Here is a 119,925-nt window from a genome sequence, read left to right as displayed (position 1 = left end):
TCCTTAGGTTAGTTAGGTTTAAATAGTTCTAAGTTCTAGGGGACTGATGACCATAGCTGTTAAGTCCCATAGTGCTCAGAGCCTTTTCAACCATAAATCGCAACCGTGATAGCAAAAGTGTTTCCTGGACCAAATAATTCTTATAAAATGTGTATTCTCCAAAGCGAGCAGCATTGCACTATCGCTGACTCGCAACAATCGAAAGAGTAAAAACAGTGGTTAAATAAAATTGCCACCTTTTAATAATTATTATTATCCCATTAAATAAATAAGTAGCAATTCAGTGGCTATCCAATCAATAAAACAGAGAGGGCAATTCAAGGCGAAGTCCAGAATCGTATAGATTCGCAACAGTACAGTGCCTAACCGTTCAAACTATAAAATCCCCGAGAGCAAAGACAGAAAGTCCGTCTGTACCAACAAAAGCTGATACTGAGCGACTGTCAAAGACGGGCGCTCAAAACGGAAGACCTCTTTCTCACCACCGTAGGCTTCCCAGCAAAGCTCGGCTCCCCTCCCTCGTAAGTGCAGAAGGCGAAACATGTTCTCGAAACCACGGAATATTCTTCCGAACGCTGACCAACCATGTTTTAGTCTTTTGTCGTCCAGCGCGGAAAGTTTTCGAAGAAATACCTATCCTCGTTAATTAGGAATACTTACAATGGTACACCCAGCCTGCGTGATTTCCGAGGTAACGCTTCCTCGTTCCTCTCTGCAGCGTCCAAGATTTTCAGAGTTTCCGAAGTATTGTCTGATTATTCTTCCGACCCCGTTACAAACCAGCCGGCCGCATCTGTATTGTGCTTCAGCGCTCAGGTGCCCCAACCGTCCGGCTTGGCTACTTCCTGTGTTAAGCAGACCAACACAACTGTGCGGGCTTTTACACCCAGGGCTTGAGTTACGCCTGTCATTTCATTTCTACTTGTGTTCCAACCTCTACTAGTATAGGCTGCGAGGCGCCGGGGCAAGCAGTGTATTTAACACTAAATTCTTCTAGAATCTACATATGTAAATGATGCTCTAAGCCCCCCCTATTCTAACTCCGACTTTTGCTGTTGCACATGGATTAAAAAATATACGCGAACTGACTGTAATCAACCCTGCAAGTGGAGTAGAAAAGAGTTTGCCACCTGCAATAATTTAATTTGATAAATAAGTTAAATAAAGGAAGGTTTCATTAATGTAGTGAGAAATGATGGGTTGCTCTACCAATTAACAGAATGAAAGTTCTGTCCAAAATAACAATATGATTTATTAAGACTAAACACAAAATAATAAACAAAAACACATGAAACATTTATAATACATCAAATTGGCTCAAATTGGATACTCAAACAAACACTTTGAAGGTGAAGTTGTCCCTAAACTAGATTGTGAGGTTTATGACGAAGTGGTATGTGGAGCCAATTCCTTGCCACTCAAATCTTAAGAGAGACACACAGCTAACCCACATTAATTGCTGCTACTCAAGACAGAACAAAGTTAGAAAAAGACGAACAGGCGCGCTCTGCTGAGCTCTGATTATCACCTAAGAAAATCCCTATCTGCCGGTGCTGCGGACATACATTACCAAACTGTCTTCTTAACTGCCAGACCACGATCTGGCGTACCGGAGGCGATGGCTGGTTGCTTCGACGTCCTCGACCGAAAAGCGAGAGCCGACTACCTAGAGCATCCATACAGGCCGAACACACAACATTCCCGCCCCCACGACAGTGGCCGTGGTTAAACGTTCCAATCAGCAACTCGAAAACCGGCGGAAAATTCCATTCCATTGCCGGAGCACTACCATTCCACCAATGGGGATTCTTGGCGCCAATTTCTGCGCTGATTTTGCTACGTCACGGAGCTTTGCCCTGAGCAAGCCAATCACAGTTACTATTTTGCAGAAAGCGCGGGAATTTTCCCGCCACAACTGCCTGGGTACACAAGTCATTCCCACGCCTCGCTGGTAGCCCGCCAGAAAGTGTTTTCGCTAAGATTCTGCGAAGTAACGGAACCTCTAGCCCAGCTGCTACTTCAGACCCCTCCGGGCGTTTCTTTTGACAATGTCGGCGTCTGCAAAGCATTCACTCGACTTCCTCACACCCGTCGGCTTAACCCTTTCCAGATCAGCGGAGCCCACCTGTCACCGGACCACCCGGGTGACGAGAGACGCTGCGTGGGAAGTCTGCGTGTGAAGGAATAGCGACTTTTCACTGCATGCAATTAGAAAGGAAAATCGTAAGATAGAAATATGAGAGGGGGCTCATGCCACCTCTCAAGGCAATAATTTATTATGCCATTTTGATAATAAAGACACTCTATCATATTTCATGCAATAAGCGTTAACAACTATTTACAAGGTGTTCGTGACAATGTCAGTCTTCTTTAAATATTCATGTATACGATGTACAACCTATCAAATTATACCTAATTCTTGTCGTAAATCATGGCAAAGTATGTAGATGAGTGCTTGTAAGGTGCGAAATTATAGCCACTTTGCAATACACCCACCTAATGAACTATTTTGTACTAGGATGGGGTAATTTTTATGGTATTATCTTCTTATCCAGTACAAAATAATATAACCTTCAATTGTCTGTACAAGCGAACTAATAAGAATACGAGGGCAGAGGAACAATTGAATCGTGATATGGTCTTCTACAGTCATTCTGTGTTCATTCATGCGTTTACTGCCAGAAGTATATTTACTATGTGTTTATTATTTAATCTGTGTGCTCCTGATATTTGGAACATTTTTCCGAGACATGACAGTTGGAATACACAATAACATGCAAAATAACCCATGTTATCAAAAGAAATTTAACTAGCATTATAAAATTTTTATGCTCTTTCAAAAATGGCAGTTCCCATCTTTCTTTTAGACTTAACGCCTATGCTGTCATTCATCCATCCCTAAGACATAGTTGAGGCAAGAAATATTAAAGTATCCTAATCTTTTCAAGGTGATCATCCAATAAATTACATGTGCTTCATTTAGCCATTAATATGCTAAACAAGTAGTTATGTCAATTATTCTAGAGGTTATCTATTGGTCATTACACAATTTTATAAAATTCTGTGAAACATCCTGTGTAAATTTTATTTGGTGATATTTATGCTCTCGGCTTGCATTAAAAAAATCATTTCACAAACTGATTGTCCTAGTCTAGTGTTTCCCTGACGTGTATACTCCTTAAACAGTTCACAAATCTTATGTTCTAAAGCGTTCTTTGACAGACTGCATTTACATTTACTGTGAGAACTAATATCTGCAATAAGAGACCGGACTGACCACCAATTTTAACTTATGTTATTGTTCACAGTGTATAAAAATGTAATACATTAGAAGTGCTAAAACCCATAGCATCATTATCAAAGAAAACGACAAGCAATAATTTTACGTAAATAAATACACAAATATTTAAAAACGTTGAAGCATATATAGTATCATTATCAAAGAGAATGACAAACAATAATACACAAATATTTTCTTAAGACTACCATGAAAAATAAGTACAAGTGTTTACAAAAATGGTAAACATATTGGAAACAGTTTGTGGGTATAGCTGTTCAGTATTCATCAAATTATATGGCTTTTCTATCAAGAGGCACACACTGATTCAGATTTCACAACACACTTTCGTCTTCATTTGTGTACAGGGACGGAAGCTACAGCTTTTTTTTGTGAAGTTTAGGAAGCAAGGACTGGTTCAACAACTGTTTGAGATCGGTCATGGTGGCTTTTCAAGTCCATCTTTGGACCCTGAGGTTGGATCCCATCAGGTTACAAGTCTCTTACAGAGTTGATGATGTGGAAGGATCCTCTGAATATACAGCAAGGTAAGTGGGTGTATGTTTTGAAACTGCCAAGTTTTCATCGAATTTGCACACAGTATGAGGGAAGTACAGTCAGGTAGGATCTTTAGAGGTCACCTAAAATTCTTCTGTGTCAGCAAAGAGAAGTGTAATGGTATCTACTCTACAGTCTTTGTGTTTCTCCTTTTTACTATGTATGTGTTCCTACTCTTCTGTTCTTCGTGTCACTTCTTTCTCTTGTTATAAATATTGTATTTTGGATAAGGATATCGCTAATTGAGGACAGGTAGGTTATCTGTTTGATGGCATTATACATGAAACTTGAGTCGTTGTGTGTGTCTCAGATTCCTGACAAGTCAGTGCCAGGTGACTGACTGCTATAGATTATGATGTTTATCAGTCTCTGTCTGGCAGAGAACAGCAGAAGGAAAGGCAAATAGAGTTTACAGTTCCGTACAGCTATTAGTAGTTTCTGTAGGATTAACTGACTGTATAATGTGTGCAATTTGCTTATCTCGTCTCCATCGTGTAATTCAACAGTGGAGACAAGTCATTAGTAGCCGTTTAAACACCCATCTTGACCCGACCCAGTAGGGCTCCTAGGGAACGCCGTATGCTACCTGCTCTGTCGTTACCGACCGCCCGAGGTCTCCAGGCAACCACATTAGAATAGGCCTGCTGTCTGCCCACATCCGCGACATGGCTTTGGCTTACCGACGGTACCCCTTGCTTCCGCTTTCCTCTGGAGCTGTGCCGTTACCCTCCCGTTCCATCCACACATCACATTGTTGCTTCCAATGTCTCTTGCAAAGCTTTTTGTGAATCCTGTACGCACTCAAACAATTGGTTTCCGATTTACACAAATACTGCACAATGCATGACACAAAATCATTGACATGTTTCTGTTACGAAATATAAATTTTTTATAGATTCACTCACCAGTGAGGTAATTTATCATTACATTTATTAGTGTTCGAATTGTACAATCAGCCAAGATGCTCACTTATTTACTCTTATTATTTTGATCAAAATTTCACATACGAAGTTAATGTTAATTATAAAAGAACATATGCCTCAACCTACGTAATTTAATTATTAAACATCTGTTGGCACCTGTATACCTATGAAAAAATACACATAACAGTAGAATTATGATCACCAGATCCCAGTGTTAATAATTGGAAATACTACTTGTTAAACTACTGGCCAGTAGGATGTTTATACTAATCTAACTACAACCGTATTCAAAGTACTAAACTGTCGTTGGGTATCACAAGATCGTCAGATCTCATGGCTCTTGGTTTTGTCGTGGATGTCGTTGTGAGTATCTGTGAATAAGAAAGTGCATGTCTGAACAAACATACACGAATGAGTGGTTAGGCGGGCCTCTTCTTCATTTTGTGCTTCAGCTTGCTTCCTGTGGACAATCATAAAGCACATAGCAAGTTTAGTACAAAATTACAGATGCTTTCTTTAATAATACTGTCACGGTTCTTTTTTCATGTTTTTACTCAGTAATACCTTCTCTGTCACTGTCTCTTCATCGGAGTTGCTGCTATTACCTTTATCTGTCGTTAACTCTTCCTTTTATGTTAATAAAGTTACATTTTATTTGACCAGTGGTACGTGCAAATATAAAGATTTTAGTGACTTTTATAAAATCACTGCTCATCAACATGACTGCCATGCCCTTATATACTACCAAAAATGTCATGTGCTTTGAATGTATAGCATTTCTTACTTTCTTTTATTAATTTTTACATGTCTATCCCCTTATTATTTCCATTTCATGTCGCTATAACACTCTAACAATATTTCGGTGCTCTCATACGGTGTTCCACAGAAATGGCCACCATGTACACAATTCTTCTGTCTCTCTGAACAGACATAAATGCAGCACTTCTACATACAATTAATGGTGCACTCTCACGTAGCCGTGTGGAGAAGGCCAGCTAGTAAACTCTCGTTTCTCAGAATGGACAACACACCTGCGTGTCACTGCAAACCACTACTGGCAAGTCACTCATTTGTGATCCCATTGCTAAACATGGAAAACAGACACTCATTTCATCAAGTAATTCTAAATTTTTTTCAAAATGCTGACGTTCTCTTCTAATACGTTCCAAATCAACTGGGTAACAAAATTACCTATTCACACATCTTAACAACATTTTTGCAGTACCACACGTTTCTCAATTTTAGTTTATTCCTTCATGGACAGATAGCACATCTTAAACCCCAAACACCTTTTAAATTGTACGCTCAGCTTGCTTTGCACATACCCTAATTTTCTCAGTTCCACATCCTGCCCTTTTTATGCACTGTAGTACGTCTTTTAACGTGATAATAGGACAGAAAATACTGATAAATCTACATATCCCTTCAGTGCAATAACTTCACTTAATTGCTAACTATATACAATATTCTTTACTTTCGCCATACAAGCTCTCTTTAAGTCTTCCTACTTATTCTATAAATGGCTTGAGATGGCTCACATGATGGAGTCCCAAAGATTTTCCTGATGTCACAGACTGAATTTCAACCGCATTTGCGTGCGCTAGTCTTCTTATACGTACAGGAACGCTGTATCTCTTGAAGAACTTTTGACATAGCTTCATTTGTTTGACAACCTAAACACTTAACTTAGACTTTTTGTCCAACCACAAATTCCTTTAGTTGCACCTTTTGGTCTGCGCGTACCTTGCACTTCTCCCCAGCGACCCGAATATTGCGCAGTGCGTCCTCCACTATGACTTTATGGTGTCGGCGCGTCCTTTGTGGAAAATCGAACAGTCCTCGAATTTTATCTGGAGGGCCCCTATTCTTCAGAACTATCATAGGTGGCATCAATGTAGTACTGTTGGGGGAGCTCGTTTATCCCATCCCGAAAATCTTTAAGAAATACATTCCAGCTAGAATGATTCTTTCCACAGTATGGTCTACATAAATTACCCAAATCTTTCATCGTTCTCTCTGCAGGGTTCGAACTCAGATGCAATCTACTAATAAATATGGGCTTTTTTATACCTTCTTAGTGTTCTTTTCCATACTTAAGATTTATATTGAGCTCCATTATTTGAGATAATACGATCTACAGTTTCGACTTCGTTTATGAAGTCTCTGCGCAGGGCTCTACTCACAGTCGCACCAGTCGCCCATTTTTATGGTGTCAACGTCACAAATTTGGATGTCAGCTCCAATACTTCCAATATATATTTATGTCCCCTCGGTGTGTTGTGCAACGCTTCCATTAAATCCGTCGCTGCCATATACCTTAGTTTCTCAGGAATAATTGGGTATAAAGGAGCCTGGCTGCCTACACTAACGGATTTCGCCTTTTGCCAGTTTTTACAGATGGCTAATACTTTTCTTGTACGATTTTCCATGTTTTTAAAATAGCACACACTCCTCATTTTCATAAAACATTTTCGTGGACCGAAATGTGCGTAACTTAGGTGTGTATACCACATAAACTTATTTATTTGGTATGCACACCACCCACAACGAATCATTAACGTTTGCCCTATAAAACAGAATCCCTTTTCTCTAGAGACAGTGCTGTCTTATGCGGGCCTGTGTCTGATCCTTCAATTTTTCCTTTATTTTGACCAGATCTGGGTCCTTGTCGTGGTCATTCTGGATATTCCGCATCGTTGCAGTGTCGAAGTTTTCAAATGCAACCCTTTTGAGCTAGAACAACGAAAAGTGCTCTTGATCTAATACTTCAGCCGTCTTTCTGTTATACCAACAGATGAATGGGAGAGGGCGTTAGTAATGACGTTTGTCGGACCAGGCACATAGACTATTGAAAAATGGTATTCTTGAAGCACAGCTACCCATCTCGCTAGTCTTCCATGTGAACGTTTGGCGGTTATAAGAAATTCTAGGGACCCATGGTCTGTATAGACTTTTGTTTTTGTACCGAACAGAAAGTATCTAAACGTTTTAAATCTCCAGACTACTGCAGGGGCTTCAAGTTCGGTAACAGAGTAATTCCTTTGACTTTTGGATCGTACCCTACTACCAAAGGCGATTGTTCTGTGTACTAATCTGCCATCTTATTCAAACTTCTGCAACACCATAACTCCCAAACCGGTCTTCGCGCTGTCAGTGGCCATACAAAATTCTGGTGATAAGTCAGGATGTGATAAAATAGGGGCATTGACGAGTGCCGCCATCAAATTATTGAAGTCTCGTTCTGCGCACTCATCCCACACCCAGGGTGTTCCTTTTCCCATCAATGGGCAGAGTAGGGGACTAGCTAATGTTTCCACGTAGATAAACTTCTTATAAATATTTATTACCCCTAGAAACCCTCTCAGTTGTTTTCTGGTTGTAGGACTGGCAAACTTTCCAATTGCTGCCATCATCTCTGGATCGGGACTAATCCCTTCTCCTTTTATCACGTGTCCCAGAAAGCTAACCCTACTGCTCCCAAAACAATCCCTTCTCCTTTTATCACGTGTCCCAGAAAGCTAACCCTACTGCTCCCAAAACAAGACTTTTCAATATAGTCATGTAGAAGAAGATGTAATTAGATGAAGATTTATGCAGCACTTGCAATACAAGAGTACGGAGCGAACTGCCTCCGGCCAGAACACATACGGTATAAATACAGCTACAGAACATTCCAGTACAATGATTCTTGACATTTGTGGATACTTCTAGAATGTACTCTAAGCGAATGTAGAAATTAAAGTTATTCAATCCAGGTGAGTTTTGAACTCACGAGCGTCCATGCAACAGTTTAGTATCATAACCACTACACTACAGTGGTACTCAGCTTCTTCTGCGACATTGCTTCCTCCTTAAGAGAACAGCATGTCGGTGTTACGTCGGCCTAGTCCGGAAACGAGTCATCGGTCCTGCATACTCCGACTCCCGATGACTGACGTTCGCCCTCGCGGTGATCTTAGAAGTTCCTTTGCCGCTACACTCTTCGTCACCTTTCCGCTTGTTGCCTGTCGCTGGAGCTTCGAATTTACCCTGGGTTGCAGGATCCTAATAAGGCTTCATTCGAAGGACGTGGACCGTATCTCTGACCTTCGTCGTCTTGTGTCGGGGTCGAAAATTTCACAAGTAATATCAGACAACTGTCTTACGACCTTATAAGGTCCAAAGTAGCGCCTGAGGAGCTTCTCAGAGAGACCAATCTTCCGAACAGGAGTGAAGATCCAGACGAGGTCACCAGGCTGGTAGACAACAGGGCAGTGGCTCGCATCATACCTTCGGCGATCGTTTTCTTGAGCCTGCAGGGTGTGGAGTCGAGCTAACTGCCGAGCTTCCTCAGCTCTGGTTAACACCTGGCCGATTTAGTAGTCGTCGTTCACGTCATCAGGTTGTAATGGAAACACCGTGTCCATTATCGTAGTCGCCTCACGCCAATTGAAAGGTGGCTACACCGAGTCACAGCGCCAGAGAATGCGCCAAAGATTATTATTCCGCCGCCTCCACTGGTGCAGTAGTAGTTCAGAGGATTCGAGGGCAGTTGTTGTTCTATTGGGCGAGAGAGTAGATGCTGTTCGGTTGGTGTAATGTATAGATGGAAGAAGTCGCAATTGTCACAGTGTATTTGAGAAAGGAGATGGGCTTTTGATTTATGATGCTGGTGTAATGGAAAATTTTCGTCAATATATAATGAGGTAAAAAGGTATTACAGTTTTCTTTAATGACAATGCCCCTTGCTCACAGGTACAGTCAACAAAGCATCTGGCTCGTGTTCATTTATTAGACTTGTAATTCTGGTTTCTATGTGCAATTATAGTATTTCTGGTTTTTCGATTAGTTCGTTGAAAATGGTGTTTAAAATATTTTGTCGTATTGAGAAAGAACCGAGCCGGATACATGTACGTTGAGTCACACTACCACACACAGAACAGTTACACTTGTGTTTTGTTGTTTCGTGGCTTTTATAGTTGCAGGGGACTTAATTACTGAATTGTGTTAATGGAAATTCCTTGTCATTCTTTATTTTTATTTTATGCAGTCAGATTGCGTGCTAATACTAGTCAGGGCCAACCGGTTACGAGACTTCGTAACCGGTCGCACAGCTACTAAAATTATTGCATTTATTCATTAATATTCTTTTAATTAAGCCCCCATGCACCAGGAAAAAAGGCGTAAATCCTGTGGTGTCTTGTTTGGCGGTGTTGTAGGCAAACGTCGCGAAAGGTAGCACCTCATCCCAGTTGCTCTGCTCAACATTGCCGAACATTGATAGCATGTCGGCCAAGATCTTATTAAGGCGTTCAGTAAGCCCCTTAGTTTGCGGATGGTAGGCAGTCGTCATGTGATGAGTAATGTTGCACCGACGGTTTATCCCTGTCACAAAATTCGATTGAAAAACTTTCCCGCGATCCGTAGTTAACGACCTTGGCGCACTGTGTTTTAATACAATGTCTTCCACGATGAATTTGGCTACCTCGGATGCTTCGGCTGTTTTCACGGCTTTTGTAATGACATAGTGTGTTACATAATCAGTGCAAACAATAATCCATCTGTCGCCACTAGCAGACGTTGGAAATGGTCCGAGGAGGTCAAGCCAAACACGCTGGAAAGCCGTTTTGGCTGGTGGAATTGCTGTGAGTTGGCCAGGTGGTTTCTGAGTAACTGCCTTTCTCCACTGGCACTATCGACAGTGCGACCATAGTGACGGACACTCCTAAATAAACGTGGCCAGAAAAATCTCTTGCAGATTCTATCGTATGTCTTAATAAATCCCGTATGTCCGGCCTCAGGTGTGTCATGGAATTTCTGTAGAACATCTAAGCGCATGTGTTTAGGAATCACTGGTAGCCACCTCTTTCCAAACGTATCAAAGTTTTTCTTGCAAAGTAATCCATTCACTACCTTAAACAGTCCCTTCACATCCTCTGACGGACTTAAGGCAAGCATAATTTGAAATATCTTGGCGTCCTTCATCTGCTCAACAGAGAGGTCCTGAAGTGCAGCGAGACAGTCACTATCTTCATCAAAGTCTTGATGGTCTTGCACAGGTTTTCTTGAGAGACAGTCGGCATCTTGGTGTTTTCTTCCACTTTTGCACACTGTGGTAATGTCATACTCTTGAAGATGTAGTGCCCACCTGGTGAGCCATCCTGTTGGAGCCTTAAGACCTGTCAACCAATAAAAGGAATGAAGGTCTGTAACAACTGTGAATGGCCTTCCATAGAGATACTGTCGAAACTTGCACATGGCCCAGATCACAGCAAGACATTCTGTAGTTGAGTAGTTTCTCTCGGTTTTTGTAAGTGTCCTAGAAGCATAGGCTATAATCTTCTCTTTTTCATCCGAAATTTGCACCATAACAGCACCGATCCCATACCAGCTGGCATCTGTGTGTAGCTGTGTAGGTGCTCTCCTATCGTACAGACCAAGTACAGCGTCAGTCGTCAGAGCTTTTCGCAGCACATCGAAAGAATCTTGTTGAGGACCACCCGAGGTAAATTTAGCATCAGCTCTTAAGAACTCTTGGAGTGACCTGGCTTTGATACAAAAGTCTTTGATAAAACGGTGGTAATAAGAACGTAACCCTAGGAAGCTTCTCACACCTCTAATAGTTTTAGGAATAGGATATTCCGTTGTAGTTCTCACCTTTTCTGGGTCTAGCCACAAGCCTTCGTTTGACATGAGGTGTCCAAGTACTTTGATTTATTTTGCTACAAAGAGACATTTTCTTGGATTAAGTTTCAGTCCGTCTTGTTGGAGACACTTAAGAACAGCCCTTAGTCTTTTTATATGTCTCTGAGAATACTATAATGTCATCTATATAACAAAGACACATCGTCCACTTCAGGTGCCTTAGAAGATTATCCATCATCCGTTCAAAAGTTACTGGTGCGTTACGAAAACCAAATGGCATTACATTAAACTCATACAGGCCCTCAGGGGTAATGAATGCAGTTTTCTCACGATCAGCCTCATCTACTTAGATTTGCCAGTATCCTGAGTACATGTCCATGGTTGAGAAAAACGTAGCCCCTTTCAGACAATCTAGTGTATCGTCAATTCGTGGAAGAGGGTAAACGTCCTTTTTAGTTATCTTATTAAGCTTCCTGTAATCTACACAAAAGCGCCAACTGCCATCCTTCTTCCTAGCGAGGACCACTGGTGACGGCCATGGGGTCTGTGAAGGCTGAATGAAGTCATTCTTTACCTCGTCGCGAATTATTCGACGTTCTGTTGCTGACACACGGTATGCTCTCTGGCTTATTGGTTGATGGTCTCCAGTGCTTCACCGTCGATTTTTCTAATATGCTCTTTACCAGTGGATTGAAGCATTCAGAGAACTCTCGAAGAACGACCAGTAGCTTCTTCTGTTGTTCTTTAAGGAGATCTGGTGATAGTCGAGCTAGAAGATCTTGTCTCATAGTGATAGCCCTAATTTCGCCCACAGACTCGGCATGGGAGGTTTCTATGACGCTTAGCTGTTCCTCAATTAACATCTCAGAGTTTGCTAGCACATGCGTCTTGGAAGGATCTGCGGTTCTCAGTGACCGTTAACTATCCACAATTCACCAAATCCGTTCTTAAACGAGACGACAGAGGCTGGGATGACCAAGTTACTCTTCAGTGGTATGCTTCTCTTACATTCCACTACACGATCCATGGGCTGATGCATGGCATGACATGTGACAGTTACCTTTCTAACGCTGACTGCAGGGATGATCACTTCATCCAGCAAACATGGTCTCCACACACTCGGATGTGCATCTTCCTGTCCACAGTATCTCATCTCGTCTAGCATAATCTTCAAGCGACCATAATCTATAATTGCCTGAGAAGCTTTCAAAAAGTCCCATCCGAGAATGACTACACTCTTGCAAGACGATGAATTTTATGGCTATTTATGGCCACTTGTACCCACACGAATGACACATCTTCCTGTAGGTTTTACATATTTCCCATTATCCATCTTCAGCAGAGATGTTTTGCTGTCGACGAATACGGTTTTCTGCAACTGGCGACGGTACTTCTCCGAAATGACTGAATATGACGCTCCAGAGTCCACAAAAGCTTGGGCTGGTCGGCCATCCAGGAGGATATCGACGTAGTTTCCTATCATTTTTGTAGTGATCGACTGTGGAGGATTTTTCTCTTTGGCGTCCTCACCCTTTCGTTTTCCAGGTTGCGGCCGCTAGGCATTGCGCTGGAGCTTCTAAACGGCGGTGGAGACCTTGATCGGCGTGTTGGGGAGCGTCCTCTCCAGAGGCTAGCTTACGGCGATGGTGACTTACGTCGTCCTACACCCACATCTTCTTGTTCATCTCTGTCGTCCCGGAGTTTTCGTCGGCTGAGATCGGTCTGCTGTCTTCTGGCGCGGGCGTCATCAAATATCCGTCGCCTTTCTCGACAATAGCGCACCACATGTCTCGGTCGTTCGCAGTGGAACATACTGGTTGGTTATCCTGGGTTCTCCAGACGTCAGTCTTCCTTCGTGCCCAAACAGGTTCCTCATGCGGCATTATAGGAACATAACTCCGCCTGGGTCTCGACTTTTTCACCGTTTTAAAGGGAAATGAAGGACGAGAGATTGGGTTCAGTGTCTATTCCACTTCCTCCATTATGACCCCTTGAAGCGTCTCGGTGTTTTGCTCGCCGTGCAATCCAAGTGCCTTCTGAACGTCCTCTCTCACTATCTGACGAAGAACACTTGCGAAATCAGTTGTTTCCTCCATCACAGACATCGATACGACATTTGGAAGCCGTTCCAACTTCTTGTGTGTAATTATTTTTTGATGCAGTGTCTCGATATACTGGCATCATTTTATGAAATAGTCAGCTTTCGAGACGTTCGTCAGTAGTAGGGCTTAATACATGTTCTCAGCAACACCAATCATGAGATGTGCAACCTTATCTTCCTGCTCCATTTTAGGATCTACTATTTTACACAGCTCCAAGACGTCTTGAATGCAGGATACTGTAGTTTCTCCTGGACGATGTGCCCTGCACTTTAGTTTATCTTCAGCCTTGCACTTCTGTCGTTGTGTGTCGCCGAAATACTTGCGCAGTTCCGCCTGGAATACTTCCCAGCTTGTGAACTTCTCCTCGTTGTTCTCATACCATTGCTTGAAGCAAAAGGTTTATGAGAAAAGTATTCTAGCGGATGTTTCACTCATAATATTCCACTGAGTAAGACATATTGAGCGACAGTGTCATTGCGAGGTTTCAAGCCTACAGATTTAATAAAATTGTGGTTTCTCACGTGTTATCACCTTGTGGTTCTGCTGCGAAGTGCTGCGCTGGGTTTACAGCTTAGGCCTATCCTGTCTTAGAGGTAGTAGTACAATGGTTTCCTCACCACGAAAGTCAACAAATTGGTTGCTCTGTTACACAATACGTAGCTCCACGTAACTCAGTGTCTGAATTGTCACTGGAAGATATACAGCACTTTTAGGAATCTCAACAATCTTTTACCCTATTTCAACTGATGGGAAGAATCCGTAAACTGAAGGAACCAATCTATCGTTGAGATGTGAGTTCGTTGCAGTGTTACACTCACCACGGATTTTACTGACGGGAACATAACCACTGTCTGATCAGATTTGTAAAATTTACTGGGACCCGTCTTCAAAAATTGTCTATTTGTGAAACCCAGTAGTGGGCCTATTAAACCTTTCTGCTTAAAGTTAATCGATGCTTTCAGCGTCCTTATTTCAGATTTAAGTGTATTGATGTTTGCACGGAGCTTAACCACTTTTCCAGAATGTTTTATAACTTCGTTTAAATCGTCAGTATCGTATGCAGCAGGTTCAGTTTCCACAATTTTGTTTTTACAATTAATTTCCAGATGCAGTTTATTGCTAGCCTCTGTGACATTTGGGATGGTGTTGTTTGTCTCCAGTCCAGTCAGCGCGGTACTCCACTCTCCAATGTTTAAATCAACTGGTGGGAAATAATTCGCATATAATGCAGACGATCGTTCTTTTAAAATAAGAGTGTGCGACATTGTATCTAAACATCAACTGGTGAACGGATGGTTAATACCCTTCCCTATATATCATTAGTAAAGGTTAGGAGGAACATGGTGCTTAGATGACCATACAGGAATGTATTAAAGTCTTGGTAGCGTCGGAAATTGTAAAAGACATCTCTTCTGCCTGTGAAGTATCGTTTTAATTCTTCTGAAGGTTTCGTTAATCTCCTGATTTCCACATAGTCTTTGGTAATGTATACCTCTTAGACACACCTCGGAACTTGGAATGTTGAATTTCTTCTTAACAGACTTAAACAGATCTGTATTTGTGAGCACCATGTCTGGTAGGACTGCTAGGGGGCTCTTTTTTTGTTTATGAAGAAACCTAGTCCTTTCTTGTATGGTTTCAAGTATAGCCCTTTTCCGATGCCTGCTGCCTCCATCATGCGATTTCGTGCTCGTTGCTCCTTAGAGTTTTGTGCATTCTTCACTGTCCTGGTAAGACAATGGCCACAGCAACACTAGTCAGTAAAGCACCGCTGAGAGACAGACTAGGGCAGTAATGCGGAAAGGAATAACCCCACCCGACATCGTGGGTGTTTGTACAACCATGAGTGGTTTAATCGATCTTTCTTTTCTCTCTCCTTTCTGCTTCAGGACGCTTTTAGCTGCATACAACGCTGTCAGGATACGCTTTATCATTCACCCTTTGGCTGTAATCTTTTTCCTTAGCGCCCTACGTGCAGCGCTCGTAACTTGGCTTAACTTCTTCACATCCACTCCCAATTTAACTTTACCACGAATAGTTTTTGCAAATGCAAATGCTGCAATGCGTTGACCTATACCTGTATCCCTTATCGCACTTATTGCCTTAGCATTGTCAGCTAAAATTCGATCGGCGGTGTGACGATTTTTTTTGCTGCGTATGCGATGTGTTCCATACATGCCTCGTCGAGCAGCTTTATCATCTTATCACGGCGTGCCAATCAGTTTTGAAGTTTTGTTCCAGATCCACAGTAGTTACATCCAGAAATGTGTAATTCGACTGGTAGTTTGTCAAGAATACCGCCTCCTCCTCTAATGAGTCTCCTATCACACATTTTATGTTACTGAGGCGGTTGTGGTCTGCACACCCTGTTATATAGTAAATCATCAGCGTCGATCCAGATGTTTTTGTGATGAGGGAAAACCAAGCGATGTAACTAACACTCTATTCTCTCCACGCCGTATGACCTTCTCTACGAGATACACATCTGGTTCCGAGCTCTTCTGTAACTCTTCTGTGTAAAAGCATCCTGCAATTTTAGTAGCACTGCTGTCCTTTAAGCGGTAGCCGAGTATTCTAGAGGGGTCATGACGCCGCTAATTGTCCTTCACTATCAGGATGGGATAGAGCACTACCGCTAGCTACAAGTTCATTATCATTAACACTACCAGGAGACGACTGAGTTCACCTGGTGGATGGCGGCGTTGGTGGCGAGGTGCCGTCAGGGAGAGGGGTAAGTGCCGAGCCACACACAACTTCCGCTTTAAAATCAGTACCGCCATTAGACTGTTTTCTATTTTCAGTGTTACATTTACACGATCATGATTTCGGCTTCAAAGTGCCATTATCAACTGTTTTAATGTTATACCGTGCCTGAATTCAGTCAAGATGGTATACTCAGTGATAAAACAAAGCAGTAGACTTTTACCAGAAAAATTGACCCTTAGACAATGTGTTTAATAGTGTATTTTAAATACGACAGTATGCCATCTTAGGCACTGTATAACATTAAAACATTTGATAATGGCACTTTGAAGCCGAAATCATAATCGTGTAAATGTAACACTGAAAATAAAAAGCAGTCTAATAGCGGTACTGACTTTAAGGAAATATATTATGAGTGTGGCCCCACATTAGGGAAAAATTATTAAACACCTTCCGCTGCTGGCGAGGGCGAACAACCAGAGCAGAGTAGGAGGAGGCGGTGAGCTCTTGTGGGAGCACCCACGCTGTGCAGACGGCGTTCGTTGATGATGCTGCCGGTTGGAGCCTTCGCCGTCCCCACCTGGCGGGTGCGAGATTGTTGCTCTATTATAGTAATGTGAGCAGCATCTTACAAAGTGGTGTGCTATTCTGAAGAAATATAGGTTTTGCAAAACCATCATTTCAATGATTTCAACATTAGTAATGGTGCCGAAGGGATTTCCTACAAGGTATCACAAATGAACATATTTGAAGAACATGTGTATATATTTAAACAGAATGTTTCAAAGTCTTTACATCAAATGCCTGGTCGTGCTAGATCAAATCACGATAAACAACTTTTGATACAGACAAAATGTTTTATGACACTTCCTGGCGAAGCTAGATGACTGACTTCACCGGGCCTGTGATGACGAGATTTCACCGAAGTCTACTAACCAGTGTACTGGAGTGCTGCATGTGCATACTACCAACCCTAAAAAATTGATAGAGTGATTGTAAACAAGAAAACCATAAGAATGAGTTCCTGTAATAAACAAATTTTAGAAGCGAATCAGGCAAGTTTAATCTTACTCGATGTAGTCCATTTCACGTGGAGCAGATGAATGGATTATAGCCAACACACACTGTACACGCATGCCACAGAGTGCCTATGGCTGCTGTCTTTCAGGGGCATAAGCAATGACAAAAAAGGACCTTGAGTTTTGCCCCTATGGACAAGGGGCAGCACATTTGACTAGAAATCAAAACACCTGGGTTCAATCCGTGCGACTCCTTAAATTTTGAATAAAAATGGCCGCCGAAGACTTTCAGCACAAGAAGTCACCGTCATTCGTCAATATCGTTGTCACGCAGGACGGAGGAGTGGACTGAGTTTCAGGGCACTCTTTTTCTCTTGGTTTTACCAACAGTATGAAGATGCACAAGGTAATGGAAACCACAGCATTAAATAACATAATGTGTATCCACAGGACATGGCCAGTAACAGAAAAAAGGTCACAATGATTTCCCCATTACAAAAGATTCCGGACTAGGCCCCCATACGAATCTGCGGGTGACAACTGTCAAGGATAAGCTGATCATGAGAAAAAGGCTGAGTAACGAACAAAAGGATAATATTCAACAAGTCAGGGCGTGGACTGTCATAAGATTGAAAGTGGTAGGAAAGCTAGAAAATCTGAAAAGGGAATCGCAAAGGCTAAATATAGATGTAATGGGGGTCAGAGGAGTGAAATGGAAAGGATACTAGGTTTTCTGATCAGATGAGTATAGGGTAATATCAACAGCAGCACAGAATGGTATAACGGAAGTAGGATTCGTTACGAATAGGAATTTAGGACAGCGAGTGTGTTGCTGTGAATAGTTCACCGATAGGATTATTCTCGCCAGAATGGACAGCAAATCAACACCGACAATAATAGTAGAGGTATAAATGTCGTCGTTAAACAGAAGATGAAGAAACGGAGTAAATGTGTGAGCTTATAGAGCGGGTATTTCAGCATGTAAAGAGAGATGAAAGTCTAATAATCATGGAGAACTGGAATGCGGTTCCACGGGAAGAAGTAAAAGAAAGGGTTCCGGGAGAATACGGGCTTGGAAGTAGCAAAGAGAGTGAACAAGGACCAATTGAGTTATGCAGTAAACTTCAGCTAGTAATGGGGAATACGCTATTCAAGAATAACAAGACGAGGAGGTATACGTCGAAAAGACTAGGAGATATGGGAAGATTTCAGTTAGATTACATCATGGTCAGGCAGAGATTCCGATATCAGATACTGGATTGCAAGGCGTACCCAGGAGCAGATTCAGATAACAATTTAGTAGTGATGAAGAGTGGGCTGAACTTCAAGTCAAGAAGAACTAATGCCCAAAGATGTGGGGTAAGGAAATAGTAGGGAATGAAGAGGTAGGCTTGAAGCTTCCTGAGGCTACAGAATCTGCGATAATGAATAGCGCAGTAGGCAGTACAGTTGAAGAGGAATGGACATCTCTAGAAAGGGCATATACAGAAGTTGGAAAGAGAAACATATGTACAAGGAAGGTAGCTGCCAGAAATCTATAGGTAAAAGAAGAAATACTTTCGCTGATATACGACTGAAGGGTGTTCAAAAACGTTCAGAGACATACAGAAATACAACTCACTTAGGAATGAAACAAACAGGAAGGGCAAGGAAGCTAAACTGAAACGGCTGCATAAAAATGGAAATAAGAAAAGAAATGATCGTCGGAAGGACTGACCTAGCATACAGAAACGTCACAACAATCATCGGTAAAATTAAAATTTGGGGTGGTAACATTAAAAGTGCAATGGGAATGTCAGTGTTAAATCCGTAGGAGAGAGCGGACTGGTGGAAAGAGTGCACTGGAGGCATCTATGCGAGGGAGGGCTTGTCTGGTGATGTGATAGAAGAAGGAACAGGAGTCAGTAGGAATAGATAGGGGAGCCAATACCAGAATCAGAACTGAAAATAGCTTTGGAAGACTTAAGATGATATGAGACAGAAGTAATCGATAACCTTCCATGGGAATTTCTTAAATTGTAATTGGAAGTGGCAACAAAACGACTATTCACGTTAGTGTGTAGGATGTATAAGACTGGCGATTACCAACAGACTTTCGGAAAAACGTCATCGACATAATTCTGAAGACTGCAAGAGCCGACAGGTAAGAGAATTATCATTCAGTCAGTTTAACAGCTCATGCATCCAAGATGACGACAAAAATAATATACGGAAGAATGGAAACTAAAATGTTACATTGTCGAACGTTTTTTCGAAGATGACAAATTCTATGAATGTGCTTTGATTTTCCTTCAGTCTTGCTTCCATTATCAACCGCAACGTCAGAACTGCCTCTGTGGTGCCTTTACCTTTCCTAAATCCAAACTGGTTGTCACCTCACACATCTCAGTTTTCTTATACATTCATCTGTATTCTATTTTTGTCAGTAGCTTGGATGCATGGGCTGTTAAGCTAATTATGCGATAATTTTAGAACTTGTCGCTCTTGCAAACTTCGGAATTCTGTGGATGATATTTTTCCGAAAATCAGAGTGGGTTTATACTTCCCCCAATGATTTTAGACATTATGATGGAATGTTATTTATACCTTCTGTCTTATTCGATGCTAAGTCTTCCAAAACTCTTTTAAATTCTTATTCTAACAGTGGACCTCCTAGACCTTCTATACTGTCTCCTGTTTCTTCTTCTGTCACGTCATCAGACATGATTCCCCCCTCATAGAGGCCTTCAGTGTACTCGTTCCACCTGTCTGCTCTCTCCTCTGCATTTAACGGTGGAATCCCCATTGCGTTTTTAATGTTTCCACACCTGATTTTGATTTCACCGGATGTATTTATGACTTTTCTATATGCTGAATCAATCCTTCCGACAATCATTTCTTTTTCGATTTCCTCTCATTTTTCATGCAGCTCTTTCGCCGTAACTACCCTGAACTTCGTACTTATTTCATTCCGAAGTAATTTGTATTTCTGTACTTCTGAATTTTCTTGAACATGTATGCCGTTCGGGGTAGCTACGCAGTCTCACGCACCTTGCCACGGTTCGCGCGACTCCCCCCGTCGGAGGTTCGAGTCCTCCCTCGGGCATGGGTGTGTATGTTGTCCATAGCGTAAGTTAGTTTAAGTTGGATTAAATTAGATTAAGTAGTGTGTAAGCCTAGGGACCGATTACCTCAGCAGTTTGGTCCCAGAGGAACTTACTACCTTCTTCTTCCTTGAAAATGTGTATACGTCCTCCTTTCATTGACAAACTGAAGTATTTCTTCTGTTACCCATTGTTCCTTGGCACTTACCTTCTTGTTCATAAGTTTTTCGATCCAGCTTCTGTGATTGCTCTTTTTAGAGATGACCGTTCCTCTTCAGCTGAACTGCCTACTGAGCTATTCATTATCGCTGTACATATAGCTTCAGAGAACTTACGTATCCACTTGTTTGCGCATTGATTCTTCTTGACTTAAGCTTCAGCCTATTCTTGAGCACTACTAAACTGTAATGTGAGTCTATATCTGCTCCTGGGCACGCTTTACAATCTAGTATCTAATTTCGGAATCTCTGCCTGACCATAATATAATCTAACCGAACTCTTCCCGTATCTCCTGGCCTTTTCCACGTATACCTCCTCCTCTTGTTATTCTGGAGTAGAGTATTCGCAATTACTAGCTGAAATTTATTGCAGAACTCACTTGGTCTTTCTCCACTCTCTTTGTAGTAACAAAGGGCATGTTCTCCCGTAACCGCTTCTTCTTCCCCTAGAACCGCATTCCAGTTCCCCATGATTATTAGATTTTCATCTCTCTTTACATACTGAAATACCTGCTCGAAATCCTCATATACTTTCTCTGTCTCTTTATCTTCTACTTACGACGTCGTCGTGTATGCCTGAACTATTGTTGTCGATGTTGCTTTGCTGTCGATTCTGATGAGAACAGAACTATCACTGAACTGTTCGCAGTACTGAGTCTCTGCCCTATCTTGCTATTCAGAACGAATACTACTCCCGTTATACCATTCTGTGGCGTTATTGACATTACCCTGTGCCCACCCATGCCATTCCACTTCACTGACTCCTGTTTGATCTAGATTGAGCCTGAACATTTCCATTTTCAGTTTTTCTTGCTTCACATTCAAATTTGTGAGATTCCACCGCCCGACTTGTAGAACGTTATCCTTTCGTTCGTTATTCTTTTTTTTTCATGGTCACTTCCCACTTGACAGCTCCTTCCGGAGATCCGATTGGGGTACTATTCCGGTATCCTTAGCCAATGGAGAGATCATCAAGATACTTTTCCAGTTAAAGGCCACATGTCCTATGGATACACGTTAAGCGACCTTAATGCAGTGGTTTCCATTGCCTTCCGCATCCTCATGCCGTTGATGATTACTGACTGCTCCGCCTTTAGGGGCAGTTTCTTACCCCAAGGGCAAGAGAGTGACCTGAACCTATATCCGCTCCTCCACTATTTTTCAAAAAATGGTTCAAATGGCTCTGAGCACTATGGGACTTAACATCTTAGGTCATCAGTCCCCTAGAACTTAGAACTACTTAAACCTAGCTAACCTAAGGACATCACACACATCCATGCCCGAGGCAGGATTCGAACCTGCGACCGTAACAGTCCCGCGGGTCCAGACTGTAGCGCCCAGAACCGCACGGCCACCGCGGCCGGCCCACTATTTTTGACAAGGCCGTGAGCAGAATGAGGGGGACCTCTTATGCCGGTAGTCTTCGATAGCCTTTGCTAATGATTTTTATCAAAGATTTAGGTGGTGGTGGGGTTCGAACCCGGGACCGAAGACATTTTGATTACTAATCAAAGAACTCTATTCTTACACCACGGGTATCTCCGAGGGACCTATACAGAAGTATGTACTATACATAGCAATGTCGTAGATGAGAAACTGAACGTCGGCGGCAAATCAGCTTTACGAAACCTCTTTCATTTTCCTGTCGGTAAGTTAAATGAGCTGAATTATACATAAAAAATAATTGTGTTGTTGTTGTGGTCTTCAGTCCTGAGACTGGTTTGATGCAGCTCTCCATGCTACTCTATCCTGTGCAAGCTTCTTCATCTACCAGTACTTACTGCAACCTGCATCCTTCTGAATCTGCTTAGTGTATTCATCTCTTGGTCTCCCTCTACGATTTTTACCCTCCACGTTGCTCTACAATACTAAATTGGTGATACCTTGATGCAGGCCGGCCGCGGCAGCCGAGCCATTCTAGGCCCTTCAGTCCGGAAACGCGCTGCTGCTACGGTCGCAGGTTCGAACCCTGCCTCGGGCATGGATGTGTGTGATGTCCTTAGGTTAGTTAGGTTTAAGTAGTTCTAAGTTCTAGGGACTGATGACCTCAGACGTTAAGTCCCATAGTGCTCAGAGCCATTTGAACCATACCTTGAAGCCTCAGAATATGCTCTACCAATCGATCCCTTCTTCTAGTCAAGCTGCGCCACAAATTTCTCTTCTCTCCAGTTCTATTCAATACCTCCTCATTAGTTATGTGATCTAGCCATCTAATCTTCAGCATTCTTCTGAAGCACCATATTTCGAAAGCTTCTATTCTCTTCTTGTGTAAACTATTTATCGTCCATGTTTCACTTCCATACATTGCTACACTCCATACAAATACTTTCAGAAACGACTTCCTGACACTTAAATCTATGCTCGATGTTAAGAAATTTCTCTTCTTCAGAAAAGCTTTCCTTCCAATTTTCAGTCTACATTTTACATCCTCTCTACTTCGACCATCATCAGTTATTTTGTTCCACAAATAGCAAAACTCATTTGCTACTTTAAGCGTCTCATTTCCTAATCTAATTCCCTCAGCATCACCCGATTTGATTCTACCACAGTCCATTGTCGTCGTTTTTCTTTTGTTGATGTTCATCTTATATCCTCCTTTCAAGACACTGTCCATTCCGTTCAGCTGCTCTTCCAGGCCCTTTGCTGTCTCTGACAGAATTACAATGTCATCGGCGAACCTCAAAGTTTTTATTTCTTCTCCATGGATTTTAATTCCTATTCCGAATTTTTATTTTGTTTCCTTTACTGCTTGCTCAATATACGGATTGAATAACAACGGGGATAGGCTACAACCCTGTCTCCCTTCCCAACCACTGCTTCCCTTTCATGTCCCTCGACTCTTATAACTGCCTTCTGGTTTCTGCACAAATTGTAAATAGCCTTTCGCTCCCTGTGTTTTACCCCTTCCACCTTCAGAATTTGACAAAGAGTATTCCAGTCGACATTGTCAAAAGCTTTCTCTACGTCTACAAAAGGTAGAAACGTAGGTTTGCCTCTCCTTAATCTATTTTCTAAGATAAGGCGTAGGGTCAGTATTGCCTCACGTGTTCCAACATTTCTAGGGAATCCAAACTGATCATCCCCGAGGTCGGCTTCTACCAGTTTTTCCATTCGTCTGTAAAGAATTCGTGTTAGTATTTTGCAGCCGTGGCCTATTAAACTGATAGTTCGGTAATTTTTACATCTGTCAACACCTCCTTTCTTTGGGATTGGAACTATTATATTCTTCTTGAAGTCTGAGGGTATTTTGCTTGTCTCATACATCTTGCTCACCAGATGGTAGAGTTTTTTAGGCCTGGCTCTCCCAAGGCTGTCAGCAGTTCTAATGGAATGTTGTCTACTCCCGGGGCCTTGTTTCGAGTTAGGTCTTTCAGTGCACTGTCAAACTCTTCACGCAGTATCATATCTCATATTTCATCTTCATCTACATTCTCTTCCATTTCTATACTATTGTCCTCAAGAACATCGCCCTTGTATAGACCCTCTATATACTCCTTCCACCTTTCTGCTTTTCCTTCGTTGCTTAGAACTGGGTTCCCATCTGAGCTCTTGATATTCATGCAAGTGGTTCTCTTTTCTCCAAAGGTCTCATTAATTTTCCTGTAGGCAGTATCTATCTTACCCCTGGTGAGACAAGCCTCTACATCCTTACATTTGCCCTCTAGCCATCCCTGCTTAGCCATTTTGCACTTCCTGTCGACCTCGTTTTTGAGACGTTTGTATTCCTTTTTGCCTGCTTCATTTACTGCATTTTTATATTTTCTCCTTTCATCAGTTAAATTCAGTATTTCTTCTGTTACCCAAGGATTTCTATTAGACCTCGTCTGTTCACCTACTTGATCCTCTGCTACCTTCACTGTTTCATCTCTCAAAGCTACCCGTTTTTCTTCTACTGTATGTCTTTCCCTTATTCTTGTCAATCTTTCCCTAATGCTTCCCTGAAGCTCTCTACAACCTCTGGTTCTTTCAGTTTATCCCGGTCCCATCTCCTCAAATTCCCACCTTTTTGCTGTTTCTTCAGTTTTAATCTACAGTTCACAACCAATAGGCCGCACGGGATTAGCCGAGCGGTCTAGGGCGCTGCAGTCATGGACTGTGTGGCTGGTTCCGGCGGAGGTTCGAGTCCTCCCTCGGGCATGGGTGTGTGTGTTTGTCCTTAGGATAATTTAGGTTAAAGTAGTGTGTAAGCTTAGGGACTGATGACCTTAGCAGTTAAGTTCCATAGGATTTCACACCCTCACAACCAATAGATTGTGGTCAGAGTCCTCATCTGCCACTGGAAATGTCTTACGATTTAAAACCTGGTTCCTGAATCTCTGTCTTACAATTATATAATCTATGTGAGTCCTTCCAGTATCTCCAGGCTTCTTCCATGTATACAACCTCCTTTAATGATTCTTGAACCAAGTGTTAACTAAGATTAAGTTATGCTCTGTGCAAAGTTCTACCAGGCGGCTTCCTATTTCCTTCCTTCCTCCCATTCCATATTCACCTACTACGTTTCCTTCTCTTCCTTTTCCTACTATCGAATTCCAGTCACCCACAACTATTAAATTTTCGTCTCCCTTCACTACCTGAATAATTTCTTTTATCTCATCATACATTTCATCAATCTCTTTGTCATCTGCAGAGCTAGTTGGCATATAAACTTGTACTACTATGGTAGGATTTGAACAAAAATTTTATTACCATAGTATACAAGTATTACTGCAAAAACAAACATTACAATAAACAAACACAAATTAAAATAGACAAACTTTTCGACTTTTCGCCTCACTGAATTTTTTTAAGAGTACGTCATAGTTAATACCAGTCGCTATTTCCGCTTTAGTTGATAGTACTAATAACGTAGTTGCACCTCTTGGCTCATAGCACTTTTCAAGTAGGTCTTAATAAATTTTAACTTTGAGAAAGTTCCTTCGGCTGAAGTAGTATTTTTTTTTGAACTGAGACTCAATTTCGTAACTATTTTTTTCAACAAAGAATCGATAATCTACAACGCCTGTTTCATATCCTGTATTACGGAATTCTTGAATCCAGTCACGAAATGAACATAAAGCGTCAATAGCGACTTTGCAGTTCACCTGAACCGATTACCACAGTTTACTGATATTGAGGATTATGTTTGGTTTGTGGAGCGCTCAGCTGCGCGGTCATCTGCGCCGTACAAAGTCGCAGTTTTTACACAATTCAGTCTAGCTTCCGTCACGAATGATGATGATTATGAAATCATGAGGACAACACAAACACCCAGTCTCCGGGCAGAGGAAATTCCCAACCAGGCAGGGAATCGAACCCGGGATCCCGTGATCCAGAGGCAGCAACGATAGCGACTAGATCACGAGCTACGGACATAATTTATTTATATTGTTCACATGTAGCAAAATCTCGTACCATAGGGGCATTGCGACTATAAATTCAGAAGTTATCATTTCGTTCAAGACTGCCTCACGGTCGCTAAGAGTTTTGAAATCATCAGTTATATTTTTCAGGTCATTCACACTTCCGATGACATTATCAAATTGCAAAAATATCGCTTTTACTGCTCCAATTCTACTAACCCATCGTGTTTCAGAGAGACGTTTTAAATTCAATTTTAATTTAGTTTCTAGAAAATTCCAGCGTTTGTTTGACTTTGTAAAGAGCATGTAAGCTTTAGCGAAGAAGCGAAAAATGTTTTCACTGTTGTAGAAGTATTAGCTGCATCTATCAAAAACAAATTCCTACAAAGGCATCCCCTCGGGTTTAAGAATACTCGTGAATTAAAACTCAGTGTTCTTTCTCTGACTCCTTTATTAATGCCAAACATATTGGCGTCGTCATCGTATTCCTGTCCTCGACAGTTCCGGATATCTAGACCATTATTTTATAGTTCTTAAAAATGGCATTTATTAAATGCTCTCCAGTTGTTTCTGTGACGGCAATAAACTCAACGAAATGTTCCTTAATCTCTCTAGCTGCGAAATTGGAAAATATTAATATTATTGACGTTTGTTCCAGACGGTTTATATCCCTAGTATAATCAAGCATGAAGGCATAGTAGTTTGCTTGTCTGACTCTGTTTATAATTTCCTTAATAACAGATTTGGATGTTAATGTAATTGGATGTCGTGTCGCAGATAATGTTCACAAAGTTGCTTTTCATTAATACGTTGTAAGTGAACTTTTAGTGTTAGCCCATATTTGGATAACAGTTTAAATAGGTGTATAAAATTTCCACTGTTTCTGCTATCGTTCAGATTAAGAGATTCTCGATGAGCTCTAAATATCTGGTTGTGTGAGGCTAGGTAGCTGATAACATTTCTCAGTCTTCCAAACAAGTTATATCAATACTTTTATGATTCCGTAATCAGTCGCTCGTTTTCCTTAGCTATTGTTTTTCTTACTTAATTCCTTTACAGAATTCCATGCATTTAATCATGAACTCCAAGTATCCTTGACTTCGTTCATGTCCTTGAAATATCTTACTCAGGTCTTTCCAGTGAAAAAAAACCTTCTTTTACCATGTGTCTGAAAATGTGAATAAAAGTCTATATGTAAAGCAATAAACTTTCATCTTGAGATATGGAGTAAGCTAAATACACTCCTGGAAATGGAAAAAAGAACACATTGACACCGGTGTGTCAGACCCACCATACTTGCTCCGGACACTGCGAGAGGGCTGTACAAGCAATGATCACACGCACGGCACAGCGGACACACCAGGAACCGCGGTGTTGGCCGTCGAATGGCGCTAGCTGCGCAGCATTTGTGCACCGCCGCCGTCAGTGTCAGCCAGTTTGCCGTGGCATACGGAGCTCCATCGCAGTCTTTAACACTGGTAGCATGCCGCGACAGCGTGGACGTGAACCGTATGTGCAGTTGACGGACTTTGAGCGAGGGCGTATAGTGGGCATGCGGGAGGCCGGGTGGACGTACCACCGAATTGCTCAACACGTGGGGCGTGAGGTCTCCACAGTACATCGATGTTGTCGCCAGTGGTCGGCGGAAGGTGCACGTGCCCGTCGACCTGGGACCGGACCGCAGCTACGCACGGATGCACGCCAAGACCGTAGGATCCTACGCAGTGCCGCAGGGGACCGCACCGCCACTTCCCAGCAAATTAGGGACACCGTTGCTCCTGGGGTATCGGCGAGGACCATTCGCAACCGTCTCCATGAAGCTGGGCTACGGTCCCGCACACCGTTAGGCCGTCTTCCGCTCACGCCCCAATATCGTGCAGCCCGCCTCCAGTGGTGTCGCGACAGGCGTGAATGGAGGGACGAATGGAGACGTGTCGCCTTCAGCGATGAGAGTCGCTTCTGCCTTGGTGCCAATGATGGTCGTATGCGTGTTTGGCGCCGTGCAGGTGAGCGCCACAATCAGGACTGCATACGACCGAGGCACACAGGGCCAACACCCGGCATCATGGTGTGGGGAGCGATCTCCTACACTGGCCGTACACCACTGGTGATCGCCGAGGGGACACTGAATAGTGCACGGTACATCCAAACCGTCATCGAACCCATCGTTCTACCATTCCTAGACCGGCAAGGGAACTTGCTGTTCCAACAGGACAATGCACGTCCGCATGTATCCCGTGCCACCCAACGTGCTCTAGAAGGTGTAAGTCAACTACCCTGGCCAGCAAGATCCCCCATTGAGCATGTTTGGGACTGGATGAAGCGTCGTCTCACGCGGTCTGCACGTCCAGCACGAACGCTGGTCCAACTGAGGCGCCAGGTGGAAATGACATGGCAAGCCGTTCCACAGGACTACATCCAGCATCTCTACGATCGTCTCCATGGGAGAATAGCAGCCTGCATTGCTGCGAAAGGTGGATATACACTGTACCAGTGCCGACATTGTGCATGCTCTGTTGCCTGTGTCTATGTGCCTGTGGTTCTGTCAGTGTGATCATGTGATGTATCTGACCCCAGGAATGTGTCAATAAAGTTTCCCCTTCCTGGGACAATGAATTCACGGTGTTCTTATTTCAATTTCCAGGAGTGTATCTGTGATGCTGTTTGTCACTGTCACTCAGTTTTCTAGTAAATAAAATTTAGTAGAACATCTGTTATTTGCGTCTTTGGGGTGACACTCATCAGATTTCTCTAGGTTTTGTTGCGGACCGTTTTGAATTAAGTCATGGCTCTGCGAACCTGTTACTGGAAATACCCACTACGCGGAACCCGATTCTGTAAATGACTTTCTTACGTAAACAGTTTGCTCTTCATTTTTTGAACTACGTTTTTTCGCTTTTTAACTCTTTATTCGGGCCAGGATGTTGGGTCGCAGCAGTTTCACCCAACTGTGCTGCTGTGTCATAAAGCGTAACAAATTCATTCGAGCCTGAAGCTGGTTCTGATCAGAAACTAAAGATACCTGGAGAAGAGATTCATCAGAGGCCTCTGGTGCAGTTACGCATGAAAGGGGTTTCTTAAAAACTTTTATCATACTGGAACTCATAGCTTGGATGGATATAACCGTCTCAGCCTTTTATCTTCTTTTTGATGCACCTGACTCCCATTTTCTCCCCATGTCTCTGTCTACTTACGGTTCCTCTAGACATGATGATCTAAAAAATATTTTTTGTTACACTTAACAACCAGAAAATTATGACCAGCGACCTACTATCGATATAAACCCGTACAGGCAATAGCAGCGTCATCTGGCGAGGAATGACTGCCAGTCACACAAACGCAATGTGCATGTGGTATCAGTGAGCGTGCTGTGTGTGTGTAGAATGAGGTAGGCGCGCGATCTATTTGACTCTGACCAAGGGCCGATTGTGTGGGCCCAGGGGCTCGGGCCGTACGTTTCGGAAATTGCATGACTTGCGGGTGTTCGAGGAGTGTTGCGGTGAGCATCTTCAACACGTGGCGAAGCCACTGTGAAACCATGTCCACAAATCGTGGGTTTGGGTGATCACCCCTCATCACTGATATCGGACGTCGTAGGCTGGGCAGACTGGTAAAACGGAACAGGCATCGAACTGTGGCACAGATAACATCAGGCTTTAATGCTGGGCAGAGTAAAAGTGTGCCCGAACACACAGTGCACCAAATACTCCTAAAACTGGGCCTCCACAGCCGACGATCTATGCACGTGCCAATGTTTGCATCACGACATCGGCAACTACGACTATAATGGGCACGTGACCATCGGCACTGGGCATTGGCACAGTGGCAGAGCGTTGCATGGTCTGATGAATCCCGATACCTTGTACATCATGCCGACGGGAGGGCGCGAATCCGGCGTCTTCCAGGGGAACAGATCATTGACGCCTGTACAGATAAGCTTACGGCGGCTCCATTATGCTCTGGGGAAGATTCAAGTGGGCATACCTGGACCCAGTAGAGCTCATGCAAGGCATCATGACGGTCAAGAAGTATCGTACACTGGTTATAGACCACGTACACCCCTTCATGATGATCATGCTTCCCGACGGCAGTGGCATTCTTCAACTAGATAATGCGCCATGTCACAAGGTCAGGTGTGTGATGGAGTGGTCCCGGAAACACAGTGACGTGTTGCATTTGATGTGATCGCTTCCCAACGCGCCAGATCTGAATCTGATCGAACACATCTGGGATATGATTGAACGTGGCGTCAGAGCTCATTGCCCCCCTACCCTGAATTTACGGAATTAGGTGACTTGTGTGTGCAGATGTGGTGCCAACTGCCTCCAGCAACCTACCAAGGCCTTATTGCTTCCATGCCATGACGCGTCGCCGCTGTTATCCGTACCAAAGGTGCACTCGCCGGCTATTAGGTAGGTGGTCATAACGTTGTGGCAGATCAGTGTGAGTAGCTTGATAAGTATAGAACTAAAGTACTCAATGTTTCGTATAGAGAGAAAAGGGTGTGTGATCATCATACATGGGAGAATATTTTTTTTATCCTAACATGTTGGATGGCAGAATAAAAAATATTAAAGTGTAAAAATTATTTACCAAATATTTATCTAAAATTTAAGACAGTAAAATAAAAAACTTGTTACAGGCAATTAAATACGTTGAAAATATATTTGGATAGTGACTTTATGACATAAATCACGCCACTATGATAAATATGTCATTAAATAGATAATAACTTATTTACAATAAACAAATAACCAATTTTTCAGTTAGTAATTAAAAGAAACGGAGTCAGGAGTTTTACACATGTGTGTCGCTGACTCAAGAGATTCATACCTTATTCCGTCTAGTATGCATGAGCGGATTCGCGATAGGTATTGTAAGTAGTCTGTTTGTATGTTGGCAGTGCTATAGACTGTGTTAATATCGTTGACAGCGCTCTGCGTCCTCGGCAAGAGATTCTGTGGTTGGACGGACTAGTAGTTAGCGAGTGGGTAGGGAAGTGTATGGGCATAATTTTCTTAGTGGGACTCTGTGTTGGTAGGACACGCAATGTAAAGTGAGATTAAATGATGTGTTTATAAGAAAATGTGCAAGGAAATATATGATAATGAATTTCGTTGTAATGTTTGGATAGTGGAATTATTGACAACTTCATAATTTTTTGGAACTGGATGTGACATGAATAAGGTAAAATTTTCTAAATACATTGTTTGCTCTTCAACAAAATCTTTCTTTTTGCTAACCATATGCCTCGTAGTAGTTAGAGTCTATAGTAGTTAGAATCTTTTTATGTAGCTGGCTGTTGTTCCTACTTGCTGTAATTGCTGTAGTTCGTGTTATGAAGATTTTCTGTGAGATAAGTGACTTATGAAAAAGAATGGGGTTTCCACTATCGGGATTCGTGATTGAAATGAGTCTAGGCAATTAACGGAGTTGGAAGTAGTTTCATACTTCTTTAATTTCAAAGTTTTTTGGACTTGTATTATTGTTAGGATTTCTTGCAATTTGGGGCTATTCCTTTGAGTTAATTATTGGAAGCCATGTTGTCAATGTATAGCAGTCAGATTGCGTTGGGCTTTTATACTGTGGGTTATAAATGAATAGGTTAAGTCTGAGTTGTCTTCGTCGGAGAAAATTTTGTAGGTCAGTGTCTAATATAATAAAAATAATTAAAGAACTAGTTTCAGTATATCCCGTGTGTCTCGTGTTATCGATCCACTTGAACCAGTCTGCAGTTCCAAACGTGTACCCTTGGGGTGCTGCTGTAAAGGTGTCCACATTAGGTGCATCGTGTAATAGGGACTCAACTTTCATAATGTTGCCAGACAACCTTAGATAAATACTACTACACTCGTACGGAAATAAATACGGATAACTAAATAGCTAAAATTTTAGTAACTTGAACAACTTTTCTGCGAGGCCGCCACATGCACGAGGTCACTAGCTGAAGACGACGCCTAACGCCGTTACTGATGAGAAACACATGTTATCGAAATAAAATAATCTTCAGTGCATTGTCGCAAGAAACGAAAAACATAGAAACATAAAATATGTTCAAGAAATGTCGGAAATACGCTTATACCTAATAATTTCTATATGGTTCATTGATTATTCTCATTGGCTCATCTCTGTTACTCTAATGTAAAATATATGTGATTTGTTTCTTATGTCTTTCATGTAAAGAAGATTTCTGCTGTTGTAATCGAGTACACAGCAGCCTGCTGAAGAAGAAGAAGAAGAACGGTGTGAGAAAGGTGAAAGTGAGAACTGCTGAGAGAAAAGAGGTATTGTGTGTATGAATAAACAACTCTGGGAGTGATGAGGTGAGTGGGAGATTTATAACTTAAGATTTTTATTCAATAACCGCACAGAGCATTACACATCACCAAAAGAAAGGAAACAGTAGGAAATAAGGAAATATTTCCTATTTACTTGATTTACTTGGATGGCGCGTGAACAAACGTTAATGGTTATTGACGGTCATCCGAAATTAATTTGAAGTAACACAGCTGACTGCGAATATCTTGGCATCAGCTGTGTTAGGTATAGATATACTGCTTATTAGTGACTTGTGAAAATTTGTGCCGGACCGGGTATGATGTCAAGATATTCGCATTCAATGAATTTATTTTGAATTATTTTCATATATTCAATTGTCTATTTATTCCACTTTCCTGCTGTGCGTATGACATCTTAGTTTTTATTTAAGTGTTCAGCGCTATTTCTGACTGTTTCGTTGAGACTCATGAAGTATCCATACACCTGTACTTTTCGATAGCTAGTAGATAAGTCCAAGGTTCTTTTTGTTGATATGTCATAAGCAGCAGGGTGTATCCCTTTACCATCTCGGTGACAAGCAGGGTGCGTGCAGTGATAGCAGATGCCCGATGTTGAGTCTTCAGCGTCCAGTGAAGTTCTGAAGAACTGCATAGTAAGAGTAACCAGCGTTCAGCAACTGCAACAATTGAGTCAGAAGTGAGCCGCGGTTTACCCATATACTGCAGTACATGTAGCAGTAGCAGTGGTGAAACAACAAAATGATTCTAACAACCGATTGGTCAGTCAGTTCTTTTTTTCTTTTCTTTTTGTTCTGTCGAATGAAGCAACTGAATGTAACTAGTCACCATGGTTACGTAAGCTCTACAGATGTTTTCCACCCACACTCTGGATTAGAGTGGTTTTACCTAATGTTAGACAACAAACTGAAACAAGTCTCTGACATTTAAGTCAGCTATGTGAATGTTTTGACTCATTGTGCGGAGAGGAGTGGTTTCACTCAGATACTTGTTCAGAGTTTTCGGATAAACTTAAGTTATGATAAGGGTTGCAAACTTTTATAACGACAAATAACGCATCATATTAAAAGTGAAAGTAGTTCTTAAATGAACTATTTTTAGAAATTCATATACTTACTTACCTAAATAAAAAGTTTTCGTACTTATGGCATTTCAGAGTATTTGGCTGGTTGTGAAAGACTAATAATTGATGCTACATTGTAAATTTATGTTGAAATAAATGAATAATTGTCTTTACAATTTAAATTTATTGGGGATATGTGTCTTTGTTGTCGTCGGTTTGCATCGGCGTACAAAGACGCCTGAAAGTTGCAAAAAACGCCTTGCAGTTAGCTTTGGGAAGAATGCACCGTAGTGCATTAAAGGTAGGACGTTCCTCGGGGACTGACAGACTCCCCGTCGGCACAGGTCTGCTGCTAGCCACGCCTACTGCCGTACAGTCCTACTGCCTTCTTACTTGGATAATCGTGAATTAAATGGATACGTACTAATGACAGAATTTATTAAATATGAAATGTGGGAATCCTTCATGACTTGCCATCTTTCAGATTCCTCTGGGATTCTACCAACAAACTGAACTCTGTCACCTGCTTTACCTACAACTGTGCCAACGTAAGTGTTCAGTTTAGTACTCTACGAAGTGTTACACCCGAGTATTTGCTTGAGCTGACCGGTTCCAGTTGTGACTTTTTGATGCTGTAGTCATGGGTCACTACGTTTTCTCGTTTTGTTGCGTGCTCAATTTTAAAGTTTTGAACTTTTAAAGCAAGTTGATGATTCTTTAAATGTTTGCTGATCTTTGAAATGTTATCACGATCTCATATTTGTGCAGGTTTGTCATTTGCAGATAGCTGTATCATTTGATAGAAATCGGTGGTTTGTACAAGTATTAGCACTGTCAGGTCATTAAAATACTAAATGAAAGCAAGGGTTCAAAAGTATTGCTGGGAGCTACATCTAAAGTTGCTTCTACTACTGTCGATGGCTCTCCGTCCAACATAGAATGCAGAGTCTTCCCTGCTAAGAAATCCCCAATCCAGTCAGAATTTTCGTAGGGTACCCCTGTATGAGCAAATTAATTTAAAACGTAGAATACTGAAATTCACTCTGCACAGTTGTGATCCCTATCGCCGAAGAAGAAATCAGTGCCTCATAAGACTAACCCCAATCTAGAAAATGGTTGGGACCGTTTCGTTACGCCTCCGTGGGAGGGAAGTGCCACGCCAAACCATGATAATCAGCTTCATGGAATGCATTTTTTCACAGCTCACTTCCAGTCTCTCATCTCTTACCGATACATGGCTCTGTGCCACAAATAGTAAGCCAACATTTATTATATATGAACTTAAGATTCCGCAGCTATATGTGGAGGTGACACGAGCGTGGTCGGCTGCTGCAGCCACTACTTCGTTGCCCGTCGTCACTTAGCATAGGAGAAAACAAATTTTTACAACTGTTAATATATAGCGGTTGTATAAAAATATGGAAACATCAAAAACACAACACATTACCACGCCCAGCACGGTGTAGGAGACCCGTTGGCATTGTAAACAGCCTGCAGCCCTCTGGAATGGATAAATACAGGTCCTGTATAGATTTGACGGTAGTCTTATAAAATTCTTCCCTCAAAATTGTACAAGGTCAGAGCACTGCGATGGAGGTGGATAGCGATCAGGCACCCTCCTCTCCAAACTAGACCATAAAGGCTCGATTGTACTGCGGGGGCCCGGGGAGATGTGACATTTCATCCTTATGCTCATGTAACCAGTTCTGCACAATTCAGACTATTTGAACGGGGGCCCCGTCAGCTTGAAACACAGAGTCAACATCTGGAAGCAAATATTGTACAATTGGTAGCACCTCACCAGCCAAAATGGTCACGTAATAGTAGGCAGAAATGCGAACGTTCAGAGTAGCCATGGGTCCCATCGAATACCACGATATGGCTGCCCAAATCATAATCGAACCACCATCATATTTCATTGTTGGGAGGTAATCTCGACCACAAGTTGGAAGCAGTGTGAAACAAAACTCCTCCAACCAAATGATATTCTTCCACTGCTCCATAGTTTAGGTTTTATGGCTTCTGTACTACATTCTCCTGTTATGAGCATTTGCATCACTGATGTGCTGATTTGAAATTGCGAATCACCCTTCAACTCCAGCTTATGGAGCTCCATTTGTGATGTTCTGGTGCTGACAGGGTTTACGAATGCGCCATTCAGTTCTGCAGTGACTTTTGCAGGTGTCGTTGTCTTATTATTCGTCATAGTCCTCTTCAATGATCGTCTGTCACGATCATTCAACAAACAGTTTCGTTCGCGATTTGACTTAGTGGATGACGATTTATTGCTTTGCCTGTACATGGCATAAATCTTCGAATTGGTGTCTCATGAAACACCAAGAACTTCGGCTCCCTTAGTTACGGAAGTACCCTTTGTACCGTGGAGTGTCAGCTGTGATGCTTCGCATACCTCTATGATGCTGAAGTTCGATCTATAGTGATCAGAGACGGGAAGCATCCTATACGATCATGCAACTTAATTAAAAGAGATGATAATGACACCAATGGAAATGTCTTATTGAATGTTGATTAACAGGCGTGGCCCAATCAAATATGACAATATGGGTACCATACTACGCACGTACACATATTAATGGTGGAGGAGATCATTTAATTTATAACGGAAATAAGTGGTCATTGTAACAATCACGCTTATTTTCGAAAAGCAAAACACATGAGATGAGATAAACAATTGAACATTTAATACCTGGATAAAGGATTCAGATAATGGACTCTAACCTAGGCAGAGGTGGATGAACAAGATAAGTGCAAAGTTATGCTGATAACAGACGAGTACGACCAGTGGCTGCAATTATTGTTAGTAAATTACAGACAAAACACGGAAAATTAGGATCAAAGATCAATGAGATCGCCGAAACGCCTATTGAAAGAATACTAGCTGGCTGCGAAATATTAAAACGGAATAATTGGCCCATAAAGAGAGAGAACTAATATCGTGTCACTACGGAATTTGCGATCGCGATCATCTCCTAGCGTAATGCAGAAAGCATTGGCAACGTCGGCTGGAGACTGAGTTGAGTTCTCTCTTTACAATGCGTTCTCAAGAGGCAACATTCTTACAAGGCTCACCTCATCATTCGTCCAGCAACAAGTCTGCATCCACTGTTTCCTAGAATCCTAACAAGAAGTCATTACCCTCAAAACTCCTAACATGGAGAGTGCTCGTTCATCACCTAGAATGAAGTTTTCTCTCTTCAACCAGCTGAAGTGTATTGTTTTCTTTCTAGACAGTCTCTAACCTCACTCTTTTTGTCACAGCAGGAATCCCACCTGCCAATCATTACAGACATTGCGAGTTCCATCCAGTAAAACTCAAGTACAGTTGTTAAACAATCTCCTACTCTTTCGCATTTTTTGTATTTCCAACCAGTAGTGCTGTGGGGTGAGGAGGGACGCAGAAAATCTCACCCACTTCGTCGTAGAACTCCAAACAGACCTATTAGACTCCCGACACGTGGAGGCGGATGAGCATGAACCAGAATGTTGGATTCTAAAAATTTAAATTGAACGTTATTTTGTGATGTCGCTCCTGAGTCGACATGGTAGCCATCTCTGGGAAGCAACACCGCTTGATATTCCTTATCTTGCTAAAAGGCTGTCTGTTTTAAACGGAAAAAACATATGTGAAAACTTATCTTAGGAACTGCTGTAGTATTTTGATAAAGTTTTCACTAATAGATAGACTGATTCACAAGGAAGGTTTATGTGCATGTAAGATGTAATGTCCAAAGAGTATGGGATCGGGGACACGAATGGACGTGAATGCTGGTCTGTCTACCTGAGGCGGCGATTTTGCCTCCAATTCTGAAGCTTTTATGTTGTCTCGTCCCTCTTAAAAGGACTGTGTAGCTGGTAGGCTCCCAACTGTGCCGTCCATTCGAAAAGAAGGCAATAAAAGGGTAAGTCAGTAGAGGTCCCGAATATTAACTGCAGTTACTATGCAGCGTCCAATGATTGACGATTTGTTCATGGGAAAAGAGCATAAAAGTGATCTGAAATGCGTCGGGAAACAGTCTGAGAGAAAACTGGACACCTACGGTGTGAGCAACAACAATCTGCCCAATTTCGAACTGAGTTAGCTTCAAAATGATGCACTCACAACTACCCAAAACACTGAGCTGGCCACTAATGACACTTTCAACACAAGGAGAACATTGTACAGGTGCTTCTCGTGCTCAAATACTACAGCGTAACCTACAGGCAATGACACCACCTGTATGTATGTTCAAACATGTATTTCTCGCGGTGTTTCCATGTTTCTGTCCAGTCTCTGCATATACGAATACTTCCCTCTAGGTGCTTGAAATATGATGTTTCTTCGACACGTGTGTGAAGTTTCAAACAATTTAAACAGGTGAAAGTGACGTAGTGAACAATCAAACGGTGTCTGCAATAATCGAGTTACAGCCGGTGTGCTGTTGTTGAATTCATGCTTGTGGAAAAATAAACAGCGGAGAACATCCAAAAATGTTACTGTGCAGTGTATCGCAATGAGGTAATTGATAGGACTACTTTTGGGCGATGAGTAAAGAGAGTTAAACCGCCAGAAAGAGCAGCAACAGCAACAACTGACATCCCTGATGGGCCACTTTCGGTGCGTGCTAGCACAGCTACTGCTCCCGACACAGTGAATTGCACGGATACCATTATTCGCGGCGACGAGCGCCTCATAATTCGACAATTTGCTGTAGGTAAACATTGAATTTGCGTGTGCATTGACTGAGGCCTATGGTTATTCAAAGGTGTGTTCAAATGCGTTCCACGAAGGCTCACAACAGACCACAAGATTCATTTCACGTGAATTGTTAGAGCTTCTTGAGACCAATTGAGAATCCTTTCTGTCATTGTTCGTTATAGGTGGCGAAACCTGTGTATCTCACACTTAGCTGTGAATAAAAAGGCAGTCATTGGAGTGGCATTATCACGGAGGGTTATTTGTTGAACGACCTGTGTACTTTCACAAAAAACTTCATAAAACTTTTTATTTTTGGTTAATATACTTCTCATTTCATTTCATATTTCTCTTAGATTTTTGTCAGTACTGACTTCATTAGGTCAGTGCGCAAGTTCGTAGCGTTAACCGTAAGTTTAATAAAGACGACAAATACATATAACAGACTTCACATCAATAATACATTGTCCGTAGCCACTTACAACAGGGTTCCGATGATGGAGTAACTTTTCGATGCCGCGACTGTAGAAATTACGTGGTACTGAGGCGAATAGCTTGTTAAGTCACGTTCGGAGTGCCCTTTTCATCCGGGAAGAAAGTTCCTTGAAGGTTGTTCAATAGACACTGGAAAAGGTGAAAACCTGGGGGTGCAAGATGAGGTGAATAACGTGGGTGCGGAATGACTTCCCAACTCAACTCGTGTATCGTATTTTTTGCCAGTCTAGAAGAGTGGTGGGGGGGATTATTATGGAATAGTGTCACTTCACGCAGTCTTCCTGGTCGCTGTTCTCGGACTGTGCAAGACGTCTCAGTTGTTGACAATACATGTCAGTAGTGATGGTTACAGCTCGGAGAAGAAATCTGTAATACACCACACTGCATAACATTATCTTTTTTGGGTGCGCGTGGGTCTTTACACGGGAAGTTGCACCTTTCTTTGGGTTCAAACATTCTTTTCCTTATGTTTGCATACACACACCATTTCTCGTCACCAGTAACGGTGAAGGATAGGACTGGTCGGTGTTATTCACGACCCAATTGACGACGAGCAAGCAGGGGTGCACATTTGGCTACCTGCTGATTTTTGTGCATTTGGCTCAAAGCATGCAGTATTACACACCCAATTTTCGAACCTTCGCCATTACACGCAAATGTCGCACAATGGTGGAACGATTACAGTTCATCACATTTGTCAGTTCTCGAGTACACTGACGTGGGGTATTGTGGATTAATGCATTTAATCGATCTTCATCAAACCCTGAAGGTCTTCCTGAACTTGGAGAGTCACTGATGTAAAAAAGATGTTCCTTAAAACAGAAAAAAAATTTCTTGCCGTGCTCTGTCCAATGACATTATTCTCATACGTGGAATATACGTTTCTGGCTGCCTTCAATGCTGTCACCCCTCTACTGAACTCAAACAGAAGAATATATCGCCAGTGTTACGATTTCTCCACTTGGCGCTCCATTCTTTTTTGCGCCGAAGCTCCTGTCGCAATCTCCAAACGACAAAATGATAATACGTAAACTCAAATAGCAACAGTGAACTACAAAAAAAATTGACAATCAATGAATAAACCCATAGCAACCAGAATACCAGCATGCAAAACAAAAACGCTGCGAACTTATGTGCTAACCTAATTTATCCATTTTTCTGCCACTGCCAGCTCCTTTGTTAACCAATTACAAAGGGAGGAGTAATGATAAATACTGGACACGAATTTTGAAAGGATCATGTACTGACTCTTCGTCGTTTTCTAAACTCAATATTCGAACTGCCCCTTTGAAAGAACCATTCTATGTTACCTGCGGAGCCCTTGTCCAGTTGAGCTACTGGTCCGTCTCTAAGGACCACACTGTCGTCAAGGTGTGGCATCATGACGAAACAGAACAGAGAATTAATGCTGTGACGTGCAAAACAAACAGTGCGAACAGTAGTTAAACTCTTACCGAGAGGAAGGTGGCCCTCTGTATGGGGTAGATGCCGCCGGCGGTGAGTCTGAGCGCCCTCTGCGCCCTCGCCATGATCAGCAGCGAGGCTTTCCGGAATCTGGCGTCGGCGTCAGGCCAGCCACAGCTGTATGCAGCCAGAGACACCAGCTCACCCTGCAACCACACAGCCGTTTCGTCACGCACAGCCGAAACAGCTCCACTTTTGTCTCTACCTGAATAGAAGCTACTTCTTCAATGTTACATGCTTCTCAAACGTAAGCACCATGAACATCATTAACACTCCAAACAAGTTATCTTGAGAAATCATCCATAGAGCGATTTAGTGACTTTTAGTGGTACTTTCTCAGTGACATGTTCAAATATTATGGATTTTAGTCATAAGAATAACGGTGAAACAAGTAGTCCAGTATCTTAAAGAGTTCAGATCATTCGTAAACACAACCACTAATAAAAAAATAAATGATCACAATCACAATTTAATGTAATTCTCGAGTTGGGTTGGGTTGTTTGCGGGAGGAGACTAAACAGCGAAGTCATCGGTCTCATCTGAGTAGGGAAGGATGGGAAAGGAAGTCGGCTGTGCCCTTTCAAGGGAACCATCCCGGCATTTGCCTGGAGGGATTTAGGAAAATCACGGAAAACCAAAATCAGGATGGCCGGACGCGGGATTGAACCGCCGTCCTCCCGAATGCGAGTAATTCTCGAACTTTATGATAAAATATAATTGAAGTTTCATGAAGCGTTAATTAGCAATCTGTCACAGTTGCAGTTCGTATTGTAAGAGGTCCATGACTAAGTGCTAGCACAGTAGAACAGATGTAATTTCGATGGATGGAAATGTTTCAAAAAAATCACAGGCTGCCTGCGATATGTAAGCTATAAGAGAATCTCAGACCAGAGAGCAGTGTTGTATGCACTAAGAGCAGTGTCCGTGGGAGTAAGTAATAGCTAGCAGTCGTGTGTATGGAGTTGGCTGGGCCGGTCGTGGGGAGCGATGGCCGTGCCAGAGCGATGTAATATAAGGTAAGAGCAGCCGCGCCCATATGTAGTTTGTTACAACAAAATTTGCACTAGTGTTTTATCAAGTCCCATGTAAATGTTTTAAAAAATCTTTTAATAATAATCATTTTTATAAAAGTAACTTTTTGAAAACATTCATCTGAATTTAAAGAATTTGTTAATTTATGCAATCCATAGTTATCCCGATTATCGTAAAGAAAAATCAGTCGTTTCCTTTTATACATGACAAATCTAGCGGCCAGCATTGCACTGGCCTGTCCCAGAAAAATTTCTTATAGGAGCAGATATATACGCGTTATCCGGCGACTTCATTGAGGTAAGAATTTTCAATTTATTCTGAATGATCTTTCAGGGCCATGACGCAGCACTGCTGACGTCCAAAATTTACTAGTTTAAATTCACAGTCAATTATTGAAAGGTTATAAGTGAGCCACAATTTTATTGAGAGGTTAGTCACATTTTATTATTGGTAGATTTCGGAATTTATCTGTTGGGAGGTTACACTGAATGTGAATGTTATACATATTTTTTCTGTTGGGACGTTACAATATATTTGGCGACTCATACCTGGCCTACTGAGGTTGCAGTGAAAGCGCCTGATCTTAATAGCAAACATCTAAATGACAATAAATGCTTTATAAAATATTCGCAGATGAATGTCACCTCCAAGCAACGCAGAATCGAGATGGAGTCCCTTGCTTAGGGGCACATGTTGCTTCTGACAGTCATCTGCGAACATCTTATAAAGCATGTATTGACATCTTGATGTTTGTTATTACGATCAGTCACTTTCACTGCAGCCTCAGTAGGCCAGGCTTGAGAATGAACCAGCTGGTTCGAAACCAGTCGCCAAAAGTATGTACTACGACTGTGACACATTGTTAATAAACGCTTCATGAAGGATTAAAAATGTTGCTGCTCCTGTTCAATAAAATGTTGAAACTGAAAAATAACTGAAGTAGTCTGCTGCTACTTTTCACACAACTGGTCTTGCCACTATTATTTATTCTCCCGATAGCACTCAGTCAATTTAATATGATTTATTTAATTTATTAAGCATTCAACATGAGAATGTTACCATCTTGTTCTAAAACTGGTTAATATTTTCACACGTTAATATGTGAACGGGGATCGAAATACTCGTTTCTAACTCACTTGGTAAATTACTGTAGTTTCTAATAACCAAATGAAATACTGTATTGGCTTCGGACTCGAGTAATATTTTTGAACGACGGTAGTTTCACCTTTGTTAACTTTATATAAAAATATCACCACAATTGTTTATGTACAGTATCCGCTAATATTGTATGATAACTATTATCGAAAACTAGTTCAACTAAAACAGTAATTTGTTCAGTGTTAGTTTTTATTATCATTTCCACCTGTTTTTCACGAAACTGTCAAATTTCAGGCAGAATTATAATTTGTCGTCTTGGCAATTCTTTAGTTTCTCGCTATCGCTTGCTTCTGCTCCGTGTGTGCCAAATCTCAAGTGATTGTTCCAGCAGCATTCGATGTTGTACCGAGCCCTGCGGTCTACTAGGACATATCGAGATCGTTCGAACGCGAGTATCGCTTATACGGCCCTCCTCAACAGTCTGGATCAAGTCTTTCAACTAGACCACATTTTGGTTACATGTGTGTACCTTACCTACCCCATTAATCATACCAAGCAAATATAACGTACAGTTTAACATGGAAACTGAATCACGTGTCGTTTTTGTCGAATCTTCATACCAGTGATAGGTCATGCCTAGTTTAAAGGCACACTGAAACTCTAAGAAAATCGTTGCGCCATTTAGTGCTTTAAAATGCTATCCTGTCCTGCCTATAAGTGGTATATTGTTCAATAAGTGACGTCATAGAATACAATCACAATTCTATCGCTCGATACCAGACATAGCATTGGCATCATCAGAACGGGAAGAAATTACATGTGGTGTCCCACAAGGATCCATCTTAGAGCCATCGTTTTTTCTTGTGTACATTAATGATCTCTCATCAGTTACACTGAAAGAAGCAGAGTTCGATTTGTTTGCAGATGACACAAGTATTGCAATAAATAGTATGTTGAGTGTAGTTCTAGGAAGATCTGCTAATGATATTTTCATGGATATTAATAAATGGTTTAAAGCCAACTCACTGACATTAAACTTCGAAAAGACTCACTATATCCAATTCAGAACATGTAAGAGGTTTTCACCCAGCATGTGCATAAAGTATGAAGAAGAGCAGATAGAAGAGGCTGACAGTCTTAAATTCCTGGGATTACAACTTGATAATAAATTCAGTTGGGAGGAGCACACTCCAGAACTGCAGAAATGCCTTAACAAATTTGTATTTGCAATTCGAGTGTTAGCAGATATAGGCAGCATAAAAATGAAAAAGCTTGCATACTTTGCCTACTTTCATTCCATAATGTCATATGGTATAATATTTTGGGAGTCCGAAAGCGTGTAATACGTATTATTTGTGGAGTAAATTCATGAACGTCCTGTAGAAACCTCTTCAAAGAACTGGGTATACTAACTACTGTCTCTCAGTATATTTACTCCTTAATGAAATTTGTTCTAAATAATATATCTCTTTTTCCAACAAACAGTTCAGTTCATACATACAATACCAGGAACAAAAATGATCTGCACAAGGAGTTAAAAGCACTTACTTTAGTACAAAAAAGGGGTCCACTACTCAGGAACACACATCTTCAATAATTTGCCAGCAAACATAAAAAATTTAGTTACAAATAAAGATCAGTTTAAAAGGAGCCTGAAAGACTTATCAGGGGCCAAGTCCTTCTACTCCACTGACGAATTTGTTAATAGAAACAAATGATGTATTGTATATGCTCATACTATTAGTATTGTCATTTCAGCTTAAAAAAAGATGTATTGTATATACTCATACTATTAGTATTGTTATTTCAGCTTAAAAAAATTGACATGTTCCACATCCACGAAGATCTCCTCAGAACGGATCTATGGAACGGAAAACTAATCTAATCTAATCTATTAAGATTAATCGCAGGACATGGGTGTTAGAACTATTTCGTTAACTCTGTACGTGGGGAAAGTCAATAGTTGTAAATAATTGATTCTTGCAGTTGTAGTTACTGTTGCTCATTGTGCTGAAAATAAATGGGGTATTATTTTGCCAAGTGGGTGCCTGGATCTCGAAAGCGTTTAGGAACAATATGCTAATCTTCTTCTTGATCTCGAAGTTCAATCATAATTCCTCCTACAAAAATCATCAATGATGCAGATGCATCATATTCTCATAATTATGTAATCATATATATATGTAACTCCTTTAAAACTAAACACCAGTTGAAGTCAGTATACCGTGTATTTCTCACTTTTAAATAACAAAGAAACACTTTTTGCACATGTGTACAACAGGGACTAGTTAATGCCGACTCCTCTCCTCCACAGCCCACAGCCAACTCCCTACGTGAAAGAGTAACATGAACCAAAGATACAAAAGTTTTACAACGATAACTCGTACAATCGATTCATGTCGCTATTTGTTCACAGATGACATATAATGTAGAATAATTGACATCGAAGAATGATTGCATTTTTATTAAATTTGGATAATCAATTAGGCTTGGCAGCAATAAATTATAATGCTTTTTAAATATTCTGTATAGTTTACATTGCTTCAGAGATACACAAGCACAAATCTTGTGATAGAATTATCAGAATACGCTATATAATTATCCTCACTTAAAAGATATAGCTGTTACTTGTTAAAGTGACATAACGTGCATCTTTGGTTAAGATCGAAATTCCCTGCTGATAACTGGTGAGTGGAATTATAACTTTCCACTTGTGGTAATCAACGTTCTCAGCAGGAAGACTAAAACACAAAGTAATAGGTTTTCAGAACCCTGCTGTTCTGTTCACTTTTACTGTACGAAGGCACTAACCATAGCGATAATAATAATAATAATAAAGGTAGTACACATAGCATGTCTAAAGAAAATTTATTATTTTAACATTCATACAGGGTACACTAGGAACAACAAACATTTCCACCAAAAAGTCAATCTCAACAACCATCTGTCCGTCTGCCCATATGAAATTGTTTCCTTCTTACTCCCTGCAGTTTGGTGATAAGTAGGTGAGTGTGTGTTTTGCATACATGTTTATTACACTTTCCACACACGTGTTTGTTTTATTGTCATTGTTTCAAGGACAGAACTTAGAACGTGCACGTTCAGAAGAGTTTCTTGTTGTTGCTGATTTAGCCACACCTGCCACTCCTTCAGGTTCCTGGATACTCCTGATCATTCTCGAAGAATCTTCTGTTCTTGGAAAATGCTTCCTTGGTGCAATATGCTCTGTAACCAGTTCCTCCAAAATTATTCTCCATCTACTCAGTCTTCTTGCCTTCGAGTTAGTAGGGACAATCGAATTCCAAAGATATATGCATTACAAGCAGCAACATCACAAATATTGCAGAAAACTAAAATGGGCCATCTATTTGTTTTGACTTGGCAAGACAGCCAAGCCAATAGGAGGTGAAGCCGAAAGGCACGCGTTTAAGCTCACGCAGGCTGGCGTGAGGTCTGGAACAGTTAAAGGATTTGAGTCTAGCAAATAAAGTACGTAGCTGTTGGAATACTTAACTTTAATCCATAATTGGTGAACATCGGTCTGACGGTACATGCATCACAAGATAAATAGCAAATGATAATGGCGCCTTGCTAGGTCGTAGCAAATGACGTAGCTGAAGGCTATGCTAACTATCGTCTCGGCAAATGAGAGCGTAATTTGTCAGTGAACCATCGCTAGCAAAGTCGGCTGTACAACTGGGGCGAGTGCTAGGAAGTGTCTCTAGACCTACGGTGTGGCGGCGCCCGGTCTGCAATCACTGACAGTGGCGACACGCGGGTCCGACGTATACTAACGGACCGCGGCCGATTTAAAGGCTACCACCTAGCAAGTGTGGTGTCTGGCGGTGACACCACACTATTGTTTCTTTGTTTGCATTTATATGTACCTGTAAGCCGATCGAGTGTGTCTACAGCCGCTTTGATTGAATTATAATCTGAAATATTATTGGCCTCTTATCAGCACTGTCACTTATTTCCCAACCACGGTGGAGAGTACTCATTAGTACAACATTCTTATTTCTCTCAGGAATATAACTGACCACCGTAATACCATTTGTGAAACAAAATGAAGAGCTATGACCCTCCCTGTTGGTCACAATTTGTGGAAGCTCTGGCTTATTTTTACGTACGGTTCCTAACATTATCAGTTTCCTTGTCAGGGGCAGGTGTCCAAATTGTTTAACATTAAAAAAAGCTGTCACAAGTTACATTCTGACCTCACAAATCAGAGGTAAGGTCAGCAATTGCTCGCATTCCCTGATTTTTTTTCTGGAGCTGATCCATTCTCCTTTCCAGTATAAATTTGGGCTTTCAGTACATGTGAAGATTTGCTGTCACACAGAGTCCATATTTTGATCCCATGTTTTGACGATTTGCTTGGGATGTACTGCTTGAATGGTCTCCAAATGCTACCAGCTGCTCATCGAAGGTCACATTTTTCCCTGGATTACACAGTTTAGGAAGGTTTCTAACCACTTCCCCCAGATACTGCGAATTGCGCCGAATTTATCAGTACATCTTCTTTCTTCTCTTGTGGATGTCTTACGAAATCGCAATACGCTCGCGATATTTTACAGAATGTTTCTAGGGACATGGTTGCTCGAAATATGTGCCGCCTAGTTTCCTTATCCCACAAACTTTACGTAGATTTCTCATGCGAGCGATATACACCCGCAAGGAATAGGAGTCCTAAGTAGACGCGAAAAAGAAAATCATCATTGTTTTTCCATTGTTCACCATAAACTCGTTTCCCTCAATATCTGAGATATCTATTATTTCATTCCGAAGCGCTGCAGAAAAGAATACTGAAAATGAACTTTTTACATCACTTATTCTTCTGCTTGCATACCTGGTAACTCCTGGGGTACTCTTGATGACGTTCGATGCAGGTAAGCGGCCGTGTTGTTCTGGTGGTTGCGACTGCCATTCTGTGATCCCGTTTTTAGAAATATAAGTCTGAACACTACATTGAATAGGCTGTGGACTGTCATCAATGTCATCAGAACACACACTTTCAGACGCATTATTAGCATGGTCTTCGAACTCGGAAAGTGATCCGTCGCCTGTTGAGCTGTTTACTCATTCTTCCAACTCAGCGTCAGTCAATGATGTAACTGCCATGATGTCACAATTTAGACCGATCACAAACGACAGAGAACACAAACTGAGCAGAAACAATGAATAATTCGAACATTTGACAAGTCGTAATGACAAGTCCATTGTTATAAACGCAGCGCCTTTGTTGACATGTTGAATGTTGAGAATAAGTATGAAGAATGAAAGTCATTACTATTATAAAATATGAGACAACCAGAAAGCATTTGACTTTAGAGCAATCATATTAATGTCTGGTCATTGTGACCCCAACACTACGTGTGTAACTCTTAAGGTTTATGACCAGATGACTTAAAATATTTTAAAAGTTTTTTAACCACATACTGCCCTTGCATTTTCAGACAAAGTCACAAAATTTCAGGAAGTTATTTTGATATTTAAATAATAAGAAACGAAATTACAACCATTTCAGGTTATATAGACCCAAACAGAACAGGTCTGAGGTCCATATATATGTATACAATATTCGCCAGGCATTTCCATCCATATGTGAAAACTTATCTCAGGAACTGCTGCAGGATTTTGAGAAAGGGTTAAACGAAGGCAAACATGACATAAAAATATGAGTCTCCAAACATCGTTATAAGAAAACATGCTTTAAGAATGATACAAAATGTTGTAAAGTCAAAAATGCATCTTGTTGTAAAATTAGTCACAGTCATATCAGCATCTGCTATGCCTCAGAATTAATACACGGAGAGGGGAGTTATACGCTCCCAGAGCTGAAGAATGGGACTGGGGTGGTCGTCGAAAGGTTGTGCACATAAATGGAAACAACTGCTCGGCTAAACAACTGAAAGCACACTATTAATCGGCCGTCCTATTATTAACTGAGGTCTATGTATATGTATATAATTTCCTCCAGGCTTTTCCATCCATATGTGAAAACTTATCTCAGGAACTGCTGCATAATTTTGATAAAGTTTACATTAATAGAAAGACTGATTCACAGGGAAGATTTACGTACATAATTTGTAAATATTTCCTATTAACTGGTCGAAATATGATGTACCCCGCCGTGTTTTTCTATCTGAATATGAAGGCTAATCTCAGCAACTAAACTAGGGATTTTCATACGGTTTTCACTAACAGATATAATTATTAGAGGAAGGTTTATATATGTAATTTATTACCGCTCCTCTACCCCACCACAGAAAAGTCGTCTGGCCATAGATAATTAATGCTACCCTTACGAAGCCAGGGTGGCTTGCTAATACGAGGGGTGTCCATTAAGTTCCTGTCAGAGGTGAAATGGAAACCACAGTTAAATTCCCATAAAGATTTGCACAGGTGTGTTGGGAAATGTCTCTAGTATGCCTGTCGATCGCGGCACGCTGCACTTTGGAGTTCTGTGTGCACAGGAAGCACGTAAGGACGCCTAGAAAATAGTGTCCCGCGCCAAGTGTGGGTGCCCGCCGAGAGATTTCGCCTGATTTCGAGCAAATTTCACAGAAGCTTTCCAGCGCACATTGTGGTATCAGACTTCTGGATGAGCGTGTTTCACCGAGATACGGCATAGCCACAAAGTAGCAATTTATTCAGAATTAATCTGTGACTCTGCAATGAAAAATATTTCGTGGTCTACGCTCTTACTAAATGAATGATCCATTACTGTTTCAGTCACAACGATACCTCTCTTCTACTGCCCATACTTCACACAAGTTATCACCTTGCTGTAATAGAGGATATGTGTAAGACATTGCTTAGTTGCAGAATAAAGAGCCAAAGTCGCTCTGAAAACAATTGTTGGGATACGGCAAGATATGCAGGTGATCCACGAAGTACTGAAAGTACGAGAAAGCTACTTGCAGAATAGAACCTTTGAAGCAAACGGGAGTCGTACTCAGTGAGAGAGTTATCCGCGAAAGGTAACTAGGGTCTTGTGTCACAAAGGAAGTTATGAACCTAGCTGCAATAATAAATGGTAATACAAAATGGAATGCAAAAAATCGATTTAAAGTTGCGTTATATGACGACATTAATGCTACCTCAACGATCAAACATTTTGTCAAACCCAACTATGCTTGCCAAGCTGTACAAAGCTGAGTATAAAGCTGTTTGACGTGTTTGTCCAGCATAGATCGTGTCTGACGTGTTTGAGAGAAATTTTGATTAAGGGGAAGTTTGGCAAGCAGGTGGACGTTATTTGTGAAGATGTTTCGCTGCACATGTTTAGTGAAAAATTGTTTTATTACATTTTATCTCATTATATCGTGAGTTCCTACAATCATGGTCAAGTATAAAAACAAAATAGCACTGACAGTTACCAAGATGGTAGATCTCTTTGAAGTCATTAGACTGTTGTTTATTTACAGTGTTACATTAACACTTACACAATCATGATTACGGCTTCAGAGTGCCATTATCAAGTGTTTTAAGTGTTATAAATTGCCTAAGATGGCACACTGTCATAAATAAACAACAGTCTAATGGCGGTACTGTCTTTAAAAGAAATGTATTATGACTGTGGCCCCGCATTTTGAAAAAATTATTAAAAAGTGTTAGAAAATGGTAGAGGCATACCATCTTTCCCAGCCATATATTACGCATGAAAAGGTTATGAACAATATCAGTATTTTACGCATACAGTCGCATACAAGCGGAAGTGTAATGAAATAAAGGAAATCGAAGTTCTTCGGTTTATCCACGGACTATGACAGCTATATGTTTCTACGTTGTGATATTTTAAAGAACTTTCTTAGAGGAACAAGTAGAAGGGAATAAATTTTCGCATACTTGTCTCCTCTTTTTCGCTAAACAAGTTATTGGACGTTTCACTGACCATCAGCAGGAAGTTGAAGTAATCATCACGTTCTGAATGTAACATTTCCATTAACACATTTTCACTTGTATATTTCACTCTCATTTTGAACCATTCCCTGGGCCGGCGTCTTGTTTTCTTCTTCTTTAAACACAATCCCAGAATCAGTGTTGTTTTTGCGCTCTTCGGTCAGGAGAGTGGCTTGATGGAACTCTTCTTTAAACACAATTCCAGAATCAGTGTTGTTTTTGCGCTCTTCGGTCAGGAGAGTGGCTTGATGGAACTCTCCATGCTGCCACAAATGCATTGTAGCCATTCCCACTAGGGCCAAAATACACTATACAGCTTCTTCAAAAATAAGGTCAATTATCAAGCTTTCTTCGTACGTGTAAGGGCTTATTTGACACATCCGTGGCTAGATGAGAGTGAAGCTGACAGACAAGTTTGCTCCTTTAAGAGGGCCTTAATAAGCTTTCAAAATCATTATCCATTTCAAGAAAGTTGATGTAATCATCGGGTTCTGAGGGTAATATTTACTTTAGCAGATATTCATGAGCGAATCTCTCATTTTAAGTCGTTTTTCGGACCATGGTTTTGTTTTCTTCTCTTTTCTTCTTCTTTCTACACAGCGACAAAGTCAACGCCAGCACTGGTTTGTCTAGATTTGTTGTCAAAATACCTACGAGGACGGATAGCGTCTGCTTAAAAGTGAGGTTAAACTGGTAAACGTTGTTTGAACGTGTACGGGCTTGCTTGGCAAATCCGTGGCTATGAAAGGGTAATTTTGTCAAACAATTTTGATCATTTACGAGGGCCTTTAGAAAATAGCCTCCAGAACACTGGACTCTGCATCGGAGCCATTGCTTTTTCTGGCTCCCCAAGTACGAGATGCATGACACCGATCTTGGCTGGAGCACGATCCAATTTGCAGATTTTTTTTTTTTTTTTTCTTTATTGAATTTCAATTCCCCCCAAAGGGGGCGGGCTGGCAGCAGCTTAGGACGCCGCTCTGCAGCCTACAGATTTTCTGACAAAGAGCAGGAGAATAAATAATAATAAAAAACAGGCGATAAAATCGGGGACTTAGTGGGTAACAAGGTGAAAAGAAAATGGGGAAATTAAAACAAGCAACAGAGGGATGATGAAGCGAATAAAAATACATACGGAGCAGACAGGGAAAACAATAGACAGTTAAAAAAAAACACGGCGACAGTCTGGATTCTGTTCGTAAAGTATATAAAATTCACACCCAGCGACAGCATGGTTTCTGTTCGCAACACAACACTGAATAGGCACTAGAACACAGCACGAAAAAGTCGGCAAAGGTGACACCACAGTCGAGAGCAGGTGGGGGGAAACTGGACAGGAGATGGGAAAACAAAAAGGGGGGAAAGGAGAGTAAAAGCGAAGGGGGGGGGGAACCGGGAAAGGAGCTGATGGAGGATGAGGACCCATAAGAGGGGTAGGGGGCAGACGCGACAGGGAGGGGGGTAGGCAGAGGAGGGGAATACAAAAGGACTGGGGGGGAGAAGGGAGGTAGGGAGAGCCGTAGTGGGGAGGAAACAGGACAGAAGGGGGGGGGGGAAGAGGGAGCCCAGGGAAAGGACAGAGGAAAGGAGGGGGAGGGAGGATCAGAGTTGATAGGAAGGATAAATGGAGGGAGAGAGGGCATCATCCGGGAGGGGGAGCTGACGGAAGCCACCTTGGGAAAGGAGATGGAGGGTGTAGAGATGGAGGGTAGGGGGGACACAACGGTGAAGACGTGGCAGGGGGCAAGGATGGGAGAGGAGAGGAGCAACCAGGGGGTGAGGGGGTTCAAGACGGCGGGAGGTGTAGAGGATGCGGATATGTTCGAGGAAGAGGAGCAGATGGGGGAAAGGAATGAGATCATAGAGGATCCGCGTGGGGGACGGGAGGCGGATATGGAAGGCGAGGCGGAGTGCATGACGCTCAAGGATCTGGAGGGACTGATAGAATTTGGGGGGGGCAGATATCCAGGCAGGACTGGCATAACAGAGGATGGGACGGATTAAGGATTTGTAGGTGTGGAGGATGGTGGAGGGGTGCAACCCCCATGTCCGGCCAGAGAGGAGTTTGAGGAGGCGGAGGCGGTTGTGGGCTTTGGATTGGATGGATCGGAGATGAGGGATCCAGGTGAGGTGACGGTCAATGGTGAGGCCAAGGTAGGTGAGGGTGGGGGTGAGACGGACAGGACGCGCGCAGACAGTAAGGGAGAAATCCAGGAGCCGGAAGGTGCGAGTGGTACGACCTACGATGATTGCCTGGGTCTTGGAAGGATTTAGTTTCAGGAGCCATTGGTTACACCATGCAGCAAAAAGGTCAAGGTGATTCTGGAGAAGGCGTTGGGACCGTTGGAGGGTAGGAGCGAGGGCGAGGAATGCGGTGTCATCAGCATATTGCAAGAGGTGCACTGGAGGGGGGGGGGGTTGGGGCATATCGGCCGTGTACAGGAGGTAGAGGAGAGGGGAGAGGACAGAGCCCTGGGGCACACCGGCAGAGGGGTAGAAGGTGCGGGAATTGGCATGATGGATGGTAACGTAGGAGGGGCGGCGGGAGAGGAAGGAGGCCACCAGACGGATGTAGTTGATAGGAAGGGCGTAGGTTTGGAGTTTAAACAGGAGACCGGGATGCCAGACACGGTCGTAGGCCTTTTCAAGGTCAAGTGAGACAAAAATGGCGGAGCGACGGGAGTTAAGCTGGAGGGAGAGGAGATGAGTGAGGCGGAGGAGTTGGTCATCAGCAGAGAAGGAAGGTCGAAAGCCACAGTGGGTGTTTGGGAGGAGGTGGTGTTGTTGGAGGTGGAGATGGATGCGCCGGGAAAGGATGGATTCCAAGAGCTTGCTGAACACCGACGTGAGACAGATAGGACGATAGGAAGAGGCATCAGATGGAGGCTTATTGGGTTTGGAGAACATCAGGATACGGGAGGTTTTCCACAGGTCGGGATAGAAGCCAGTGGCAAGGATGACATTGTAGAGGGCGGCAAGGAGGGAAAGGAAGGAGGGAGGGCAGTGCTTGAGGTGGCGGTAGGTAACGCAGTCGTGGCCGGGAGCAGTGTTGCGTTTAGTGCGGAGTGTGAGGCTGATGTCCTGTGTAGTGATGGGAGTGTTAAGTGCAGATGGTGGGGTGTGGCCCAAGTACTGGAAGCTAGGAGCAAGGGGAGGAACAGAGGTATCCGTACGGTCCACGACATGAGGGAAGAGGGAATAATCAAAGTGGGGATCATCTGGGATGGAAAAAACATCAGAGAGGTGGGAGGCAAAGTGGTTGGCCTTACTGAGGTTGTCAGGAAAGGGACGGTCATTAAGGAGGAGAGGGTACTGGGGGGGTGGGGTGGTTCCCAGTAAGGCGGTGGAAAGCAGACCAATACTTGGAAGAGTTGATGGGGAGCGTGGTGTTGAGGTGTGTACATGTCTGGCGCCAGGCTCGGCGTTTCTTCGCAACAAGCAGGTTGCGGATGTGTCGCTGTAATTGCCGGTGGCGGGTAAGTGTATCCCGGTCACGAGTGCGGAGAAAAGAGCGGTAGAGGCGGCGGGACTCCATAAGGAGAAGGATGGCCTGTGGAGGCAGGGCAGGGCGGTGAGGGTGGATGGCTTTGGTGGGGATATGGGTGGCGACGGCGTCAGACAAGGTCTGGTGCAGGAAGGCAGCAGTGCGAGAGATGTCATCAGGAGACTGGAGGGTAAGGTCGTGGCTGTCAACCTGGGTGTGAATGGAATCCCGGTAGGCATCCCAGTTGGCATGGGAGTAATCATGGACAAGTTTAGGAGGGACGTCAGGGCGAGGAGTGTGGCGGGGATGGCGACCGTTAGAGATAGTGAGGAGGACAGGAGCATGGTCACTGCCAATGAGGTCACGGACATCCGCGGTGATGCGCCCAAGAAGGTTGGGAGAGGCAAGGACTACATCAGGAGTGGTGTTGGATTCGGGCCAGGTGTGCTGGGGCAGGGGAACCAGGTCTCCCTGGAGAGTGGTGAGAAACTGATGCCACCGCCGGAGGTCGGCAGGATCACGGCTGTGGATATTGAGGTCGGCGGCAATCACGTAGGTGGAGAAGGTGCGGTCAATGTGGGCCAGGAAATCGTACGGGATGGGGGTGCGAGGGCGGACATAAATGGTGGCACAGGTGATGGTAAGGGCGGGGAAGAAGAGGCTGAGGGTGAGATGCTCGGCAGGATTGTTAAGGAGAGGTTGGGGCCGGACTGGGAGGTGCTTGAGGTGGCCTATAGCAACTCCGCCACGTGCCAGAGGGTACGGGTTATCGGTGCGATGTAGGGTGTAAGGGGCAGTGGAGACGGAGATACGGGGCTGAAGGAAGGTTTCATTGAGGACGAAGGCATCCACGCGGTGCTGACGTAGGGTGTGGAGGAAGAGGAGTTTGTGGGTGGGCAGGGAGCGAATGTTGTGGTACAGGATACGGTACGGTTGTTGTACCATGGGAGTGGAGAGTTAGACGAGGGTGGTGAGGGGGGTGAAGGTGAAGTGGGCCTGGTTGTGGGAGTAAGTGGCATAGGTGGTAAGATGGAAGATGGAACGGGCAGCGAGGGCGATTGTGGGAGCGCTGGAAGGGGTGGATGTTTTGGAGCACAATGGTGGTGAAACGGATGATGTCCTCAGCAGTAGGGGGAGGGCGGAGCGAGTTGTTGGGGTGGATGGGGTCATCAACAGGACGGACAGGGACGGTGAGCTCAGGGGTTACTGGTGGAGGTTTCGCTTTACACTTCGAGGAGTAGGTAGGATGGGGTTCATTACAAGTGTTGCAGGAGGGGGGAGAGGTGAGGTTGGGGCAATGCTTGAGGAAGTGGGAAGCTTTGCAGTGGGGACAAGTAGGGGGGTTCTTGCAGGCAGAGGTAACGTGGTCGTTGTAGGTGAGACAGCGTTGGCAGCGGTAGGATTGGACTGGGGAACGGGAGGGGTCCACCTTATGCCGCTGATTGTAGATGAGGGCTCCCTCGGTGAGGAGGCGGTCAATGGAGGAGGAGGATTCAGTGAATCAATTTGCAGATAGCTTCCAGTTCCAATAAATATTTGGTTTACAATGTTTCATACAAGCACGAACCAAATTTAAAAATTTAAAATGCTGTCATATTTTACTCATTAATAGCAGTAGTACTACGCTAAAAGTTGAACAAAATGAGTCATGTTTGCAGTGGAAACTGGATGTCTTGTGTGGTGTCACCGCCAGACACCACACTTGCTGGGTGGTAGCTTAAATCGGCCGCGGTCCATTTAGTACATGTCGGACCCGCGTGTCGCCACTGTGTGATCGCAGACCGAGCGCCACCACAAGGCAGGTCTCGAGTTACGGACTAGCACTCGCCCCAGTTGTACGACGACTTTGCTAGCGACTACACTCACGAAGCCTTTCTCTCATTTGCCGAGAGACAGTTAGAATAGCCTTCAGCTAAGTCCATGGCTACGACCTAGCAAGGCGCCATTAACCGTATCAGAAGATAGTCTTATTTGTATTATCAAGAGCGATGTACCACAAGGATAGAATAAAGTTAAGTATTCGAGGAGCTGCATACTTTTCTTATTAGAATTCACTACTTATCCTGTTCCAGAATTCACGCCCGTCTGCGTTAGATAGCGTGCATTTAGGCCGCCTCTATCTACAAGGTGTTGGCACATTTACCAACACATCATCTTGAGGCAGCGTAACTAACAGAGCACAAATTACGCAGGATACATTCATCCAGTATTTGTGAATGAGAGCAATTAGTGAATTCCAAGAAACTTTACTCATAATTTCAAACTTTTAAGAAGCTTTTTCTCTCTGTCATCGCTTCTCAAAAAAGTATATCTCTTATTGCATTTTCGCTATTCATACAGAATGACTGCAGCATCAGGCATGACGTTTTAATTAATTACTTATTTAGTACAAGCTCTATTTGCAACTCATTTTGCGGACAGCATCCATATATATGACATAATGTACTTCCAGAATCATATCATTGTATGGCATATAGTTCGCGACATATGCCGTTTTATACATAGGAGTTCGATTCTTTAAAGAATTAGGGTTGGAAATTTACTGGTTTTTATTAACCAGCCAATTCAGATGAACTGTACACGTATATACCTGATACAGGGGAGAAAATAGACGTTACTAAATTTTGTTGGTAACAGACTACAGAATAGCTAGCGAGCCTGCTTGTATCTGCTATAGACGGAAAGCGATCGACCTAGCAAATTTTTCTCCCGTAAAATCATTTCGTACCTCCTCTATAGCACGTAAAATAACTATCTGGATGCTGTTTTTTCAGCTAAAGAATGGCATCATCCAGTGGCGGCTCATGCAAAATTTTACCAATGTGCTACCATGTGGTTGTCCATAGCCTTTTTACTTTCAAGGTTAGTAAACGTAACTAAATTGAATGTACTAATTTACCGTGTATAAATTGAACTGTTTAAATATATTTAAATTTTATAATTTATGTTTTAACATTGTGAGGAATAACAGACAAGGAAAAAAGAAAACGATACAACCGGCAGCATTCGAAATCGGACATCCAAATTGCGAGCCTGTACATTTAACCACTTTGTTTTTTTTAATGCATTTAACTACATGGCTGCCACGTCGTAACAAGAACTACCACTCAAAAATCCCTCATACTCTACGCGTTCATCTTTAGAGACCGTTTTACGTTTTCCGTATGGCCCATTCGGGTGAAATATTCTAGGAACTCGAAAGGGGCATCGAACACATGCTGACAAATTGACATGCAACGGTGTTGATCACTTGGCCACAGTGCCATTACGGCAGCTACTCTTCAGAAACCCCTCAGACTCTACGTTTGCACAGTACGTTACACGCAATTTCAAACAAAATACTGACCAGGTGCTGGTCCATTTTATTTGCACACCAGCACGCATCCGAAGAGAAATGCGTAGTTTTAGTGCGATTTTCGGCGTGCATTCAAGGACAAATAGTATTATATTAATGCACTATTTGCATTGTGCTGTAACACATTAGCACAAGATAACTCGCTGCCACTAGCATCGCCTGCAGTTCCATGTCACGATTTATTTTTAGAGAACTGTCTCCGGGCTACAGAGATTGTAAGAGATACTGCTTCTATAGCCTGATAACAAATAGTTAGGAATCTCTTTATGTAACCGTGTATTCCATTTATTTCCATTCTTTCGAAACCACCTTGCGGGGTGTGGCGCAGAGTATTTCCTGCACTTCCGTCAGTTCCACTTTTTCTTTTTCGATTTGTAAATAGTGCACGGAAAAAACGGTGGTCGAACACATGTGAGTCAACTATCAGTCCCTGCCCCAATTATCGACTCACTACAGGTCTCCATGCATTATGCTACAGTTGGAAGAGAATCATCTGCATCACGGAAATTATGATGTGATGCATCAGGTATTTACATATGCCTAGAACAATGTTGTTGTTATGGTCTTCAGTCCAGAGACTTGTTTGATGCAGGTCTCCATGTTACTTTATCCTGTGTAAGCTTATACATCTTCGAATAACTGCTGCAACCTACATCCTTCTGAGTCTGCTTAATGTATTCATCTCTTGGTCTCCCTTTATGATTTTTACCCTCCATGCATCCTTCCAATACTATATTGGTGATCCCCTGATGCCTCAGAACGTATCTTACCAACCGATCGCTTCTTCTAGTCAAGTTGTGCCACAAATTCCTCAGTTCCTCCTCATTGGTTACGTGATCTACCCATCTAATTTTCAGCATTCGTCCGTAGCATCACATTTCCATAGCTTCTATTCTCTTTTTGTCTACACTAGCGTCCATGTTTCACTTCCATACATGGCTACACTCCATACAAGTACTTTCAGAAAAGACCTCCTAACACTTAAATCTATATTCGAAGTTAACGAATTTCTCTTCTTCAGAAACTCTTTCCTTGCCATAACCAATCTACATTTTATATCTCTCTATTCGACCATCATCAGTTATTTTGCTCCCCAAATAGCAAAACACATTTACTTGTTTAAGTGTCTCATTTCCTAAACTAATTCCCTCAGCATCAACTTATTTAATTCGACTACATTCCATTGTCCTCGTTTTGCTTTTGTTGATGTTCATCTTATATCCTCCTTTCAAGACACTGTCCGTTCCGTTCAGCTGGTCTTTCGGATCCTTTGCTGTCTCTGACAGAATTACAGTGACATCGGCAAACCTCAAAGCTTTTATTTCTTCTCCATGGACTTTGATTTCTACTCCTAATTTTTCTTTTGTTTCACTCCCTGTGTTTGACGCCGGCGCCTTCAGAATTTGAAAGAGAGTATTCTGTTTATCATTGTCAAAAGCTTTTTCTGAGTCTACAAATGCTAGAAACGTAGGTTTGTTTTTCTTAATCTACCTTGTAAGACAATTCGTGGGGCCGGTATTGTCTTGTGTATTTCAACATTTCTACGGAGTCCAAACCGATCTTCCACGAGCTTGGCCCCTACCAGCTTTTCCATTCGTTTGAAAAGAATTCATGTTAGTATTTTGCAACCATGCCTTATTAAAATGATAGTTCGGTAATTTTCAGACCTGCCAACACCTGCTTTCTTTGGGATTGGAATTATTATATTATCTTGAAGTCTGAAGGTGTTTAGCCTGTCTCATACATCTTGCTCTCCAGGTGGAAGTTTTGCACGACTGGCTCTCCCAAAGCTACTAGTAGTTCTAATGGAATGTTGTCTACTCCCGTAGCCTTGTTTCGACTTAGGTCTTTCAGTGCTCTGTTGAATCTTCACGCAGTAACGTATCTCCCACTTCATCTTCATCTACATCCCCTTCCATTTCCATAATATTGTCCTCAAGTACATCGCCCTTGTACAGACCCTCTACATACTTCTTCCACCTTTTTGCTTTCCCTCCGTTGTTTAGGATTGGTTTTCCATCTGAGCTCTTGATATTCATACACGTGGTTCCCTTTTCTCTCTCCCAACTACCCTCCTTCTTCTACTGTATTTCTTTCCCCTGTTCTTGTCAACCGTTCTCTAATGCTTGCTCTGAAACTCTCTACAACCTCTGGTTCTTTCAGTTTATGCAGGTCTGATGTCCTAAAAATCCCTACCTTTTTGCAGTTTCTTCAATTTTAATCTACAGTTCATAACAAATAAATTGTGGTCAAGGTCCACATCTGCCCCTGGAAATGTCTTACAACTTAAAACCTGGTTCCTCAATCTCTGTCTTACCATTATACAATATATGTGAAACCTTCCACTGTCTCCAGGCCTCTTCCACGTATACAATATTCTTTCATGATTCTGAAACCAAGTGTTAGCTATGATTACGTTATGGTCTTTGTAAAATTCTACCAGGCGGCTCCCTCCTTCATTCCTTCCCCCCCCCCCCCCCTCCCCCCAGTTACTATTCACCTATTACTTTTCCTTCTGTTCCTTTTCCTACTATCGAATTCCAGTCCCCTTAACTATCTGAATAATTTGTTTTATCGCGTCATACATTTCTTCAATCTCTTTATCATCTGCGGAACTAGTCGGCATATAAACTTGTACTACTGTGATAGGCGTAGGCTTCGTGTGTATCTTGGCTACAATAATGCGTTCACTATGCTGTTAGGAGTAGTTTGTCCGCGTTCCCAATTTTTTATTCATTGTTATACCTACTCTTGCATTGCCGTTATTTGACATCATATCTGTAAACCTGCATTCACCTGACCAGAAGTCTTGTTCCTCCTACCACCAAGCTTCACTAATCCCCTCTATATCTGACTTTAACCTATCCATATCCCTTTTTAAATTTTTTAATGACACTATAAGGAGGGGCCCTCACTGGGCATAGGCTATGCAGAGTATGCCAGCGCAGCGCGGAGCGGGGGAAACTACGACATAGCATGTGCTCACATTGAGAGATAATTCCAAAGCCACTATTTGGGCAGTATTTACTTCTCAAGCAAAGGCTTAACACTTGGATTTCGTTTCAGAGTCTGCTGAGGAAATGGAAAAGTGATGTTTTTGTATGACACTCCGAAACGGAAGAAATCAAAATGTAAGGCAGATTCATAAACAAGAGAAAAACTCAAGGTTAATTCTCTTAGACGTCTGAGTTTTCTGATATGAAACACGTCCTTAAAAGATTGGAGCCAATTGCACAAGGTTTACGAGATTATAATGGCCAAATATCTATCGGCAATGAAAGAAAAACTGTCTGCATCTTGAGGTAAGTTTCGCGAGCCAGCCAAACAGCTGAATCCGCTTTTGGAATACGAGCATCACGATCTCGAACTTTCAGAGAACCATTTGACATTCAAATTGGAAGTGTTGACAAAGAAGACAAGGCGACATGTGTGTCACAGAACTACTTCATAAGTACCCTAATCGTTGATAACAGTAAGCGTGATAAGACTAATATAATGTCCGAGAATTCGTCTACATCCATTCATTTATAACAATGGTAGGAGTGCTTTCGTTGTGAGATATAAGAATATAGAGTACTTGAAAGCGGTTAGAAGTGTCCTTTGGAAAACAGATAGAATTTAAAAACAATAAAATGTAGAAAAACTCTTACTCATCGTTACGAAAGTCACAAAAAAAAGATCCCTTTCAGCGCGAGTAGGATTTCCGCAACGAGGGTTCAGCAGAAGCATAATTATGAATATAGATAGTTCATCCGTCCCTGGAATCGATTTTTGTCTGCCATCGATACCGGCAGTGGCATGATACTGGTCCCCGTAATTTCAAGACTTTTGAGAGAGCTTTAATTTTAAGTTTTATGATCAAACGTTTTTTGTAATTTCGATTTCGCTATTGTAATTTTTGATTAATTTCATTCATGTCGTAGTCATATTAACACGCTATGCAAAGTAGGAATTGCAGATGCATTGAATTCGCCCGCACTCGTCCCTGTTGAAATTACTGGTTTGATTTGACGGAAGTCGCTTGAGAAGCAAATAGTACAACCAATAGTAAGACTGTTGTTGTTACGTAATGTCGAATTGTTCTGTGGAACTCTTCGATGGCTATTTTATGGGATATCGGGAAGTCATCCCAAATAAAGGAAGGACGGTATTACTTTCCTTGGAAGCATTGGAGATGCCGTACGTGTCGTAGGAATAGACCGTCAGCGCGGTAGCCGGGTGACCTTACGCCTATCACTGCTAGATGCCAAAGGCATCGGTTTCACAACGGCAGGAGATTTCATTTCATCATAGCTCAGACAGTTAGCACGAAGTACTTGTCAATTATATACACAAACCTTGCTCGTGAATCACTCCATTTATTACTGAAAACCAGATCAAAAGCCCTACAGTAGTTCCCAAGGGTTTTGAAACATTACAGATACATTATTTCCTATACTTGTACTGCGAAACCTTGCTTCTTCCCAAATTTCATGATTCTACGTCAACGGGAAGTTCCCTATAGGCTTTGAAGAGTGAGTTTGCAAGTATCAAAATATGTGACATACACTCCTGGAAATTGAAATAAGAACACCGTGAATTCATTGTCCCAGGAAGGGGAAACTTTATTGACACATTACTGGGGTCAGATACATCACATGATCACACTGACAGAACCACAGGCACATAGACACAGGCAACAGAGCATGCACAATGTCGGCACTAGTACAGTGTATATCCACCTTTCGCAGCAATGCAGGCTGCTATTCTCCCATGGAGACGATCGTAGAGATGCTGGATGTAGTCCTGTGGAACGGCTTGCCATGCCATTTCCACCTGGCGCCTCAGTTGGACCAGCGTTCGTGCTGGACGTGCAGACCGCGTGAGACGACGCTTCATCCAGTCCCAAACATGCTCAATGGGGGACAGATCCGGAGATCTTGCTGGCCAGGGTAGTTGACTTACACCTTCTAGAGCACGTTGGGTGGCACGGGATACATGCGGACGTGCATTGTCCTGTTGGAACAGCAAGTTCCCTTGCCGGTCTAGGAATGGTAGAACGATGGGTTCGATGACGGTTTGGATGTACCGTGCACTATTCAGTGTCCCCTCGACGATCACCAGTGGTGTACGGCCAGTGTAGGAGATCGCTCCCCACACCATGATGCCGGGTGTTGGCCCTGTGTGCCTCGGTCGTATGCAGTCCTGATTGTGGCGCTCACCTGCACGGCGCCAAACACGCATACGACCATCATTGGCACCAAGGCAGAAGCGACTCTCATCGCTGAAGACGACACGTCTCCATTCGTCCCTCCATTCACGCCTGTCGCGACACCACTGGAGGCGGGCTGCACGATGTTGGGGCGTGAGCGGAAGACGGCCTAACGGTGTGCGGGACAGTAGCCCAGCTTCATGGAGACGGTTGCGAATGGTCCTCGCCGATACCCCAGGAGCAACAGTGTCCCTAATTTGCTGGGAAGTGGCGGTGCGGTCCCCTACGGCACTGCGTAGGATCCTACGGTCTTGGCGTGCATCCGTGCGTCGCTGCGGTCCGGTCCCAGGTCGACGGGCACGTGCACCTTCCGCCGACCACTGGCGACAACATCGATGTACTGTGGAGACCTCACGCCCCACGTGTTGAGCAATTCGGCGGTACGTCCACCCGGCCTCCCGCATGCCCACTATACACCCTCGCTCAAAGTCCGTGAACTGCACATACGGTTCACGTCCACGCTGTCGCGGCATGCTACCAGTGTTAAAGACTGCGATGGAGCTCCGTATGCCACGGCAAACTGGCTGACACTGACGGCGGCGGTGCACAAATGCTGCGCAGCTAGCGCCATTCGACGGCCAACACCGCGGTTCCTGGTGTGTCCGCTGTGCCGTGCGTGTGATCATTGCTTGTACAGCCCTCTCGCAGTGTCCGGAGCAAGTATGGTGGGTCTGACACACCGGTGTCAATGTGTTCTTTTTTCCATTTCCAGGAGTGTATATGGCCGATCTTTTGACTACATTGACGTAGAGTCTTCAATTTTTTACGCCGTCAAGGAACCATCGACCTTAGAATGTGACACAAACTTCAACTTGATAGTCTACCTGTTCCTGAGAGATAAAAAAAAAGGTTTTAACCGATAGACAAACAGACAGACAGATGGATAACAAATGACAAAAAATATTTTTTTCTTGTGATATAATCACAAATCAAAAATTTTAGGATATTTTTCCTTACTTGCACCGTGAAAAGTTGCTTCTTGTCAAATTTCATGATTATAGGTCAGCGGAAAGTACTCTACAATTTGTAGTAACTGAGTTTGCAGCCGTCAAAATATGTGACATAAATGACCGTATTTTCCGCTTTCATTGACTTAGGAGCTTAAACGTTTTTCATCGCCAAGGGACCCAGGATCATAGTATGTGACATAAATTTCAGCTACGTACGTCGGAACGTTCCTGAGGAAAAGGGGTCTCAATAGACGGACTCAAGGACAGACAGACGGATGGAAAGACAACAAAGTGGTCCTGTAAGGGATCCGTTTTCAACGACTGAAGCACGGAACCCCAAAAACAAAGTATCCCTTCTACAGCTATAGCCTGATATCTCACGACAACGAAACATTTTAATGTTACACGTGATCAATTTGAATTAAACATGAATCAATAAGTGGCATACAGGGTGAACATTAAGAAAACCGACAAACTGCAGGGACGGATTCCTGACTGGAATTGAAGGAAAAAAAAGTCCTATAAACATGTCTTCGGAAATGCATCGTTGCCACGGTACATGGAGCTGACGAATGAAAGTTTCTCTGACGATGTACCGTGTGTTATTCCTGTTTTGCAGGCTCTGTGCGTACACCAGATTGGAGGACCGCGTTCTGCCTCTCGATCGTTTCCACCTGCTTGACCGTACACAAAAACCCTCTCGGCTTGTTTCAGTCATGAATACCGGACCATTCTGCTGCTTGCATTACGTTGCGACAGTAAGACAGTCTGAAACACACAAGGAACACACGACACGTGGTCAGAGGAACTTTCATTCGTCAACGACGTCTACCGGGCAAAGATTCGTTTCCGGAGACAAGTTCACAGGATTTTTTTTCCATTTCCAATAAGGAATCCGTCAATGCAGTTTGTCGGCTTAATTGATGTTCGCCCAGTATAAACAAAGCAGACAGAATTGATTATACAAAAATTCCACTGTTTGAAAATACTTACTGTTTGTACATTCAGTTCTGTGCAGTCCTCTTCTCAAGTGTATGTATCTTATGGCAGGTTTCAACTAGAGGCTCCCCATCGTATCCTGTTCTGAGCATCTTGATTCATATGTCTGCATATTCCTCCTCTTCTAATATCATCCATCATTCCAATTCTCTTCGTATGCCTTCCTCTCATTTCGTTCAGTTTTCTCTCTATAGTTCTTTGATCCAGTCAAGTTCTACGCAGTAGTCGTCCCAACCAACAAGATGTTTATTTCTTTTTCACAACACTTCCAGTAATCTTCTTTCTTTCTCTATTTTCTTCAATACTTTTTCATTCTTAAATCCGTCACGCCACTTCACTTTAGGCATTCTTGGCGATAATCACATCTGCTTTCTGAACATATTTTTTTTCTTTCTTCTTAACTGTCCATGATACACTGGTGTATGTCTTAGCAAATCTTTTCTCTGCTCCATTCTTAAAATGATCTCTTTCTCATAGGTATCGTCCTCCTTATATATTGAACAACTTCCATTCCGTGTCATTAAACTTGCCAGGAACAGAAAGGATTTCATTTGTTCTAGATTTTCCCCTCTAGGAAGATATGAACTGTAAGTTACTTCTTGCTTATTCCCATCATTTTTGTCTTTCTATGTTTATCTTCATTCCATACCCCTAGCCCCTTAATACAATACGTCTTCTGCAGCTTCTTTTCTGATTCTGACAGCACTGCTTGATCATCCGGATATGTCATAGTCTTTATCCTTTCTCCTCCAATTACAATGTCTCTTGCATCCTCTATGGCCTTACCTATCAGTTCTTCTCCGTACTCGTTGAATGGCTTTGGTGTCAGTGAGCATCCTATTGTCTTATACCTCTTCCACTGCTCATCTCTTGTGTCTCCTCATTTGTATTCGAATTGTTACCTATAGTTTTTTATACAACTGTTTTATTAACGTTCTATCTTTCCTGCCTGACCCTCATCTTTTAAAATTCTCAGTGCTGTACGCCATTCAATTTAATCGAAAGCCCTCTCCCACTCGATAAAACAAGTATACACCTCCTTGCTCATAATCATCTTTCTTTAACCAATCATCCTCAGGTAATATTGAGCATTTCTTGTGCGATTAACCTTTCTGAACTCGAAATGCTCTTCCCGGGCATTCTCCTCAATTTTCCTTATTATGACTCTTGTTACAGCCTTTGTAACATAACTGGTACAACTAGTTGTTCTATGGTCTTTGCATTCTTTGGCATTGCATTTTTTAGGTAAAGATACTACAACGGTCTTAAGTAGATCTTGAGGCCCAATTCCTCCTATGTCATAAATTCGGTTTCTTATCTTAATCAGTCTGGCTATTGAATTTGGGCCTAAGACTTACATTGCCTCATATGGTATTTAGTCACAGTGTAATGCTTTCATCCCTGGAGCTCCTGAATTACTCTCTCCAATTCCTACTTCAGTAGCTTAGGAACTTGGCCTTCTTCGTTTTGTTCCTCTTCATCTTCCAAAATCAGTTTGGTATCAGCCTGTGAATCACATAATTCTTTCACATAATCAGAGTTGACGTGGAGTTAGTAAGGCCCCTTGTGGAGGGCGACCAGTTATAATGAATTATATATTGTTATTGGGAATGCAGCTTGCCGCTAACTTGGTGTAATGTTTGTCTGTAAAGACGTGTATTTGTTGCCTTTATGATTCCTTCACTCTCACACATAAATCTGTACAGTAAAGTAAGGGCCTCCTGTTTTGTCTTTAGGCTTATCCGTGATAAGACAGGCAAACATTACACAAAGTTAGCGGCAAGTTGCATTCCCAATAACAATATATAATTCATTATAATGGCGACCGTGACAGGACACGTTTTTGGACGTTGCTAAAATAATTTTGTTCTCTGTTTCATGTGAACTACGACGAGCCAACTTAACTGACGCTTGGATAAGAGAGGAAATACTCGCAGTCAAATTAAGTGGATCTGCAAATAACAACATAAAACAACACGCTGGGCGCAGAGAAAGGGCCAGATCTATAATTTTATTATTAAAGCTTGCTAGTATAGATGAAGCATACGCTTTTCTATCTAGTATTATTGGGTATTTGAAGATTGATTAATTGTGTTCATGCTAGATGTAGTTTGATTGGCCGGCCCCAGTTGCATTTATATGTATAAGTACAGTAAGAAACTAGCCACAGAAGTACTCTTGTGTGAAGGGAGATATGTATATAGTGGCAGTAGAAAATTTATATGGTTTTAACTAGGGCAATGTTTAAGTTGAGTCAAGCAGAGCAGAGCAGCACGCAACAGCCTTCAGCTGTTAGCACTGATAATAATGATACAGTAAGAAGTGTTGTAGAACCGATGGCTACAGATAGAGCAATAGAACGCCCTGTAGATACGGAGGGACATGTAACGGCAAGTACGCAACATGGATTAGATCCATTAGTCATTATCATGAGACAGATGCAGATGATAACTGAGAGCATGAATAATATGAATACAAAATTAGCCTCAGTTACTGAAGGGCAGGAAAATTTGAAAACCGACATGAACACGAAATTAGCCTCAGTCACTGAGGGGCAAAATGATTTGAACGCGAAATTAGCCTCAGTTACTGAAGGGCCAAATTATTTGAATACAAAATTAGCCTCAGTTACTGAAGGGCAAAATGATTTGAACGCGAAATTAGCCTCAGTTACGGAAGGACAGGAAAATATGAAAACTGAGATTAAGCAGCAGTTACAAGACAGTTTTTCCGAATTAGAGCAGCGGATAGAGGCGAAGACCAAGGAACTTAAAGATCAGGCCGAAGAGACGGAACGAAAATTAACTGCACAAATAGAATTGGTGAAAGCTCAATGTGAGGAATCTACTCACCGCGTACGTGTAGAAATGAAGGAGTATGTGGCTATTAAGATAGATACTGTACGGGAACAGGTGGAAATGATTCCGCAATTAGTACAAAAGCAAGATGCCATGTCATGTGCAATTGCGCAACTTCCTGAATTGGCACGTACGCAGACTAACCTAAAAGAAAGTGTTGAACATCTGACAGAGCGTCAAGACGTTATAGACCACCAAATTAATGTATTAACGGGTAAATTATCCGAAATCACATTAGAAAATAAAAGGGTAATGTGTGAAAACGTTGAGCAAAATGTTAAGGCAGCATTCCAGAGTCTATCTGGCAAACAGGAAGAGAATTTGTTTGCGAAAGGACTTGAGGAAGTGCGACAGCAGTTAGGTGCTGATTTAGAGCATTGGAAACAAACGATAGAAGAGTCGATGCGCGTTTCACAACAAGGCTCAGAACAAATGAATACAGGCCAGCAGCAGAAGTTGGCAGCGACTATAGAGCCAGTTACTGCACATTCGCACACGATACCGACTGGTGTAAGTAACTCAAACATTAAATTGCCACGAGCTAGTTGTTCGCGTGAATTTTTATCTAACGGAGATTACGAAAGCCTTTGCCATGCCGAAGAAAAAATGATAAAGCATCGGCAATTCCAGATTTTTAACACTGACAAAAGGGGGGTCCATCCAATTGTAGATTGGATAGATCCATCCATAAGATTCTACAGTGATTATGCTAAAGAACTTGCCCCCTTTCTATCAGCAATTTATCGTAGATCGCTGGAAGAACGTAAAGTACCTAGCGACTGGAAGAAAGCGGAGGTCGTTCCCATTTTCAAGAAGGGTCATAAATCAGATGCGAATAATTATAGGCCTATTTCGCTTACGTCAATCTGTTGTAGAATAATGGAACATGTTTTGTGTTCTCGTATTATGACGTTCTTAGATAATACAAATCTCCTTCATCATAACCAACATGGATTCCGCAAACAGAGATCATGTGAAACTCAGCTCGCCCTATTTGCCCAAGAAATTCACAGTGCCGTAGACACTGGCGAGCAGATTGATGCCGTATTCCTGGACTTCAGGAAGGCATTTGATACGGTTCCGCACTTACGTTTAGTGAAAAAAATACGAGCTTACGGAATATCGGACCAGGTTTGTGATTGGATTCAGGATTTCCTAGAAGAAAGAACACAACATGTCATTCTTAACGGTTCAAAATCTGCAGATGTAGAGGTAATTTCGGGAGTACCGCAGGGAAGCGTGATAGGACCTTTATTGTTTACAATATACATAAATGACTTAGTTGACAACATCGGTAGCTCCGTCAGGCTATTTGCAGATGACACGGTTGTCTACAAGAAAGTAGCAACATCAGAAGACTCGTACGTACTCCAGGAGGACCTGCAGAGGATTAATGCATGGTGCGACAGCTGGCAGCTTTCCCTAAACATAGATAAATGTAATATAATGCGCATACATAGGGGCAGAAATCCATTCCAGTACGATTATGCCATAGGTGGTAAATCATTGGAAGCGGTAACGACCGTAAAATACTTAGGAGTTACTATCCGGAGCGATCTGAAGTGGAATGATCACATAAAACAAATAGTGGGAAAAGCAGGCGCCAGGTTGAGATTCATAGGAAGAATTCTAAGAAAATGTGACTCATCGACGAAAGAAGTAGCTTACAAAACGCTTGTTCGTCCGATTCTTGAGTATTGCTCATCAGTATGGGACCCTTACCAAGTTGGATTAATAGAAGAGATAGACATGATCCAGCGAAAAGCAGCGCGATTCGTCATGGGGACATTTAGTCAGCGCGAGAGCGTTACGGAGATGCTGAACAAGCTCCAGTGGCGGACACTTCAAGAAAGGCGTTACGCAATACGGAGAGGTTTATTATCGAAATTACGAGAGAGCACATTCCGGGAAGAGATGGGCAACATATTACTACCGTCCACATATATCTCGCGTAATGATCACAACGAAAAGATCCGAGAAATTAGAGCAAATGCGGAGACTTACAAGCAGTCGTTCTTCCCACGCACAATTCGTGAATGGAACAGGGAAGGGGGGATCAGATAGTGGTACAATAAGTACCCTCCGCCACACACCGTAAGGTGGCTCGCGGAGTATAGATGTAGATGTAGATGTATTTTGAAAAATATATAAATATAACTAGATACTGGGACAGACCTATGCCCTTGCCAGACATAATAAACATACTTAAGGTAAGACTACCAATTAGCATCCGGAATCAATTGATTTACGGCAATGATAAAGACTTGGAGTCGTTCCTCACGACGTTAGACCATATAGATATTATCGAAGAGAACAACCAGAAAGCCCGTAATAACAGATTCCAATATAGGGAGATAGAACCTCCGCCAAACGATAGGCAAGGGAATGCACAGAGATCGTTAAATAGTGGAGAAACCCCTCAATATCTCAATAGTAATACCGGCTATAGTCTTGCGAGGGGCTATCCAAGGAACAACAGGAATGGGAAAAGATACAATCCCGTGTGGGGGAACGAAAGGAATTTCAGACCCCAAGCCTGGAATAATAACAGTAATAGAAAGTGGAATCAACCGGGGGGAATGAGTTCAAATAATCAACATCAGTGGGGACGGACATCTACGAATCAACCGGTAATTGCCGAAGTGACGGACGATGTCAACCAGCAGGCAAATCAAAATCCAACAAACTTGTAAGGACCTACTCGTGCCCCGGAGGAGCGGTCAACAATTGGTTGAGGGGCAACAGGATATGTGTATCCATGCTAACGTATAATGATGGACGATTACTGGCAGATGAACTGACCGAGGACTTAGAACCACAGGATGAGGATAAGGAACAGGTGGCAGTAGCCGAAGTGCAAGTCATTTTGGAGACTGTACCTATAGTGGCGGTTTTAGACACAGCTGCAACCACAAATGTTATTTCGGAGGCTCTATTCAACAAGATCAGAAATATAAGACGAGTACCAATTTTTCCAGTTCAAAATTGCAGAATAATAGGCGCCGTTGGGGCTCGATCGGCTAATCTAAAAGTGCAGTCACTACTTAGTGTAGAAGTCGGAAATGTAGCAATATTAAGCACATTCCTTGTTGTGAAAAATTTGGTGGTAGATTGCATTATCGGAGTCGACAGCCTACGTCAATACGGATGCAGAATAGATTTCAAAACAGGAAAAATTTGGTTAAATGTAAATAAACAAGAAATTGAGTTGGACTTGTTGAAAAAAGAAAGCCTTACCAGAAAATATAATAGTGAGATCAGTGTGCAAGTAATCAGGACGGCACAAAATTCGAAACGGCACGTAATTAATGAGTTCCAAGACAAAGAAGATTTCGGTCAATTAGTGTATGAGAAGTTAAATGAATCCGACTGCATTATTGAAGATCAGAAGAAGCAGCTCAAAGAATTATTATTAGCGTATGAAAACGTGGTTGATGAAAGGCCAGGAGTTATTAAGGGATACATATGCCATCTCTACGTTAAGCCGCACGAAACGTATTGTAGAACTTTCTATCCTGTTCCCTAGAGGTTAAAGGCTCAAGTTCAAAAAGAAATAGATCGCATGTTGAAATGGGGTTTGATCGAACCCTCTACAAGCCCATACTGCTCACCATTGTTGGTCGTGCCAAAACCAAATGGGACTGTGAGACTGGTACTCGACGCCAGAGAAATAAATAAAATCATAATTCCAGTGAGAACACATCCGGAAAACATAGACGAACTTATACAACGGTTCCAGGATGTCCAATATTTGACGAGCATTGATTTGCGGAGTTCTTATTGGCAAGTCAAGCTGGATGAGTCATCAAGGAAATATACGGCTTTCATTTATTCCGGAAGAAGAACGCTCGTGAAAAACATAACAATAAACTGTGTGTGTAGTGTTAGAAAACTTTAAACTGAAATAATTAATCAGTGACATAGATTATAGAAATAGTGACTAACAATTACTATCGAGTGCTACAAAGAAGATAGTGGAGATAGGCTTCACCTGTGGTTTGGGTGAACATGGAACTTTAGCATTGCTAACGTCATCAAGATTTATAAAGGATCTAACTGACCTTCAAGAAGAATGAAATGTTTCCCGCAAATGACGCTGAATAATCAAAAGAGGTTCCGAGTGAATGTTCATATATAGTTTCAAGTGCATGCTTAGATGTGTAAACGTGTGAAGGGATGTGTTGTGGCAGTGAATCGTGAGTGACGGTTAACGCCGCAAAGATAGTTTCCCGCGCAAAACAGTTGACGTCGGCGCGAGAGTTAAAATCGATATAGACGACACAGATATGCTTTGTAAGAGACTCGCATCAAACGCGAGGGTAAACTGATTCATGTTGAACTTTAAAAGGAAAAGGTGTTATAATTAGAAGTTAAGAGTTTTTAATTTATTAATGAATGTTTAAAGAAAGTAATATTCATAGAATTAATAGTTATTTAATGGTTCGTGTTCGTTTTGGAATTGTGTTTGAAAATCCATTTCCATATATGTGCATGTATGAACGCCGTATGAATCAGAGAATAAATGAAAGAAGTGAATCCGCATTCCTCAATGCTAATAACTTTCACATTACAGCAATCAAGCGGAGAAATATATGTATTTAAGATAAAAAGTTTTTGAGTATAGATAAATTATATGACTTTTCAAGGAAATGATGGATTATGCCTTTGTATAAAACGAACCACACTTTCCATTATTCGATGATTTGAATCCAAAATCTACTGTAAGTTGCATGAATCCTTTAAATTACGAAGAACAAATCAGTGATAGAAAATGTGTCAGAGTTTTTTGGACTTATAAGCACAAGTGGGGATGCAAAGTCAAAAAGAATATTCAAATGAGAGTAAATATGATGATGTTTTTGGCAACATCATTAGTTAATGCCTAAATTCCTTGAAGTACGTCGTAAGAAAAAGGATGCATGAAGCCATAAGGATTTTGCTTTCAAAAAGGAGAATCTTGGACGGTGCAACCTAACCAGTTCTTTTACAGGAAGAGTTTCCCTTTTGGTCATTGCTAATTCTGTTGGAATGAATGTTGCATGTGAAATCGGGTATCCCTGTTCCTTCTACTCTTCCCATTGTGGGCCGCGTAGAAGACCGACTACAAAGTGGGCCGCGTAGAAGACCGACTACAAATGTGGACGTCGGGGACATGCAAGACCCGGGGGAGTTTTAGCACCGCAAGATATTGTCCTAGGAACAAGATTGTAAAACGAAAACTTACGTTACTTATTGTAAATTTTTTTTTTTTTTTGCTAGAGGCACAAATCACTCTTCTCCAAATCGTGATATAAATTGATCCCTGTCTTTCCTTTAGAGATCTATTTCAAAATTCTATAGGCTTTCCTATCTTCTATGTACCGTAGGCTGGGGGTCTAGGCTTAAGAGGTTTTCCAAGGTTTCCCTGCTTAAGAAAGTTCCCGAATGGGTAGACCCTGATAACAGTTGCAAGAAAGATCATCTTCCTTGGTTGTGCATAGCAGACATAACACCTTGATGCACGTAAAAGCAATACAGCCGCGGTACCTGTCTCTTCATTTCTTCCGTTTTCAATATTTCTTTTCTTCGTCTGTCTTAAACACAATATTCTTTTTCAGTCGGAGGACTGCCAATTATCACTTCCGGGTTATCCACACTAATAGATAGCTCGCGAAGTGTGTTCGGTAAATCAAAATTGAGCTAACAAACTTCGCTCGCTGCGAGGGGCATTGTAATCTCCCCACGGAAAATTACCCTCTACCACGCAATAATTAATAATGGTCAATCAAATCATCCACATTTATTCACTTTTGAAAAGTATCTGATCGGATTTTCTAGTAATATATGCGCCGACAGCTCGTCGACGCCAAGGTATTTTCCAGTACGTTTATTCTTTGGAATAACAGAGAGACATATATGTATTCTCCATGGTTATTATAGACGGGTAACGAGGACAGCTTCGGAAGTATCTGTTGGAAGATTGTCGGGTTTCTAAAAGAGACATATTTGCTCTTCTTCTTGCTAAAGCGAGCGATTAACGTTTGTGCCACTAGCGGGTTATTTGAAGAGAGAGAAAAACTGTAAATACAAATTAGGTAAGACTTGGAATCAACAGAAAACGGAACATGTAATGGAGATGGATTGAATATACAATTTTCCACAGAAATAAGGTTTGTGATCCTTTTATTCTAGAGTGAATGACGAATGAGTTCTTTGGCTGAATCATTGATGATTGTCTTGGCCCTGTAATTAGTGGGGAAGTTTCAGCTGTGACGAAGAGAGCCTGCAATCGACAAGTCTTTATAAAATCGTCCAAAAAGGCTTCGGACACATCTGAAATTCAAAATCTGTCGTAAAAGGAACGAATTGTTCAAACGATCGATTTTCCCAACTGAATGCAGCGCTTAACAATAATAATAGATATAAAGATCTTTTACAGCAAGCCAGCCGCTGAATGTTAAGACGAAGGGCTCCACCAGAGATTCTATTGGGCTGATTTCACGTAATGAAATATTATATTTAAAATCGTACAGAGAAAAGAGAGAGAGAGAGAGAGAGAGAGAGAGAGAGAGAGAGAATGAAATTAGAGAAAATACTCAGAATTCTCCATTAGTATAATTGTTTGCCTGTCTTATCACGGATCAGCCTAAAGACGAAACAGGAGGCCCTTACTTTACGGTACAGATTTATGTGTGAGAGTGAAGGAATCATAAAGGCAACAAATACACGTCTTTACAGACAAAACATTACACCAAGTTAGCGGCAAGCTGCATTCCCAATAACATTATATAATTCATTATACAATATTTGGCACATATCACCCCCTCCCCCCCTCTAGGAGGGACAGGGGGGCAATGGTCGACAGTTTACAGATTGACTGTCATCAGTCCTCGACCACGACGACTTCCAGTACCCTGAACGCATGATGTTATTCTGCCTCTTAAATTTAGAACGCTGCTGGACTGTGGGCACCATCGCAAGTCTCACGGAAATGGGAAGAGGACCGACTCGAGTCTACTGGCTGCAACACATGCCAGGATGTTCCATGTTTTGTCTTGGACACTAGTGCGTATTTTCTCACATAGTCTACCATCGCGCCATTACTAAAAGCGTGACATAAAATTGGCACACGGTGCAGGTAACGTTACTGGGCCGCTTAAGAGGCAGTGAGCGGTGGAGGACAACGGCAGATATGACTGGTGCCAGAACATCACTGGCTTGTCACTAGTATCGTCAGACGCACGCATGCCAAGCAATACTAGTAGTTAATCTAACGACATGCTACACCATCAAAACGTAGTTATTGCTATAAAGACAGTCAATGTAACCACACGCGGAATTTCGACTGTTATGTAGCTTAGAGGTGATGACCACTCGCACGTCGTAAGCGGCCAGGACGCAAGTGAGTTGGGTTCCTGGTGGGAGATTTCATTAGATTTCATTGATTGATAGCACGACAGAGATGCAGGCGACGCTTAGCGCTGTTGGACACTAGAAAAGGCACTTAAGTGGGTAAACTTTTCGCCTGGCCTCACACAACACATATGAAGGACCTTACAGACAACACAAATTGAGCATGTGTCATCTCAGTTTACGCCCAGCAAATCGTGTTGCGTCGTTGGTCTTTTGAATTTCAGTGTGACGAATTCATAGAGAAGCTTCATGACAATCTGCAATCAAATGCCAAGAAATTTCCAAATTTTACACGGATGATGAGGCATTCAAACTGGAGGGGCAAATTTCTTATTAGTATTATTGCTCTCTGTACAGTTCCGCTGCCTGCGTAGCATTTCTCCAACTTTCAACAACAACAACAACAACAACAACAACAACAACAAAAGAAACGTTATGTCGATGCAGTTTGTAGGAAGGACAGCCTTTACTGTATGCCTATTCTACACAACAGTATTTAAACGGACTAAACTACAATACGAAATGTACTCGTACATAAGAAAACAGTATTGCAATAACTGTTCTGCTAACTTACATTCCCCATAGATGAGAAGCATTTCTACCTTCTCTTCTTTGGTGTACATTCTACTCACACAACTCTTCAACTGGCGATGGGTGACGGAATGACGGGTGTGCATTCTGCTTATGTTTACATTTGTCCTCTGTCAACGTCAGCACGTGGATGTGTTCCATTACCCCGAGTACCTGCACTACGCGCTGGGAGCGTCAACGTCAATGCTGTATTATGCAATTAATAACGTTGTGTTTCAGTGAATGGTACACTGTGATACTTTTTAATTAGGTCTTTAGGAGAGGAAATGAATTACCGAATAAAAAAATACAGGGTGCCATTTTAAAAAGTCATACCGCTGTTAATATCTTTGTAAAAAACAAAGCTACAACGAAGGCAATCATGCTGATTGATGTCCCCCTGACGGCTAAGGAACATTTGCTTGAAACATTTTGTAATTTTCATCATGGTAACCAGCTATTTAGGGTGGTTAAGATAAATGGGACACACTGTATATTACATGTATTAAAATATGTAGTCCATGTCTGTCTGAACGTTTATTATAGTATTGTATAAAAATTTGAAGCAGATCCGTCAGGGACTTTTCGAGTTTTTTGCTAACTATCTTTCCCTTTATGTAGTATATATATTTATATTCCATATACAGGGCGTTACAAAAAGGTACGGCCAAACTTTCAGGAAACATTCCTCACACACAAAGAAACAAAATATGTTATGTGGACATGCGTCTGGAAACGCTTACTTTCCATGTTAGAGCTCATTTTATTACTTCTCTTCAAATCACATTAATCATGGAATGGAAACACACAGCAACAGAACGTACCAGCGTGACTTCAAACACTTTGTTACAGGAAATGTTCAAAATGTCCTCCGTTAGCGAGGATACATGCATCCACCCTCCGTCGGATGGAATCCCTGATGCAGCCCTGGAGAATGGCGTATTGTATCACAGCCGTCCACAATACGAGCGCAAAGAGTCTCTACATTTGGTACCGGGGTTTCGTAGACAAGAGCTTTCAAATGCCCCCATAAATGAAAGTCAAGAGGGTTGAGGTCAGGAGAGCGTGGAGGCCATGGAATTGGTCCGCCTATACCAGTCCATCGGTCACCGAATCTGTTGTTGAGAAGCGTACGAACACTTCGACTGAAATGTGCAGGAACTCCATCGTGCATGAACCACATGTTGTGTCGTACTTGTAAAGGCACATATTCTAGCAGCGCAGGTAGAGTATCCCGTATGAAATCATGATAACGTGCTCCATTGAGCGTAGGTGGAAGAAACTAAAATGAGCTCTAACATGGAAATTAAGCGTTTCCGGTCACATGTCCACATAACATCTTTTCTTTATTTGTGTGTGAGGAATGTTTCCTGAAAGTTTGGCCGTACCTTTTTGTATATTAGAAGATTAGATAGCCTATGTCTGTTGTACATTTATGATATCACTCTGAAAAAGAATGAGAAAAACGGCCAAGAACTTTACGAGATTTTTGCCAAGGACACTTCTAACGTATTTCTTCAATTATCCAAGTTTCTTTACAGTTACCTTCGTAGTATTTATCTTTGTTTTTCCAAATCTGTGATATCTTTTTAGAGATGTCTAGTCCTCTTCAGCTGAACTGCTCACTGTGTTATTCCTCATCACAGACCTACATCTTTTGGAATCTTCCAATTGGCCTCAGGCTTCCTCAGTACTTCAGTGCCCACTTCCTTCTACACTATTTCTTCTGAGCGATTCACTTAAACTTCAGACCACGCTTCAACATTACTAATTTGTGATCTGAGTCTTCATCTTCATCTGGGTATGCCTTAAAAATCAATACTGCTTTCGGAATCTCTGTCTGACCATCATGTAGTACATCTGGAATCTTTCCTTGTCTCTGAATCTTTTCCAAATACACCTTCTTCCCTTGTGATTACTGAACAGAGTATTAGCTATTACCATCGGGAAATTAATTGTAGAACTCAATTAGTCTTCCTCCTTTCTCATTCCTACTGCCAAGCCCATATTCTCCTGCAACCCTTTCTTCTGTTTCTTCACCAGCAACCGCGTTCCAATTCACCAAGATTATTAGATTTTCAGTTCCCTTTACATAATGAATTACTTTTCAGTATCCTCATATCCTTTCTCTATCTCTTCATCTTCTGTTTGCGACGAGCGCAGGTATACCTAAACCATCCCTGTAGATGTTGCTTTGCTGTCGCATCTGATGAGAACCACCCTATCTATCACTGAACTGTTCAACGTAGCTCATCTGTGTCCTACGTTCCTATACATAATGAATCCTACACAAGTTATATCATTTTCTGCTGCTGTTGATATTATCTTATATTCGTCTGACCAGAAATCCCTGTCTTCCTTCAATTTCACTTCACTGCCTCCCACTATATCTAGATTGAGCCTTAACATTTCCCTTTTTAAGATTTTCTAGCTTTCCTCAGTCTTCTGACAAATACTTCAGCTCCTAGAATGTTATCCCTTTATTCTTTATTTTATCTTTACCGCATGGTGGCCTGCTTTTATTTCCCTATTTCTAGATAATGGGAATATAAGAACCTTCAACATCGCAGCGCGTCAGCAATCGTTGGTTAATATATTAAGAAACTAGAAACCCGCCTCGATTGCGAAAAAAGCACCTAGTTTTAACCTAGGTTTCGGCGTAGATAACTAAACCACCTTCGGAACAATAAAACCCACAAGTGCCTAAGAAGACCTTTGTTAATGATTAAAAGAACACCATGGCTATACATTTATGAACGAAAAAAAGGTAAACACAAACAGTACATATGTACAATGTCAAAACCACTACTTAACTTAATGGTATACGCTCCACTTCACTCCGGGCTATGTTCGGTGAGCCATGACCCGCCATAAACTGCAGCTACAAATGGTCGAACACTTACACGCCCATGGGTTTTATTGTTCTGAAGAAGGTGTAGTTATCTACGCCGAAACCTAGGTTAACACTACGTGCTTTTTTCGCAATCGAGGGGGGTTTTTAGTTTTTTAATATAATGGGAATACCTTATCTTTAGGTCACTACCACCTGAAACTGGACGATTACGAGAGACATTATTGTGTACTAGTGAATCCGGCAATATATCGCAATTGCTAAATCTGCATTGGAACTGGATATACGTCTCAATGTCCTCCCCGCCAACCCCCCCCCCCCCCCTCCGTTTCACTGTCCGTCTCCTCTGCCCCCTATCTGCGCCCGCCCATCACCTTCTCCCTTCTCTCTCACTCTCTCTCTCCCTCTCTTGTTGTCGATCTCCTCCTTCCGAATTTCTATGTCCAAATTCTCCCCCCCCCCTCCCCCCGGCTCATCTCCTCTTTCCCCCTTTACCTGACCTTGTTTATTAGTATTGGCGACAAAACATGATTGGGAACTGTAATCGCTTAAAATGAATGGGTAAATCGTTTGGAACATCTGGTGTACAGGATATGAGCGAGAGCTCTCCAGCTTCTGAATTAGGGTATTTCCCGTAGTTTCAGAGTTTCATTCGGTAAACAGGTAGGATTTCAAAGCTTCGGACGATTCAGATTCCGTAGGCATACTCTAATCATAAACCAATGAGACACCACTTGCCTTTTTTTTTGTTAAAATTGATTGCAAGAAAGAAAACGTAACACATTGTAGTCTAGACAGAAGGAATGTATATCGGAGAAACAATCTGTCTTATTGTTTAAATGCCCTGCTAGTTTAGTTACAACGACTGCTATATAGAGAGACAAACCATACAATTTCATAGAACAATACAGCATTTTCTTTCTCGCAGTCAGTTTCAACAGAAAACCTTTATATTATTGATTAAAACCTTTATACCAGTGCCATAAAGCTTGTGAGAACCGTTCACCGTATCTTTTGCTGAGAAATAATTGTAAAGAACAAGACCGTTACTTTGCGTCGCTTTCCGAGTGAATTAGCATTGAAGTTGGCTAATCAAACCGTCGCGCGTGGATATTGAAGGGGCCCATTCAATTGACGGTGTGGCCGAACGCTTGGTTTTCTGAAACGGAGCAAGAGAACGATACAGAAAGTGGATTTGAAGGTTCGTTTGGTTTCCTAAGGCAAAAGGGCGCAAGAGAGCAATACAAAAAGTGCACTTGGGACGACGGTAGGAAGAATCGAATCTGAGCCAAAAGCTCAGCAGTCTCGTGCGATCCCTCCTACCGCCCCAAGTGAACATTTTGTATTGCTCTCTTGCACCCTTTTAAGCGCACGAAACTGTCTGTGACCAACAGCTGGTCACATAGCATAGACGATAGCGCACGAGACTGCTGAGCTTTTGGCTCAGATTCGATCCTTCCTGCCGTCCCAAGTGAACCTTTTGTATTGCTCTCTTGCGCCCTTTTAGGAAACCAAACGAACCTTCAAAATTCGATCCTTCCTACCGTCCCAAGTGCACTTTTTGTATTGCTCTCTTGCGCCCTTTTAGGAAACCAAACGAGGCGGCTCAGCATTTGGCTCTGTTATTATGTTGTAAATCTATGTTTGTCGTCCTAGAGGTGTGTTAAGTCGGTCTGCATACTCCAGGTGGCTCATTTTCGGTGTTCTTTCGACCAGATTTATTTCAACGCCTCACTTCCACTTTGTATTAATTTAATCGTATCAGGAACCATGTATCATAAAATAAAAACACCTAGGTAATATCAGTATCGTACTATAAGCATTACCAGTTTTCTGCAACCAGGTATTACCAAATAACACGCACCTTAAATGCTGTGTGGCGAATGTTCAGCCACCTCACAGGCTTAGTGGGTAGCTGACATAAGTTTTTTTAGGGCGCATGTAGTTGCACACAGCTTGCAAATGAGGAGATGATCCATGGCTTGCTCTTCTCCGCATTCGCTCAGGGTGGAGTCATAAGAATGTTGGTTTTACATCTGCCGACTCCACATCGTAGCCTAACGTGCGTTTTCCACGTCATCCAGCTTTCTTCATGACGGGGAAGTAAGTTATCACATGGTGCCATTAATTCTAGTTTGCGGTCTCTGTTACTCCAAGAATTTAGTCTGAATGTTGAAGGTTGTTCCGTAATGTTTTCCGTAGTCTGGAGGAAACTACATCTTGATATCAATTGGGCAGTGCCTGGAGAGGACCGATAAAGGCGATGGACCTCTCTGATGTCCGGGGATGGGCTACTGCTACACATTAAATCTTTTGGAATGGAGTTGATCTCATGCAGCCTGTAATGAATTTGCAAGTCTCGTTTAAGGCGAAGTCTTACCTATCTGCCATAACTGGAACTGTACCAGATAGGACAGGAAAAATTCTCGTGCAGAGTAATTGAGGTGTAACGCATCCATTCTCAGAACACGAGGCTGTGACCCTTAAATTGTACCAGCTCGTTTCCGGTGGATGTTGTTTCTTGCTGATGCCTTTCTTTTGGTGTTAAAGCATTGGGTTTTGTAAATTAGGGTTCAATGAAACATGACGTTAGGGCTGTGTTCTAACTGGGTATCTTTCCAGGTGTATTGAATGTGTATGTTTACCGTGTGTAATGTTGGTAATTGTTATAGTGTGTTTATCCTTAGTCTAAAGAAAAATCCCCCAAACAATACAACCACTACTGTACACACACAAACACAAAACAATAACACTCATAACATGACTAAGAGAAAGAAATAGTACAGTGTGAAATAGAAACACAAATTAACACTCAGCGTAGCAAATATGCTAGTAAACTAGGATTACAGACCGTTTACAGAACAAGAAACACACTCCGGTCATATTTACAAACAGCAACCGAAAACCAAATAAAGTTGATGGAGTAGGTATTAAAAGTTGGAGGTTCAAAAACGCAAATCATAGTATCTATCAATGACTGGAAGAAATTTCAAAACTAGGTATAAGGAACATACATGAAGATGGAAGTATCAAAATATCCATTCTACCTTCACTTAACACTTGATAAAACTTGAGCATGAAGCATCTAACCTGGAACAGGACATAAAAGGTGTTTGTTGGAGTGAACGATTACAACAAAAAACTCCTGACCTTACAGGAAAACTTCCTCGTACATTGAGCCCTGGCAATGAACAAGAAAGTAATTGCTGACCAAGTCATTATAAACAATCACTTGTTGATCATGTCAGCCACTAAAACATAAACAGATAAAATAATAATTTAATATCTCTCGACTCTTGTCCCTCTCTCTCTCTCTCTCTCTCTCTCTCTCTCTCACACACACACACACACACACACACACACACACGAAATATCTACTCCATCACACCACCACACAAAAAATAACACACACACTCAGATGACACCCACCCACACGTAACAGCACTCGCACATACATGACAAATGAACAAATATCACGCTACACATTGGCACAACAACAGGCACAAAAGACAAATGATAAACAAACAATGACAGTTGGCAACACTACTCACTATAAACGCACACATTCAGTACACAGTGGAAACGAAATGTTAAAATAAATGTGGTCGAAAAAACGCCGAAAATCGACCAGCTGGAGTATGCAGACCAACTAAACACACCTCCAGAACGACGCACGTGGATTGACATAATCAGAAATCGTAAGTAACACCGAAAGATAATTTAACCTCACGAAACTGTGCTGCAAAAGTTGTTTCTAGGCTGATAAAACAATACAATAACGAGGGAAAACTTAACATAGTAAAATTTTTGTTAAATACTATGGAATGCATTACAGGCCACAGAAGATGCTTCACAAATAAAAGAAATGAAATGCGTATGGCAGAAAACAAACTGCCTTTCATTTAGTTGCAAAGACAGAAAACACTTCCATGAATTTTAAACATACATTTGAAGGAAGTAAACAACATACATCACTTCAATATTATTAAAAATTTTTAATGATGGTGAACTGAGTAATATGCAATGTTTCTTGCTGTTTAAAAGCAGATGATTTCATAATAACATCATTTTTCGCTCAGTCTGTGTTCATAACATCTGAAGATTTGTATGAATACGCCTTTACAGTAGTGAAGAATGACCTTACACATGGGAAAGTCTGATGCTTTCAATCAGGATTATGGTAAATGGATTTAATCACACTGCTTTCACAGATACAGGTTAAGTACATCTGTAAGGGGAATTTTAAAATTTTATTGTTGTTTGGTCTAGATAAATAACCCATTTAATTTCTGTGTATATTCTATCTCTACTTACTGCATGTATAAACAAAATGCAAACAACTTGTAATTTTCAGTGTTTGAATGTGTGGGATGTGGTGCATAAATTGTACGACGAGTTTGATAAGTGATGATAAAGAGTTTGAAAGTATTACGTCAGTTAGTAGGACAAAATTAATTAATGATTCGTTTTATTTGCGGAAAGCGGCGTGTAATTACTTACGAAAACTGTGAACGAAACAGCGTCGTCGTTGTTGATCAGTAACTTCCGTTGTGATAACAAACTCGTGTTATTACTGGAACGCTTATTATGAGGCTTCCCTGAACGGTGAGAACGTTTTAGATTAATTGGGAAATGCAATGTAGCAGTGGAAACTTCAATATAAAAGTGGAATAAGCTTAACTGTTAATACAAGCGTGTTGAGCCTAGGCATTGTTAGGAAGTGTGTTAAACTCAATTAGTCAATAACACGAAGTAATATGATTTGCACTGTTATTCTTTTAAAGCGGCATTTTACCATTCATAACATTTGTAAAGTAAGAAACAGCTTCTTATATTAGACAACATTCTCAGGTTCAGTTAGCAATGAAGCAATTTGTTGCAGTAAGGAATCCAAAATCTTAAATTTTTTGAATTTCCTGCCACCAACATCTTGCATTTTGGGAATTTCCTGCCACCGTCATATTGGATGTTTCGGTGACTGCAGCGCCAAATAGCGACAGGTATGGGAAACTTTGCATAGGCATTCTGTTCTAGATCATCTTCAACACAGACTTTCACCTCTTATTTTAGTGGCACCGGCTCTCGTACATTTAAATTGTTTGAACCTCGAAAGAGAGGATGAAACGCAAGTGATTGGCCTCACCTGTTGCCGCACGCTGTGAGCCCCGAGGCAGTAGAGCAGCAACTGCGTGCTGACTGCAGGCGCGCTCACCAAAATCTTCAGCAGAGATCCACTTTCAGCGCTCTGTCAACAAATCACGTTTCCATCACTATTTCTTCGTATGTCATTCTGTCAACAACCTTCAGAACGCGCAAAAAGAATACAGATAGCTAAAAATATGAAAAATGAAAGTGAAAATCGGTATGCGTATAAAACAATACTTTTCAAATTAACTACGACGTTTAATCATAAATCATTGATTATCAACGGGAAAAAATGAAATTACGTAATTAATATTTAGTTTGTCTGCAAGTATGTACACATTAAAATAGTTGTGCCACAATATCGTAGCACGCGGCTAGTGGGCTAAAGCAGCTCACTAATGAAGAGCAGTATCGTACAGCAGTTTATTTTTCAGCATTTGAAGAACAACGCTTCAGCAATCCACGTTGATGTGGTGGGAGTGCACAATAACAATGCAGCATCATATGATACGGTGATTAGGTGGTGAAGACGCCTATACCCTGCTCAAACATCTCTGAATGATTAAGAACGAAGTAGCAGACCATCTATCTCTCAATAACTGGGAATCGTAAAAGAAGTGGAGGTTCTGGTGCTCGAAGACCAGTGGATCACTTCTGAGAAAAAAGGTCAGTCATGGATCTGATTCCAACATCTTGCACGTCAGTTTGAAAATGCGAAACGTTGTAGCCTGCGGGGTTCCGCGGAGGCTCACACCCCGACAAATCAAGGCAACGGCGGAAATGAAGCTGTATCAGTCCCGAAACGATTTGGGAGGCCGTCAAGCGCTGCTGGAAGCTTTGAGCACTACAACGTCCGTTCTCATTCTGAACAGGACACCATCCACCATCATACATGCTGTCTCTTTGGGCTATCTAATTCCGTCTCATCTCTCGTATTCTCCTGGCGTGGCAGTCTGTGACTTCTTCCAGTTTCTTTGGATGAAGATACAAAGGCTTGCCAGCATTTTGCCGGCCGCGGTGGCCGTGCGGTTCTAGGCGCTTCTGTCCGGAACCGCGTGACTGCTACGGTCGTAGGTTCGAATCCTGCCTCGGGCATGGATGTGTGTGATGTGCTTAGGTTAGTTAGATTTAAGAATTTCTAAGTTCTAGGGGACTGATGACCTAAGATGTTAAGTCCCATAGTGCTCAGAGCCATTTGAACCATTTTTGAAGCCAGCAAAAAAATGGCTCTGAGCACTATGGGACTTAACTTCTGTGGTCATCAGTCCCCTAGAACTTAGAAGTACTTAAACCTAACTAACCTAAGGACATCACACACATCCATGCCCGAGGCAGGATTCGAACCTGCGACCGTAGCAGTCGCGCGGTTCCTGAAGCCAGCATTTTCAGGAAAAATACCTGATGATTTTCGAGGTGGAACGTTCCCTGAATAGCTAAACTACAGACTTCTACAAGCAAGGTCTCCACCAAGACAACCATCGTTGAAAAGATGTGAGAATAACCAGACGAGAACTAAGAAGATGACCAAGTTTCTCGGTTGTCGCTTGATAAACATGTGATCACATCTCACATACCTGGCAGTTCTGCTGATACTTCACGCATGCTACGCGTGGACTGATTTATGAACACGGAAATGCACTTTATGCCAAAGATTTTTGTACAACATTTTTGAGTAGTCGTTTTTCTGGTGAAAGAAGATGTTAGCATGAGGAAAAGCCCTAAGCCTGGCTGAGAACTGAGAATCGAACCTATGAATATGTTGTCTGATACCCACTTCGAATGAGGCTTGAACTGAATGGCACAACTGACTTTATTGTTCAAGGTATTGTTTTATGTCTGTATTTCTGTTGAATATTCCGTTCCTTCGTTAAGATAACGGTGACGTATTTGCCCTTGAAAGTGACCAAAGTTACTTGAAGAATTGGCTCTATATTTGACTGACAGACTGAGCGATGTGGATAGCTGGTGAGGTCAATGGATTCGTATTCTGGAGGACTGATCTTTCAATAACCGGCTCACCAACCAAATTAAAAATTTTCGTTATTTGCTTAAATCGATTAAGGCGAGTGCCATAAAAGTTCCTTTCAAAAGGAGACAGCCGATTTCCTTCTCTCCACTTCTCTTACCTAAGCTAGAGCTTCGATTTTCATGACATTGTCGTCAACGGGACTTTAAGATTTAATCATCTTGACTTCAAATTTAAGCAATATTCCTCACGCTTTCGCTGGACCTTCTTGAGTGTGATCGTACTAACATCTTCTAAATTACGTCCACGCAAATGGTTTCAATCAAATTTGTGATAAATACATGTAGTGGTTTTTCTTGTAGCTATCTGCGTGGGTGCGTCACGTATCTGAGTCTAAATTACGCAGAATTTGGGACAAATTCAGGGGAAATTCATCTATCTGCCCATCTTCGTGACTTATGCCTATTCAAATGTTTTCTGAATATGGTATCGCCTGAAGACCTAGAAGGAGGTCACTGTAACATTGGCCGAAACGTTGGTTTCTCCAGTATAGTTTTTACATTATGACGCAATACCGTATTCAGAAAACTTTAATGTCAACCGACTCTGCTGCGAAAATCTTTGCAGTTTTCATACCGATTTGTACATCTAAAGTTCATTTGCCTAGGGAAGTCACATTCCTAACGTTTCATTGGTATTTACGAGGAGACTTCAAAAAGTAAGTTACAATTATTGTGGTAGGGCAAATAACTTCTATTGAAAGCTACGCTACACTTCAATGCCACACAGATACGTGACACAGTTTTTCCACACTGTAACCAAGTTTCGGTAAACAATGGCCGCAGATTTGTTCCAATGGTTCGCCTCCTTGACGATAGAAATCCGCTCTTTGATCACGGAGCCATTCGAAAACCGCTGTGTAAATTCCCTCATCGTCGGACAATGTCTTTCACGATGCAAATCATATGGTGTAAGATTTATCATCCACGCCTGTGTGGCCACTGTCATTTGGTCCATACACCACCAGAATTTAATAGGGCATCTTTGTGTAAGTCAGGGTTTTGCCATCAAGAATCGTACTGTTCCGCGTACTTCAGCTTTGGAGCAGGTTTCCAGTTACGCGCTACTTCCCTCCTGCACTGTGCTGTACCTGTTATCGATATCGCGGCAGAATTGTGTTTGCAGAAAACACAGAACGTGTACTCTATTTTGACAATGGACCATTATAGTCTTAGCGTGGGAGGATATGTGTAACTTACTTTCTGAAAGACATAGGTATCTTCCCTTAGTTATCAACTGCAAACTCGACATCTTTGGGACGAGCAGCCTGTCCTATTCCTTGGCTTCGTTTACATTAGTATCAATGTAATGACACTCTTTTACTGACGACATTAGGGCTATCGCTCTCAAAACCGAAAGTGGCGAAATATGGAGCGTTAAAGATTTCTTTATGCTTCAATTGCATTACCGCATTATATTGCCCATATAATCGATATGCTCTAAGCGACGCTACAAGATTTACTTAAACTTACGACACTGTCGAATTATTATTTTGTGCGTTAATGCTTGTCTACGACATGTTTACTCTGTTCTGCGACCACAGACATAAATTTGGCGAACCCTTAAACTGCGAATTTTTTCTTGCAGTTAAACAACTGTAACGTGCCACTACGCAGCTTTATCTGCCATGGTACACGGTAACTAGCGATCTTACCATTTATTTCATAATGTCTCTGACAAGGAACCCCTTTAGTGCGAAGTCACAATTTCAGTCTTTAGTAACGCTCATTTGAAAGTTTTATGTTAGCGACTAAGACAGGAAATATATTTACGAACCTTCAGCATGCTGAATAGCTTGGGTCAGAAATTTCTGTTAATCAGTAGAACGAAGAACCAGTCCAAACTTGCAAATTTTATTTTTTTTATTCACTCGAAGACTTGTGTCGGCCGAGACTCATTTTCAAATCGTCGTCCCGAAACTAGTTATCGAGCGAACAAACAAGTAAAATTTGCAACTTTGGCCTTGCGTTTCGTTCTACTGAGAAAATATATTAGCTGCTAATGACTCACCATGTTTTTGGGGAGGGCAAACAGAAAATGAGTGTCTGGGAGCTGCTGAGATCAATCTTCTGTGGGATGTGTGTACTACAATTCACAAAATGGACATTGTCGGCATTCAAGAAATCTTCAAATCTAACCGTTAGCTTGCACCATGAACGCCGAATGAAAAATGGAGCGCCGCAGTGATCACACAGGTTCGCACCATCAAGATCGAAGGCGAACCCCTCGGGAGTTACTAACCGTGCAGGACGTTCAGCTAGGTATTCACTCTTAAAGAATGCAACAGTGCATATAGAAGCATATTGGTGTAACGGGGCGATGGGAACTGATGGAATGTCACGGCATGCAACCGAATGCGAAACAGTCTGGCCGGCTGCTGTAGCCGAGCGGTTATAGGCTTTTCAGTCCGGAACTGCGCTGCTGCTACGGTCACAGGTTCGAATTCTGGCTCGGGCATCGATGTGTGTGATGTCCTTAGGTTTAAGTAGTTCTAAGTTTAGGGGACTGAAGACCTCAGATGTTAAGTCCCATAGTGCTTGGAGCCATTTGAACCATTTTTTTGAAACAGTCTGCCATGGAGCTTATCGTCAAGCCGGATATCCTTTAGGACTTAGCTATACAAAGTGCGATAATATGTTTTCCAGGCTCCGAAAAAACAAACATTCATAGGCTAGATTTGTCCAGTGTTTCCAGCTGGTATGAATTGCAATACAACACTCTTTTACGCTAAAGGAGACCAGGAATCAAGCAAAATCAAGTTATTTTGACCAGCTATTGACCAAAAGCAGTATTCATACCATAGTTGTAGTTCTCTTAACCCCATTTGCCCTTGCAAGATCACACATCACGCACACAGGAAAGAATCTTATGGAGCAGACCACCTCCAACTTCTCGTAACATCCAATTTACGATCCATACAATCAGCCAACGTAATTGTGTACGAATGCATTAGGGCATTGATGTTAGTTGATCTTGATACAACTCTCTTGGTGTCTTTAATTTTCAGAGCTCCTCTCATGCGCATTTTCTCTTCAGATCCCGACTGGTCGGAGTTGAAAAAAATTCCTTTCTGAATGAAAGGATAAGTTTGTTTATCTCATCTATAAATTTTCGGGCCGATTCCGCTGTTTGCTGTGCCTCATCAAGTTGACGCTTTGCTTGAAATTTCGTTATGTTTTGTCCTCCAATCCTGTAGCACTGTCTGAACCATCCATTGCTTCACTTGAAATGACGGAAATCTACATCGTGCTCAATTTGATGTGCATAATTTAGTAGGTCACTAACATGAACATCGTGCAAATTGTATCGAGCGTTCTTGAAACACGCAAACACCACTCTTTGTATCAAGTGCGCCTTGTCCTTTCTTGAATATTCGTAGTTTCTCTTACGCACTAAACGGTCATATTGCTGCGGACTTACTCGAAAACTGTTCATAAATTATTATATTTTTACTGTGCTGAGGATGATATTCCATTTACGTAATTATGTTTAGTGCTCCCTTCTTGGACAACGATTGCCCTTTACCACGTTTCACTGGAGACGGCTCCATGTCCGACAAGATGAAGAACTACAGGACTCAACAACTGTTTCAAAATCACTTTCACTTATTAAGCACATATCATAGCCCTCAAGGACATTTTCTGCACAGTCGCGCGTATACGCCACAACACTTTCGACTGACTCATCTTGTTGTAGATATATGAATGTCTGGTTTGTTCACTGTTGTCATTGCCCTGCTCTGTATCAACACCTGTAGCACCTGTTGTGAGTTACTCGTCGATTAAGTAGTTCAACGACGCTTCGTAGTGCTGTGCTCACGATTTGATACTTCCATTCCCGTCCCCTGTTGCCATTAGCAACCAGTACTGTGGTTGCATGGTAAACTACATGTGGGGTGTCGAATGCCGTAAACATCTTTGACCTCGCACTCAAGGAGTTCCTTGTGAATCATACAGAACATTTAAGTTATTACTGCAACGAACACTGACTTTTTTATTGGAAACTGCTTATTATTAGATCATATAACGCTAATATTACATGTCAATACGATCTTGTAAATTCGTTATGTAAATTTCTAGCAATTAAATTACTGACTTACTGTTCACTGTTCTTCAGAATAATTGTTAAGTTTTCTAAGAGAAATAATAAATAAAAAAATCTTGGGATTCATATTGAGATTTCCCGATTAACTTTCCCATAGGAGCTCACTTTAGAGACTTGCAGTAGACATATTTCCTGAGATAACTTCTGCCTTCTTCGTTTCTGTGGCTGAGAATAGTCGCAGCAAGATTGTTTAAAGCCGTATAATATTTTTGGGAATATTATCCACTTCTAGATCTTAGACAACACTTCGAAGTTTACGAGCATCATATTTTGCAATAAGCGGTGACGTGAATTTCCAAGTGGTACTTACATAAGCTGCCGGGAAAATGAGCATGCAGCCGTTGAATACTCCTAGAGCCAGCTGCATCATTGCGATGGGATTCATCACTTTTTCTAAATGAACGATGAACCTTAAAAAAGAAAAAAATATTCAGTTTGCCAAGGAACAAGATTATGAAATTCTTAGCATGTTCCGTGGGTGCATCAACGTATTGTTTCATACACCGTTACAGAATTCCCTTCAGAGGTAGTGCACAAAGAGGGTGTAGTTATTAAATAATTTAACGAACATTAGTGCGCCAGACTGTAAAGGATTCTCTTCTCTGGGTTAAGCTACATAAATTTTTTGAAACATGAAGAACATAATCAAAAAATATTTATAGGTCACTATTCGGAGAAAAACGCGGTCGGATCCTTCTTTTCTGCTTCAATCCAGAAATGTTTCGGTCCTCTGGATCCTCACAGCATGATTCTTAATTGCTTAATACTTGCTTGAAGCATATAAAGATAAAAAAATACACACAGCTATGAGCCTGGTCCTCAAATTCTCAAAATATTTCCACAATATATATCTTAGTTCTACATTTGATTATTTATGGACTTCTCTGCCGTATTGGTACAACTGTTCACTAAATTCGGTCGATTGTATCTGTGAGTGCTTGTACTTTAATACACTTTATGTAAAACAATTGTTAAGACTGAAATGAAACTACTGGAAGTCGTGTTTTTAGCTGTTTCTCCATTCAAACGCCTATTTAATTTTCGTTCGCTCTCAGCCTTCTTCGGAGTGAACGTCCACGTCAGACTTTTGGCAGTAGAATTTATGTTGCTTGAGTGTTCCCATTTATAAAATAGGAAGAATTGTTTAAGATCAAATGTGTGTCGTCAGAGCCACATTCGTCAGAGTTACTTAAATTATCTACCTTCTCCGTTCCCTAGTCACAGAGTAGGCCGAATATTCTTTAATATGTCTCTGGTCAAATTTTAAATATTCTTTGGGCCATGCTATGTGATCTCCACATGACCATGTGTACTGATTCACACGGTAGAGGGGAGGCTGTAGTGTTCTGGATGATCTTTCTGCATCACATATCCAAAAAGATTCAATAAGAAACAGTAAGACATCTTTCTCAATAAGTTAATTAACTTTACGTCGTCGTTGACTACAAGAATTGAAGGCTAGAATTCTTAATTTGCGTCACTTCGAGTAACAGTCTGAGAACTGAATCGGCTCAGGATGCCATTTCTTGTATTTGACAGTGCTGAACATTTCTCAACCACATTTGGACGTTATCCTCTCAAAAGTAACTTCGGTTGTGGAACTGTATGGCAATATAAGGACCTGTTGTGTTCTCTTGTAGGGAGATTTGAAAGCGAAAGAAAGTCATTAACAAAATGAGAAATAAGGGTGCAAGAAATTACACGTGAGATCGTCTTGCACTGTCAAGAGAGGAAACTGAAGACAATCGACATTGCCGTGTAATGGGTCGACGTTTGAAAAGCAAAATGTTGTGGTATTTCCTGAGTGGAAAGCGAATGCATATGCTGCGTATGCGTTGGAATCAGTGTGCTGGTCAAATGTGGACTGGATAAATTTCCGGAAGTCATCAGCCTGGCGCATTTACACCGGGTAACAGATTTACTTAGTTATTCGAATGCATGCTTTCGAACGCTATTATAGTTACAGAATGAAATTTTGACTCTGTAGTGGAGTATGCGCTGATATGAAACTTCCTGTCAGATGAATGGTGTGTGCCGGACCGAGACTTGAACTCGGGACCTTTGCCTTTTGCGGGCCAGTGCTCTCCCGGTAGGTCACTTGCCTGCAAAAGGCAAAGGTCCTGAGCTCCAGTATCGGTTCGGCACACATTTTTAATCTGCTAGGAAGTTTCATTATTATAGTTCTTCGCATTAATGGTGCCACATACCATTATACAATTATTCGTGAATCATTTATGCAGAGGCATTCTGTGATACCTCTTCTTCAGAACATGCGAGATGTGAACGGGAAATACGAGTAAATATCAAAAACATTTTCAAAATGACTGTTGAGGAGAGCCTCAAAAAATGGGAAAACAACAAATCAAATACGAATAAATGGATTTAGTTTTAGAGACACTAGAAATGATAAAATCAGAATTAGTCTAAAGGGTCATAAGGGACTAAAAATTAGCTTGAAAAGTTTTTCTTGAGGCGTTCGTAACTTTCTCTGGAGTTATGTCTACCTGCTTTGTTGGGTGGTAACATGTTTGCCTCTCATGTACTGGGCCCGGGTTCGATTCCCGGACGCGTTGGAGATTTTCTCCGCTCGGGGGCTGGGTGTTGTGTTTTCATCCTCATCATCAGCCCCAAGTCACCCAATGTGGCGCCGACTGAAGTAAGACTTGCACTTGGCGGCGGAACCCGAATGGGAGCTCCCGGCCAACAATGCCATGCGGTCATTTCATTTCGTTTCTGGAGTTATGTGCTGCGGCGAGATTTTTTCATGGAATTTTAATCACCACCTTGGCAGCAAAATCATTTTTTTTTGCTCTGACCTGCATAGGGGAAAATTACCATAGCAATAGTAACGGAAAAATTTAGGAAATCATTTTTCACACGTACTCTGCGAGAGTGAAACGATCGAGAAATAGTCTGAAAGTAGTTCTGCCAAAAATTTAAGAGTGAATTGCACGGTTATGATGTAGATGTAGACGTAGATGCTGTCCTCGCTCCTCGCCATACTACGTAACACACACAATCCAGTGTAGCGTGAAACGTCCGACAGGCTAGCACAATCCTCAGAGAACATTTTCCTCTTCAGCTACCGAGGTCGAATGCACGACGGACTGTGCGTTCCCGTGTGTAGGAGACCAATGGGCTTAAATCGGGAGTGGGTATGGCCACGAAGCAATTGGCCCATCTCTCTGATCCAGTGTCAAAAGGATATAGATTCACTGCACACTCAGATCATTCATATTCAGCATGGAATAATATTGTGCTGTCAATGAGCTATTCCCTTTTCAGGAACGCTATTTAAGATTTATCGGTTTAAAAATTGTGTACTCTTATTCAGATAGAATAGCATTTACAATTATGGTCCTGTATCTCCATTTAAGTTTTCGATAGGTTCTCAAAATTTCACAAAGCAACTAATACCTAAATAATGTCATACCTCATCACCTTCACAGTCCTTACTGGAACTGCTCCTTGTTGGTAGATGCTATTATTATTACTGTTTCACGTGATTTATGGACTGGCGCAATCCGTTCAAACGCCAAGTTGTGAGAGTATAATAGGAAGGTGAATTCGATGTTGGCAAGCAGTCTGCTCCGCAAAGTTAGAACGAAAGAGTAGCCGAACTCTCTGCCCCCATCTGTCGGACCTATCACAGTGAAGAGTGTGACGTGCTCTATTTGCTTGAGGCAATGTGAGAAGTACTGAAACTGATCCCGTAATATCTATACCAATTCTGATCATGGGGAACATTACTTTAGTCCTTGACAACCCATTACAGCTTATGAAAAAATTATTCCTCTCCGAGGACGTCATCCTGCGCAATCACACAATCGTGCGTGACTTACTTCGGTAGATACAAGGATCTTTATTTGAATGGTGCATTAATTACTAGCAAGAACTGTTTTGTAATAAGAATTTCGTAAATGTAGTAACTTGTCGCAGTGTCCATGGTGATATACATCGGAATTAAACGTGAAAAATTTGCTTGCGGACCAGAATTTCAACTTGGAATTCCTGCTTATAAGGAGCGATCGCGGTAAGCATGAGAAGTCCTATTCCTGGCACAATTCTTGTGTCACCTTACAACATCCTCTCGACGGCGATATCATTGCAGACAGAGCACAACTTCAGTCTGGGAATGGAACGGGAAGATGGAGAAGCAACAATCACGGCATTTTCGTTAAGTGGTTTTTAGCCACGGAAAACCTAAATCCAGGTCGTCCGATGGAGAACTGAAGCGCCGTCCTTCCAAGTGCGAGTCCAGTATTTTACCACTGCGTCACCTCGTCCAGTGTGCTACTGCGATGAGTGGGGAATGTGAAGCAATTCTCGTTTGTCATTAGTGCACATGGAGTATCCCTGGTTCTAGATTAATAGACAAGTCCTCTGCTACTATTTCCTCGATTGGTGCTACTCCAAACATGGGAGATTCCATGCACGTAAGACTTCGGGATGTAAGAGGGAGTCATCGAAGACAGCGAGAATTTGAACGGGTTCAGGAGACGTCGTCGGATAGTCTGTTGGCTAAGGTGACTTTCTCGCAAAGACAAGAAATTCGTACTGTAGCCCTGGTACTGGAACATATTGTCATTAATTACCTTAAATGTAAATGGTTTGAATGATATCTTCTTGACGTTATGTACCTTGTGATATCCTGGTGTGTATGGATGCAGAGGCATAACTGCTTGTACAGGTCTTCCATTACCAAACTATTATTTCCCAATTTTGACTCTGACGTGTTTCCACCATCGTTTCGGGTCAGATGTAGATCAGCAATGCGTGAGGCCAAAATTTTTAGCTGAGCTGCTATGTGAATCATAACAACTGTAAAAAAGCAGTCCATATGCACGTTGATTAAAGCGATGAACGTCAGAGAGATAGCCTGTAAGGCGTAGGACAACTCGTACAGGGGGAAGGCGGTCGTGTTCGCCATTGGGAGTTGCTGGAGGGGTAGTCTCTTGTCGCCTGGGGACGCAACCAGTGGTGCAAGAATCCATACGAAGAGCAGAGAGACGTTGTACGCGTCCAGACCTTTTGAGATGCGAATGGCGCGCTGCCGAGCTTCCCTGAAGATCGCTTCGCGACACGGCTGGCCCCGCACGTACTCCGTCTGTCGCTTGACCAGCGCATCCAACCAGCGCACCAGCTGACACAAGCTGCCCTCGTCACGGAGGAAGATCGCCACCTTGAGCACGCCGACGATGATCACCGACACGTTGGACAGCGCCAGTGTGTAGTCTTCCAGTTCGCCTCGTAAAGTGCAGAGGTTGATGCTGGCTTCGGCAATGTGACCCAAACATAGCGTGATGATGGTGACAGTAAAGATGCGAAACAATCGCGAGCCTTGTAGTGGCCAAAGACCACATACACTCAGAAAACGCACGTCGTACTTGAGAATGGAGTCCGCAGTGTACTGCCATGTCAGTGACTTCGGTCCTTGAGTATCCAAATCCATGACGAAAAACGGCCCAAATCGTAGATTGTTACACGTCTGAGCTCCTTCCTTCTCCCCACCGTTCACAGTCCCAGTACGAGCACCACTGACGTGAATAGGACGGCACTTCTGCAGCATCGGCTCCCTCCCCCACACGACTGCTCTTCTTATAAACGAAGAGTGCAGGATCAATACTGAAGACTCTCAATGTTTTTATTACAAAATCTGCTGACAGCCAGGTAGGTCTCACTGCACCTTAAAGAGAATTTCTGAGCTGCGTAATAGAATCTCTGAATTAAATGCGTATGACGATTTACGTCACTTGCTCGTGCGTAACATCCACCGAAGGTTGTACCTGAAGTATTGTGTAGCTCATCAATAAAATCACACAAATGAAATCAAAAGCCCCTACAAATAAGTAATAAATTACGGTGTGGTGTTTGCCAGCACGGTTATTACAAATAGTATTCAAAGGGAATATTGCTCTCTCCGCACAAATCCCGTTTCTCACAGTGTAAACGGGAAAAGTGGTCGGAAATAAATAGTTAATCAGACTCGATTAAAACTACGAGTAATTGCAAGTCAGTTGTAAACACAGCTAAAGTCCCTCTAATTGAGTCAATTGTCTAAGCTACTAAATGAATCATTTTGAGCTTCTGGTTTCTAATTCATATCCAAGACGTGACGTTCCTCAGTATCGGTAAACTGAATCTGTATTATAATAGAGATTCCACTTTCCCGTTCAGCAGAGTAATTTAATCGTAGAACAGACTGTGACATGATAGGGGGGAGGCAGGAGTGGCAGAAATACGTATGTATAACTTCACTCAGCGAACGGCTTTCAGAAATCGATTGCCTTCCAGGGATAATATGTAGCCTACTGCCAAAACTCTGATCTGTCTACAGTAACGTTTTGCGTATAGCACATCTTGTTGAATTTCTGGCAACGTCTTTGCTAATGGTGCCATTGTTCCAGGAAAGTTCTTGGTAAGATTTGGCATCATTCTGTAAAATGTTAATCTCGCCTTGGAGGTTAATATAGAAGTACTGTAAGTTACAGTATATGTAGAAGAGAGACATGCGTAACCGCAAATTGTGTTATTAGTTACTGTGTGTTCATTATTAAAAGACACAAGTATATCGAAATCATCCTTCTCTTTCTTCACGAAGGTTGTATGTTATATAAGAGTTGTGCACTTGTCAGTGCAAATTAAGAAATCTTATAATGATATAAAAAACGCTAAGCTTCAGCATTTGCATATGGATGTTGTACTATTGACGCATACTCATGAATGAACAATCTTTTCTTTTGTCACTGGGATTCTTTTCAAGCTGATGAAGACCATTGCAGTTTCAGAGTCGCAGATAGTATACCGTCAATCGTCAGAGAAATGTTTCTGAAAACTGTCAAAGGAACAGCTTTCGTGGTCTATCTTGCAACCCCCTATCTTCTATCTACGTCATATGTTACAAGAAACGTACTTAGAAAGCTTTGTTGGTATCACTTCGGCATGCAATCTCAAATTCTTTTCATTCAAAAATCTTTTTCACTTTCACTACGTATGTTGAGTAAAATATGGAGCGTAAGTACTACCACGTAAAAAGTTCCTCAAGCTAAAACTCGAACTGTTCAATTCTAGAAATGTCACGACAGGACTTCGGGTTGTCATTCGAAAATTATTCAGAAATACGGAGATACAGATATTTTGTATAACAGCAGAAGATGATGCTTAAAACTCAGGCTCCATTATATCTGAACAGAATTTTCTGAAAGGAGATAAAAGATGATGAACAATGAATTTCGGTGAGTTGCTACAGTAGACTCATACTGTCCTAGTGCTCTTTATTCTGTACTTCGTTATGTCTGACGAGCGGCAGTCTGACACTGCTTTGTTTGCTACATCCTTGAGGTGCTACTGTGTTGTTTTCCTCTGAAGTGCCAATGAAGGGTATTAGTCTATATCCTTACCACATCGATGTTTGTGATTATGACATGTGAAATGTAGGTTGTTCGTGTTATTACGGAAAGGTATTAGAGGAAAGGAGAGTTGAAAGCTAGAAATAGCACATAAAATTGCTATCGAATAGCACCAATTGGATCTGCGAGCTTAATTTTCCTAGTTACTGATGTGAGATCGTAGACAACGGTGTTACATAACATTACAACAGTGTTACATAACATTACTGTATCAAACACCGAAAAGAATAAAGGATGATTAGGTTTTAACGTCCCGCCAAGAATCATGTCGTTAGAGACTGAAGAAAAGTTCTGATTGAACAAAGACACAGGACCGAAAGAAAGAACCCTGCTTCAGCTATAGAACAGCCATGACATGCAATTAAAATTGCTACGAACCAAAAATAGCCACGGCAGTCTAAAGTTTTTCACTTTCACTACGTATGTTGAGTAAAATATGAAGCGTAAGTACTACCACTTAAAAAGTTCCTCAAGCTAAAACTTGAACTGTTCAATTCTAGAAATGTCACGGTAGGACTTCCGGTCGTCATTCGAAAATTATTCAGAAATACGGAAATATAGATATTTTGTGTAACAGCAGAAGATGATACTTCAAACTCTGGCTCCATTGTCATTTTTACGTTACAATTAATTTCAATGTGTTCTATCACCTTTAAACATTCATGTTTTTCAGGAGGTCGTGCCCCACAGGTATTCTATACACTGACGGAAAAAATATCACAACACAAAGAAACTTTTCGACATAAACGGAGGTTGGCAGGAGTGTTCTACATCTGAAACATGATGCCCAGTCGCGTTAAGAGCGGTGCTGGTAGCGCCGCTATGAGGATGCAACTAAGGTTTGCTTTCAATACACGGTGTAACAGCTGTTAACGTTAGGTACCTCTAAAATTGAACGTGGTGAGTTGATGTTAGTCAAGAATGCCTCTAAGGCTACATAGACGCCATTATTAGTATCTAACTGAGTGTGAATGAAGTCATGTAGAAGGGCTACAATAAGCTGGATGATCCTTCTGAGATACTGCAGAAAGACTGTAGACACTGTACGTGATTTCTGGCAGCGGTGGTCACGAGCATGTTCTGTAGCAAGAAGACCGGGCTCTGGACAGCTATGTGGCACTACCGAGAGGGAAGGCCTTCGTGTTAGGCGTAAGGCCCTGGTGCATCGTACTGCAACTGCAGCAGCAATTTGAGCAGCAGTTGGCACCACAGTGACACAACGAACTGTTAAAAATAGGTCACTCCAAGGATAGCGCCGAGCCAGATGCCCTGTAGCGTGCATTCCACTGACCCCAAGCCACCGTCATTTGCAACTTCAGAGGTGTCAAGTAAGAGCGCATTGAAGGGCAGGGTGGAGCTCTGTTAGTTTCGTAATGAAACCTGTTTCTGGCTCGGTGCCAGTAATGACCGTGTGTTGGTTAGAAAGCCAGTTGAGGGCCTGCCACCAGCCTATCTGTGTGCTGGACACACTGGATCTACACCTGGAGTTGTGATCTGGGTTCCAATTTCGTGTAAGAGCAAGGGCACTTTCGTGGTTATCCCACACACCCTGGCTGCAAATTTGTAAGTCAGGCTGGTGATTCTACCTGTTGTGCTCCCATACATTTACAGCATTCCAAGGGGTGTTTTCCAACAGGAAAACGGTCGTCCACATACTGCCTTGAAAACCCAACATGCTCTACCGAGAGTCTACATGTCGCCTTGGCCTGCTCGTTCATCAGCTCTGTCTCAAGTCGACCACATATAGGACATTATAGGACGACAACTCCACCGTCGTCCACAACCAGCATTAACCGTCCCTGTATTGACCGGCCAAGTACGACAGTCAAGGAACTTCATCCCACAGACAGACATCTGCCACCTGTACAACACGTTTGCGTGCTTGAATTGAACATATTGACGGTTACCCCGGTTGATAATGTACCAGTATTTCACATTTGAAATGGCTTATTCCGCGCTTACATTAACCTGTGATCTTGTAATGTTAATTATTTAAATTTGTTCTCTAGGCAAATGTACTCCTGAAACTCCTTTACTCCAAAAAATGGTTCAAATGGCTCTGAGCACTATGGGACTTAACTTCTGAGGTCATCAGTCCCCTAGAACTTAGAACTACTTAAACCTAACTAACCTAAGGACATCACACACATCCATGCCTGAAGCAAGATTCGAACCTGCGACCGTAGCGGTCGCTCGGCTCCAGACTGTAACGCCTAGAACCGCACGGCCACTCCGGCAGGCTCCTTTACTCCACATTAAATATTTTTTGATGCTGTGATTTTTTTCCCGTCAGAGTATCTAACTGAAAAATGTCATATTACCGCCTTGAGCTGCTGGTAAAACACTTTGTTTAGACAACCAGTTTCGAGCTTCTGAGCATCATACCAGTGGAGTTGTGGCGTCATCAGGATGACAGCAGTCGACTCAGCGGTCTGTGTCCCTGCCCACTCAGCACCGCTGGGTGTGAGCCATGGGCGGAAAGCTGCATGCTTCTCGCTGGCATGGCTGAGATCTCAGCGACAACAAGTGTACTTGATCTGCCGTCCGAATCTGCAGCCCTCGCCTCAGGATTCCGGTATGTGTTGGGATCAGGACACCTGCCCACAGTAGCGAGCCATGGAATGGCCCGCCGCTGGCTGGCTACGGACCCTGCATTTGCCTCAGAGGGTCGAACCAGTGACGCGCTGTGGACTGGAATGCTGGCGCCCCATCTACTGCTGCATGTAGCTGGTGGTGTGGCATGCCCTGCTATCGAGGAGAGTTGCGACACTTGAATGAATCTCGTTAGAATCCTACAACTATTTATATATGGCTGTGCACCTCTGTTTTGCTATATGTACCGTTTCGGGTCATGTACTCATAACATGCTGGGTTGGCCAGTGGGCCCCTTCTCCCTGTGATTTGCGACATGCAAAACCGCTACATACGCTCTTTCAGCAATTTTGTGGGCCTGTGGCCTCTATTCTACTTCGCAACTGCTGGTATGCGTAACTCACTGCAATCCAGCCCACACCTGGCTGTGACTTGTGCTCAGACTATTGCACAAAACTAAATTTCCCTATCCTAAACGGTGGTGCCGCTACTAGTTAAACAACTGAAACTGGTTGTGTAAATAAAGTATTTTACCAGCAGCTCAGGGTGAAAATATGACTCTTTTTCAAATTAATGTTCGTAAGAACGTCTCCTTGTTCAGTTGACTGAAATTAATTTGTAAATAATTTTAGCAGCTGCTCAGAGGGATAATATCACATTTGTGTTTGAGAGAAAGTCTTCTTGCTCTGTTCTACTGCATAACAAGTTGCAAGCATTCTTCCTGACAATTTCTGACGTCTTTGTGGTGAATGATGCAAAGATGTGACAAATTTTGGATGCAACAAGTACGTATAGTGGATATATATTGAGGATTTTGGAAAATACCTTATGCCGCTTATCACCACTGGGATAAGAAATCGTGCACTATTTGTGACAACTTTGTAGTACTGATAAACTTTTCTGAAAAATGTCTGTGCTTATTAATTTTTTTGTTTCAGTAAAGTGAAACTAACTATGCAAATTGAATCGCTTTTAAAAGGACTCTAGAAAAGTTATGAAAGAAATGTAAAACCATAGTGAAACTCGACACGGGAGTGGCACTATTGTGACATATCCGAGACAGACGAGATCTTGAATGGATTGGATCGTTTGGGGGAAGAGACCAAACAGCAAGGTCATCGGTCTCATCGGATTAGGGAAGGATGGGGAAGGAAGTCGGCCGTGCCCTGTCAAAGGAACCATCCTGGCATTTGCCTGGAGCGATTTAGGGAAATCACGGAAAACCTAAATCAGGATGGCAGGAGGCGGGATTGAACCGTCGTCCTCCCGAATGCGAGACCAGTGTGCTAACAACTGCGCCGCCACGCTTGGTGAGACGAGATCTGGAATCGAGAGTGAATGGACGCAACTGTGGCATTCATACGGCGGCTCGGTCGCGGCAGATAGGTGTAATGTGGTTTGGAGCGAGGCCTGAAAGAACTGTCGTAGCCCTGTTCCTCCGCGGTGCTGATGGCACTTGCAGTGGCCTCCAGTCACAGGCTTTAGAGGACGCGTCTATATGATTGCTAGTACAGGGGGAGGCTTTAGAGAAAGTTTACATAATTTGTGTCATAGGTATTACCCTGCTGGAATAAGCCCGCTTAGTAGTTTCCATAAGGGCCCACCCTCTCTTTTCCGGGAGGGAACCATTAAAAATAAAATCAAATAAATTACAAGAACGAACGGTGAGGTGCTCTTTCTTATAAGTCAGTGGGGTCTCGGTCTGTGCATCTCTTCTGTAGAGAAAAGTCTAACACGCCTGTGACGCGTTAAAGAGCAGTCTTCACCATGTCTGCACAGCAACAATATCTGCTACCACTCCGCTTGTGCATCTCGCCAGAAGTAGCAGATGAGTACGTGAAAGGTGTTCTTTTGTCCCAGTCTTCTCTAAAAATATTCACAATAGATTAGGAGGTCTTATCTGTAATCAACTCTTTTGTTGGTTATCATTTATTTATTTAGCGTATGGCAAGTACAAATCACGTATGAAAAATCTAAAAGTACATAACACACAAAACAGTTACAATATCACAAACAAACATCTAGGTTAGAAATATAATCGATTGCACTATTAGCCGCATCCATGAAGTCCCTTGTTGGCCCAGGGTAGGCCCTCAGAGGGCATTCTACCACGATATGGTGAATTGTCTGCCTGTCAGCGCCGCAGTCGCACTGTGGTGATGGCACTATGCTCCATTTGTACAAGGAGTCCGCACAACGGCCGTGGCTCGTCCTGATCCTGTTAAGGGTAGACCAGATTTTGCGGGGCAAGTCAAAGTCCCGAGGTCTGTTAGATGTTCCAATAAGGTGTTAACCTGAGGCGATGTCTTTTCCTCCCATTCTTCTCTCCAGCGGTCCTCAAGAATAAAAGCGTTCTTTACCAGATCTTTGGCACTTGCGAGAGGGGGGTGTCTGGATTTCAATCTATCTTTTGTTGGTGTAGATTAATGACTACCTATTATTGTTAGTTGATGATATACGAGAGCCATTCGATTAGTAACGCAACACATATTTCTTCGGCCCTTTTCGGTTGAAAAAATGCGGAATTAGTTGTTAGACATCGTTGAATACTCCCAGTTCACCCCTAGAGTTTCAGGAACGTCCAGTAGTTGGCAGCGCTATACGTAGCTTTCGAAATGGCGGGTGCATTCCAGGCAGTGAGCTGTCTTTGAGTTTCTTTTGGCGAAGACCAGAACATCGCAAATATTCATGGGCGTTTGTAGAATTTCTACGGAGACCTTGCAGTTAACAAAAGCACGGTGAGTCTTTGGGTGAGGCGTCTGACATTATAGCAACAAGGTAGCGCAAATCTGCCCGATCTCTTAGTGCTGGCCGGCCCCACACAGCTGTGCTACCCTCAGGAAATTGAAGAAACGATATCAGCGTGTTCTCCTTCTCCATGACAATGCAAGGCCTCACACAAGTCTGCGCACCCCAAAGGACCTCACATAACTTCATTGAACTGCTTTTCCTCATCCACCCTACAGCCCACATCTTGCGCCTTCCGACTATAAACTCTGTGGCACGATGAAGGATGCACTCTGCGAGAAGCAATACATGGGGGGGGAGTTAATGATGCAGCAAGACGTTGGCTGGCTCCGACATTGACCATTAGAGTGGTACCATGCGGGCATAATGACTCTCCCAGTAAGCTGGAGTAAGCCCGTCGCATTGAACGGAGATTACGTTGAAAAATGAGGTTTTGTAACCACAAGAGTGAAGACTAATGTGGTGTATTGGAATACTGAATAAAATCAACCAGGTTTCAGAGAAAAAAGTGGTGCTTTACTTATTGAAAAACCCCCATAGTTTGAAGAACCGACTTCCAAGTAAATTTTGAGGTCGATTCTTGAATACATTCAAAGAATTTTCAAAATTCTTTAAAAAGAACCACTGAGTTTTGATACATGGAAGTCATCGACGTTTAAAGATAGACGAACAAAAGGAACTGTTTTCATAAACAGTGAAAAGGTTAAGAATCGTCTACACCTAAGAATAATTTCTATGCTTTAATTCAGTTATCATAAACACTGCAAGAACTCATTCATGTCCTAGCCACAGAAAATACGAACCTTACATGTTAAATGAAATTATTGACTATTTTCATAGCATGTGTGGTATTGTATTAAGCACTGCCTGACGTCATTTCTGTTTTGCATAGTCTCTGTCGTGATTCGTCTACGAATTGTAAAAGGAATCACTGTTGTTATTGTGTTGCGTTCAGGATTACTGGCCTGTACAGCGCATGAAGTATTACCCAAGACTTAAAAAAGATCATTGTTTGATGAATAGAATGAGTCAAGATTACTACGAGAGCAAAACTGCAAATTTTTATGCCTGTACGATCAGTAGTGTCTACCAGCGCACCCTCGTGTTACCTGCAGTCTTAATTACAACAGTTGAAACAAAAAGCGTCTTATCTGCGTCGTTTAGAGTCATTCGTATGAATTTTACTTGCTTGGAGTGGACGTATTTCATGGTGCAATTACCGCGCATAAGCTAACCCTTTGAGCAGCAATGGTTTCTGACCCAAACCACCATTTTACTAACTTCGTTTCGAAGTACCAGTGCCTTTTGCGTGAAAGCACCGACGCTAGTGCGAGACAGAGATGTCCAGCTGTATACTGAGGTATTCCTACGAATGTAGTGCGTTTTAGCGGTTACTTACAGTCAGTGCTTTATTTCTAAGAAAAAGTTTGAGGGTACTCAGACATTGGATATAATGCAGTGAAAATTACTTATAACTGTAGCATCCGATACCACCCGTCTGAATTTAGCCATGACGTCATCAACATGTCGAACTACAAAAGAAATGGTTTCAGACTCTTCAGTTGACTTTGCAGTTCAAATGAAGCCGGCGATAATGAGAAACACGCAAACATACAAGAGAATGTGGTATCGAACATTTCAGTTTATATCATCTCAAATGAAGCATGTGATTTCCATCAACCCCTGAACAATAAAAGAAAATGGTATTTTACACTTCAATTGACCAATAATACACCTCAAATGAAACAGGTGAGTCTAATCAACCCTCCGACATACAAAACAATACAAGGAAATATTGTTGTTGTGTTGTTGTGGTCTTCAGTCCTGAGACTGGTTTGATGCAGCTCTCCATGCTACTCTATCCTGTGCAAGCTTTTTCATCTCCCAGTACCTACTGCAACCTACATCCTTCTGAATCTGCTTAGTGTATTCATCTCTTGGTCTCCCTCTACGATTTTTACTCTCCACGCTGCCCTCCAATACTAAATTGGTGATCCCTTGATGCCTCAGAACATGTCCTACCAACCGATCCCTTCTTCTGGTCAAGTTGTGCCACAAACTTCTCTTCTCCCCAATCCTATTCAATACTTCCTCATTAGTTATGTGATCTACCCATCTAATCTTCAGCATTCTTCTGTAGCACCACATTTCGAAAGCTTCTATTCTCTTCTTGTCCAAACTATTTATCGTCCATGTTTCACTTCCATACATGGCTACACTCCATACGAATACTTTCAGAAATGACTTCCTGACACTTAAATCAATACTGGATGTTAACAAATTTCTCTTCTTCAGAAACGCTTTCCTTGCCATTGCCAGCCTACATTTTATATCCTCTCTACTTCGACCATCATCAGTTATTTTGCTCCCCAAATAGCAAAACTCCTTTACTACTTTAAGTGCCTCATTTCCTAATCTAATTCCCTCAGCATCACCCGACTTAATTCGACTACATTCCATTATCCTTGTTTTGCTTTTGTTGATGTTCATCTTATATCCTCCTTTCAAGACACTGTCCATTCCATTCAACTGCTCTTCCAAGTCCTTTGCTGTCTCTGACAGAATTACAATGTCATCGGCGAACCTCAAAGTTTCTATTTCTTCTCCATGAATTTTAATACCTACTCCGAATTTTTCTTTTGTTTCCTTTACTGCTTGCTCAATATACAGATTGAACAACATCGGGGAGAGGCTACAACCCTGTCTTACACCCTTCCCAACCACTGCTTCCCTTTCATGTCCCTCGACTCTTATAACTGCCATCTGGTTTCTGTATAAATTGTAAATAGCCTTTCGCTCCCTGTATTTTACCCCTACCACCTTTAGAATTTGAAAGAGAGTATTCCAGTCAACATTGTCAAAAGCTTTCTCTAAGTCTACAAATGCTAGAAACGTAGGTTTGCCTTTCCTTAATCTTTCTTCTAAGATAAGTCGTAAGGTCAGTATTGCCTCACGTGTTCCAGTGTTTCTACGGAATCCAAACTGATCTTCCCCGAGGTTGGCTTCTACTAGCATTTCCATTCGTCTGTAAAGAATTCGTGTTAGTATTTTGCAGCTGTGACTTAATAAGCTGATAGTTCGGTAATTTTCACATCTGTCAACACCTGCTTTCTTTGGGATTGGAATTATTATATTCTTCTTGAAGTCTGAGGGTATTTCGCCTGTTTCATACATCTTGCTCACCAGATGGTAGAGTTTTGTCAGGACTGGCTCTCCCACGGCCGTCAGTAGTTCCAATGGAATATTGTCTACTCCGGGGGCCTTGTTTCGACTCAAGTCTTTCAGTGCTCTGTCAAACTCTTCACGCAGTATCGTATCTCCCATTTCATCTTCATCTACATCCTCTTCCATTTCCATAATATTGTCCTCAAGTACATCACCCTTGTATAGACCCTCTATATACTCCTTCCACCTTTCTGCTTTCCCTTCTTTGCTTAGAACTGGGTTTCCATCTGAGCTCTTGATATTCATACAAGTCGTTCTCTTATCTCCAAAGGTCTCTTTAATTTTCCTGTAGGCGGTATCTATCTTACCCCTAGTGAGATAGGCCTCTACATCCTTACATTTGTCCTCTAGCCATCCCTGCTTAGCCATTTTGCACTTCCTGTCGATCTCATTTTTGAGACGTTTGTATTCCTTTTTGCCTGTTTCACTTACTGCATTTTTATATTTTCTCCTTTCATCAATTAAATTCAATATTTCTTCTGTTACCCAAGGATTTCTACTAGCCCTCGTCTTTTTACCTACTTGATCCTCTGCTGCCTTCACTACTTCATCCCTCAAAGCTACCCATTCTTCTTCTACTGTATTTATTTCCCCCATTCCTGTCAATTGCTCCCTTATGCTCTCCCTGAATGTCTGTACAACCTCTGGTTCTTTTAGTTTATCCAGGTCCCATCTCCTTAAATTCCCACCTTTTTGCAGTTTCTTCAGTTTTAATCTACAGGTCATAACCAATAGATTGTGGTCAGAGTCCACATCTGCCCCTGGAAATGTCTTACAATTTAAAACCTGGTTCCTAAATCTCTGTCTTACCATTATATAATCTATCTGATACCTTTTAGTATCTCCAGGGTTCTTCCATGTATACAACCTTCTTTCATGATTCTTAAACCAAGTGTTATTTATGATTATGTTGTGCTCTGTGCAAAATTCTACCAGGCGGCTTCCTCTTTCATTTCTGTCCCCCAATCCATATTCACCTACTATGTTTCCTTCTCTCCCTTTTCCTACACTCGAATTCCAGTCACCCATGACTATTAAATTTTCATCTCCCTTCACAATCTGAATAATTTCTTTTATTTCATCATACATTTCTTCAATTTCTTCGTCATCTGCAGAGCTAGTTGGCATATAAACTTGTACTACTGTAGTAGGTGTGGGCTTCGTATCTATCTTGGCCACAATAATGCGTTCACTATGCTGTTTGTAGTAGCTTACCCGCATTCCTATTTTCCTATTCATTATTAAACCTACTCCTGCATTACCCCTATTTGATTGTGTGTTTATAACCCTGTAGTCACCTGACCAGAAGTCTTGTTCCTCCTGCCACCGAACTTCACTAGTTCCCACTATATCTAACTTTAACCTATCCATTTCCCTTTTTAAATTTTCTAACCTACCTGCCCGATTAAGGGATCTGACATTCCACGCTCCGATCCGTAGAACGCCAGTTTTCTTTCTCCTGATAATGACATCCTCTTGAGTAGTCCCCGCCCGGAGATCCGAATGGGGGACTATTTTACCTCCGGAATATTTTACCCAAGAGGACGCCATCATCATTTAATCATACAGTAAAGCTGCATGCCCTCGGGAAAAATTACGGCTGTAGTTTCCCCTTGCTTTCAGCCGTTCACAGTACCAGCACAGCAAGGCCGTTTTGGTTATTGTTACAAGGCCAGATCAGTCAATCATCCAGACTGTTGCCCTTGCAACTACTGAAAAGGCTGCTGCCCCTCTTCAGGAACCACATGTTTGTCTGGCCTCTCAACAGATACCCCTCCGTTGTGGTTGCACCTACGGTACGGCTATCTGTATCGCTGAGGCACGCAAGCCTCCCCACCAACGGCAAGGTCCATGGTTCATGGGGGGAGGAAGGAAATATTACCGAACACATATTTTAACCTATAAAACACCACTAAAAGACATAATACAACAAAGACCATCCACACATATCATCAACAACAATAGAAACTACACTACAAAAATCTTTTGTAACCTTGTTTGGCTCCCGAAATGGCATAGATGATGGGTGGCATCCGGTGCTTCAACTGACCCAGTTTTTAATACAGCTTAAAATTTATTTAACTATAAAACTACAGTGTAACTTACATTAATAGCATTACAACAGTTTCCAAACTGACTTCAGTTCATGGCTGCTGTAGTCTTCACGCCCTCTTACTTTACTCTTGCTATCAGTAGCAAGATGTCTGCCTTTCATGAATCAATAGCGTACATAGTCCATGGGCTGGAACAACATCAGAGGAGGACCAACCAACATCGTAAAAAAATTACTTTGTCGACGAAAAAGTTTAGGGGTATGCATCCCCCAGCGTTCCCCCGGAAAAACAGCACTGATTACAGTGCTTAAAGCAGCAGCTGACGCAGAGATTTTGCTACGTGATCGCGGAAGGCTGTGAAGGAGTTTCTTTTCTTTTCTTTCTTTTTTTCGGTGGTCATATTGAGAAGATATTTAGCAGTGAGGATAGGTCCACCCAGAGTTATTGTAACGTAAATTTCAGTTTGTACTACAGCTTTTATGACTGATTTCGACATGAAATCGCTGGCACAATACGTACTTTCATCAATTTTGTAATTGGATATATATTTACTATTTTAGAACCGTTTTTTGCTTGTTACTTCGCTCTATAATTTTATTTACGCATTATGAATTCACGAAAGTGTCGATATGTGGGATTGTGTCTAGGAAACATGTGATATTGCTTTGAAACATATCACATGAAATGAAGGATGATTGGAAACTACACTCCTGGAAATGGAAAAAAGAACACATTGACACCGGTGTGTCAGACCCACCATACTTGCTCCGGACACTGCGAGAGGGCTGTACAAGCAATGATCACACGCACGGCACAGCGGACACACCAGGAACCGCGGTGTTGGCCGTCGAATGGCGCTAGCTGCGCAGCATTTGTGCACCGCTGCCGTCAGTGTCAGCCAGTTTGCCGTGGCATACGGATCTCCATCGCAGTCTTTAACACTGGTAGCATGGCGCGACAGCGCGGACGTGAACCGTATGTGCAGTTGACGGACTTTGAGCGAGGGCGCATAGTGGGCATGCGGGAGGCCGGGTGGACGTACCGCCGAATTGCTCAACACGTGGGGCGTGAGGTCTCCACAGTACATCGATGTTGTCGCCAGTGGTCGGCGGAAGGTGCACGTGCCCGTCGACCTGGGACCGGACCGCAGCGACGCACGGATGCACGCCAAGACCGTAGGATCCTACGCAGTGCCGTAGGGGACCGCACCGCCACTTCCCAGCAAATTAGGGACACTGTTGCTCCTGGGGTATCGGCGAGGACCATTCGCAACCGTCTCCATGAAGCTGGGCTACGGTCCCGCACACCGTTAGGCCGTCTTCCGCTCACGCCCCAACATCGTGCAGCCCGCCTCCAGTGGTGTCGCGACAGGCGTGAATGGAGGGACGAATGGAGACGTGTCGTCTTCAGCGATGAGAGTCGCTTCTGCCTTGGTGCCAATGATGGTCGTATGCGTGTTTGGCGCCGTGCAGGTGAGCGCCACAATCAGGACTGCATACGACCGAGGCACACAGGGCCAACACCCGGCATCATGGTGTGGGGAGCGATCTCCTACACTGGCCGTACACCACTGGTGATCGTCGAGGGGACACTGAATAGTGCACGGTACATCCAAACCGTCATCGAACCCATCGTTCTACCATTCCTAGACCGGCAAGGGAACTTGCTGTTCCAACAGGACAATGCACGTCCGCATGTATCCCGTGCCACCCAACGTGCTCTAGAAGGTGTAAGTTAACTACCCTGGCCAGCAAGATCTTCGGATCTGTCCCCCATTGAGCATGTTTGGGACTGGATGAAGCGTCGTCTCACGCGGTCTGCACGTCCAGCACGAACGCTGGTCCAACTGAGGCGCCAGGTGGAAATGGCATGGCAAGCCGTTCCACAGGACTACATCCAGCATCTCTACGATCGTCTCCATGGGAGAATAGCAGCCTGCATTGCTGCGAAAGGTGGATATACACTGTACTGGTGCCGACATTGTGCGTGCTCTGTTGCCTGTGTCTATGTGCCTGTGGTTCTGTCAGTGTGATCATGTGATGTATCTGACCCCAGGAATGTATCAATAAAGTTTCCCCTTCCTTGGACAATGAATTCACGGTGTTCTTATTTCAATTTCCAGGAGTGTATATTGTCCCAATGGTTCCAACGTGGAACTACCTCCTCAAAACATATATTTGTGAGCTTTTTGTCAATTTATTCTTGTTTTCATTGCTTACTAAGACAACAAAAATTAATTATGTGAAAAATATTTAAATTAGATTTTTTCGTATTGTTTGCACTCAAAGGGTTAGCTAATAGCCTCGTATTCTAGTATTTTGCTACGATGCCCTCGTCGCCTAATGAGGCTGGCAACCGTATTGTATTCTACATTCCTATTTTGGCAAGCTCTAATGCTTTCCTATCTTGCATGCTCAAATTTTATTGTACTTGCGATTTAATCGCGTCCCGTCGTTTATTTACGATCTGTTGTGGTGGAGACGCCTGCGCTTCTTGAATATGTTGGCTACACATTCCTACACATCCCTAGGTCATTCGACCCTCTGCAACGCATATTCAACCTAAAACAATGTAGAATTATTTTTTTCTTTTTGGTCATCAGTCTACTGACTGGTTTGACGCGGCCCGCCACGCATTCCTTTCCTGTGCTAACCTCTTCATCTCAGAGTAGCACTTGCAACCTACGTCCTCAATTATTTGCTTGACTTATTCCAATCTCTGTCTTCCTCTACAGTTTTTGCCCTCTACAGCTCCCTCTAGTACCATGGAAGTCATTCCCTCATGTCTTAGCAGATGTCCTATCATCATGTCCCTTCTCCTTATCATTGTTTTCCACATATTCCTTTCCTCTCCGATTCTGCGTAGAACCTCCTCATTCCTTACCTTATCAGTCCACCTAATTTTCAACATTCGTCGCTAGCACCACATCTGAAATGCTTCGATTCTCTTCTGTTCCAGTTTTCCTACAGTCCATGTTTCACTACCATACAATGCTGTATTCCAGACGTACATCCTCAGAAATATCTTCCTCAAATTAAGGCCGGTATTTGATATTAGTAGACTTCTCTTGGCCAGAAATGCCTTTTTTGCCATAGTGAGTCTGCTTTTGATGTCCTCCTTGCTCCGTCCGTCATTGGTTATTTTACTGCCTAGGTAGCAGAATTCCTTAACTTCATTGACTTCGTGACCATCAATCCTGATGTTAAGTTTCTCGCTGTCTCATTTCTACTACTTCTCATTACCTTCGTCTTTCTCCGATTTATAATATAGAATTATATGAGATGCTTAAAAACAGCATATATTGTTCTGTGATTGCTTTTAGTGAGTTAGTATTTAGCAGTAAACTCCCGATTCTTGAAAGAATCGAACTCCTATGTATAAAACAACTTAAAACTTTTGATTACTTTACAAACCACTTAATGTGTTAAATATTTGATATTGGTCATGTGAGCGAGAAAAAGTTTTAAGTTATGTTTAAAGTTTGTTGGAAGTCGCTAAGTACTCTTATTATCAACAGTGGATAAGTGTAGTCTACGTGATTTCCTCTCCGTTTCAAGCAAACGCTAATTTTTCACACATCTCCGTGTTTATGACGTCGTATCTCCTGAACTACGTGTCGTACAGCGATATAATTTTGCAGGTACGTTCAGGGTCGTATTGGATACTGTCTGCAAAATGTGTTGCTAACAGAGTTAGCAGTAAAGAAGTAATAAATGAAAACGTCAAGCCTGATGATGAAGTTTTATTACATGAACAGCGAAAATGTTGCAAGGGTAATTTTTTTTCCTTTCATGATTTTGTGACGGGGTGCCAGCGAGGAAGATCTTCGTGAAGTTTTGAAAATGTTGTGATGCGTCAAATCTAAATTGTCAAAATAAGTTTTGCACCGCCCTCATGACTTTTCTTCCAGAAACCTCTTACTCAACACTCTTCTGGCCACAGGAAGTCGCTACGTGCAGCCACCTGTGTAACAGATGTGAAAGTAAACTCGGTACAATGTAGCAGAGCGCACTATATCTCGAATTGCCAACGAGACAATTCTGCACGTGTATATGCATGGAACGACCACCTTAAGCTTAGTTCTACACACATTTTCATTATTGTTACGACGAGTTAGGTAGTCGACACAGAAATCTTCGTACAGTACAGCCGTGTCATTCCAATATGCGTCCGCTATCGTGAGACACAGAACATTTTGTTCACAGTGGTTTCCCGCGACCGCTACTTTCAATTTATGGCTCGTTGGTACTTCGTGGAAAATGCAGCAGAATTGTGCATTGCATTATGAAGGCAATTGGGAGTGTTGTATTCTGTTGGCTCAGACAGTACGCAACGTCGTGAGTGAAGAAGATGAGTAAGGGAACACATGGATTGGAGTCTAGTTCAAAGGAGTCGGGTCCTCATCGCCGATAAATGCAACAATTTTCTAATGCCTAATGTTCACCGGAAGAGTTAGAGGCACATAAGAGACATACAGTCGTACGGGTTGAACAGAAAACTGGTGAGCCACGCTTTTCCCGGTCTCGTGCAATAATAATGAACGCCTGTCGTCACTATCGAGAATAATTTTAAGGCTATGCAGTGGCGGGACAGAAACCCTCAATGTATTTCCCAACTCTCGGCTATGGATTAGACTTTTTAGACAATAATTCACGAGCACACCACGACCACCTCGTGAACACTTCCCTCCAAGAAAAGTCAGCCGAGTGGAATGGCCAATGGTATCTGCTATCAAGAAAGTGACTGAGCATACTGGGACAAATTGATGATGCCGGCCGCAGTGACCGAGCGGTTCTAGGCGCCTCAGTCTGCTACTACGCGGCTGCTGCAGCCGCAGGTTCGAATCCTGCCTCGGGCATGGATATGTATGATGTCCTTAGGTTAGTTTACGTGGTTCTAAGTCCAGGGGACTGATGACCTCAGATGTTAAGTCCCATAGTGCTTAGAGCTATTTCAACCAATTGACATTTGTAGTAGTCTCCTAACACATTGGCTCATTTCAGGAGGACCGCCGTCAATGAGTGGTACTGAACTGAGCAGTGACATCTCGGCTAGTTTGTGGACCGCAATGCTGAAGAAGGTCGACGTGTTTGGCAATCCACGGATTGGAGCAGCAGGGTACTGAATGCCGCTGATTAGTAGATTTTGATTACCTAGATGTGGAAACATACACTCTTTCGAACAGACAGCCTTTGTTTTTGTTACTTTTTGTTTGTGTTTCATGATAAAATAATTTTTGGTTTAGTTTCATTAGGCTTTCTCTTTCTTTCCCAGCTTCCCTCGAATCTTAGCCCATATGCATGCATAAGAAGATGCAATTATTTTCGAAAGTACGTCTTACGTTAAACGAGTACCCGCCAGGATAGCCGAGAGCGCTAACGCGCTGCTTCCTGGACTCGGGTAGGCGCGCTGGCCCCGGATCGAATCCGCCTGATGGATTAACGACGGAGGCCGGTGTGCCGTCCAGCCCGGATGTTGTTTTTGGGCGGTTTTTCACATCCTGATAGGTGAATACTAGGTTGGTCTCCACGTTCCGCCTCAGTTACACGACCCGACGACATCTGAACACGTTCGCACTATTCCATGAATTACACTAGACGCAAGCAGCTGGGGTACACAAGTCCTGTCCTGAGAGGTAAGGGGTGGCGGCAGGAAGGGCATCCGGCCACCCCTTCATCCTAACCTTGCCAAATCCTTTCCTAACAATGCTGACCCTGTGTCAGTGCGGAACATGGCACCAGTGAAAGAAAGAAAAGAAAGAAAGTCTTAAGTTAAACGAGTAAATGAGTTAATCGTGATTTCCAATGAAAGGCAGATTCTTGTTTCAATACGTTCGTAATTCTTACTGTCAGTGAGGCATACCCATTGTTAGCCCTTTGCAACAAGCTGAATGAAACCACATACCACCCAATAGAGCATTCAGCAGAAACAGCACTGCCAGCAAAAGGCAGATACTTGCTTCTGTCCCCCAATCCGACAGCCTTCACTTTTTACAAATGATTAACTACATCTCGTTAAAAATTCGAAATAAATAAATATCCTGTTCAACAATAAATTAAGGAACTCTAGCTCCTTCAGATACGCCCAAGCTTTCAGTTGATTAGCTAAAGCGTCATTGTTCCTTTCACACCACGTCATTTGCAGTCATTTCCGAGGAAGTCTGCTACTAGGGCTTCATTTTCTAGCAAAACCTTGTTGGTCTGGCGGGGGTTCCTTAAATGTTTATTAGAACTATTATATCGATTTCGCATATGACGCTTTGGGTCATACTGATATGGAATTTTTATTTCAGTTTTGCTTTTAGAGTGAATGTATGTCTCAAGAGTGGTAATGTTACATACAACTGGCGCTGATAATTTGTACACTTATTTCAGATATTTACAGAACATTTCTTTTGGAGTTGTAAAAGTTTAATTCGGCAGTTATTGTGGCAGTAACTACATTTACAGGCAGGCTGGTGATGTGATTTTGTTAATACAGTCACTTTCACTTAGTGAACCAAAACATATTTTAAAATTGGGTTCTGTTCTTCATCAGTATCTTCAGTCTTCTTGCAAGACAACCAGTTTTGAATATCAGTGTGTTTTGTTTCTGAATCTATTTCAGTTCATTGCTAAACAGTTTGATGACTGTTCTGTCAAACTGTCAGTTGGTTGGTACTTGCTATATAATTCGAAAGATAATTTGTATGGAACACCATTTAATCAATCCAATGCAATGGAAGCCATGATTTTACTTATTAATAATATTACATCTTACAACAAAAATTATAAGGAATATTTATCAACCATTTTACATGATTTCAGCCATAAATAACGACATCTTTCAGTAGCTTGAGATCGCTTGAAATGCCCTGAAGTAATAATGATGAAAACAGTGCGCTAAGATGCCAGTATTATGGTCCTTTCAGTCGATTACTGTACTACTTTGGGGTGTAACATATATATTAGAAACAAAAATTGTGTTATTGATTAGGCATGAGTAGCTGTGATTTGTAAGTGACATAATATCTTCTGAAGCACACTGCATTAAGTTTCTGACTAATTAAAACAACGTGGGGAACTCAGAAGTCCAATACAAAAACAGAACGTACTGAAAGAAGTCTTTGTCTAGAAAGCCGTGATAAAGGCGTTATATTGGCGAATGGCATTTCAAATTGTCTTGTGCGTTCTGCTTGTGGCTTTCATGTGATTCTGTCTCTTGTATTTTGAGCCAGTATAATTAAGAATTGGGATCCATACAACACAGACAGTTATGTTTCCATCTATCTTTTATTATAATAAAATAGTTTATAGCCTCAACATTGAATACTAGTCTTGTGTGTTAATCGTATAAAAATATTCTTATTTCAGTGGTTTACTCATATTTTATAGGTAACTGATCTCCTCCCTCAAGAAATAAAATACTGATAATGCTAGAAAAATCTCACTTGTATATAAGTAAGATTTTTGAGAGCTATTATTAGAGAAGATCTTTAGCAGCAGTATGAAAATTATGTATGTAAACTAAGCACGATAGCTGGGTAACTGATCTTACGGAGGATTAGCATGTATGAAGTAACAGTAACAGAAAAATAAAAACTAATCCCAGATAAAATTACATGGTATCAATAAATAGCTACATCTCTCCTCAATTGCAGAACATTTTGACAGCTTTTCATGACATATCAATGGTGTCAATGAGCATCATGTGCCATAGATTTACTTAGTGAATTAGTATTTCCAGTTTAGTATAGAGGACAATGGACTGGATATAAAGTGACATTTCTAGATCAGTTCAGGACAGCTTTAGAATTTACTTCATTTCTATGAAAGTGCTCCCGGAATTCTATAAGAATGTACTAATTTATCAATTACTTGTAAAGAAATTGTTAAAAGCATATAAAAACAGAAAACGAAGATACTACAAAAATCTACCGATTTGTAAAACAAAAATAAATTTTTACCCTTATTAAATGGAAACTAAAATAAGCACATGGTAATAAATGAATAAGATTGAAAATCTTTTCTATAACTATACAAAAGTAAAGGATAGACATATAAGCTCAGGTAAAGGCTGCATTCTTAAGACAAACAAAGAATGACCAAAAAACTTAAAGATTAAGAGATTCTGATGGGTAGTGTGTTACATCTCATAATTATTATAAGAAGATCTCTAAGAAACCCAGACAGATAAATTTAAAAAAAATTGATGTAATTGTGGTGACTGTGTGTATTCAAACCAGCTCAAGGGTCATAACAGTAATAGGATTCGTAAAAACATATTACTAAACAGGCAAATTTTTGACTCATAAAACAGGTGACGGCAAGGGAGAAGATGTTCAGTAACACCAAGTTTTAAGCAATACTTGTTTTCTCTGAGATTTTTCCTATAAGAAAGGAAAGGTTTTATCACTGTTTTAAATCACATCATGCTGAACGTTCTTGAACTTAGAGCTGTACCTAAAGGTTATTACCAAATGAGTGAAATAATTGAAGAATATACATATTTTCATTCTCATCAGTAATGTTTGAAGAGCCTAACAGGAGAGTTCAGAACACCAGATGCGATGCTGAGTGAGCTGTTCAAAACAGATGTGGAACATTTAATGTAGAAATCAATAAACGCTCTGAGAGATGCTCAGATTTTTTAACTACTGTGGAATGTGTTATACCTAAAATTTTTAAAGAGATTTTATAAGTTTATAATAGAATGGGAGTTAACATGCACTTATATTGTAACTTTAGGACGACTGATTACAATTAAACACAGAAATCCATTTTAATTCAAGTAATCATACAATTACTCATAAAAGAGATATCACATTGTTCTCTAACAGATAGATATGAACAAGATCAACAGAGTTTCAGGCAAGAGATTCTGAATGGAGTCTGCATACAGTCATAGGTTCAGATATAACTCACCAAGATAATGATCATATACTGAATTACCAAAAGTAATGAAGCAGAACGTATTAATGTAAAGAAGGAAGATCAAAAATGTTTCCTTTAGCTAGTCAAATTACAGTTATTACTGGCAGAAGATCATGTAGATAGAGTTACAAAGCATGAGAAAGTATTATTATATATTATTGAGAAGTTAAAAATAGATAATAATAAATCTACATGTTCAACTTTCTTATTGTTTGTAAGTTTTAGAAGATGGGCACTACATTTTTAATCAAAGAAATTACATTAATTGACATATCCAAACTTTCTTCAAATTTATAAAAATTTATCAAAAACATTACTTGACGTAACCAAACGTTCCTCAAATTTTGATGAATTATTTGGATTAATGACTGGATTATGTGTACCAAAAGTATCGATGTGAAATGTGATTGAACACAGGAAATTTTGTACAGTTGTGAAAATGAAGGTAGTAGATCATTCCTGCAGACTATTAAATCTACTGAAAATCCTGTTCCAAACATTGTCAGAGAGTCACTAAGTATCAGAATATTCAGTTTGACATTAATGTGAAAACATTGAATTTAAGTATCCTATTAAAATTGGTGGTATACTATAAACAGAGAGGAAACTGAACATATGTCATGGATACTCACTTAGTGAAGCACACAGACAATATCTTCTATATTTAACAGATTATGTGAAAAAACAAAATATCAGTTTGTTACACTACTGGAATGGACTTAATGCTCACTATTGTTGAATTAAAGTTCTATCTAAATTATTATGTATACAAATCACAAAATACAAACGATCAAAATTAATCTGTGATATGTGTTTACTACATTTTACTTCAGAAGAAAAATTGAAAAACTGTACAGAAAGGCATGTAGAAAATACACCAGCCAGGGAAGAATTACCATTAAAAACGAAAACAAACCACTCCAAAAGTTATTAGAATTGTACAAAAGTACCTTTTGTTATTTATACTGTTTTTATAAGAAACTCTTAGAGAACATTAACAGTTGTGAACTGAATCCGAGTGAATTATATAAAATGATGTAGGAAAGGCATATTATATGTAGTAAAATCATGGACATTGTAAGGGTCTTGTTGTATTCATAGCTAAAAATGCAGCTAAACAATTTACTGAACTAGTTAAAAGACATGTTGAAAAGATGAGTAACAAATAGTTGGAAATAAATCTAATGGAGAAGAAACAATACTATTTGATAAAGATAACTTGTCACATTTGTGAGATAAATTTGAATTAGCTCACAAATTAATAAAATTAGAATTTTTTAAAATAGGAAGTTTGATTATTATCAGAAGAAGATTGAAAACAGGATGGAAAATGGTGTTGAAGATCTGCTTAGATGTAAAACTAATTATAACAAATTACTGAACTGACACAAATTAGAGAAAATGAGAAAACAGTTATGATGTAAATTTAGAGATGAAGTTTTGCTGGTTGATTTACCAGAGTCCAACATTAAAATGTACCTACACAGTCCATCAGTATATGATGTTCATATGTTTGTTATGAGTAAGGATATGATAACAAGTCTGTAGATCTGATTCCAAACAAATGGAGAGCAGTACAAAAGCTTTGGAAAGAAATCTGAGAGCATAAAAATTGGGTTTAGAGATTCACTTGCTTTTATGGTTTCATCATTATATAAATTATGATAAAATTTGAAGAAGGATCAACTGGAGAACATAAGATCAAGCAGACCTTCACAGGTGTTTATCCTTTGATTACGTGAATAATTGGAAAAGATTTAAAGAAACACAACTATCTCCAAAAAGTCAATTCTACAGTTAACTAAGTGAATGTGGCTCAAGTGATAAAGACTATGAACATAAAAATTAGTTTAGAGAAGATTCAATATCCAGTGTGTGTGATAATGTCATCTTCGTATATACAAATTCAGCTTGTGCATGTTTGTGCTCATGAAACTTGAAAAGTAGTCAGTCAGTTGACTTAAATATGTGTGTATTTTTATACCTATTTTTGAATATATACATAAATATGTATTACATAAAGTGGAAAGTTGTTACAAAAAATCTCAAAGTTCTTGATGAATTTACTTCAAATTTTTACATGGTACTCTAGTGAATGTTTGAACAAGTATATATATATATATATATATATATATATATATATATATATATATATATATATATGTTTGAACAAGTATATATATATATACTTGTTCAAACATTCACTAGAGTACCATGTAAAAATGGTATATATACATATATATATATATATATATATATATATATATATATATATATGGAAACGCTTACTTTCCATGTTAGAGCTCATTTTATTACTTCTCTTCAAATCACATTAATCATGGAATGGAAAGACACTGCAACAGAACGTAGCAGCGTGACTTTAAACACTTTGTTACAGGAAATGTTCAAAATGTCCTCCATTAGCGAGGATACATGCATCCACCCTCCGTCGCATGGAATCCCTGATGCGCTGATGCAGCCCTGGAGAATGGCCCCATAAATGAAAGTCAAGAGGGTTGAGGTCAGGACAGCGTGGAGGCCATGGAATTGGTCCGCCTGTACCAATACATCGGTCACTGAATCTGTTGTTGAGAAGCGTACGAACACTTCGACTGAAATGTGCAGGAGCTCCATAGTGCATGAACCACACGTTGTGTCGTACTTGTAAAGGCACTTGTTCTAGCAGCACAGGTAGAGTATCCCGTACGAAATCGTGGCGGTGAATCGAGGAAGTACAGTACATACTGGCGAAACTAAAATGAGCTCTAACATGGAAATTAAGCGTTTCCAGACACTTGTCCAAATAACATCTTTTCTTTATTTGTGTGTGAGGAATATTTCCTGAAAGTTTGGACGTACCTTTTTGTAACAACCTACATATATATATATATATATATATATATATATATATATATATATATATATATATATATATATATATAAATTGTATACATGATAATGTGCTGTTTTGTATCCTTCCTCACAGACAGGTTTAATAGAAAACAGGAAAGCTGTACTTTTAGTGTATCGGATTACGTTTTGTGTACTAAATATACAGTCTCAACTTGCAGTAACAACAAACAAAGCTCAAGATCAGAGAGGGGTGGGTATAAGGAGATTGCCAGAGCAGTGGAAGGAAGTGGACACAGAGAAGGGAAAGGAGGAGATGGACAGAGAAAGGAGGCAGTAGAAGTTTGAGAGAGACGGAGGAGAAGGTGGACAGAGAGAGCAGACAGGAGTTGTTCAACTGAGAGAGGTGGAAGGCGGGGGAGATGGACAAAGAGAGAGGGAGGAAGAGATGGAAAGGGTCAGAAGGAGATTGGGATATTTATCCATTTTCCATACGTACTAGAAATGTGTGGTTTCTCTTTTATTTCCTTTCCATTCAACTAGACTGAGCCACAGCAATGCGTGGCCAGGTACAGGTAGTGTTTTATATAAAAAGATATATTTTTTATTATTAGTAAATGGAAACATTACAGAACATGTGTAAAATGTTATAGTTTAGATCCCACTTTGTCCTATAGATCAATTGAAGTAGGATAGGATACAGCTTTGAAAATGACTAAACAATCGATAATTTTGTTGCACAATTATGATGTAGCCTAGATCAGTGAAGAGTGAATTAGATGTAGTAGTTGACAATGTTGTAAGAGATACATAAAAGCAAGTGATATATATTTGAAGGTATATGATCCAGACAATGAATTAAACGATTTAGGATATTGAGATACTAATAGTTTACGTGGATCAACAGAGTCACTAATGTTTGCCTTATGCAAGGTTTAGTCATTCTGAATTCAACTAAGATTTGAGGAAGAAATACATACTGACTATTAAAGATAATTCAAAGGACAGTTACATTTTTAATGTAGATTAGTAATATCCTGAGAAAGTGCCTAATACACATAAAGAAATTCCTCTTTCTCTAGGGAATAAAACAGGTTCTGGAACAAATGAGTTTAATCTACCAAAAGCATCATGAAGTAAATCTGTTCTGAAGAATTACTCGTTTTTTGCTTCTAACCTTTTTAGCAGCAATAGTAATGCAGAATCAAATCAAAGTCTGATGTCACCTCTGCTTCTTAAATTAATTTTTATGAAA

General features: G+C 41.7%; 1 protein-coding gene across 1 annotated transcript; it reads right to left on the bottom strand.

Moving 5' to 3' along the window:
* Positions 1–28,748: 28,748 nt before the first annotated feature.
* Positions 28,749–94,449, bottom strand: LOC124613471 (odorant receptor 43a-like). Its single transcript, XM_047142178.1, has 5 exons — positions 93,521–94,449; positions 89,191–89,290; positions 82,749–82,850; positions 39,851–40,006; positions 28,749–28,871 (listed from the first exon to the last, which is right to left on the bottom strand). The coding sequence occupies exons 1-5, from the start codon at positions 94,447–94,449 to the stop codon at positions 28,749–28,751; spliced, it is 1,410 nt and encodes a 469-aa protein (XP_046998134.1).
* Positions 94,450–119,925: the final 25,476 nt, after the last annotated feature.

This window comes from Schistocerca americana, chromosome 4 (assembly GCF_021461395.2).
Source record: "Schistocerca americana isolate TAMUIC-IGC-003095 chromosome 4, iqSchAmer2.1, whole genome shotgun sequence".
NCBI classification, from domain to species: Eukaryota; Metazoa; Arthropoda; class Insecta; order Orthoptera; family Acrididae; genus Schistocerca; species Schistocerca americana.
Note: the sequence above shows the minus strand (reverse complement) of the source record. Positions and strands in the feature narration are given on the sequence as shown.

Coding starts and splice junctions, on each gene's coding strand:
- LOC124613471 (XM_047142178.1), bottom strand. CDS start 94,449: ATGCTGCAGAAGTGCCGTCCTATTCACGTCAGTGGTGCTCGTACTGGG. Junction 89,291..93,520: donor ACACACCAGGATATCACAAG/GTACATAACGTC, acceptor TTCTTTTTTAAG/GTTCATCGTTCATTTAGAAA. Junction 28,872..39,850: donor AGAGGGCCACCTTCCTCTCG/GTAAGAGTTTAA, acceptor TCTCTTCTCCAG/GTATCTTTAGTTTCTGATCA.